Below are 129,411 nucleotides of genomic sequence, written 5' to 3' on the forward strand. Positions count from 1 at the left end.
TGTGAAAGTCGCTAGTAAAGTGAAATAAATTTCATCAAAATGTATTTGTTATGTATTCCCTTATCCTGTTCACAAGGTCTACTAGTAGTAAAACAGCGAAGGGCCATAACTCTGTAAGTACAACAAAAATAGGTATGGTCGAACTCATCGCAGATCTTCCTGACATAAGGCTGCATAGCAAGTTTCATCAAAACAGATTTATATTTACTCAAGTCATCCTGTTCACAAGGTCCACTTGTGGTAAAATATCAAAGGGCCACAACTCTGTAAATTACAATCCAATAGGTAATGCCATACTCATGTAAGATCTTGTCAATATAAAGCTGCACACCATGTTTCCTCAAAATCGGTTTACATTTACTCAAGTCATTGCATTTTCAAGGTCCATAACTCTGTAAATTACAATGGAATCAATCCCATTGTCAAACTATTACTTCTGAGCTAAAGGTAAGTGAGATATTGGCTATTTGGACATCAAATAAAGATCTATGATAATTAATTAATTGTTGAGAATATAAAGTATGCATATTCATATTCCCCAAACATCAAAACCTCTGTTGAAATTTATGATCTAAGTATTATACTACCGTTTCCTCTGAAGATCAATCAGTTCAATAAATACAAGAACACTTGACTTGTGTGTAAAAATTGTACTTGTAATTTCTGTAATATTTAATTCTTTAGAACTAAAAACACAATATTCAGCAAGAACATTGCAATTTTTTTCTTTTTATTAAAATGAAGACAATCTGGGGATGAAATTAACCTTAGTAAAGATTATTACTTTCAACATCCCTGTTTATTACTAACAGATAGAGCACACCAACTATCACTCTAGACACATCCACACACAACTACTCAATCACTCCGACATCTACCCCATTTACTATCATAGCAGTGTATACAGTCGACAATGAATTAGTCCAGTATAACGACAGATATAAAACAACAACAATACACTTTATACTTATATTCTATATAGTCAACATGCCACAGACAACAATTTAATGAAAACAATTACAACAAATTTAGGACATTTTTGAGGAAATGACGTCAAATCAAAGAAAAGTAATAATCAAATATCATACACAATCATTTTCTACTATTTCAATACTTTTACTTGCAAGCTTGAATTTGACTTCAAGACCTCAAATTGTCCCAATCAAAGTAAAGTCTATAAATTAGCTCATACATTCAAAAAAAGTACAGCTGCCCAGAAAATAATTCACATGGACAGTTTTCCAAACAACTAAGGATGAAATGTGAGAAAAAGTTACCCGAATATGTAATCAGGAATACTCCTGTATATCAAGAAAAAAAAAATATATAAAAAAAGATATCATTTGCCAGAAACAAAGAAGAGTAAGTAGGGGAATCTAAAAAAAAAAAAAAAAAAAAAGGGGGGGGGGGGGGGGGGAGTGTGTGTGTTACAACCTGATCACCATCACTTATGGTCAGCAAAAAATAAAGCTACTTCCTATCGTATTATCAGGATTGCTTTACATCTCAGATAAATCAGTAACAACAAGAGCTCCCAAATCCTTTATCATAGCCACTCCACACAATTACATGTATTGTCTCCAGACTTCACACTTTGGAATCCCCTTCAACCCATTCCAAGCCTATTTTAATTCCATCACTGAAACAGGCCAGGACATAAAATGAAATGTATAACATTATACACTAAACACATCCAATTAAAAAAAAAAGGGAAAAAAAAGACAAACTTACCAGTGTCTGTGTATTAGTCAAGAATACAATTACTGGGTTTGTATCCTGGTGACTGACATAAAACGAGGTCCCCAGTGACCACATACAGTAAGTGTTTATCATCAATACTGTCATGATGTAAAAAAGTAAACAAGACATCATCTTACAAATTAAAAATATTGTGCAGGCTTCAACTGAAAAAGGATGAGAAAGAAAACATTTAATAAAACAGAGAAAAGAATTCTTTTTTGAAATCTGAGTGATTGTAAAACCATTGAATCACACACAAAATAAACTTGTAAAGACATGGGCATGCCATATAAAATCAAAACCATATGGATAATGGTAAATCTGGCTCCACAAGGTAATAATACACACATAAAGCACAAATATCAAAGGATTCTGATTTATCATTATTATCAAAGACTGGTTTATTATCAATTTGGCATTGTCTGGACACAGCAATGGTGGGAACAAAATCATTCTTAACTACAGACACAACATCCAACAACTAGATAATCACAATGTCTCTCGTCAATATAAGCAATGCATTCCATGACTTTCACACTCATGTTTCATGAAAATATCACAATATTGCATGACTATATCACAAATCGTACCAGTTGAAGCCAAAGTGTGGGGTAGCACTTACAGTGCCTGTCTGACAGATTACTCCTCACCACAAGTTTTTGGGACAGCTTTCTAGCATTGTAAGCACTGATAACAAACCACACACACTTGAAGAAGTGAAAAATACATATATAACATAAATTAGAGGTTTGGCCATTTGCAGAAATGCTTCAGTCACAGTAACTGCCATGTGGTCAACTCCATCATATTAGTACAATACACAATGTAACCATAAATCTATCACATAGCAGATACCTGCTAGTGTGACACAGAATAAAGTACGGTATAAAATGTCCGCACTTATCAACTACATACAATTTCAGCACAAAAAATATTAAATAAAATATTGATCTTACGTTAGTATCATATACCTAACGTTATTGTTCTGTCAAAGTAAAATAAATAATTTGAAAAACTCATGACAGAACCTTTCATCTGTTGAAAAGTTTAATGACAATGAATAAATATTGCCCATGCTCCAGATATAGTTTCGTGATGGGATAATATCCTTATTTGAACATCATTAGTGCTATTAGCTGTACAAACATCCAGGATTTTGTAGCAGATTATATTATGGTTGATGTTGTTTTGGTCACAAACCAGTTTATTGTATATCCCTGCACTTCGCTGCATCATTAACATCTTTGGTGATGACTCCAGTTTTCTGCCTGGTAACATCAATTTCTGGTATTTATTAGGAACTGTCAGAATCATATCAATTTCCACTGCTTGCTTCCATTATCATTATGGGACCAAGTACTGGAGTGCTAGACATCAGGAGATACTTCCTGACTAATCACACAGCGAGTAGCTTGGTCAATTGTCCTGTACAATCCTATACAATCAACCCCTGTCACATGTTATTACACGGATCAGTCTGGGAGGTGGAGGGTCCCGCAACAGCTGCCTCCAGATCTCCTGTGGAGGCAGAGGTATTGAGGGTGGTGTCTGTCTGATACTGTTTCCCCTTGGGATCGATATCTGCTTCCTCTTCCTCTAGTCCTTCTGGAGGTTTCATCTTGGCAAACTCTTCTCGCAGTTGGTTGTAGTGTCGCTAAGTAGTGTTGGGGGAAAAAAAAAAGACATATATATCAAGTACGGAATTGAATTCATAAAAAGACACAATTCTCTTAGTCTTTTATCCCAAATGTATTAAGCACTATCAAATCTGCTAAAGTGTAACTTCAAATAATTCTTGAATTGATTTCTACAAAAATGTTGACCTGCTTAAGAATCATGGCCTGATACACATACTTTAAGAGCAAGGGTGCTGTGGGCTATAGTGCGTCCTGTTCTCTTGTCATTACAATACGACTCCATCTCAGCTATCCAAAGCTCACACTGGCGCAGTATATGATGCCGTTTGAGCCAGTTGTGGCGATGGATCACTTCCTTGAAGCAAGGTGTTGGGTTGCGTAATTGCTCTAGCATTGCCCATTTAACAGTAGCCTGTCGGATGTTAGCATCATACTCTCTTGAGCTAGCAGTCCCTGAGGTTGTCCCACGGGATCTTTCATAACCTGGTTCATTGAAGTATGGTTCTGATACCAATATCAATGACTGTATGGACACAAGCACCTGTACCACAAAAAAAATATTAAAAAGTGCATAATATATACCTACCACAAGCATTGATGCTTGCGTGACTAATGCAATATTTATGAAGAATACTCTTAAAAAGTTGAATGAAAGGAACATCTGAGTAAACAGTGGTAATACATTGACTCAATACAGCAACAGGAATCTGCTGTCCAGTTAATTCCCAGTTCAAGGAATCTTTTGCCTGGAAGATGCGGGCAATGTACTAATGCAAAGTATGAAATAGTAATAGCTGCCTTTTATAACTCAATTCTAAGGAATGATAGTGTTTCACTGGTCAAAATCTTGATAGTAGTTGCTTCATAAATAAAAAAAAAAGTAGCAGCAACCTTTATTTTCCATACATAACTTTCAAATTGAACTATTTCCTGAAATATTTTTGAAGAAAACTGTAAGTTTTCACAATGCATGTCAAGTATCTAATAAAAAAACTGAGAATGATTTTGAAAATTCAAGTCAGTAATTACATAAATAATGTTGATGAGTATTGATTTGCAATTGTCAACCTTGAAATTGAATCTGGCTTGAAAACTTGAAACAAGAATTCATCAAGTATACAAATATGCTGGAGACAAAGAGTTTCTCAAAATAGTGACATTGATGTCATATCCAGCAGATGCTCTTGAAGTTAATGCATAAGTCTGTCCAGTCATATCTGTTTTGATCCACTGATTTTTTGAGATTCTGAGATCAAATGTTCTTTGGAAGTGGAATTAGACGAGTAAATATCAGCTACTACATAAAGATTTTATAATTGACTCACAACACATTGTCTACAACTTATCAAAATGTGACTTTTCCATGTTGTCAGGAGTGCTGACATCAGAGTGTTGTGGTGATATTCTAGACTACAGGAAGACTGGGGACTGAAGCATTGGAGAAAATATTCTGTTTACCTGTAAAAAGCTAGACGTGTTGGAATTCCATTTTTCTTCTGGTCTACCATGCCATGTGTTCAATACACTCAAACAAACCTAAACAATGTGACAATGAACATCAATAACATTAAGCATATACTCCAAATTCAGTATGCATTACTGTGCTATTTGGAGAAGTACTTGCATAAAAAAAGCCTGGCAGTTGTAAGTATGAGATATATACCAGAAAAAGTGCCACAAAATAGAACGAGACATCAAGGCAATAGTTTCTCTGGGAGTACAAGTCCAGGATAAAAATAAGAGTTCTGCAAGCGTTACAAAAATATGCCCATCCTAAGTTGAGCAACCATAACTGGATGAATTTCAGGCGGATAATTCCATTTAATTGTTATTACATCAGTTATTGAGCAGAAACCTTTTTTGTAATAAACCTTCATATGAAGTTTCCAATTAATCTATAAAAACTTTCACGAGTTATCAATCGGAAACCTATTTTGCAAATGTACCAATGGCCATAACTCTGTAAATAATGGGAAAAAAATTTTGCTTATCAAACTTATCCAATAAGATAAAGAATACATAATTATGCATACATAAGCATACTATTAACATAATTATGAAAATTATTTCCACTCTTATAACAAAACCAGTAGAAGATATTTGTTGACGGTCACCATCATCAGACAAATGACCAATGTGGAGCATACAAGCACCAATGTACATAGTGAATGTTATAGACAAAAAACAGGAAATTTGAGAATGGTCCATTGTGTGCTTCTCCTGAAATAGCAATGACTGTAAGCTTTAAGTGACAAATCCAAGTTCCATCACAGTTTGACTCAAAATTGATCATGTGAAATCAAAAGAAAGATTCAATCAGTACTTCTGAAAAATAGCAATTAAGAACATCAACTTTCCTAAAACTGAACATTCACATCTCAGGCCAAGAGGGACGAAAAACATTAAATGTACAACTCGACCAAGAGGGACAAAAAACATAACATGTACAACTCAGGCCAAGAGGGACGAAAAACATAACATGTACAACTCAGGCCAAGGGGTACAAAAACAGAACATATACAACTCAGGCCAAGAGGTACAAAAAACATAACATATACAAATCAGGCCAAGAGGTACAAAAACAGAATATATACAACTCAGGCCAAGAGGTACAAAAAACAGAACATGTACAACTCAGGCCAAGAGGGACAAAAACAGAACATGTCAACTCAGGCCAAGAGGTACAAAAAAAATAACATGTACAACTATGGCCAAGAGGGACAAAAAAACAGAACATGTACAACTCAGGCCAAGAGGGACGAAACACATAACATGTACAACTCAGGCCAAGAGGTACAAAAAACATAACATGTACAACTCTGGCCAAGAGGGACGAAAAACAGAACATGTACAACTCAGGCCAAGAGGTACAAAAAACATAACATGTACAACTCAGACCAAGAGGGATGAAAAACATAACATGTACAACTCAGGCCAAGAGGGACAAAAACCATAACATGTACAACAAGGGGCCAAGAGGGACAAAAAACAGAACATGTACAACTCAGGCCAAGAGGGACAAAAACTGAACATGTACAACTCAGGCCAAGAGGTACAAAAAACATAACATGTACAACTCAGACCAAGAGGGATGAAAAACATAACATGTACAACTCAGACCAAGAGGTACAAAAAACAAAACATATACAACTCGGGCCAAGAAGGACAAAAAACATAACATATACAACTCAGGCCAAGAGGTACAAAAACAGAACATATACAACTCAGGCCAAGAGGTACAAAAAACATAACATGTACAACTCGTGCCAAGAAGGACAAAAAACATAACATGTACAAATCAGGCCAAGAGGGACGAAAAACATAACATGTACAACTAGGGGCCAAGAGGGACAAAAAAACAGAACATATACAACACAGGACAAGAGGGACAAAAACAGAACATGTACAACTCAGGCCAAGAGGGACAAAAACATAACATATACAACTAGGGGCCAAATGGGATAATCCACCAGTCAAAAATAACAATAAGAACAATTGTTTAAAAACAGAAAAACTTACAACTGACAAATAGCAATTCCAACAGCCCTACATCTCAAGATGATGATCTAAAATATCAATACTCTTATGAACCAAGACCTGTCTTACCTTGCCGTCATTGTATAAATTGGGATTAAATCTAATTGTGTGGTTTCCAGTAGTTTCTAGGTTGATGAATGGTGGAGAGTTTGGGTAATCCTGTGGGAAGTACACATCAAACTCAAAGCAGCCATTTTCATAGGGAGTATCAGCAGGACCAGTGATCATCACCTGAAAGCCAAATACTGAAATCTTATGCGCAGAAGGTATGTTAAACCACAGTGAAGCAAATTTATGCAGAGGTCCATGTCAGAGATACATTGTACACCTGCTTTTTATTTGAAAAAGTTGTCAATATGACCTTTGATCTGTAAAGAAACTAATGACTACCAAATTGTAATCAGAGGTAGGCTATATACCCCTGTCTCAGTAGAGAGGTAGGTGTATAGTCATGACCAAATTGTAATCAGAGGTAGGCTATATACCCCTGTCTCAGTAGAGAGGTGGGTGTATAGTCATGACCAAATTGTAATCAGAGGTAGGCTATATACCCCTGTCTCAGTAGAGAGGTGGGTGTATAGTCATGTAATGTAACTGGTTTATTATGATTAATTAGGACAAGTATTACTGATTTGTTTTATCTGAAAGAAATCATTTCTGCTTACTTTTTTTTTGATATTTCAAAATCTTATCTGAATGAAAACCTGAATAATCAACATAAGTTACAGTATAATAAGTATAGGAGGGTTACCTTCATAATGTCCAGACGTTCCTCATCACACCGGACAAACACACAGCTACCAGCTGAGAGGGGCAGTGAGGTAGACAAAGTGACCGCCTCCTGAGCGAGGCGACGTGTACGGGCTGGGTTATTGATTTCCCCTGCAGCTTTAACATTATTCTCGTAGTGGTGAGGTGATGTAAATCTGATCCCAGTACCATCATCTATTACCAATTCTGAGGTATCTGTAGAAAACAGACAACTTCCAGATAACCTAGTACATTTTACAGAACTGTCTATATATCCGACATTAATTCCATAAATGATTAATATTAGTGTATTTTAATTGCAAACTGATTAGCTGGTTATTAAAATGGATGCAAGTAAAGCTTGTTTAAATCCTCCTTAATAGCGACCAACATTATCACAAGAAAGTAAAGCTGTTCTTGTTTAAATCCTCCTTAATAGCGACCAACATTATCAAAAGAAAGTAAAGCTGTTCTTGTTTAAATCCTCCTTAATAGCGACCAACATTATCACAAGAAAGTAAAGCTGTTCTTGTTTAAATCCTCCTTAATAGCGACCAACATTATCACAAGAAAGTAAAGCTGTTCTTGTTTAAATCCTCCTTAATAGCGACCAACATTATCACAAGAAAGTAAAGCTGTTCTTGTTTAAATCCTCCTTAATAGCGACCAACATTATCACAAGAAAGTAAAGCTGTTCTTGTTTAAATCCTCCTTAATAGTGACCAACATTATCACAAGAAAGTAAAGCTGTTCTTGTTTAAATCCTCCTTAATAGCGACCAACATTATCACAAGAAAGTAACGCTGTTCTTGTTTAAATCCTCCTTAATAGCGACCAACATTCTCACGATAAAATTATTTTTTAGAATTTTTATTTTGATATTCCTATATTTATAAGTATTCATACATGGAGAATTGTCAGTAAAACATACCAAACTGGAGTGCTTTCATGGCCTCAATGTATTTTTTGTCCTGGGTTTCCTTGTCTGACAGAATGTCCAGGACTGCTTCTTCACTATCCATACTACTGTTGTCACACTCTACAAAAAAGCTTATAGTTTAAATCTTGGTATCATTGAGAAAATGTCTGATGCAAATTGATCTGCACTAAAGCCACAGCTTACATTTTAGATTCTCCCTGGTTTGGTGTAATGTCAAAATACATGTAAATGTACATTTGAAGTCACGCAACACTTACGAACTTCCTGCGGTTATGAAATTAAGTTTAGACTTACAATTTTTTGCAATGTTGAAAGCTTAAACAACTAGAGCTGACAACACAATTTGGTAAAGCACAACTAATGGTGTCTATGATGGCCCTCTGCATAGCATCTTAGTCAGTGAGGCTGTTTGTGTAACAATAAATATGTTGTCATGAGAAGTCTTCCAAACAGAAAGGTTATCATACTCTAAATCCTCTGAACATATCCAAAATTGAAGATACAAAATATATTTGTAGAACACTATTTCAAAGGTTAGGCTTGCATAACGTACAGTACAATATCAGTTTCTTAGCTAAGACTTACCTGTGGACTTCTGCAGTCTCTCTGTAGCCACTTTGACTATATGTGCAGTCTCCTGAATGTTAGGTATGAGTAAAGCCAGCCCTTCATTCTCCTCCTCATCCCCAGACTGGCCGTTCTTACCCTTGTTGGACCTGCACAGAAACAAGTATATTACATACAATTGCAACACTTGTATGCTTTCACATTTTCAAAGTTAGATTATAATGTTTATAATGCAAAATTTCATTTGTAAAGAATCAAGCTCTATTTCAAAATGAGAAAAGGTTGAACAATGCCTAAAAAAGACAGGAGTATCACTGAAACTGATGAATGTTCCCTGAAAAGGATCAATATATACACCCGAGAAGGACTTTATTGAACGCAGAATTTAAACAAAGGGCAATAATTCTGTTAATAAGGTGTTAAGGTGTACTGAATTCGGTACACTGTATATCCTCTTCATATAACCAATGTAAATACAGAGTTTCATGACCCTTCTTTTAATGCAAGCAAAGTTCAGTTTATGGCAACAAATTTTGATAAAAGTTGGTAACTCTGTATTAGAGGGGCCAAGGTTTAAATGCAAGCAATTTACAGCTGTTCTCTTTACACTAAATTGTAACATAGGGCACTATCTGTAATTTATTGGTTGCAGGCCCTGAAGTTTTATACATTGCCTTCGTATGACCAATGATCCTTGCTTAACTGTGGTCAAAGCTACAAACACAAATGGACAGACTATAGGCTTCCCCTAAAAAGGTTCTGGGAGGATAAAAATCAGAGCAAGTTTTACTCACTTGAGGCGGCTAGCATAGGTGTCAACACACACTCTCATTTTGTCAAGCAAAATTCCAACAGCTGCTGTCGAGTCAGTATTGTTTTCTTTGTCTAGTGGCAGCAAAAGTGGCACAAGAGACGGGCATACTGCAATGCCACGTAAAAGTTCCAGAAGTGAACGGTATAGAGGGATATGGCGGGCCATATCAAGAACAGAGTCATTCCTGAGGTATGATGAGATGGCTGGTACCAGGCATGACTGACCCAGCAACTCAGGAATATTGGGAGGCAGGAGCATCTTCTCAGAGGGAGCTGTGTAATCAGACTCCTCAAAGTTTTTGGGCACTTCACCACTTGGATTCACATAGCTTGCCAGGACCTACAAGTTGCCAAGATAATGACATAAAATTACAATAAGTTGATTGTGATACAAGTCTAAGTGAAGTACAAGTTCATTGATTAACTGTTAAAGTCATGTAGAAACAATATTACTTCACATACATTTATATTTCACTTGATAATATAGGACTAATATTTAGGCCTTAACATTGGGAATCGGTTTATACCTGTGCATGGGCCTACACCCATATGAAACTGGGAAAGATCCATCAAGTACTCCTTTAGAAATAGCAATAACAAGATTTCTTTGCAGACTGACAGACCAAGCAAGTGGTGTGATTTGAATAGCCTACTACAGTAAAACTTCGATGAGTCGAACTTCGATGAGTCGAATTTCTCGATGTGTCAAACTTTTTGCCAAGTCCCGATTTTTTCCCCTATATAATACTACTAATTTCACATTTATGACTCGAACTTTTATGAATCGAAGTTCTCGCTAATTCGAACTTTTTTCCCAGTCCCATGGTTAAGAAACCATAAGAAATCACAACACATGAATCAAAGTCAAAAATTTTACCTGTATGAGTGTCCCATGGCAGTTTTCACACCTCGGCGGAAGCGTGAACAATGGCCAGGCAAGTGCTAGACACAAAGTGACAATAATCACTGACCATGTCTGATTGTCTACACAAGCTGTATTCTCAAGTCATTAACCGTTAAGTGGTGTGATTATGGCCTGATTGTTTGTTTGTCCACAGGCGACGCGGTGGAGCAACATGACTGATTCCTGTATTGAGATTAGTGATTTTTTTTTCAGGACATCGTTTCATTTCACTACCGGACACTATTAGTGCGTAAGATATAATTTGTTGTTCATTCTTTGTTTAATTTGGATTTAAAGAAAATATTGCATTGCGATGTAGTGCTAAGATATGTAATGTATATTGTGCTTGCATTCTTACATGTGTGTTACGTATGGATGTTGTTACGTCCTTTTCGAAATCAGTAAGATAAACATACCGGAAGTGAACCGAACTCTCATCTCCGATACAACCATGCTGCACTGTGTATGAATGATTCTATGAAAGTGGTATGTTGCATTGTTATTCGTTGTTATTTGATGTCTTTTTTCTTTATAATGAACATGTTAAAATTCATATGAATTCTTTTCCTTTCTCGGATGTTTGATAAATTATGCGAGCGATCAACACAAGATATTGATTGATAAGGGACTCTGCATATAAGACAAACGGACACAATACACATCAGGTGTATTTTTTGTGGTTAGACGGTCACCATTCATGAGTTGAAGTCCCGATGTGTCGAAGCTTTCTCGACGGTCCCTTGAACTTCGACACATCGAAGTTTTACTGTATATGACAATGGAATGCTAATGACAGATCGGTATTCATCAACCATAACAAGTTTTATATAATGGAAAGCAGAATATGCGGTACAAGTAATCTTGTTTACCTGTAGCAAGCAGGCCACATGTTCCTCTTCACTCTTCTGGCGGACAAGAGCTTGTTCGGCATCCCAGCTTGAGGTGGTGGAGCCTGTGCCAAAGCCTGTACCCTTAGCCCAGTACTGCTGAGACTTCTCCTCTGATGAATGGCTCACAGAGTTCACAGTGGGTGTGCTAGCAGTCTGCATGGCAGACAATATCATCTGGGCCTGAAGAACATAATTACCTGATGTCACAATTCACTCTTACGTACAGAACACACTTTAATTATTTTGTTCCCTATAAAGAGCTGATATGATGTTGGTTCCTTGGTCTCACTACATAGTAAACTAGTACTTATATTGAATTCAGCAAATACCAGTTTCTAGCTGGTAGTGGAATCATTTAAAGAATTTTTTTTCAAGTCTGACTTGAACTCATTGTAAGCATCGAAAGATTGAAAATTAGTGAAAAAATTTACAGTCGCTTGTGAACTCAAAGGCATATCAAGTGGCAGTCAATATAATCCAATTCTCTTGGTTTGGTTTTTATTACATTTTTGCTTGGAATTTACAGAGAAATCAGTTTAAAGGAAGATGCAAGAGAAATGCATGAGTTTTTCAATGAATTAAACACAGAGCCTTTTAAGTACTGAAAATTTAAAACAACTTGGATAGTACCTCCTGTTGGAAACCTGGCACAGATGTCCGTGGGATGTGGTGACTGAGGACTGACAAACAGGCTAGAATCAGGTGGATCACCCAGATCTCAAGTGACATACGCCTCAACAGAACTCCATCATCAGTTGTAAGGGGTGTGCTGTCATAAAGTGTCTTCAGCACTAGGAAAGGTAAGGTTGGGAGGGAGCCAGCTATGGCTGATGTCAAGATATGACCTGTGAAATAATCATAATAATAATCATGTCAAAAGAAGCTGTATGATAAATGAGGTAATTAATATAATGTCCAAGACCAAAACCAAACACAGATGAAAAGACAATCAAGTTACCTCCATCCCCATCATCTGTGACTCCAAGTACCAGTCTGAGTAGACACTGGGCCTTCTTCCTCTCTTTCAGCAGCACCTCAGCATAGCCTGGTAGCCTCAGAAATAGACCAAAGGCAACCAGAGAATGTGGCGGAATAGATGGCATAGCTACTGATGGGTTGGTTGCCCTTGACACTGCTGGTGCAGGAGACACTGGCTCATACAGCTGTACACAAGAACATCCAACCAGTGAAATCTGATTTCACATGCATTTTTGTTACAATCCCACTTAATTTCGATAATGAACATTCCTTTTTCATCACCCATCTTAAAAATGATAATATACAATTGTATAGCACTCTTTTCATCTGTGCTCTAAATGTATTATCAAGTTTCGGTTGCAGATGGTTTATTTACTCCACAAGGTTAGTTCGTTTTAAAAACATCAATTGCCATTAGCAATAGTAAGATTTTAGCTAGGAATCTGTATCTTACCACAGTGATCATGAAAGCTGCTAAAATGTAACAAGTTCCTGCACATATAATGAAGATACTGTTTTATTTACATTGTAGTGTCTTACTTGTGTAAACCAAGATCTTATTCTGTAACTAGTATTATAAAAGTAACAAAAATGATGTTAGCATGAACTACCAGTTGTACAAACATCCTTATAATAATATTTTTTTCAATTTATATTAATTATTTACTTCATAAAAATCTTCTGGGAATGGTTCCACTGTAACCCAGTCGAGTAGCTCACTGGAGTTGGACATGGTTTTGCTGCCATAGTTGGTGTTAATCAGGTCTTGAGTTGGGTGGCGGGAGATCTCCGGGTAGAGCAGTGGCAAGTGTTCTGCCAGCAATGCTAAACCCCCTACACTAGCAAACACTTGTAATGCCGTTGGGAATGAAGACACAGACAACAGTGTCTCATCTGGAATTACATCTTCATCAGACTCTGTCCAATCAGCTGTGGGACTACAACCTGTGAAAAGTAGTGTTGTGATGTCATCAATTTAAGCTATGAATACTGTTTATATATCGAACATGAATATAAATTTGTAGATTACAAAAATATTTCATTTCTAAAGTTAACAGCTATCATAATTTTCTAACCCAACCTCAAACTTACGAGCATCTTGAACAGTGCTTTCTTTCTTCTTTGACTCAATTTTGACATTAAACTGGAGAACAGAGTGTCCCTCCTGATCTCCTCTCTGGTGTAAAATCTGTAGTAGCTGGGACAGTGTCAAATCACTAGGCAATGCTTTATCTATAAACAAAAAGAGACATCAGTAAATAAAGTAATACAGCCATAATCGTTCTGTAAATTATTTTCTCCAAAACACTAATTGCTTTTATCAAGACTGATAACAGGTTGTTTAATGCTGTTAGTTTAAATGATTCAAGGTTACTTACTAGGTAGTTTTGGGTGATAGAGAGACATAGTTGGGTAAAAGAGCTGTGATGTAACTGCATCTGCTGTGTGTCGTCCTCTACGTGTGGGTGGTCGTGGAGGTAAGACTGACTTACTGGATTCTGGTCGATCATCCTTAGCTCTCTTTTCCTTGGCAGCCTGTCCTTTAGCTACACAGAGCACACAAAGATCTTGAGTTTGATTATGGTGCATTTTACATACAACAAATATTGACATTTAACATAACTTGCAACTACTTTTGTTCAAAACATGAATAAATCAATGAGTCAATTTTCAACTTGATTAAAAGTATTTGTTAGTTTTAGACAGATGTCCTTACCAACAGTCGTAATATACTCTGCTATTTCAGTTGAACATGAGCCACTAAGTTCTCGCTTTGACTCGTCTGATTTCTCTGCTGCCTTTTCCAAGAACTGTCCAGCCAAACCTGGGGCATCTGTATGACCAGGAAAATATTCCATAAAAAAAAAACTAGATTTCTACTTTGATCTTATTTCTGAGTAATTGTAATCAATATCTAGAAATAATACCTATTCTCATATTACATCTGCCTTGGTAAGAATGGCATTCATTAATAATCCAAACTTACTGTAAGAGATCAGAACAGGTATATTAATCAATATCTAGAAATAATACCTATTCTCATATTACATCTGCCTTGGTAAGAATGGCATTCATTAATAATTCAAACTTACTGTAAGAGATCAGAACAGGTATATTAATCAATATCTAGAAAAATATCCATTCTCGCATTACATCTATCTTGGCTCAGATAAGCTAGACATTTATTGATGAAATCACATCAGAGGCATTGAAAATAACTTGAAGATCACTCACCAGACACTTTCTGCAGGAGATCTGAACAGGACGTGTGTAGACTAACCACCATAGTGTGGTAATTGCGCCCTCCAGAGTATTTGGGATGCTCAACAGGATTAATATTTTTGGTGCTGAATTGTATGCGCTGATCTTGTTGCTGTTGCTGATTAAACTGAAGTGCCACCAACACCTTCTCATCCTCCAATAAAGCTTGCAGGAACAGGCAGCGAGTAAATCCGGATAGTGGAAAATTACTGCACACTTGACCTGAAGTAAGATATTAGGTACAGAATATCAGTGAGTTCACAAGATTTCAGAATAAATTTGTCTTTTCAGAATTATTGATCTGCCTACATTGTTTTAAGGTACATTATGTATATCATATTTCCTGTTGATTAAAACCTTACCCAGTGCACCAAGGGATACACAATGAAATATATATAAGTATCTCATACATAAACACTATCAATTCAATGATGTTTTCTATTATAAATCTAAATTTCCCATTTTCAAGGTGATAGAAGTCTGAGGTCCATTTTTGTGGGCTTAACAGTAATTTAGAAATGTTTCTTACAAAGTTACACTTAGGATCTTGAGTGAGGTTTCATTTTGATATGAGATTTTATGAAATGAGTCTTTAAAGTTTTTACTTTTGCAAGCCTTGGGTAAACAATTAAAACCTTGAGACAAGTTTCAGAAGATCTCATCTGAAATGAGAACAAACTTCATAGACTTTTTATCACACAACTCGGGAATGTTACATTCGGACAGGTTTGAATTTAAAAATGTGGAACATAAAATCAAACAGTGGTAGCCACTTTGTTGCATTTAATTCATGATGTAAGGTCATTGCCCATATCATGTAATCACCCTCAATTTCTGACTGGTGCAGCCAATGAATGACACTAGAGTGTATCACACTTGTGACATGCATCCGAAAGTGTTATATTGGTGAATTCACTGGATCTGGATAACAGGTGAATGATGTATTAAACACGTACCAGTTTTAGAGCTGCTGTTTTGTTCCTTGATCACCTCACACAGAACCTTGGCAAACAACAGCTGGTTAACAATGTGACAAGATGTCACCTGAGTAAAGAATCGTACTGTTGCTGTCTCGATGGATGTCCTGTCCTCAAGTGACATTAACTGAAAAACAATTTAAATTACCAAATATTATCACGTGTAAGATTACGTTTTACCTGAAAGAGAAGGATGTTTTTGAAATCTGCTTCTGGTGTACTTATCAACAAAAACCATACATTTTTTGGTCTAATACTTCAAAACAAACCTCAATGTGGTGATTTGAGTTTTTCCTGATAGCAGTGGCCTGAACCGGGGTATTGCACAGCATAGTGAGGATGGCTGGCCAGAATATATTGCCTTCTGCTCCTCCCAACCAGTCTTTCATTAAAGGTTCCGAGGATACCTCAGAGAAAAACCGCAGAACTGCAGCTACTATGTCTGCAGTCATCCACAGATTATTATCTAGAATAAAACAAAAACAAAATTGTAGATCATCAAAAATCACTATCAATGAAAATTAAAATTGCATCCTTCTGACCCTTTCCCAGAACAGAAACCTTTTGATACAGACATATCGGTATAAATATTTTGCACTCTAATTAAGCTTATTTTTGTATTCATTGGCTTTCTAAAATCAGTCCTCCTTTTTAATAACGACACCATCTCAGTATTTACATTTATACCATCTAAGATGCTTTCTTATGTAGATCAATATTTTGTCAATGTTTACATAAACATGATAAATAACCATCACATGTTGGCCAACTTGTTCATCCTATAGCTTTTAAACACCAAAAATATATCTAGTTCAAATTCTCCCAACATGACCACTATATTCTGTCAGTCATATCACTACATGACAAAATATAGTTGGTAATGAAGGAACGACTGCTATATATTTTAAATGACCTATGAATGTTTATTGTAATAAATTTGGATATCACATGACTTTAAAAATTATTTATTAGTATAAACAGCATAAAGTTTTTGTGTTTTATTAATAGAATGCCCATTTAAATCAGCCTGCCCAATGAATGATATGACACAGGGAGGTTGATATCAAAGCTTGGGCAGCAGAATATTAGCTAATCACTGCCATATTCAATTGTCTGTTGTTATTACATAGGTATATTGACATAAAATCAATTGCTAATCCTAGCCGTGTCAGCTTATAATGTATGTAACGTAGATCTACAATACAGGTATCATACGTTAAGTTGTGTATAACTTTTCAACTAAGTACAATATTTCCTTGCTGAATGGTTAGTCAATGGCTTTCCAGTTTCTCATTTGTCTTTAAAACCCCTGTTGAAGTTTAATCTATATAGTCAGTGTGCATGCATTTTAAAAATAGGGAAGCAAATCGTGTGACTTCATGACATAGACAAATGGAGATGACTTTTTTGTACATATACACATTACACTAATCTGAATGTATTTGTTTCAATGTAGTATGGGTTACTTTCTGGGTCACTATAAGCTGATGATTGGTGGTCATAGAGGTCAGAGACGACCAATCAGAGGATTTGAAAGTGGATAAATACCTCGGCGTGCAAACAAATATATCACACTGCTACGAAGTTTAACACATGGCATGGGATAAGTTACTTTAAAAAGGAAATTTACGCTTAACCCATGTAACAACATGTGTTTGTCAATTACTTTATGAATGTTTTGTAGTTTTCGTTACCAAGTAACCATAATTCAAATAGTAAGACCACAGGTCTTATAGTTCTAACATAAAAGAAAAATTTGAGAGATCATAATTTTGCCTACAGGCACTTTGTGACTAGTGAGTTTAAGACACAATTGTATGTATGAAGCTTTCACACCAAATCAACTAGTTGCAATACACAAAAATGTAATCATACCTGTATCATTGCCATTGTCCCGATTGACCTTTGAACTAGATGCATCATCATTCAATGTTTTGCAAGTGTCTGTAAGTCCTTCTAAATTCACAAACCCATCTGAGAGGTGTGACATCACCTTACTACAGAATTCAAACAATCCTTGTGCCAACACTGCTGGAAATCCAGAATCAAGTAACTGTTTAATAGCCACTGGTGATTTACATGCTAAGGAGAGTGTTGAAAGATGCGTCTCCTCCAACACAATGTGACGAAAGCCTGGTACTGGTATGTCCACCAAAGGACATTCCGTACCCAGACTCTGCTGCCTTTGTATACTGTTGGCTTCCTTTGAGTCGTCTGTGAGACACTCTTGGTGAAGATGTGACCCTCCGTCCTTACGGTCATCACACACTGATGCTGACATGCTGATCTCACCATTGACAATCACACCCATCCAGGTCAGAAGCTGGGAGAAGTACTCCGGATTGATGTGACACACAGAACACAGTACATAGTTAACAGACTTCTTCAGTGCTGTGTCAGATTTCAGCACTGTTGACCACTCATATAAAGCACTGAAATAACAAAAGGGACAACTTCAACATATTGTGCATTGTGCCTAAAAACCAAATGGAACTGGAGTATCAAACACTGATTTGACAAGAAATGCTTTAAAAACACTTATTCCAATTGAAATGGTTTATACATATATATATATGTAACCAAAAATTAGAGATATTCTAACTTACCTGACTAGATTAACTGTAATCAGATCAGACAAGTTGTATTCCACTTGAACCTCATGACTGTACCATAATATAGATGCGACACACTGAATGTGTGAGGGTGCAGGGCTAGGTAGACACACTGACGACCCTCGACTGTAACCTTCAGCAGAGTACATAGACATCCTCTGTAGACTTGTTCTGGCACTGTCTCTCAGCCAGTCCAGTAATGCCTTCACTCTGTATATACAAATCATGAATAAAGAAACTTAATTGTATAACAATATATTGCTCTATATTTTCACTCTTTTCACTTGAGTACAATCTTATTCAGATTTAAATAAAAAGTTCCTAAAAACCTATAAAAGCTCACCTCAACCTCAGTCTCATCAAAATGCATATGATGTCACAACCACAGTATTGGAAAAACAAACACCTGATCAATCAAAAGTAAATATGGGTCAGACCTAGCCAGGTTAATGAACTATTTACTTGTGATTGCTTCAAAATACTGGTCTTATTCTTATTGTTTACCAGAGTGAAGCCCCCTTCAATTTTGTTGAGGCAAGCTAAAAATTCTTAATCAAATAAGTCATGAATGTCTGGTACAAACCTGTGTTTTGTGCCCGAGTCTTGCACAGTGCTAAGTTGGTATAGCAGTTCCACTGTTGAATCATTGGCTAAACCACTCACTTTCCCCAAGTATGGGGTGGTTATCCCTGTGAACATCAAAGATATCAAGTACCATATATGGAGCATGGATAGTTACCATCCTTCACATTTGACAGAAAGAGAAAGCAGTCTGTAGATATATTGGATCAATAATTTCGTATTGATGAGCAATACATAATTTACAGAATTATTTGTAGATCTTTAATAAGATAGTTCTAAAACAAATATGGATATCTCCTGAATGCAAAAATGGTAATTTGACTTTATTATAAAATAGTTAAATTTCAAGTTCCTCACATAAACACTTTAAACATTTAATAAACAACAGCATTTCAATACAAAAGATGCAAATACTTTGCCCATAGGTGAATTTTGTTTTATTTCCTACTTCAAATATGTTTCAGACCATCCCCACCCTCTTATTATAAGAAACCTGATGCAAGTTCTTTGGGTGGTTTTATAGGGACCACCGTGTCATTATGTCACTGGAGCTTAGTACCTGAATTAGCATCAGCTTGACTTTGAGGACTCCGAAGGATGTTATCAATGAGAGCCAGGCCCATGGAAATAGAGTGTAGTCCTAGGTTGAGCAGTACATTCTCTATGTTGGGAGCATATACATTAGACATGGGAGAGACTAGAAGGGCTGAGCATGTGTTGAGGAGGTTTGGAGTGCTGGCAGCTGCTGCAGCCACTTGGTTTTCAACTTCCTTATGGGCAGTCATGCAGTGGTGAAGCAGACGGATCCATCGCACACTGTAACATGGCATGATAGTCAAACAACACTCTGGCGTTGCATTTACAATGATCAAGATTGATGTGAATTCTGGATAATTTTAACCAAAATGAAATATCATCAAAATTTTAAACAATGGCAATTTGGTAGCAAATAATATTTATCTATTCATAACTTGTAAAATGTTGATCTGATAGTCATAAATGAATATGAATATCAAGCAATTTTTTAAAGATTGGAAGTACCTAGATCTGGACACAAAGTCCTCTGTAGGCATGAAAATGTTCTGTGGGGCACTGCCAGTGTCCCCAAAGGCACTGTAGCCAACTAGCTGGATCTGTGACAAACCAATGGTCATGGAATCTCGAGCTTTGTGTAGACGGATGGTCACACATGTGGCCACCTCTGGCCGTTGCAGTTGGAGCTTTATGAAGGCCAGACTACTGGTCATCAGAGGCTGACACAGTGGGGTAGTTGTCACTCCATCATGACTGATTTCCAATGACACAAAGGCTGGGCATGCTGGAAATATTGAATTAAATCAAGATTAGGAATATCAAGCCTTAATATACCTTTAATGCCTCAGATTTGTAGCTGCTTACATTTAAACTGAAAAATTGAATGATGATATCTAACTCAAATCTATGGTGTAGTTGCAGGGTTATGCGACAAAAAATCAGTCTACGACAGTTCTCCTGATCCTTAAGTAGAACATAAAGTGAGTGTTTGACTGTTTAAGCTTATACTGCAAGTACTCAGAGGGGACTCAACAACTGTAGGATACTTACTAGTAAGTGAGGCATTGTGGGGCTGTATCTGGACCTCCTTCAGTAAAATAGCAAATGGCAGTTGTACAGTAAGATCTACCCAGGCCTCGTCTGGATAAAAATGATAGGACCAAGCTGCAGATCGTGCCCTACGATGTGTTTGTGCAGCCTGTATAAGGACATCTGCAGGACTAGCTGTGGGACTACTGGAACTGATGGAACCTGCAACACAGTATCACAAACTGAGAATGATGTAGGATGCTGTCATCACCAAAGAGCTTCAGATGAAAGCACTGTAATTTAGTGTTGCAATTCTAGTTGTTTTTTTCTTCTCCTGAAAAAGCCTCAAAATTACGTATATAAAGTTTTCTCTGAGATCCTAGGTCTGATTGATACTTCTGTATAAATTTTTTTTTTTCTCTGCAATCCCAGGTCTGATTGACACTTTTGTATAAAAGCAAAAGACAGTTGAGACTGCTATCTGAAAAAGTTTGATGACCAAATCACAAGTATCATAGTAGAAGAATTGTCATGGATACTGCTTTGTAATTTTAGTTAGTTAGAGGGTCAGTGATGATGCACTATCCAGCAAAAATGTCTGACGAAATGCTATCTGGTTGACGTGATTATTAATCTGTGAAGCTTTCTATTTAATTTTATAATTCTAAGCTGTATGTTATTCATGTCTTTGCTTTCAATTTTGATCATTGTATTTTCTTGGTACAGTACCTAAGGGAGCAAAGTTCTGCAATCCATCTGGGGATTCTGTATCCCCTGTCGTCTTCTTTTCCATCATCTTTGTTCTACCATTCAGATTCTGCATGATCGTTGAGATGAGACTGGGTGATGTGTTGATGATTCTACAGTTACAGCTTACCAAGTTACGGCACACGACTTTCACACCACCTAGAGAGAGAGAAATTTAGCATCACTGATAGATAAGTAAATTTCAAAATCAGTTAACTAGAAAAGAAATATTTAAGTTTACATTAAATTAAAAATTTCCAAACACTATATGGCCGATGATGTAATGTTTATATAAAAATCTGATTTGAAAACTTTTTCTATGAAAAAGATTAATGAGTTTTGAACATACCCATGTCAAGGAATATATGAATTGCACGTGAGTTGTCCAGGACCTTCAGCATGAACCAGAGCAGCGGTTCTGACAGTCTACAGAGTGAGGGTGACGAGGTCATTCCCATATAGGAGCCAGACATGTAATAGAAGAGAGATTCTAGAACCAACTTCTGGTCAGAGCAATGTGAGGACAGGGTCCGCAGTATTTGGTAGATGCCATCCCCAACAGAGATAGGATTACTCCCAGTAAATGTGTCCTGCATGTGGCTAGACACACCCCTACTAGCAAGGATCATGGCCATTGTGTTGCTGTTGCAGTAGCTTAGGGCCTCCATTAAATTACACATAATCTGTCTGTGGCCCAAAATAATATCAGCAACATAGGTGTTGTTTGGCTCTGGAGGAGCATGCAAATTTTCAGTCTTTTGTTCATCAGTTTGCTGACACTTTTCCTCGTCAGATAACATGAAAGCAGATGTAGGAGTGGAGGTTGCCAGAGCAGAAAGATTTAGGGTGGGAGTGTGGGGCTCTGTACTATTATCCAGTACCACAGATGATATACGACTTGTCCGTTGTCCATATCGAATTTGTATGAGACTGTTAATGAGCCTGAGTAGACTACACATTAAGGAGTCTCTGGAGGCATCTCCAGCAGAGGACCTAGAGTCAACTCCTCGCAACAGACTAGCAAACAGTCCACCAAAACATGACCTGGCATTAACATTATTCTCTGAGGAACTGCGGCAGCTGATGCGCTCCTGACATAGTATATGCTGATGGACAAGACTACTGATTGACTCAATCACACTCAAGGCATTGCCAACCTCAATGTTCTCATATGACATGTCCAGAATGAAAGATAGGAATTTACACTGAGCGTCAAGGGGTCCTAGGCCAGAATGGAAGGCACCTCTGTAACAGAAGATAAAATCAGGAAAAGTCAGAGGAAATTCATGTGAACACAAATGTTTATGTAAATGTCTTAAAAATTTGAACGATCTTCTTTTAATGTAAACAAAGTAACAAAATAGACTTGTTCAATGAAATGGTCAACATTATAAAAATATGACAAGGTGTTATCATTAAATCTAAGATGATAATGAGTAGCCAACATACCTCTCAGCACAAAGATTATACACCAAAGTCAGCATCAACTCTTTCAGATTCTTTAGGTTATCAGCAGAACATTTAACCAAAAGCCTCAGTAAAAACTCATAAAAGCTTTTGGTAGCAGAGGGTCCAACCTGATGATAATAAAAATGAAATTTTAATCCTCAGTTGATAACAATTTAAGATACTGGGTAAACTCTACATCTTCTGAGAAGTTATTCTTTTACACATAATATAGACAGTGAATTTTACTTATTATCTAAAAAGAACATCCTCAAACTATTGATAGTATCTGTACTTTAGATTCTTTAACAAGAGGCCCAAACAACAGTCACCTGAGTCACAATGCTTCTTCTAACATGTCACTGAAATGCCTTTTTCAAAAAATGTGATATAACTTTAAATATTGTACACAAATGCAAATGTAAATTGTGTATACATTAACTGCTGTCCCATGGTAAGGCTTCTAACAAAGTTCGAATAAAAAGAAATTACACTCAAGATTTGGATTTTCCTATATAAAATCTTCCATCCAGGAACAGTAGAACATCTTTGAAACTTTAGTCAATATGACCCATTTTTGGCCCTGGCCCTGGAATCATGAAATTTGCAATTTTGGCTAAGCATCTGAAGGCCTTCCACTGTTGGTTGGGGACCACATAATTAACAATTTTCATGTGCCTTTAGCCATGGAAGATTTTCCTAAAATTTCATTGAAATCAGTTTTCCAGAAGAAGTTACAATATTAAAAGTTTTTGATGTACGACACCGGACCAAAGGGGATTGTAATTGGCCATCCTCAAAATTTTAGTTTCCATAACAGCTTACCTGTGAAAACTGTGCTGCTGATGCTATAGGTCCATATTCTGAGGTACCCGACAAGAATCTGGTGATAACTGCAATAAGGTTTCGTTCAGCCAACATTGGAATCACCATGGACTGCTCTGGCCCCAAGGGGTAAAGGCGAGTCTTCTGATTGGCCAACAGAGTAAGTGACTGGAACACAAGTACCCATGTACACACTGGCAAGCTGGGTGTGGCATTCACCAGGGCAAGCATGTTAGCCATGGAGGTAGCACTAAGGGGGATTAGAGGTGTCCGACTAGGGTCAAAAGTCAACTGAGTACTGCTGCCTTCAGAACTCCCTTCACCATTCAAAGTGAGCCACAATTGCAGAAGGGCATCAAGATTTGTGTGCTGAGGTATTAGATTATTAAACAGATGGGCGTAACACTGACTCAACATCTCTGATGATGAAGTCTGGAAAAAAATTCATTGAGGAATAAGTTGTCAACTTATGTTTCCATAACTTTTTGTCACAAAGCAAAACACAATTCATAAGATCTGGAAAAACTTTTCACAACAATAAAAAACGACAGTTAAATAAGTAATTTTGATTTTCAGACTGACTCAAAAATCAATGTGATTTGGTGTGAACCTATTTTCTTCAATATTATCTGAGTTTGAGTATGGAGTATGGATTTTATAATGGTGCCATTATCTTCGTAAGCCAAGAAGGACCAAGTAAGGATTGTTTGAAAGGTAAAATATTCATATATGACAGATGAAAGATTAATGAAGGCAGACCACTTTTGGTCAAAATCAGTTCAGTCATTCATGATTAGAAGCGATTTTTACTAGGAAGTTTAACATGCCAGATAATCAGGTGAGCTAAAATGACATCTAATGTTACCTCTGGTGCATTTGCTCTACTTTCTGAAAGTTCATCATCAGTAGTTGCGGGGGCAGCCTGTTCCATACTAACACCAGGAGAGGGTGCCGTAGGTAAGGATGAAGAGAAGGCCTGCTGAACATTCTCCGTGTGTAAAGACAACATGGTCTGTAACAGAGAAAGACTCAACTGTTTAAACTGCTAAAAATCATGTAGATTTTAGTAAAAAGATAAAGGCAAGTAAAATATCTATCCCATAAGAGGAATCTAGAAATAAACAAATTCATGCTAGTCGTGTTTTGAAGAAAATGTAGTATATATACATCATATGAACTCTTCTGTCAGAGTCCCATGTAAGACAAACTTGGACCAAAGCCCTCCTCTTTGGTAGATACTTTTAATGTAAATATCCCTTTATAACTTTCCATGTTTTTTTTCCAAGCACAATAAATAATAAATAATTGTTTAGAATATCTATTAAATGTACATCTTAAATGTCTTGAGTGAAAACAGACCTTGAGTCTGATCTCAGCGTGTGTTTCCAGACCAAACTCTAATCTGGCATCCATAGCTGTTGACATGCCCTGGACAATGGCCATTACACTTGACCGTAGATTGCCAGGATAGCCTGGCAAAGTAGACCCTAGTAGAGAGGGCATCTGTTGAAGGGTGGTACCAGTATTAGCCAGAGTCTTGTCTCCTTTGGTCATCTCAGCCATTTGTTTATTTTGACCAATTAGCTTCTGAACCATTAACTTTTCCACTTTCTCCATCTCTGCAGAAAACACTCTGAAACGGAGCAAACAAAAACTTGACAAATTTCAGTTTAATAGCTACTATCAAAATCTTCAGGACATTTCAATATCAGACATACATTTATGAGATAAAATATCTTCTGTTCCTATTTTCTGAATTTTTTTTATCACAATAATGAGCATATCAGCATTGCTGGTAAACAGTCTTGCAGGTTATATTTATGCCAAAAAGGAATTTGTTCAGCAAACTGTATTGGAATTAGTTAACAGTCACCTGTTTCAGTATATTTTGCCTTAACCTACCCAGAAGAATTCATTTCCAGAGCGCCATTGAGGCTGGTAGTTGGTATTGGTGTTTCGTACGGAGACATGGGGGGAGGTGCTGGTTTACTGGCATGGCCTGTCACATATGCATGTAATTTTGCAGCTGATTCCTCATATTCCTCTTCTCCGTTCAGCAGCAGGTCTACCATCATAGATGATTCCTTATCAAAATTCATCTTTGTTGAATCATCTTTACTCTCGGAGGAATCAGCATCTAGAACCAATAGGTAGATTTAATCAAACTAAAACATCACAAGAACCATGAATAGTACATACAAACTAAAGGAACTGTTTGCTGGATGTTTTGTATTAGACACATGCTCCTCATCTGATTATGTTTATTATTGCTTTGTATCCTATTGACAGTCAGGGTCCTTTAAGGACTTTCTTGGTTTGGTTGGTGGAGAAAAGCCTGAGTTCTCAGAGAAAACCACTGCCCTGTGGGCAATTCCTTGCAACTGCCCCACATAGGTCTCAAACCTGCGACCTAGATTTGGAGAGCTAGTGATAAAGACAGTCAGATGCCTTAAACACTCACCAAACTGTGGCCCCATCTGATTATATCCTACACATTTTATACACAGATGCCATAAAATCATACATATTTAATTAAATATTATGTTATAGTACATCCCAATCAAACACAAACCATTAAAAAGAAAAATAATTGATGACCCAAGAAAAAAAGACCTATACCATGGATTGACAAGTCTTTTAGTTGACTAGAATATACCTTGGTTGTCAGCCCCTGATTCACTGTCCTCCATGGTAGGTAAACCCACACTACTAGGTAGGCTGTCTTCAGACTCTGTGATGTTACTGATACACTCCTCTGTCAACTCAGGTGTGTCATTGTTAGGAGGATAAAATTTCTCACCTGTACAGAAAAACACAACACTTGATCACCTGTATCAGGGTAAAAAAATTGACCAGTCAGCAATATAATTAATTGACCATAAGACAGGTGAGCTAGATATGTGCATTCATTCAAATCCAATCATTCAGATAAACAATATGTTTGCCTTACTGAAGTCCTGATATTGTGAAGTCATAAATCTTTGTTGGATTTTTATAACATTTATTTCATTGATACTTTCAATCCATGAATTTATTATGTCCATGAACTTTTATTCCATCTTATCATAATGCAGTGTTATCTTTTCTTATGAATATTTAGTCGATACATTGTGTGTGAAAATTCAGTCTCACAAGAGCAGGTAACTCTGCACTATGAAAAGACAATGTATAGTGTAGGCAGATTTATTTATCAACAAAATCTCCTGTCCTCCACAAATCAGTAATTCATTGAAAAACCACAAAAATTGAGCTCCATGAACACCTATGCTTTTACAGTAGTGAAGGAAATCTGTACCATCAAGTATGTCTTGTAGTAGACATGTTATTGCATGTCCCGCCCAAGGCCCTCCCCAACTGATGTTGCTGTGACTGAACTCCATGTTAGATGCCAGTAGTATGAGTTTTTCCAGCTGTTCCTGCCCCATGGCCTCAGATAGAGTAATAGCCGGCCGTGTAGTCACACAAATAGTGGCAAGCACCTGTTACAACAGATCAACACCACTGCAATCAGGATTAAGTGGAAATATTAAATAAATAACAGGTAATTTCCACCATTCAAATCTAATTAGAACTCAAGAACAACTTGCCCCAGTGTATCACTAATTAGTACCCGAGAGAACCAAGAACATTATTACAATTTTGTTTCAGATAAATTAGACCTATTGTAATAATTACTCATAACAAGAGTGTTAGCTGTCGAGCATCAATTAAATCAAATGGCAAAGAGCTAGCTTTTATGTGTGTTGTATATGAACAACAAAAATATTGTACACTTCCACACTGACGTAATGAACACTTACACAATATTTGTCCATCTTTTCAGAAATATCAATTTCACATTCAACAGATGCAATTACCTTGCAGGTGACCAGAAACAGGTCAACATTACATGTGAAGTCCATGCTCAGAAGGAGGGCCATGAGACCCCGCACTACCCGTAATGTCTTGTCCTTGGGCAACACCAGAACACCGTCATGATCAAAATCTCCATTACTCTTACAGGAACCTGCCACCTCATCCATCTTTGGTTGTTTACGTAAGGCATCAACACTGGACCTCATCTGAAAAATTTCAATGACATACTGTTCAACAAAGAGCATATCAAATGCTTAATTTGGCTTTCAATCCGTATATGTTAACCATTGGTAGAAAATGATACATGATGCTCTGTTTGGTACAGGTAACATGTATGTATCATATGTAGTACAAACATCTCAATAAGAATCCTAAACTATCACAAAATCTATTATACTGTGACCACAGGAAACATGGCCCTACCTTAGAGGCATACTGAGACAGCTCTTTGCGGAACTGTTTCTCCTGCTGTTTGAGAAGCGAAGTACTGCTGCTTGAAGTTGTTTTGTCAGAGTTGAAGAATGTCTTTTGGGCCTGTTGAAGATCCATAAGCTTTTGTTTGTGATGCAGAAGTCGTTTGTGCATGGACCAACGGTATACTTTGGAACTCTTCACCTTACTTTTATTGTTAACCATATTATGGTCTCCTTGAATGAAATTCCATCTATTTGGTAGACTGTTACCTGCATGGAAAAGATAACAAAACAAGAATTATTTAATCAGTATCATATTTGAACAAGAAGGATTCTTACACTCATCTCAATATCTAAACAATTATGGCAAAAACTTTCATTATTTTCACAAATAATACTGTCAAGTGTTGGATGTATTGATTAAGACACCAATATTTATGTATGTTTACAGGGTACGCAACTAAATCAAAATCACATTTTCTAAGTTTCCATTAAATAATTAGTTTATGTCATAATTTTATCATTGAACAGAAAAGAATTTCATATGTTTTTTCTTCTATTTAACTCTTGAAGTTGAAAATTTCTACCCACTTGGCTTTACATTCCTTGTCGGCCTTGTAACATCATTCCAGGATAAATACTGTGGTATCATTTCATTATCAGTTGAAGACATCACTCTAGGTCATATACACAAGAGCAAAAATAGGATATTTTTATTCTTTTACTAACAGTAACCATGTAACTTTAAGAATTGAATCATTGTACTTTACCATTTTCTCGTTTTATTTGACGGTCTTCTCCATTTGATCCTACAACAAATGTGTGGTCCAGGTTCCGACACAGGAATAAAAGTATCCATCCCACTAGTGTTAAGTCTATCAACCCTGCTGAAACACACAGGGACATACCATATTACAATCTTATCAAGGCAATTAAAACTATGTATACTTTAGAAATTTTTTCTCTATCTTTCAAAAAAATGTGGTGTGAGAAGATCAAGAAATTGGGAAATAATTCTAAAAGTTTTTGTGCAGACGACACAAGGCACTGACATCATTGCATGCACAAGGCTTTAAGACATCTTTTTAAGTAATGCTTATTTCTATGAAAATTTTCTACAAACAGTTTAAGTATGTATGATGAAGGCAAACCAATATCTTATCATAAACTCTTATGCTTCGTTGTGCTAAAAACACCTCTAAGGAACTCTTTATTTTGATTTCTGAAAGACAAGGCATACCTGTTTGACCAAACTGCATTGATTGCTGGCTGTTAATGAGAGGATTAAGGACACGGGCCAGCATGTCCAATAAACTCTCCATGATGTGTACAGCACTTGGGCCTGACAATACTTTCTGTCCCATCGCCAATAGCAGTACAAACACCCTGCAGATTAGGACAGTACTTGTTTTTAACCAAATAAGAAATAGAAGAATCTAACATGTATAAAAACAATCCATTCCAAAAATATATGTTTCATACTGATCCTGACAGATCACATATACACATTCTGTCCATATGATGGATAAAGAAATCTAGTCTGACAGGATGTGTGAAAGAATTTCTCAGTCTTACAAATCCATGAGGCTTTGTGGAATTTTCTTTTCATACATCCTAGGACAAATTCTATCTACCTTTTTTTATAGTATTTTTTTTTTCAAATCTTCCCTTGTAACATTTGTGAAGCCTTTTTTACTGTCACCTGTCTTGACATTATTAATAGCACATTTAAAATAACATTGTTTTCAATTCTACCTTTACTGTAAAAATCATGCCCAACTTCAATACTGTTTTCAATTTTGCATAAAATAACTTGAACCCTTCTTGAACTGATGTACCTTTCCAATCATACCAATATTATATTTACTTAATGCTAAATCATTTTCATGTCTTATCTTTTCTCACTCATTTTTCTTTCTAAGTTTTTTGCTTTTGCTGTTCTCAACCTTACCTATCTTGGGAGAAGATCTGTGTATTTTCTGAGTGGAAGAATTCCTGTAGAGCATTGCCTAAGAAGTTGCCCCACCACTGCTGACTACCACAGACCCGCATCAGTAGCATTCCCATACTAATCTGGATTTTCTTTGTCCCATGTACACACAAATGCTTGAACAACATTTCTGAGTTCATAGGGTCCAACATTTTGAACAAAGAGGCTGGTGATTGTGGAATACTTGGTGACACAGTTGTTAAACTGATTAATGTGTCAAGTGTCTGCTCTAGCAAAAATCTGAGTTTGTCTGTGCAAGCCTGACGCAGTCGTGTGTTCAGTGTCCCTGAGGTCTCCACTCTATGTCCTTTGAATCCTAAAGCACTATTGAGTCTGTCTGTTGCTCTTTGAGCGAGGTTCTGTTGAAGCTGAAGTTGAAGGCAGTCATTATAGGCCTGTAAAATTTTATTATCACAGTCATTCTTTTTCTGCTTTTTCAAATAGTACTGTATATGGCCACTGGCATACTGCTGAGTATTTACAGCTGCCAACAAATTCTCCAGCCTGGTTCTAGCCAGACTGTAGCGACACTGAATGTCCTCCAGCAACGACATGTACACACTTAGTTGGGCTAATAAATGGGGTTGGGTTGGCAGTTCCGGTTGACTCCCTGACATGCCTTGAGAGCTCTGCTGTTCTAGGTAACTGTTCCACTCCCACGGCAAGATACAACTGTGCCCATAGAATGCACCGATTGGAATCTTTGTTCTTGTAGAACCACTACCATATCTGCCAATGGTGGTTATCTGAAAATCAAAATCAAACCAAACTGTTAAAATATTGTATGAAGGAAAACTAATGACTATTGGTTATATAGTTTTCTGAATCCATATGTCCAATAAAAGAAGCTGATTAAGAATCAAATTAAGATCACATTTCGTTTTCATATTTCCACACTGAATCGAAACAATCTTACAGCAAATTACCTAATGTTTGCTTATGTTCACCACAATAAGTAAGTATGATGGGTTAAAAAAAATTAGTCTTATTTACCTTGAGGTATCTACACACAGGTGCTGGCATAATATCATTCATGATGAGAGATCTGCTTCCTATGTCTCCAGCCACCACAAATCTTTGACCATCTATCTCCTCACCCTGAACCCATACATCTATAGATAACGAGGCAAGATCGGCACAAGCTGGGATCACCACATCAGTTAGCACCACTGGCTTACCAAAGTCCAGGATTACAAATCGACGAGCACCTTTGAGCAAACAGAATTACAATCATATTTTCAAATAATGATATATACCTTTTGCAGTAGTTCAAAAAAACGGAAAACTTCAAAGTCAATAAAGTCAACAAAAAAAAAAAAAAACAAAAACAAAACAAAAAAAAAACCTTTTCAAAATTACTAAAAAATTAGTATGAAATCTGCTAATGAACTTGTTTATTGGGTATGACTATAAAAAATTTGACTGAAATAAACCTGTCGATGGGGGGTTATTATACAGCTGTCTTTAACAAGATTCTACATGCATTCCCTTATAAAAAGAGATCTGACGAGTTGAAAAACAACAGCACAAGAGGATCAGTATTGTATCACAAAAGGAAATAAACCATTGCAGTACACACCTGAGTGCATCCTCTCTATGACTAGCACCTGTAGAGGTGGAGGCTGCAGCAGAGTCTGAGTGTTGGGAATCCCTAGTGATGATTTCTGGGCCTGAGCATACTGTTGTTTCAAGGTGTCAGACTTGTCATTGGTGCCTTGATTCTGTAAAAACATATATTATACTCAAAATACTTCAAACATGAGCTACAATGCTGATTTACTCATATGAAAACAAGAGCTCCCAGATGGATCTTGGCATCCACCACTGTATGGCTTTTATCAGTTCCATAGAAGCTGGATTTTTTCCATTCTTTTCTCTTATTTGCCGGTTTGTTCAGTCCCAAAATAGAACATGCGAGATGGACCAAGAGGAACTTCATTTACCCACATGAAATTTGAAATTAATTGGTTCCGTACTGCTCAAACAGCAATTATTGACTTCAATCATGAAAATTCATGAAAGCAAGCTTGTTAGCCATTTTGTTTCAGTCTAAAATTTTGCATGCATACAAGTCTACATCTAACCATCCTTTACTTCTCCGAAAATAGTAATAGCAATTGTACACTGCCAAAAATACTTTCATAGGTAAACTCCAAGATGATCACCGGGAAGCCATTTTGTTTTTCTAATTAATTTCCAAAGCAATGGGGCACAACTAGGAACCAAGGGGAACTTTCATATAAAATTTGAGAAAGACCCATCAAGTACTTCTCAAGAAATAGTGATAACAAAAACTGTTCCAGGATGGATGCCAAGTGATAAATGAGCCATAGATGTAGGGCCATTTGGATAACTCACCACGTATTATAATGGTCTAATTACGTTAAAATCAAACTATGTTATTCCTGTAAAATCTATTTTTCTGGGTTTTCTTTTTCATCAAATCACAACAAACTTTCATCAACAATGAGGCTATCTACCATCACCTCAATTATTAACAGGGTTACTGACCATCACCTCACAATTTATAACAGGATACCTAACCGCCACCTCACAACCTACAACAGGGTTCCTCCCCACCACCACCTCACAATCTACAACAGGACTCCTCCCCACCACCACTTCACAATCTACAACAGGGTTCCTACCCACCACCACCTCACAATCTACAACAGGACTCCTCCCCACCACCACTTCACAATCTACAACAGGATTCCTACCCACCACCACCTCACAATCTACAACAGGGTTCCTACCCACCACCACCTCACAATCTACAACAGGATTCCTCCCCACCACCACCTCACAATCTACAACAGGATTCCTCCCCACCACCACCTCACAACCTACAACAGGGTTCCTCCCCACCACCACCTCACAATCTACAACAGGGTTCCTCCCCACCACCACCTCACAATCTACAACAGGGTTCCTCCCCACCACAACCTCACAATCTACAACAGGATTCCTACCCACCACCACCTCACAATCTACAACAGGGTTCCTCCCCACCACCACCTCACAATCTACAACAGGGTTCCTCCCCACCACCACCTCACAATCTACAACAGGATTCCTACCCACCACCACCTCACAATCTACAACAGGATTCCTACCCACCACCACTACCTAACAATCTGCAACAGGATTCCTACCCACCACCACTACCTAACAATCTGCAACAGGGTTCCTACCCACCACCACCTCACAATCTACAACAGTGTTGCTACCCACCACCACCTCACAATCTACAACAGGACCCCTCCCCACCACCACCTCACAATCTACAACAGGGTTCTTCCCCACCACCACCTCACAATCTACAACAGGGTTCCTCCCCACCACCACCTCACAATCTACAAGACTCCTCCCCACCACCACCTTACAATCTACAACAGGACCCCTCCCCAACACCATCTCACAATCTACAACAAGGTTCCTACCCACCACTACCTCACAATCTACAACAGGGTTCCTCCCCACCACCACCTCACAATCTACAACAGGGTTGCTACCTACCACCACCCTACAATCTAGAACAGGACCCCTCCCCACCACCACCTCACAATCTACAACAGGGTTCTTCCCCACCACCACCTCACAATCTACAACAGGGTTCCTCCCCACCACCACCTCACAATCTACAAGACTCCTCCCCACCACCACCTTACAATCTACAACAGGACCCCTCCCCAACACCACCTCACAATCTACAACAGGGTTCCTCCCCACCACCACCTCACAATCTACAACAGGGTTGCTACCTACCACCACCCTACAATCTAGAACAGGACTCCAACCCACCACCACCTCACAATCTACAACAGGGTTCCTCCCCACCACCACCTCACAATCTACATCAGGGTTCCTTCCCACCACCACCTCACAATCTACAACAGGACTCCTACCCACCACCACCTCACAATCTACAACAGGACTCCTCCCAACCACCACCTCACAACCTACAACAGGGTTCCTCCCCACCACCACTTCACAATCTACAACAGGATTCCTACCCACCACCACCTCACAATCTACAACAGGTTCCTACCCACCACCACCTCACAATCTACAACAGGATTCCTACCCACCACCACCTCACAATCTACAACAGGGTTCCTCCCCACCACCACCTCACAATCTACAACAGGGTTCCTCCCCACCACCACTTCACAATCTACAACAGGACTCCTCCCCACCACCACCTCACAATCTACAACAGGATTCCTACCCACCACCACCTCACAATCTACAACAGGGTTCCTCCCCACCACCACCTCACAATCTACAACAGGACTCCTACCCACCACTACCTCACAATCTACAACAGGGTTCCTCCCCACCACCACCTCACAATCTACAACAGGACTCCTACCCACCACCACCTCACAATCTACAACAGGGTTCCTCCCCACCACCACCTCACAATCTACAACAGGGTTCCTACCCACCGCCACCTCACAACCTACAACAGGGTTTCTCCCCACCACCACCTTACAATCTACAACAGGGTTCCTACCCACCACCACCTCACAATCTACAACAGGATTCCTCCCCACCAGCACCTCACAATCTACAACAGGGTTCCTACCACCACCACCTCACAATCTACAACAAGACTCCTACCCACCACTTCCTCACAATCTACAAGACTCCTACCCACCACCACCTCACAATCTACAACAGGATTCCTCCCCACCACCACCTCACAATCTACAACAGGACTCCTCCCCACCACCACCTTACAATCTACAACAGGATTCCTACCCACCACCACCACCTCACAATCTACAACAGGGTTCCTACCCACCACCACCGCACAATCTACAACAGGGTTCCTCCCCACCACAACCTCACAATCTACAACAGGACTCCTCCCCACCACCACCTCACAATCTACAACAGGATTCCTACCCACCACTACCTCACAATCTACAACAAGGTTCCTTCCCACCACCACCCCACAATCTACAACAGGACTCCTCCCCACCACCACTTCACAATCTACAACAGGACTCCTCCCCACCACCACCTCACAATCTACAACAGGGTTCCTCCCCACCACAACCTCACAATCTACAACAGGACTCCTACCTACCACCACCTCACAATCTACAACAGGACTCCTCCCCACCACCACCTCACAATCTACAACAGGGTTCCTCCCCACCACCACCTCACAATCTACAACAGGGTTCCTCCCCACCACCACCTCACAATCTACAACAGGGTTCCTCCCCACCACCACCTCACAATCTACAAGACTCCTACCCACCACCACCTCACAATCTACAAGACTCCTACCCACCACCACCTCACCTCCCCACCACCACCTCACAATCTACAACAGGACTCCTCCCCACCACCACCTTACAATCTACAACAGGATTCCTACCCACCACCACCACCTCACAATCTACAACAGGGTTCCTTCCCACCACCACCCCACAATCTACAACAGGACTCCTCCCCACCACCACCTCACAATCTACAACAGGGTTCCTCCCCACCACCACTTCACAATCTACAACAGGACTCCTCCCCACCACCACCTCACAATCTTCAACAGGATTCCTACCCACCACCACCTCACAATCTACAAATTAGTACCTACTAACCACTACTACCTGTCATCCCAAAATAAGACTCCTACCCACGATACAATCTACAACAGGTACCTACCTGCTGCCATGTCTCATTAGGTGGTGTCAAGGGTGGGGTCATCACCTGTGGAGTGGTTTTAGGGGTGGGAGGCAACAGCTGATCAGAGGTGACAGTTTTCGTGGTGAGGTCATCAGAAATGGTTTTGTTCACCTCTGATAGAATCTTGATGGCATCTTTGATGTGATCAATCTTGTGTTTGAAGGTGGTCTTGTGTTTAAAGGTATGGCTTTTTTGGCTGTTTTCCTGCATAAGCTGTTTAGTCATATTGGATGACATTGATGCAAGAGTAGAAGCACTGGCTGTGGGAGGCTGTGAGGGAAGTGCTTCCCCAAAATTGATGGTACCAGAAAGTCCAGATGTGTTGAGAGAGGCAGAGTGACCTGTAGCACTTGTATCCAGTCTCTCCATTTTTGTACCATCACTTGTAGAATGGCAAAAGAAATGGAGAGGCTCTACTTCCAACAGTCCAAATATACTACTCCTGGCATATTCCAGTTGGGCCTTTGAAGACTTTTCTGAGGGAGGATTAAACAAGTCATAGAAGTCCATTTCATCAGCTATCAGTGTTGGAATCACCGAATTATTGTTGTTGTTCCCAGCAGTAGAACCAGCGGCTGTTGCTGCATAGTTTGGCGTGACTGGGATTGTCTGTTTCAGAGCCATGGGAAGATCAGTGTCAAACAGATCAGGATCAAAGGGTTGACCATATAAACCAAACCTGAAACAGAAACAACCAATCAGAGTGATAAGAACTAAAGCTGTGATAGAAATAACCAATCAGAGTGACAAGGAAGTAAACCTGTGACAGAATCTACCAATCACAGTGTTAAGTCACTAACACACATTAGAAAATATAAAGTTAGATGTTCTATCACAGTCACTCAAAAAACATGCCAGAAGAATGTTCAGATAAAATAACAATTTTAGAACATATTTTTTCTGGTTGATAATGTCAATGGAACAGAAGTTCTTATAACAAAACCTGTACTGATTGTGTTATAAGAACTTCTAATTGAAAGATAATTTCGACAGAAGAATGAACTTGTTTTATAAGTGATATTTCAATAAAACCCTTGCATACATCAGTATGCAAAAACAACTATTTTTTTCTAAAACTTGTGGTTCAAATAATCCGACCCCCAACCCACCTACAATTAGGGGAGTAGTAGGCCTTGGTTTAAACCTAACATGACACTCAAAGATCAACGTGTTGCTGATAAGATAATCATAATCAAACAATGTTATATTACATAGGATGTAGAGTTATTTTACTAAAACAGTTACGACACCAATCCTTCAATAAGTTAACAGGCAAACACATTTACCCTAACTTAAGATATGGAGTGAACTTAATGCAAGATAATTCCATCAGAGAGAAATAAATACAGTAATGAAAGTTGATTATAACTATCAAATCGACAATTTAAAAGTTCTTATTATTGTAATTGTTAATGTGTAATCTGAAATACCTTACCTAGACTTCAGTAGTGAATGTAGAGGCAACAGTCTGTCATAGTAATGTTTAGCAGTGAACATCATGAGTTCAGCACATTGCTGGGCAACTGTTGTTGTATCCACACACTTAACACGGTTGAGCATACTGAAAAACCACTTGACTGCACCAGCTGAGTGAGCAGATGGAAGCAGCTTAAGAGCCTCCAGTAAAGCATGCAGTAGACCCCAGCTGAAGGTTGGGGACACATCAGTATCAGATGAATGCTTGTTGTGACTGAAAAATATTAAGATGTTCAACATCAGGGCAGTGGCATCAGCAGTTAAATTGTCATACATAATCAAATAAAACTGCCATTTCTATATGTTGTAAAAGTACTTCTGACAATCAGAACTATTACACTGAATAGTTTTCATTGTTAAGCTCTTTTTGTTGAATAAACTGTGGACCAAGTTTGTAGTGATCTAAAATTCTTGTGTTATTTGTTGGGAGTCAATGATAATTATAGGATGTACAGACTCTGTACCAGATACTGATCCACCAAACACTTTAAAACATACACATGTATCATTAGTTAAAACTGCTATAAAAAATATTTTTCAGTTACTGTTTCATGTTATTTTAAATGTGAAGGATATGCATTTCAATCTAGAATTATTATTATTGACTATGTCATTATGAATAATATCTACATATCAAAGTGTTACAACTTACTCCATGCACATAGCTAGTAGCCTTGAACATTTGTGAGCTGTGGTACGTGACCCGTAGATGAAACAAGCTTTGATCAAAGATCCAAGTTTACTTTGAATTGTCTGTGGCAAAGACTTTCGGGAACTTCTGTAACATTAAATGTTCATCAGTTCAATACATACAAACTTTTTGATTTTAACACTTAAAGAACAATGTACTGGGTATAGTGTCTAGTATCCTAAAGACTTTAATTCAAATGTTGTCTGATCAATGATTCAGCAATCAATATTTGTGTATCAAACCAATGATTTAAGAATTCTAATACCACAATAACACTGAATCTATAATAAACAAATATCTTACACATTTATGAATATATGTATATAATTTTCAAGTTATCTTTTTCACACTGTAGAAAAAATAAGTCTGAAAAAGTGGCAGCTGTAACTACATGCTTAAAACCAGAGGTATGATAAAATCTTTTGAGAAATGATAATCTTATTTTGTTGTATCTGTGACTGGCAACCACCTTGTTCTGTGTCAAAATTTATCAGTTATAAATCATTTAAGATAATTACAATATTATATCTAGATTTAATTAAAATCAACATTTAATCTCCTAAGACCTGTTAACACACATATTTTAATGGTAACCTAATATTCATGCTTTTCACTGACAACATTTTGCCCAACATAATCATGCTAAATGCAGTTTCTTAATGTGGTTTACATAGCAATTATTGTGGAGGCCCAAATTCAAACTTGCACAATATGCCAAAAATGCAGCCAAATTTGTGCCATATAAAGTATGCTTACAACATGTATTATAACCTACTTTTTCTCTGGATCCTTGTTCTGTACAGCAGTGATCCACATCAGAATATCTAGTATCATATCCTGCCACTGTTGTTTACTAACCCCACCAAAAGTAAACTCATCCTCACAGCCTACTGCTGACAAAAGATTCTCATGGAAGTCAGTACTTTCTATCATCGAGATTCTCTGTAATCTGAAAGATTTTATTAATGATAAGATGTACAAATTGATTACTTAAATTACGATAGATTGGCAGGTGAAGGGAATAAATCAACCTCAAAATGTTCCAACTACTTTGTTAAATGAAGATATAAATGTATCTGAAGGACAGAAAAGATGTTAGTGGCCGACAGAATCATAACTTTTAAAGTAGGACACTTTGTCAATATTTTTCATGGTTATTTCATAAAGATTATTACAAATGGCAGTTGAGAGTTAAAGTGTATACCTTTCTTTTGGAAGTGCCAACTTTTTGGACTTCCTAATGGTGATAGACAGCTCCTGTATCCAATCACAGCCCTGTAAATTCTCAGGTAACTTGGGCCTGGGCAGAGCTGAGATTACAGTCTCCTTAAGTGGTACAAACAGATCATTGTCAAATGCAGTCTTCATTACCTTCATCTTTTGAGCTGTACTTGTAGCTGGTGCAGTTTTCTTTTTGGAATCCTACACACACATCAACAAAATTACTCACCATCAAAGTTTATTTATAATGATCAGAGTTTTAAACTCAAAACCTCTAAGGAATTCATGAAAACCAGGTACCTTTATAGTTACACTAGCACAGTTAGATACAAATGTTTAATCATTTTTACTTGGTACCTCGCTAAATATGAAGAAAAGATATAATTTACACTCATCAATTGGGGCTTCACATGTTGGGCACACATTTAGAAGAAAGTGAAATACAATGACATGGTAAATGGATTTCGAGTGGAGATGATAATAATCTGTAAAAAGGGGACATGCTTACCTTCGGTTTGTCATTTGTTTTGTCGTCTGAATTTTTGTTCTGAGCAAACCCTTTGAAGTGCAGGAGGAAAGCTTTTGGCTTTGAGCTCATCAGCTGTGGACTTGTAAGAGTGATAATACCACTATTACCAGATAGATCTAAACAAGAAGAAAGATTAATAGGGCCACAAAGTATCTCAGCATTATGACTTTCCTGGAACAGAGGATCCAGAACATTATTGCTAGAGCTCTCCGTTGGCTTACAGTAATTTTCCTGTGATTCAGAACTACTGCCAGCTCTGGACATACCAAAGTCTATTCCTTTGTCCACATCAGCACTACTTGGACTTGATGGTATGGTGGGTTGACGACCAAGACTAGTGATATTTTGTTTGAGCAGTGTCACCTGTATGTCTGGTGGATTACTACACTGGGGTTGTAATGTGAACTTGACATCCACATGTCCAACACAGCAAGGTCGAGGCAAGACTATCTCCAACATGTGTTCCTCCCAAGTATTGCTGAAAAGACAAATATATATTTCCTAGAATTTTTAAGTTGCTATGTCAAACAAGCAAATTATGGATTTGCTACTTTAAAGGAACACATATTTGTTTATGGTCATATTTGCGAAAAGATGATCAAAACTCGCACAAGAGAAACAATAATTATGACACCTCATGAAATTTAAAACTCCAACACCCATATTTTGTTCCTTTCAGTGTTTCCTTCAGTCCTCCCCCAAACATATATTTCAGGAAAAGCCTCAAATGTAAGTTTATTAAGTAGGAAATAAGAAAACTCACCAATCCTGTTGAAGTTTCCATGTCCTTGTGTGTTGAGTAGCTTCTCCTTGATGTTGTAGGTGCTGAGGGTGTCGTCGCTGTTGTTGTTCCTGTTGGATCTCTGTCCAGCAAGCTGGCACAGTTGCAGTAAATCGAGGCATCAGATTCTCAAACTGAATCAAGTTATGTAGGATTACCAGATTCTCTACATTGACAGGCTGCATGGCAAGCATGTCAGACCCTAATGGAGAAGAACAAATGGTTTTAATATATTGATATTATCACAATTCAAAGTGTTTCATATTGGGAGAACTTACAAGGGAATTATTTTGTATCTGACATTGGAGGTAAATACATTGAAATTTTCAATACTTAACAATCAGTGATTTTCTGCAATATAAACAAGATTGTGCCAAATAATCAAATTTCTAGTAATAATGTTACAACATAATATATAACTTTTTTTGACTGGAATCGGAGACTTGAAAAAAAAATATATTGGGAACTGTTGAACACTGTTCACAAATCAATTACCATCCTGCTTTTGCACATCATGTTGAGTAACCAAGTCAACAGAACCTGTCTGAGTTTATATTACTTGCTAATGACAAAGTGTTTTTTATGAGACACTGGTCTGAAATTGCACCTTCATTCATACTTATTCTAAATACCCCATGCATGTTCATCACCAGCTACAACTAACCAGGACTGCACTTATCTGTAGACTCTCTGCTCTCCTGTTCTGGCTTACTCTGCGCTGTGTCAAACTCAACAGGAAATTCTCCATTGCACAGTCCATCAGGTGAGTCGAGTGGATTTGTCTTTGTTTCAGGTGGACCGTGGTCACAAAGCTGGTAGAAATGAAGCTTTCCTTGTGCTGTACATATACATAGTCGCTCAATACCTGCAAAATTAGCAAACATTTTCCTAATGTTCCTCAAGGTGTGCATATATACCTGTACAATGAAATTGGATTATTGTGTCAAGTTATTATTAAAATTAATTTCCTATTTATGTATCTGTTCTATCAAACAGATTACATCATGGAGGTTAAAAAGCAGTTACACTTTATCTTACAACTTACCTATTTGCATGTATCTATTAACAATTATAAATACAAAAACTTTGGTCTACAAACTAATGATGATTACATATTGACTTCAATATTGGTTGAGTTCTGACAACTATTTTTCTTTAAATATTGAAAAATTACCTGTGCAGTATGTAGAAGAAACAAACATGTCTCCCCTTGGAGGACTGACCTCTGCAACCCGACTGAGATCACAAAGGTTGAGAAGCCACACTTTACCACTGACTAGAGTAACAGCTATCTGACCATGGATGCCAGCAGATGGCCTATTAGAGACTGAATTTGGCACTTGACCCCCTTGTCCATACACTGCAAAGTCATCGTCATCCTCTTGCAGGTCGCACACGTCGTGTGGAAGCACCAGAACAGTTTTCACACCCTGACTAAGTTTGTCAATACACCTGATTACAACAGGTGACTCGTCCAACACTGCATACTCACTACCATAGGTAAAACTGTACACTAATATACAGCCCCCTTGGCAGTCCCCATTTCTCTCACTATCCTTTTGCAAGTCTAAATCCATATCAGACACAGAGCTAGGTGAGCTAAGGTCCTCAGAAGCAGTTTGAATTTCATCACAGTTATTTGTTACCGAGTTGGATATCACAGTGTTGTTCTCCGCTGAAGCAGCCGCATTCCAATGTCTAATTCTCGGCTTCACAACCACCACCAAATGTTGTCCATCTAATGTAGGAATAATATGAGAAATTTCAAAATTGTCAGACCGCAGATTCTCTGGGAGTTCTACACATTGTAACACAGCCCCAGCTCGTAACTTTAATGTCACTGAAGTATTTCGTATAGTTACATCTTCGGCCTTCCTAGTTATGTCAGGTTTTGCAGGCTCAGAATCAGTTGGACCATTGTGTTCCTTAACAACCACAGGTGAACTGTCACTGGTCACAGTTGTGGACACATTAATGGTACCAGTGAAGTTGGTACTAGGTCCAGGGGTGATCCCGGTTATCTGAACATCTGGGTCTGGATCAGGATCAAACATAGGATCCATCTGTGCCCAATTACTACTACTGACAGTAACACTGTCTCCAGACCCTAGCACTGGTACATTAACATAACTCAACCCACTAGTCGATAAAGAGGAGGAAACCTTTTTACTTTCCTTTTCCTTGTGTTTACTACTTTTTCTACTATCATCTTTAACAGCTAACAAAAGTATATGTGGCACAAATTCAGTAGAATTCAACAATTCATCATGACATGCTTCATCTTCATCCTCCTCATCTTCGTCCTCAATAATCCTTGGATTAGAATCACCACTTACCACTTCATTAACTTCATTCATGAGCTGAACTTCTGTTGTGATATCAGTGTTTTGTACCTCCTTGTTAGTTAGTGTGAGATTAGTCCGCCTGAGGGAAGCCCCACACACTACTGTGGGTTGAGGATAAGATCTGGATTTCCTTTTGGATTTTGTACCACTATTTCCATTACTGCTTTGTTTTGATGAAGACCATTTTTCTGGATTGGGCTTTCTAAGGACACATAAGGATTTCACTAACACATCTTCACAAGGCCGGGACCGTGTACTGGCTTCTGTTAAAAGTAATAATAACATTCAAACATCTTGAAACCAGCATATACATTATAAAGACATTTATTTTTCAATGACATGTTTAAATTTCTTTTTTTTTTCAGTTATATTTACCATTGTATTAACACCTTAATTGAATACACATATTCCTCTTTTTGTGCGAGTTGAATTTATCTTACTAATGGAACTCACCTGATTTATCCGGTTTGCTATGAAGTGGTATCTCATACAAAGATTCTTGTTCTTTCACTTTATCATCATCTTGTTTTACATCTAAGCCATTTGTCGATAAAAATTCAGGTTTCTCATCACTTCCACCATCACCATTTGTTATGCTGAAATATAGTGTACTTACAATGTGGAAGTTTTTTTTTCTAATGCTATGTAGCAAAGTATACCTATATCAGGGTTTTCCATAAGAGCCGGTCGCTGGCCAATTTGACCGGCTACTTTGATCATTTGGCCGCCTACACCAATCCAGTTCCGTGATAATGTTCCGTACACGACTACACGTACATGGCAGGCCAGCCTCCTACTTTCACTACACAGCCTACTACTAACAAACTTATGGAAAACCCTGTATATATTATAAACAGAAAAGAAACAGGCAGAGAACGACTCATCTGTCATTAAATGTTTTGGCAAAAACCTCACACATCTGTGACCTTCAAAGTTTATCAAAGTCAAATTTACATCAATGTGAGAGTACTTTACAAGCTTTGATGGATGATGGATAGATACCATCAAATCACACTCAGAAATAGCTACTTTGTGACTAGTATGCTCTTATGAATTTTATGGGCATTACATATTTCTTTGAGAACACTGGATGGATGCTAGGTCAATATTGCTATAATATAAATGTATTTGAAAGTTCTAAGTTTAAAAAAAAAAAAAGAGTCTATCAATACAATCTTCTAAGCCAGATGAACAATATCTTAAACTCATTGTCTGCATAACTTTGGTAATTTGTTAAAATAAAGATTATACAGGATCATGTTTTTAAAAGCTTAGTGTTAGGAATACAAAAAGGAAGTATATACCTTTCACACTGCTCAGCACCTTCTGAAGACTCAACATCTGTGGTCTGAGTGTGGATCTCTCTCACACTCGGGCGGTCAATCTGCAGACCAGTCTTCATTGCAATGACAGTGGCAGTTGGATCCAGATTAAACTGACAGTGTTTCTGTAACAGAAACCAATTTTGATTTAGTTAATAAAATATCATTTTTCCTGACTTCAATCTTCAATTATCAAGATAAATGTCAAAAAAAGGAAAGAGTTAAGTCCCCTTTAATACAATTCAAAACAAAGGACTTTCTTTGTTTTCAAGCATCATCACAATACTTTTTTTCAAATAAACTTAATGGTATCAAAAAGATAAAACAAAAATTTAAATAATGTTTCTTTTACAAAAGTGATTTTTAAAAAATCATTTTTCTAAAAGAATAAATTATTTGCATTGATACATAGATGCATATATATGGTATAGCTTTGACTTCAATACCTGTTATATGGGCTATTAATTCTATACATCAAAAAAATTAATTAATGACTTCAGAAAGTGATAAATCTTAATCTTACTTGGTTTTTATTTGTGCAGGTAAATGGCAGTTAATTACCTTTGAAATCTTGGAGATGTTCCACACTACGATGTTTCCATTCAAGGTAGATGTTGCCACAAAATCATCTGTATTGGTTGTACTCAGACATTCAATCTTTTCAAAATGGAAAAGAAATCAATATATACCATCTTACAAAATCATAAAACAATTAACAGTTAAACATTTCCATATAAATATTTGTGTAGAGATATTTCGCCATTTTGAAAACTAAAAGCTTGTGTACTGTTTTCAGTGAAGCACATTAAAGAACATGCAAAATTATAGGACATATAAATTTCAATTGTTAACTCATTATATACAGATACATTTCGATTTCAAAACAATGAAAAGAAAACTATGAAGCTCACCCGATTAAAGTAAAACGTAACAAAAAGATGTTGATTTATGATACCTTAAGATTAATGTATTTTCAGAAATCTGATTAACTTATCATTGGCCAATCAAAAAGAGTGAAATCAACAGCATCCATAGTGTTTGTACAAACTTTTTCATTGCTGTCCCCATGTCTCCTTGCTGGCTGACTTGCATAGGTAACTGCAGAAAGAAGTTGTAATAGTTTCAGTTTAGAAATTTACAGACAAATAAAAAATTCATATTCAATCATTTTTAAATGTTTATTCAATTTTGTCAACCAGATACTAAACAGATAAACTTTAGCAAAGATATTAATCACTCAGAGGCACATTATGTGTGTACTTACCACTTAGTGGTTTAATAATGAGTGTACTTGCCATTTAGAGGTAAATTCTGAGTGCACTTGCACCAAGAAGTAAATTCTCCACAAACAAACTTGTAGGTAAATTCTGTATGTATTAATCACTCAGAGGCACATTCTGTATGTACTTACCACTTAGAGGTACATTCTGTGTGTATTCTCCTTTCACAAATGGACAAGCAGGTGAATGTCTTTCATGCTCAGACCTGAAACAGTGGTCAATACAATAAATCTGTTTAATTAAACCTCACAGAGGGAAAATTGTTATCCAAGTGTACAGATTTTTTTTTCTTAAAAAAATACTACACTTTTCTTACAGATAAATCTTATGTCTCAAGTTCAATCCTACATTTGCAGCCATTTATAATCTACATTATAAATTATTTACAAATTTCAGTCTCTAAAATCTAATTCATCCAGCATCAACAAAATTCAAGAGTGGTGAACTACGACACCTATACTGGCTTGGGAGAATACTATCATGTATGAAAAGCAAAAATGGATAATTGCTGAATTGCTAATTGTATGCATTTGTCATCAGTCATACCAGGGTTCATCTGTAGGCTCCCAACACACCAGGCACACATTGCAAGTAAAACACATGGCTCTGTCATCTCCGATAGAATTGGGCTGGTGATAAAAGCCTGCCTGGGACATAGGATCTGGTAAAGCCCATCTATAAAATGAAAGTTCATTCTAAACATAAGAATTGTGTAATAGAAACATAAACAAAACTGACATCAATTCATTAAATGTACATAATTATATGTTTAAACAAACATTAAATTTTCCTATTGTCTAGACAACAATTTATTCTTTCAAACATTATATTTCTGTGATTGTGAATTTTCAGATGTTTCAATCATATTTAGCTCTCTGGAAAAAGTAGAAGTGAACAAAAAAGTAATTGAAAGGCTAATATTGAGTTTCAAGATGAGAAATAAGTATGTAGGTATCCAAACTGATTTTAGTTTTAAGACTCAGTACACACTTGTAATTCATATGTGGCCACTTTTTGAAGGTCTCTTGTCGTGCTGCCTCACTATACATCATAGCTCTCTCACATGGGGCACTGGTGCCCTCCAATTGCTGTGGGTTGGGCAAGAGGTATGTTAGTCTGTCACTTATAGCTGAAGCCACTGATAAACCTGGGTTGTACACCATCAGTCTCCTCATCTCTGACACAAGACTTGAACATACACTTTTCAGGATGGCATGGGGAAGCTCTACACAAACTGTTGCCCACTGAAAATGGAGGAAATATTGCAATTTTAGATCACTATTATAAATAAACATCTTACAAAATACAAAATGTTAAAGATGCTGTGACTCTTCAGCCGAGCAGAATGTCCCATTAAAGAGAAAATATTGATATGGAGTATTCAGATATCACTTTTATTGGGGTGAGAAGAGCAAACTACTTTAATATACCTTGGATGTTTTAAGATTTCCTTTTGTGGATTCCTGCACAACTTCTATCCCTTTTTCCAGCTCCTTCACAACATCATCTACATGATCCACTCCCGGGAGCTCTGCACTGACTAATGACTTCAGCAGCTGAATAGCCTATGATACACAATAAAATACTGCATGTAACAAACAATTCATAGGTTCATCATTGTACTTCTTAATAAAAAAAAGCCCCCACCTTACTTATCTTTTCCACTAATACACTCGCAAAGTAATGTACAAAAAATTGACAAAAACGCATTCATGCATCAGCAGACCTTAGCCCTATCCTGGCATAACAACTGGCTGATTTTAATGGCTGAAATTTAGTTGTAGTTTAGAAAAAAGAAGTCAAACTTAAAATATGACTTTGCCTGCATATTTCACATCATTTTCGTTCATTAATAATTGACATTTCCTGACTTTGTCATATGTTACCACTTCTTTCACGCGATAGAAAAGTTCTAAATATAGCAACATATATCCCAGCTGCTGTAAACCTATTGAATGTGCTGAACTGTGGATGTATCTGTCCGTTAAGTATTCTTATCAATTCAGAAGTGTAAGAACCATGATGAATTAATTGTGTGTTTATGTTTGTAAAATTTCATCACCTGGTGAAATGTTTTAATCAGACAACTGACAGAAAATTCCTAACCAAATTGATGACGACCAGAATTAAGGATGAATGCAGCATGATCAAAAGAAAGCGGGTTGGAATCTCAATTGGAAACTCTTTTTTCATTTTTTTCACATCAGAGTGCTTAAATACCAAATTTAGTCAAGGTCAAGGTTTTAAAAAAATGAAAAGAAACTCTACTTTGGTGTATGTTTTAGGGTTTAAACACTACTGCAGTACGCTTTAAAAAAATAAATAAATAAAAAAAATAGTGGACCCTGCTGAGCATTGTAACACTCTGATTTAGGACACTTAAACAAGATTAACTGCTGGGCATTGTAGCTCTCTGACTTAGGACACTTAAACAAGATTATCTGCTGGGCATTGAAGCCCTCTGACTTGGGACACTTATACAAGATTATCTGCTGGGCATTGAAACCCTCTGACTTGGGACACTTATACAAGATTATCTGCTGGGCATTGAAGCCCTCTGGCTTGGGACACTTATACAAGATTATCTGCTGGGCATTGAAGCCCTCTGACTTGGGACACTTATACAAGATTATCTGCTGGGCATTGAAGCCCTCTGACTTGGGACACTTATACAAGATTATCTGCTGGGCATTGAAGCCCTCTGACTTGGGACACTTATACAAGATCATCTGCTGGGCATTGTAGCCCTCTGACTTAGGACACTTAAACAAGATTATCTGCTGGGCATTGAAACCCTCTGACTTAGGATACTTAAACAAGATTATCTGCTGGGCATTGTAGCCCTCTGACTTAGGACACTTATACAAAATTACCTGATACATATTTGTATGTTATTTTATGAAGTTGATTTAGTATACATCTAAAGTCAGTGTTGATAAGGTAGACACGCTTAGAGTAATAGCAGAGAAATGATGTTTATGTCTTCAATATATGGTATTATATATGATCTAAAACTCATTGGTGCAGAACTACATGATAATTTAGAATTATAAGAAATTGAAAAAAGGTTATCTATTAAAGAAAATACTGGAATCACTTTCCAAAATTATTCAAATCAAAATGTTTGTGAAAACTGATTCACTAAGGACAAATAACTATCAAATTTGAATATGATATTGGGTATCTATCAGGGAATAATACGTTTTAAATTCTGCCAGTAAAGTGATACAAATAAATATATCTAGGTGATGCATTTTTGAAAATACTGAGTGTTTGATTTCATCTAACCAGGGAAATGTTTGCTTGTATATGTAAATCCAAAGAAATAGTAAAAATATGAAAACATTTTTTTTTGACAAAACTAGTACTGTACCATATACAAAGTACCAGAGTTTAATACAACTGTCACCACGCTCCTAATTGTTTTGTTTATGTTGATATAAGGAATAGCTAATTATCTCCCTGCTTTAGGGATATATTTTTGATATATCTTGATATTACGTTAGTTTGATGCGCTGTATTTAGTAGTGTTGTGCTACCTACATTTGAGTTGTCCTTCTTGGGTTCCCGAAATGAGTTTGCACATGGGGGCATGCAGTTGAGATCGAGAATTTATTATAAAAATAAGCCATTATTGACTGCTCAGGCTGTCATTGTTTTCAGTGGCTGTAGCTCAATTGTTTGTGCAAAGTTTTTCATTCATGCAAAGTGGATTGTTTCTTACTGTTACTAGGAAAGTACTGCTCTGCACTAGCATAACAAGTATACAGGCAAGCTATCAACATATTAACAATATTTTCTTCATTATTTTGTTGATTAATTTGCATAGGAACATAAATTGTTACTTATTTTCACATACCTATGTATGTTTCTTCAGTTAACATGATTGTATCAAAAACGCATTCAACAAAATATTGTCAAACTGAGATGTAAACGTGTCCTGAATTAACTTATGGAAGGAAAACCCAAGTGCAGATAATCTCAGGGCTAAAATATCCATCATGCAGTTTAACTCAGTAACGAAAACGTTCACGAAAACTGTTGGTAGATTAAATTTCTGAATACTGAATAGACAGGGCCCCAGATAACTTTCTGGCTGTTGGAGTAAAAAAAACTTGTTTTGGGTAGATTCTTTTCTGTTTTTTCTTGGAAAACTGACTTGAAAAAATCTCTATGACTGATATAAAACCACACAGTTTTCTATTTTTCAATTGATTTTGAAATTCTACTCATGGTAGATATTGGTGTCAATATTTCAATCATTTCATGTACAGCTGCATGTTATTTGATGGCATTCTTTCAGGAGTTAATCGACATTTTCCAGGATCTCCTTGAATAAGTTGGTACATCATACAAGCTTGTCATACTGAAACTGTTACTACTCTTGGCAAGGGAGGTAATAATTATAAATAACGACCAGTGCATTTGATTGCAGCTTTCGACAAGTTAATTAATACCTGAGACAGTTATGTTTGATCTTACATTCATCATATTAAACAACATGCTCAGGCACATTATTTTGGGCACATTCATTTTCTTTTAAATCAGCCTTTTCTGTACCCACAGAAATATTCTTTATAGCATTTCAAAAGAAACTGAAGTGCAAAAACATTGAAAATGTTGGTTATCTGAAGCCTTGAATAGACCAAATAATTCTGAATGAAAGTAATAACTTTAACTATCAAACGTATTTTCATTTAATTGCATGTTTATACCTCCACTAAGGGTATCTCCACTTTGACCAAGTCTTCTGCCTTTGATACTGGAGGCTGTAGAGAAGTGTCCAAAAGGATCATACCCCTCAGGTCACTCCGCACTCCAACAGCATTTTGATCACAAAATACTATTCTGTCTCTTCCAGATATATACACACATTTAACTGCATCTTTGCCTTGTGCTGTGAACAAAAATGGGAAGTACCTGGTATAAGAAAATTGCCTTGACCATTTACAGATGTTGGTGACTTTGTATATAAATTGATAGTGAAAATCAAATAATTAATATAAAAGTAAGAAGGATGGAGGATCAACCTTTGTGAATTATATGGCTTATTAATAGTTTACATGCATCAAATTATTTGCTAACTATCGTCAATTAATTATAGTTTAACTTTCAAACAATGATCAATTTCGGCATACAGGTGAAACAGTGCTTTTATGGTCTTTTTATGAAATATTTTCTTTTTTTTTCAGATTACCATAGAAAATGCATAATCAATTAAGTCGTAGAACAAAGCTGGGCTAAAGTAGATAAATAAATTAGCTCTTTTGCATGTCAGTAATTTTTTAACCAAGGATTTCATGGTCATTTATAAAATCAGCTTTAAAATACAGCTAAACAAGACAGGAAAGATACAGGCCAGATGCCTAACTTCTAGCATCAGAAATTACACAATGTTATACAAAAAGAAGGGATGTAAGCCAACCTATAGCAGTTAATGACAATTAAAACTGAAGGCAAACTAAGCATTAACAGCAGTCTCCCTTGAAAATTCTTTAACAAATTTGGTAAGAAGCAGGAATGAAATAATTCTGCCATGGTTTCCTCAAATCAAATTTTGCTTTCAGATATTCATAAATGCATCATCCAGCAATTTGTACAATAAAATGAGTTGAAAATTATCATGAAGTATGTTTGCTGATATAGTTGATATTGTTTTTAAATTACAATAAACAGGACCTAATCCAGTAACACTTCATTGTGTATCACAAATAAAATCTTATTTTTTGTCTGGGGATAATTCATTATTTCTATTTTTCATTTCTTAATGGAAGAATACAACAGTACAACTTGTCACAGGAAGTTGTTGCCATATAGTTAGTATGTATTCATATACCCATGACTGGGTGCACATTTTTCTGACAGTTATCATTTTCATATATAAGTTGAATTCAATCTTGTCCGTATGTGTCTAATAAAAGATATGATCTCGAACTACTCCAGAACAAAACATTGCAATAATGGCCTTGACAGAACATAATTCTAACCAATAATCACTGAACCTGGGGGAAATGAATTTTCTAATGACATGTAGCAACTTTCGAAATGAGTTACACAATATCATAACACAAATTTACAAGAGGAGTCGAAGTAATACATGGGTATCTCTTGCGCCACTAAATTACGGACAATTTGACGGAATTCAGTTGTGCAATATATAAATTCATATAATTTTACTCCGAAGAGGCGTACCGGAAAGACTTGATTTTTGTAAGATGGCTCCAGAGGCCACATCATAAATTTTTACGGATGGTTCTTTAGTTGATACAATGATGGAATTCAATGCAGAATGGTATGTGACGTCGTTGGCTGGTTCACCAACGGATATACATCCGTCCTCTCCCACATACCACTGCCTTTCAGTGGCCGCCATCTTCTTCTGTAAATCTCGCAGTTCATGACATCATCGATCAATTTTTTATCGAATTTTCTTTTACTGTGGTGGTATATCGACACCCACTCGGTATTCAGCGACAAAATTGCTTAATAAGCATAAATTTAGTTCCATACAAGAGCATACATAAGTGATAAAACACATAATTCAAGATCAAGTTAAAGGTCACGTGATCTAAATAACGTGATTTCGAGATGCTAACAAAAATAATGACAGGAGAGCACATGTTCTAAACTGGGCAGAACTGGACACACATTAAGATTTATCCTCATTGATATAGAGGTGTCTAGCAGAGAAAACATTACCATGTCTGAACAATATTCTGTTGTTACTCAAAGTGTTGTAACTGTCAGAGTGACAAGTACAGGAAATACTTTTGGGTCTGAAAGGAGATTCCAGAAAGATCTGACAGTTGCTGAAGTAAAGGTAACCAAGGCAATGACACTGGAAATGTAATATTTGTTCTGATCGTTTACGTTTTCACAATTATCTATCTTGCTAATACGTGAGATTTAAATTGAAGAATACTGTGGCCATGCTTAACAATTTTAATAAGACTCGTTTATCAGCTTACGAGCTTATCTCCCTTTAATTTTGCAGTACTACATTTCTTTACAAATACAAGGAATGAATGGGTAGGAAAATAAAAAAACACGTATAGGAGCAGGATGAAAACTGCCATGCCAAATAGAAAATCAATCAAAACAGTAAACAATCATTTTCAGTTGCATCATATCCAGATTGCCTCCTTAACCAACCACCTGAAAGGGTTGATTTCCCCGGCGACTATTTTGAAATTTTCCCAATGAGAATGCTTTCTTGCTGATCAAGTGAATTTTTTGCCTTCTTGGGATTCTGCCTCTTTCTGACGTTCATTTAATCTGACCCAGAAACTCCTGTTTGTTTCTCTGATATATGGTGCATCACAGGTCTTGGATCCAATTTTGATTACGCATGACATTCTCTTTGGACATTTTATCCTTAAGATGGACTAGGACATTATGGAAAGTCTTGTCAGGTTTCATTGTTGTAATGCCACGACCAGGCTTAATCTTCTGAATGTTGAGAAAGAAGGAGGGGAAAAAACTGTCTGGGCCTTGGTCTTGAAAAAGTTGATAAAATAATTAATTTTGTTGAAATGAAATGCCATATTTTTAGACATGTTAGTAAAAATATCAATATGTCTTCAGAAATTAATTGAAGTCAAGTCTTCAGTGGAATTAAATACAGTTTTCAGAAATCTATTTTGCTTTAAACACATTGTACAAGATACGCTATTTAAATTGCTAAAATGAATATTATTTTGTTGAAATGAAAATATATTTAGCATGGTAGTAAAAATGCCAATGTTATCAATGGTAACCCACGGATGAATTAAATTTAAATGTGTGTGCTTTATTATTATTATTTTTCTTTTACGAATACCTAGTCTAGTCTTTTTGTGATGAATTACCTCCCTTAGACGTTTTTTACGATTTCCGGATCTTTTGATAGCCTTCCGTTTTCATAAACTATTGTAACCGGAAGTTAAGCATGTTAAACCTTTACATGGTTTCGTCAGTAACAAGAAGTAGGGAGTATCTTCCTTACTCCCGTGGGACAAAAGATAGTCGAATATACAGTAATATGTCTAAGGGAGGTAAAATCAAACTGAAATTTCCATTACATGTCAGAGGCATAGTTAAATAATGTAGTATGTTAAAATTAACACATGTCAATAATCATGTGAGCTCCAGCAGAACTTTTTTTTTTTTTTTTACATCAATAGACACAGTAAATGTTTAGTAGGTTTATATATATATATATATATATTTAGTTGCTAAAATTTTGATTGTTGTGAAATGAAAATGTATTTCGTAATAATAACATGTCTAAACATGGTACAGTATAAAAATAAAGTGTTCTGGGTTAAATTAATATACATCAAAACTTTGATGGAGCTTTATATGTTTATAAATGTAGTTGTAAACATAAAATTCTTGTGTACATGGTACGCCAGTTTCATAAATTCATATTAATGTCTTCTAAATATTCATATGGGGTCACCAGTAGGTAGGATGAAAGCACAATGAGTTTCTTTTATTTTTTAATATTTGAAATGATTTGTAGCTGGGAGAGTGAGATGAGCCATTTATGCTCATTGAAGATTAGAAAGGGAAGGATGGGGGGAGGGGATCTTTTGTTTTTGTTTTTGGAAAACATAGTCTCATATTATGATGTTACATCACATGGATACATACACTTAATATCTACCAAAAATGGATATATAGGCACATGCTCAATTTTAGTGTTACTTTTAACTGCATCAAATGTAGAATCTTTCGAATACACCATACATGTATTAAACTATGACTGAAGGTCTTAGAATTGGAAGTATAAATTGTAGGGGATTGTCCTCAGATCCATCAAAGCGCAGAGACCTGTTTGAAAGATGTAGAAAAAATTATATTATTTTTCTTATAGATATTCATTCTATTCAAAAGGTTGAAAACTTATGGAAAATGGAATGGGGCTATGAAGCCTGGTTTAGTTTATATGAGTCAAATAGTAGAGGGGTTGCAATCTTGTTTAAAAATTCTTTTGGTTTTTCACTGTTATCTAAGAAAGAAGACAAAAATGGTAATTTCTTAATTGTAAATATTAACCTTACTTCATGTGATAAAAACTTAACTTTGATTGCAGTTTATGGACCAAATAATACAGATATCAACTTCTATCATCAACTATCTCACCATCTTGAGCTTTGTGAAAATACATCTTTTATTATAGGTGGTGACTGGAATGCACCACAGGATTATGTTAATGATACTTAAAATTATATAAATAGAAATAATATGATAAACCAGGGTAAAATTATAGATATTATGGAATCTTTTGATCTTGTAGATATCTGGAGAGAACAACATCAGGATGTTAACTTTCATACTTGGCATGGTCCAAATCAAAAACAGGCAAGATTAGATTATTTCTTGATCTCCTCTGATTTAATGTCTTATGTAATAAATAGTGACATAGGATTTAGTCCAATATCAGTAGTTTTAGAATTTATTAAACAAAAAAGGGGAAAGGTAACATGGAAATTTAATAACAGTGTGCTAAGAGATCCTAATTATGTAAATTTAGTTGAAGAGTGTATAAATAATATAACAGATCAATATGCAGAAAACCCTGAAGTAGAGAATAAAGATCTGTTAACTTTTGCTATTAGTGACTCTTTAGTGTGGGAAACCTTAAAATTTACTATTAGGGGAAAGACTATTGCTTATACAGCACAGAAAAAGAGAGAAAAAGACAGGGAAGAAAAACAGTTAGAAGTTAGGTTAGAAAAATTACAAAAAGCAGAACATAGGAACCCAGAGCTCATTCAGATGGTTGAAAATGAATTAAAACTACTTAGGGAAAGAAAAATTAATGGTATTCTCTTAAGAGCAAAATCAAGATGGAAGGTGGAAGGTGAAAAAAGTACAAAATACTTCTGTAATTTAGAGAAGAGACACTTCCAAGAGAAACTTATACCAAAACTTGTCAAAGAGAATGGACAAGAGATCACAAATATACATGAAATAATTTCAGAGCAAAAACTTTACTATGAAAAACTGTATAGCAGGAAAATTTTAGAAAATAATGAACATAACTTTTTTGATGATACAAACCCATTTAATAAAAAACTGTCTGCTGCACAAAGTGATCAATTAGAAGGTAAATTGAAATATCAAGAATGTCTCTTTTCTGTTAAAAATATGAAAAATGACAAATCACCAGGTATCGATGGATACACTGTAGAATTCTATAAATTTTTCTGGTCTGATATAAATAAATTTTTGATACGTTCTCTAAACCAAGCACACACAAATGGTCAATTTTCTGTCTCACAGCGTTGTGGCATGATTACATGTATACCCAAAGAAGGAAAATCAAAATTATATATGAAAAATTGGAGGCCTATGACTCTTTTGAATGTTGATTATAAAATAGCATCATCTATTATTTCTAATAGGTTGAAAAAAATTTTAGATAGTCTTATTAGTGATACTCAGAAAGGTTTTAGAAAAGGCAGATATATTGGAGAATGTACAAGATTAATTGCGGACATATTAGAAAACACTGAAAAAAATCATATTCCTGGACTTCTTCTATTAATTGACTTTGAAAAGGCCTTTGACTCTTTAAGTTTTGATTTTATTTTTGATTCTCTACATTTTTATGGTTTCGGGCTGTCATTTATTCAATGGATCAGAACTTTTTACAAAAATACTAATTGTTGTATTATAAACAATGGTCATTGTTCAGAATTCTTTGAAGTTCAGCGCAGTGTGAGACAGGGTGACCCTTTGAGTCCATATACATTTATACTATGTGTAGAAATATTAAGTTCAGCCTTAAAAATTAATCCAAATATAAATGGAATTACTATAAATAACTCAGAATATTTAATCAATCAGTTTGCAAATGATACATCCTTTACTTTAAGTGATAACCCATTGTCCTTAGAAACCACACTTAATATTTTGGAAGATTTTGGAAAAGTATCAGGACTTAAAATAAATTTTGACAAAACCCAGGCAATATGGATTGGGGCTAGACGGGGTTGTGGGTTGGAACTTCTACCTGAAAAAAATTTGTTATGGAACCATCAAGGGATTTTTAAACTTTTGGGAATTACTTACAATTTCCAAAAAGAGAACATTTTTGAAGATAATTACTATGAAAAATTGAGAGCAGTGCAAAAATTACTAAAAGATTGGTCATTTAGAAATTTATCCTACATAGGAAAAATTATTATTATAAAAACATTAGCCTTACCTATTTTTATTCAGACATTAACTGTCCTTGCTGACCCTCCTTTACATATAATTAAGGAATTATAAAAATGTTTCTTTACCTTTCTATGGGAGGGAAAACCAGATAAAATAAAGAGAAATATTATGTACAGTGATTATAAAAATGGGGGGTTGCGTTTTCCACATATTTTGACTTTTTGTCACTCACTTAAGATGTCTTGGATCAAAAAAATTGTTGATACCTCAAACCACTCAGTTTGGAAAACATTACTTATAGATAAATTAGAATTGGTTGGAGGTGTAAATATTTTTAAAATGACAAGGTTAGGATTAACTGAGATATCAAAAATGTTAAATACTTTTTGGAGTGACGTATTTACAGCTTGGGCCTCAGTACAGGAAGATGTATCCCCCACAACCCCTGAAGAAGTTATATCACAGCCTATCTTTTTCAATAATTTTATCAAAAGAGGTAACAAATGGTTCTTTTATAAACAGTGGTGTAAAAATGATATATTTTTTGTTTCAGACTTATTAGAAAATTATCGTTTTATGCCATATGATATATTTAAAAACAAATATAACATTAATGTTAACCTGATAGATTACTATGGTGTGATTAATGCCATTCCAAGGAACTGGAAAGTAATTCTGCAGAATGTAAATGTTCAAGTACCTATGGTAAATGTTCAATATAGGTTAATTGATTACCTTAATACACATGACAAAGTCACAAAGTACTTCTATCAAATTTTTATTAAATCTGTTTCTGAGAAACCTACAAATAGTCAAAGAAAATGGCAAGAAAATTTTAATACTGACATTAGTGAAGACACTTGGGAGTTAATTTATTTAATATCAAGGGAGATGACTGATGATACAAAACTTCTAACTTTTTAGTATAAAATATTACATAGGATATTGTATACAAATACAAAGTTAATGAAATGTAAACTTGCAGAAACAGAAAGATGCACATTCTGTACAAATGAAATAGAAACGATTATACACCTATTTTGGGAATGTAATGTTGTTAAAACACTTTGGTTTTGGTTAATAGAATTATTAGAAAACAAACACCAATTGTCTTTACCTAGAAATCCAGAAGTCTTTGTTCTTGGTGTAGTAGAAATAGAACACAGATATGAAATCAATTTTTTAATGCTTCTTATGAAATACTTTATATTTTTGTGTAAATTAAAAAATAAAACTGTAACTATTTCTGAATGCAAGAAATATATTTCTCAATATAAAAAAATAGAGGACATTGGGTTATATAGATACAGCCTTAGAAAACAAGAAATTATTCAAAACAAATGGATCTTTATTAATCAGTTAATAAATTAGTGAATTATCGTATTCCAACGTATTGTTAACACAGTGTCAACAAGTATGTACTTTTTTGTTTTCATATGCACTGTAATATTTTATATTATATGCATTAATTTTAGATACAAGTACAACGTATGACGTGTAGTTATGCATGTGATGTGATTGATGTATGTGACTATTGATAAAAACCTGAATAATAAAAAAAGAAAAAATAATCTTCTGAATGGTTTCTGACAGGCCTTTAATGTAAGGGATGACTATATAAATAACTACATGTCTTTCATTTTGTTCTTTTCCATTGTGTTTCATTTCTTAGTTTTTTTTTCTTTCATGTAATTTACTTGTTAATTTCTGGGTTCCACAATCAAGATATTGACATGTTTTCATGACGCTATGGATGTGATTTTGTTCTTGCTGCTTGTCATGTTCTTCGGCATTGGTCTTTTTCTTGTAGACCAATACTTTGATATTACCATCATTAGCTAACCTGGCCCAAAGGGCCAAGTGAGCTTATGCCATAGCGCGGTATCCGTTCATCCGTCTGTCGGTCCGTCCTGCGTCCGTCAATTTTTCATATAGACAACTTCTTCTGAAATACCGAAAGGCATAGAGTTATCATATTTGGCTGGAAGGTTCCTCTGATGAAGCCCAACAAAGTTTGCAAAAAGAAATGACCTTGACCCATATTCAAGGTCACTGAGGTCAAATGTGTTAAAACCTTTAAACGACTTCTACCCAAATACTGGAAGGCCTAGAATCATTATATTAGGTTACTATGTTCCTCTTATGGTGTCCTACAAAGTTTGCTAAAAGAAATTACCTTGACCAATCTTCAAGGTCACACAGGTCAAATGTGTTTAAAACAATTTCTGATGAAATATAGAAAACCCTAGAATCATTATATTTGGCCAGTATGTTCCTTTTATGAAGTCCAAGAAAGTTTGCAAAGAGAATGACCTTGCCCCATAGTCAAGGTCACAGGGGTCAAATGTGTTAAACCTTTAAATTATATTTTCTGATGATCCAAAACATCTGGGATAGTGATTTTATTCCGAAATAGGTTGTCAATGATGCCCGGTAATGTTTTAGAACAGAAATGACCTTGACCCATATTCAAGATCACAACAATCAAATGTTTTAAACCTTTGAACAACTTCTGATTAAGCTAAAGTCTTAGGATCATAATATTTGTCCAAAAGGTTTCCTTAATGGTGCCCACATAGTGTGTGAAAAAATTATATTTAAGGTCATTGGGGTTAGATTTGGTAAATATTTAATCAACTTCTTCTGATGAACCAAAAACCCATCATATTTGGCCATTGAAGGCTTATATACAAATGACTATTTTGGACTACTAAGGGACAGAACCCATATGGAGTAATTTGTCATATTGCTTTAAGCATCTACTGTGGAACATATGCACAGATATTGTACAGTTGGTCATGAAGATCCAGGTGAGCGATACAGGCCCTCTGGGCCTCTTGTCTTCTTTTATTAGGAGGGTGCCAAGGGATAGCATAATGCCACCAATTTTTTCCTCACAGGTGAGTGTTTATCTTGTTAGTGATACTACATTTTACAAAATAAATTCCTGATCATTTTGGATAAGTACTGTGTACTTACTTTCTGCAAGGTCTTTGCTAGGGTTTCTAGCATGTCTACTTGTAAACCAATGGAACCAGTATAGTCCACAAAAGGTTATAACTGATTCCCTTCCTTGTAGATCTTAGGTGTATAGTACATTCTAGGTGTTTTCTCTGCAATGGGATACAGGTGTCTATATTGTGATACAGTTATATTATTTTTCTTGTTTTTATAAGATAGACACATTTTGAACTTTTGGGTTGTACTTGAGTTTCATATGTTTAAATTTTCTGCTGGTTGTGTTGTAAGATCTTCTTTCTATTGACATTACCAACCTTAAGAAAATGTTCCAATGTGTGGTTCAGTCCCTGCTTTTCTACATGATGTTACCTTAATGTTGGATGCTCTAGCTGTGTGTAGTGTTCATCGAGACAGCCACCAGCTTATACCTGGAGAGCTGTCTCAAAATGGCACTGAATATTTACCCAGTAAACAAACATGATGATGTTTCTCTCATATCAGCAGAGATAAAAGCATACTTATCCTGGCAAATAAAGTCAAAAGAATTCTTTCTAACAGGTTTGTTAGCATGTCAATAAGATAATATCCTAGGTGTGTTACGCCAGAAATGAACAATGATCTTACACTTACTACTCGAGACAAATCGAGCCATCTTTATTTTACAAGCACAGAAAAAATTCATCTGCATTTCATCATTTTACAAAAAAATACAGTCATTTATTGCAACATCATTTTATCATAGTCTATGGAGGGGCATAGTGCTGCTGATGTTTTGCCCACCCCATTTCAATATGACAAACATTGTTGCATGGTAGCAGAGTTGTGAAAGTAAATCTTACAAATATTTTCCAGTTTGCTTTTTCAATTTGGTACTTAACACTGTAAAATGCTGCAATAATTTTCTTTCATTATTTTTTCATGCCTTGTAAATCGTACAAAAGTGTTGTTTTTGTATGTTTTAGGGGAAGTTGGAGTTAGTGACGGGCTCAGTTGCTGCAAACATGAAACTAGAGGTTTACGATAAAGATGACAAGCTAATATGTAAGCTGGACAGTGACGATGCATTGCTTGGCTCCTTTCCTGTGGATGATGGAATGCGGTTACATGTAAGTAGCAGCTGTAGTCTAATCCTTGTGAGGGTGGAATAGAAATCAGACGTAAGTGTACTGATCAAATAATCATGTTCCTATTCAGTGTTACTTTTGTAGTTTGTACAATTTCTGTTAGAAACAAGTCAGTTAGACTTTTGTAATCAGAAAGTTTTCTTCTGGATTTAGATGTCTGAAAAAATGTGTCAACTGTTGATGTCACATTCCACTTATTGTCACATTCCCCCCAAACAAATGGAAGAGGATATTAAGCAGTTTCCATGGACTATCTTGAGAATGACTAAAATCTCAAGTGTGGGGCCAAAAATGCTTTTTGATTATATTCCATGATCTGTACATCCATTCATTCATTCATATTTTAAAATCTGCTCTTTTCATGGTAAAATTGAAGATGTTTTAATGTTTAAGTGATTAACATATATCAGGAAAATTAAAGAAATTGTAAGTTTCAAAAGAATTCCTTTACAATTATGTAAAGGTAACATCTAAATTATGATTATATATATATTTTTTATACCTTTTCAGGTAGTAGATGCAACAGTTAGATTAGGAGAATTTGAAGATACATCTAAAGTAGAAAAATATGAAATGTCAGAAGATGCTTACTCTAAACGATCAGGTAATTTATTATGGTGAAACATGTTGTGGCCATGCTCATGTCAGCAGTATGTGTTTCAATAAATGGTTAATTTTACTTAAGACACATTTTACATGATGATATTTAGTTAAACTTAACATTTCAAAATGAAAATATATGATGCATTATTTTTCCAGATAGTTGTCTTTCTTTCTTCCCTTCTAACAAAATTCGGACAATTATTCTACAAGCATGATTACTGTATTTTACCACAAATAAGCCCCCCCACACAGTTAAAAAGACTTGTCAAAAGAGGGGAGGGGGCTTATTTGCGGGCAATCCCCCTGTTCACGAGATGTACGTGTGTCTGCCATCTTGGATTTTTTTGTCATAAGGAATGATAACTTGGCCTATCTGTCATCAAAAATAACCCAGAGACGAAAACAGGTTCAATAATTTTATTAACAATATAACAAAATATATTTTACTGAGATCATCGTATTCCAACGCTGAAACACTGTTTCCACCAGTGTAACCATCCATTGGAGGCTATGAAGTTGTCAATGCGGAGTTGGCTGGCGAGTTCTCTCCCCTTAGACTGCAGCTGATAATTGGAGACGGCTCAACCCTCGGCGCATTCCTCGACGAACCAGTCAAATACGGGGTCGTCAAGCTTAATGGACCTGGGCGCTGGGTTGGTGCCACGCTTCTTCTTCTTGGAGTCTGTTCCTTTTCCATGGCCAAGGAATTTCTCAAAGTCTCTGTCCCACTGTCTGACGAGTTTCCTGTCGACGGAGAAATCTCTTGCTGTCTGATGGAGATTACGGCCATTGTCCCGGCACCATTGACGATGTCCAACTTCTCCTCAACTGTGTAGCATCTTCTTGTAGCAGACATGATGATTTGTGTCATGGTTGGATTTTTCCTCTCTATTAACGACACTGATATGGCTTGGGACTCATCGTGTCAAAGTCTTCTCAATACGTCAAAGTGACACTGTTGTTTTAGCGTGTTTTGAGCGAGGCCCTCTCGCTCAGTCGCTGTGATTGTTAACTAATTATCACCAGTTGAAATAAAAAACAAGTGGACACCTTGTGAACACTAAAAAAACAAGCCCCAACAAATAATATTGTAGTAGAACTTTAAATTTTTCTCCTGGGTTTAAAGTTAAAGTTTTTGGTTAAAATTCATCATGTTTTGGAATTTCATTGTGTTTAGATTCTGTGAGAGCATTTAAAGAAAGAAATAAAATGGGCAGATTCAAAGAGATCTCTCCAGAGGAACAAAATAGGCTTGCTGAAGAAAAAGCCAAAAAGGATGAAGCTGAAAAACAAAAGGCTGAATCAATAAATATAGGAGACAGGTAAGCAGATAGACTTTATATATAATACCTCCTGTGTCATGTAGTCTGTTACTTTCAATAGTCTTTTTCTGTGTTTAAAAGATTTTTGAGGCTGACCACATGATAGCTCATATCTCTGTGAAAGGGACATTCACATTACATTGTCATGTAATGTCAGTGTTTCATGTTTATTCTACCATTGACCAGAGGATAACATATGAACCTCTGGTTTGACCTACTAACTCTAATTTAACCTTCTGATTTAGCCTATTAAGCTATGATTCATAAAAGAGAACTTATTACAGGTTAGAGACAAAACATTTGCTGGCATGCTTCCTGAAACTGAAACGTGGCTGTGTTTATTACCAGACATGGGTTTAATGCTACACAAAGTCACTTACTGTCATATTTATTGTACATTTTTCTTACTGACGAATTGAACTATCACCTAAGTTACATAGGAATGTATATTTTCAGAAAACATAAAAATCTTATCAGCACATTAGGTCATGTAAGGACAGGTAATTTTTTTTCTCAGGCTATTTGTTTTGGAAAAAATTATGTTAGAGGAAAATCATTTGTATATTTACTTATTGAGTTGCCTGCAGAGCTGGCGGACACTTAGGGATCATTTTGTCAGTAGTCACGTGTTGGCGTTGGCGTCGTCCATACAGAAGTTTTCTGGACTTTTTGCAGTTATGCTTTATGTTTCCGGCTGTCTGTGACCCTTCTTGGCAGAGTAATCCCCTTGGAACTTAGAAAATTCTCTGGGAATATTGTTTTTCAGACTTTTTGTGGGTTATCCTTTGAGATATTAAAATGAAATTTGGTAAATGGCTTCTTGTTGGAAGGGTACAGATTAGTTTTGATTCTTGGCTGTCTGTGACCCTTCTTTACAGAGTTATGCCTCTTCGATAATTCTTTGAGAATATAGTTTTTTGTACTTTTCTTGATTATGCTTAGAGTTTTTGAAATGAAATATGAGAAATGGCTTCATGGTCGACCATTACAGATAAGGTTCCATTCACAGCTTTCTTGGCTGCGATATGTCCCTTTGAAATTTCTCAGGAATATTGCTTTGCGCCGTTATCCTTATATGCTTCGAGTGATAGAAATGAAATTTGGTATTACAACTTTACGGTTGAACGTTGCACATTCAGTTCGATTACTGGGTGACCGTGACACTTTATGCAGGTGACACATACAGTTCCGAGGAACTCTTGTTTTTTGTTTAAAGATATACATAACTTTTTCATTAAAAATTTTGCATTTATGGTACCTTATTGCAGTTAAATCAAAGTAGGCTCTCTCCATTTATCAAAATACAAAGTGATCAATTATTTTCCATTTCCCTTAGGTTGGTAATACAATGTACATGTGTATATTGAATTAACATTCTTATCTGGTGCATGTGTATCACAACCAGTCAGAAAATTTATGCAGATGTTTCAATGACTACACTGTCAGCTTAATCAAACAAATGATCAGAGTGAAAGGTATATCTGGTTAGGTAGTAAGTAGTTTAGACCTTCTTTAACAAACAGTATGTTTGAGGTAAGGTAGGGTTTGTTGCAGACCATCATGTGAGTGTGACAGTCATACTCATCCACTGTCCTAAACACTTTTTCGACCCCTTTAAATCCCTGGGTGAACTGCTTGTAAATTGATTGATTCTTCAGTTTTATATGCCCATCAAGGACAAGACATAGTATGATATTTTTAGCCCACCATCATCAGATGGTCATGGTCAATAATCGGTCAGTCTGGGGTATGTATTTTAGGGTGGGTTGGTTGGGGGGGGGGGGGGGTGGCCTAACCTGTCTGTGTCCTACTCTTTCATATTTATGGGACCCAAAAGGTGTAAATTTCTGTTTGTGAATTTTGGGAATCAGTCATATGTTAAAGTCTTTGGGCATGTGTTTTTCAAACAGCACGGGATCACAAAATGTCAAGGGGCAATTAGTGTTAATACAAATTATTATTAATACGTCAAATGATATATATTTTCATTTTAAAGGGACCCACAAGGGGTAAATTTCTGTGTGAATTTTTTGGAGGAAGTCAGATGTGAAAATGTGACATATTGATGCACATCTTCGATTATCAATTGGTATTTACATGAAACATGTCATTGATAGACGAGGTATGCTTTTCTCAAACAGCTCTTGTTTATCTGGTGTATTGGAGACCATTCCTGTGATCATGCTTTTTCAATTTTGAAGCAATGGACATGTTTCTCCTTATGAACCCTCTTAAAGAAAATGAAAGAGTCACCATGTAACTGCTGTAAATCAATAGCTTCTTGATACACTTGGTGGTGGTGTGATGTCATCACTAGATGAGTTCTCTAAAGGTAATTGTAAAACTGTTTGGTTAAAATAATACAAGATGGTAATTGACCATAATGTTTGATTACATCTATAGCTTTTCAACTGTATCATTAGGACCCTATTGAATGAACCTGGAGAATTTTGTGTCACAGTTTTCTCTTTACCAACCATGTCATTTTCTTTGGCTACTTTAGGAAGACATGGCAAGGTCTACTATGGTGTTACTTTAATACTGTAGGTTTCAGGAAAAATATGTATTGAAAAAAATCAATATTATCATGACAACTCTCAAAATTACGAAGGCAATTATTTGTTTTGTGGTTTAGTCATATGATCTGATAGATATCTTTAGGATACCAGAGTTTTTGTCATTACAAACTTATAGGATGTGTGCAAAAATATATCAATTTTCAAAGACAGCAGATGAAATTATAGGATTGTATTTTGAAATAAAAAAAATGAAATGAAATCAATCATAATTGTGGAGATGTTTAATGATCTCAGTCACATTGATTTGATACACAAGCAAGAATATTAAGCCAGGTCCTAATCTGTACAAAAAAAAAATCGAAAGCAAGCCTCTGGACAAACATTAGTGGTCCTGTATGCAAAACATTGTTATGGGCCAATGCAATTATTGATGTAGTTTTCACTTTACTAATGGCATGCTTATATAGTGTATGCTGTTACATATATCCCTTGGTACCAGTTTGTTTAGAACTTTGGCTGTCAAATAGAAATGAGATTGAAGCTTGTCTACAGGAAATAATCTGTCAGAGGAATTTTGTAGACTGTACTAGGGTAGATATGACATTTTAATCACTATCTTCCATACAACAACTTAGGAAGGGTTTTTTGTTAGAAATGACCTTCGGTGTCCATGGACTGAAGGAATTATTGAGACACCTAAATTTACACCACCTCTCTCAATTTAACTTTATAACTTTGTATTTGTTTTATGTTCTGTGTATGTTGTGTAATTTACCGTAAAAACCCATGTAATGTCCGCACTTTTTTTCACCGAAAATCAATCCAAAAAAGGGGGTGCGGACATTACAGAGATATAGAGGAAATGACACTTTTTTCCTTCCGACAATTCATATCATATCTCGTTGAATTGTGTTCTTAAAAGCCAAGCATACCTGATATTATCGTTCTATGGTTTTTTCTATGATGTTTCCTCAACCAAACATGATTATTTATGATTATTTATTATAGTTTCCATGGTTAATTCCTTCCAATTTTTCGTTACAGGTTACAAAGAGGCAAGTAATGATCAATGAAGTAATAATGATAGTTTGGACAAGAGCATGGTCTTATTTTTTAGACAAACTGCCCCTTTATCAAGACAGATCTCTCTGACCACACCCTGAGTGCCCAAGAAACTTTGATACTCTCTAAGTGCCTCAAATTTCTGCCCCATCCCACATAATCCAAACAAAGTGGAATCGGTACAGAATATGGAGGCTTTTACAGACGACTCCATCTTCACACTTTGCCAATGATGAAGAAACAGATGACTCTGCCACAGAGTCTCTATAAACCCATTTAAGATAAAAGTACATGGGAGCCAACAGCCAGTTTACAATAAAAAATTTTATTTTCAATATAAAAAATTCCTTATGTAGAAGGTGGCCAAAAAGTGGCTGTAGACTACTGTCCTTGGAGTGTGTTTTCATTGCAATCAGTTGTCTAGAGTGGAAAACCTACCAAGATTGATGTAAAACATTTTTGATATTTTATTCACCATCTTCCATACAACAACTTAGGAAGGGTTTTTTATCCCTCATGAAGGGCCTTCAACGTCCGTCGGCCGAAGGGATTATCAAGACATCTAAATTACAACACAGCTTTCGATTTAGAATTATAACTTTGTGCTTGTTTTATGTTCTATGTATGTAATGAAATTTATGTAATATTTGTGTCTTGATAAAGGGGCAGGTTGCCATGAATATTTGACAATTCGCTTGTCGGTAATGTTGCTATTACTTCATTGATCATATAGCTATCCCAGTAATACACATCCAACGAACATTTGTTTGTTAGGATCCAGTAGCAATATTGGACTATACCATTGATATTACTTACTTGATTCTATATATATATACACATATGTTTTACTTGAAATACATTGTGCATCATTAAGATAACTTTAGCGAACTTTTGTGCAGATCTTATCTTCAAAATTATAATACAGAAAGACAATTAAATTGGAAATGTTAATGGAATATACAGTATAACACTTTGATATCAAATAAAAAAATTATTTGACACAAAAGCGCTATGCTTTACTAATCAAAAATGTTTCCAATTTTAATATTTTTCTACATATATACTGGACACTGGACATATATATATGTGTGTATCTCCCTTGGGAAATGACATCAGCAACGATGAAATGATTTGTTGAAATAATAATCTAGTTGCATATGTCACTTGTCTAATTAATTTGGGCTTGAAATATCCTGAATTAGGTTTGACCAATCTGCATGTTCTCTGATTGCATGGTGACTTGTAATAAATGCTTTTCTCCTTCACAGGTGTGAGGTAAGAGTTCCAGAACAACCAGCAAAACGAGGACAGGTAAAATATGTTGGTAAGAAAATCTACTCTTTTTCCATTATCCTTGTAAGGCATGTTGTAAGAGTTACCTCCCTTGATTCGATCTCGAGCCGTGAAATAGATATTTCTCCACATTAGGAATGAAACTTGTGTGAACATTTGTGTCAGCATTACATGTTAAAGGAGAGGGGAAGTGTGTCAGTGCTAGTCAGTCATTTGAACCTTCAGATTCTATACCTATTCTCTGAAAATTGAGCTGACGTTTGACCTCAGGTTGTCACTTAGTCCACGTCTTCAGTGCATTTCTCTATTTTTCTAAATATTCAACCTCAAAATCAACACTTTTTTACTACCCATGTTTAAATATCCCTTTGTTAATACAATTTTAAGCACTGATTATGTGAGACACAGTTGGTCTGATCTACTGTTGTTAGTTTGTAACAAGAGAGGCATAAACTCAAAACTCTTAACTCCAGATGAATGTTCTTATCTATAAAGCTATTTGGCTACAGTTGTTACCTAGTAAGCCTCTCTAAAAGTAACAATATATAGGTATTCCTGTTTACCTGATAAATAGAATAAAAAAGAAATGTCCAAAACTGGTCTGTAGCATCATTTGGTGAAGAGTACTTAATTTTGTAATAAACAGTGGCTCTTCAGGAATGGCAAGAAGTTTTCCCCAATTTGATCTGAAGCATTCTTGGGTGAAGGGGACTCAATTTTTTATAAATCAATGACTTTACTGTCTCCAGAAAATATCTTTAATCCTTCTCTTTCTGTTTTGATTAAGTAATGATGACCAAACCAGGTGAGCAATGCATGTTCCTTGGGCCTCTTGTTGCAGATTTATGTAGATACATTTCTATAACTTCAAAAGAAAAATGTGAAATGTCTCATCTTTTGAAAAATGTTAAAGGACTAATTGACATACTTCAAACGTGATAAATTCATATGTTTCCAATTGTGAAGATTTGTATTGATTTCTTTGTAGGTTTAACTGACTTCAAAGAAGGATTGTGGGTGGGTGTGCAATATGACGAACCTATGGGAAAGAATGATGGCAGGTAAGTGCATCTAGTAAAAATAGTACAATGATTTTTCTTACACTAGAAATCCTAAATGTCTACTGGAGTAAAGGATAAGTAGTTAATTGTAGAGTGGTGAAGAAGAATTTTCAGCATTCTACATTCTACCACTGAGGTATATTACTACCAGAAAAATATTGGATGTAAAATGACAACGCCCTAAACATCATAATTAGAACAAAGTGTTAAGGAGTAATTATTCTACCACAATAGATTGGTGTTATTAAATTCTTTAGACATCATTCAATCATTACAGCTGTTGTTTAAACAAGTATTTATACCACGCATGGTAAAAACTGTTAACACATTTTAAATGGCCGACATGATCAACTTTGACCAGGAAAACACACACTTGCCGAAATTAAAATGCTCAATAGGTCTACGGTTGTTTTGTAATAATTTAATTTTAATTTTATTTCTGTCAATTTATTGTTGAAAAGATAATAAAGTCATGAATTACTTGTTGTTAGTTGTAAAATATTATACAGTAATATTTCCACCTACATTTATTAATGGTTAGCATTTCACTACAGGTCTACCTTAAAGCCCAAACTGATGTCTTAAACGAAAACACACCTGGGTACAGAACAGATCCATTCATCCTTGAAAAAACTCTTTCATTATAGAAGAAACAGATCACACAAATGCATTGTTGTTGTGTATAGCATTTCTTCACTTTCATAAGTTATTTTTCAAAAGTAACAAAAAACTCTCTCATAGTTTGTATCCTATATAACTTTTAAAAAATAACTGACTGGAAAGAAATACAATGCAACAACAAATGATTGTGGTACAGCTATATAAAAAGAAAAATACAATTGATTTATTTGTATGGTTTATACTAGGTGATGTCACAAAATATTATTTATTGCAGGTATGTGATATAGAAAAGTACTTCAGACAGTTTTATTACACAGAATAAGAGAGGTTATTGTAGACAGAAATTTTAATACCACACAATTTTTATTGCCTCCATTGTATGTAGGTATGTTAACAGTTTTACTTGTTTAACAGTGTGAAAGGGAAGCAGTACTTTGAATGTCCTGATAAATATGGTGGATTTGTGCGTGTAAGCCATGTAGAAGTTGGAGACTTTCCGGAAGAAGATCTTGGTTTTAGTGATGATGATGAAATATGATAAACTGATAAACTGATCATATCATACATATTCAAAGGACATCCTGTGTTCAATACACCAAAGAAATGGGACGCCTGAAATAGGATAAAGGAAATTGGTGTAAAAATGAAAAAATGGTTGTGAAAAGTACTGAAATGCGAAGAGCTCATTTAGCATACTAAATAACAAATGGGCAACAGGTCTTGATTATAAGGCAAAACTATTTGTTATGGAAATCATGATCACAACAGTTCTCCCCTTTGATACTTTCTTTACATCTGAATAGTTTGGAATTTGCATGTTATATTATGTTCATAGAAATATTACAGTTAAATTGTCCCTTAATCAAGGTACTGCAATATTTTCACATTCCTGTGCTTCTCATATTAAAATGAAACCATCTTTAATTTGCTCTTCTTGGGTTTTTTTATTGGCAAATGACATTACTTTTGTATTACCTTTCAGTACAGGGCTACAAGGAATCTACACCAAGCATTAATTAAAACTGAAATATTTCAATTCAACTCACAGTAAATAAAACAAAATAAGAACACAATAGTTTGATGCTTGTTAGTATACCTGGTGGTTCTGTAGTGTGATATGAAGCTGGACGTGTTTGATGCTTGTTAGTATACCTGGTGGTTCTGTAGTGTGATATGAAGCTGGACGTGTTTGATGCTTGTTAGTATACCTGGTGGTTCTGTAGTGTGATATGAAGCCGGACGTGTTTGATGCTGGTTAGTATACCTGGTGGTTCTATATTGTGATGTGAAGCTGGACATGTTTGATGCTTGTTAGTATATCTGGTGGTTCTGTTGTGTGATATGAAGCTGGACGTGTTTGAAGCTCGTTTGTATACCTGTTGGTTTTGTAGTGTGATATGAAGCTGGACGTGTTTGATGCTCGTTAGTATACCTGGTGGTTCTGTAGTGTGATATGAAGCTGGAAGTGTTTGATGCTTGTTAGTTTGTCTGTTAGTTCCGTTTTGTGATATGAAGCTGGACGTGTTTGATGCTTGTTAGTATACCTTGCGGTTCTGTACCGTGAAATATGAAGCTGGACGTGGTTGATGCTCGTTAGTATACCTGGTGGTTCTGTAGTGTGATATGAAGCTGGACGTGTTTGATGCTCGTTAGTATACCTGGTGGTTCTGTAGTGTGATATGAAGCTGGACGTGTTTGATGCTTGTTAGTATACCTGGTGGTTCTGTAATGTGATTTGAAACTGGACGTGTTTAATGCTTTTTATTACACCTGGTGGTTGTGTAGTGTGAAATGAAGCTGGACGTGTTTGATGCTCGTTAGTATACCTGGTGGTTCTGTAGTGTGATATGAAGCTGAACGTGTTTGATGCTTGTTAGTATATCTTGATGTTCTGTAGTGTGATATGAAGCTGGACGTGTTTGATGCTCGTTAGTATACCTGGTGGTTCTGTAGTGTGATATGAAGCTGGACGTGTTTGATGCTTGTTAGTATACCTGGTGGTTCTATAGTGTGATATGAAGCTGGACGTGTTTGATGCTTGTTAGTATATCTTGATGTTCTGTAGTGTGATATGAAGCTGGACGTGTTTGATGCTCGTTAGTATACCTTTTGGTTCTGTTGTGTGATATGAAGCTGGACGTGTTTGATGCTTGTTAGTATACCTGGTGGTTCTGTAGTGTGATATGAAGCCGGACGTGTTTGATGCTTGTTAGTATACCTGGTGGTTCTGTAGTGTGATATGAAGCCGGACGTGTTTGATGCTTGTTAGTATACCTGGTGGTTCTGTAGTGTGATATGAAGCTGGACGTGTTTGATGCTTGTTAGTATACCTGTTGGTTCTGTAGTGTGATATGAAGCTGGACGTGTTTGATGCTTGTTAGTATACCTGGTGGTTCTGTAGTGTGATATGAAGCTGAACGTGTTTGATGCTCGTTAGTATACCTGGTGGTTCTGTAGTGTGATATGAAGCTGGACGTGTTTGATGCTCGTTAGTATACCTGGTGGTTCTGTAGTGTGATATGAAGCTGGACGTGTTTGATGCTCGTTAGTATACCTGGTGGTTCTGTAGTGTGATATGAAGCTGGACGTGTTTGATGCTCGTTAGTATACCTGGTGGTTCTGTAGTGTGATATGAAGCTGGACGTGTTTGATGCGGTGGTTCTGTAGTGTGATATGAAGCTGGACGTGTTTAGTGTTTGATGGTTCTGTAGTGTGATATGAAGCTGGACGTGTTTGATGCTCGTTAATATACCTGGTGGTTCTGTAGTGTGATATGAAGCTGAACGTGTTTGATGCTCGTTAGTATACCTGGTGGTTCTGTAGTGTGATATGAAGCTTGACGTGTTTGATGCTTGTTAGTATACCTGTTGGTTCTGTATTGTGATATGAAACTGGACGTGTTTGATGCTTGTTAGTATACCTGGTGGTTCTGTAGTGTGATATGAAGCTGGACGTGTTTGATGCTCGTTAGTATACCTGGTGGTTCTGTAGTGTGATATGAAGCTGGACGTGTTTGATGCTCGTTAGTATACCTTTTGTTTTTGTAGTGTGATATGAAGCTGGACGTGTTTGATGCTCGTTAGTATACCTGGTGGTTCTGTAGTGTGATATGAAGCTGGACGTGTTTGATGCTCGTTAGTATACCTGGTGGTTCTGTAGTGTGATATGAAGCTGGACGTGTTTGATGCTCGTTAGTATACCTGTTGGTTCTGTAGTGTGATATGAAGCTGGACGTGTTTGATGCTTGTTAGTATACCTGGTGGTTCTGTAGTGTGATATGAAGCTGGACGTGTTTGATGCTCGTTAGTATACCTGGTGGTTCTGTAGTGTGATATGAAGCTGAACGTGTTTGATGCTTGTTAGTATACCTTGCGGTTCTATATCGTGATATGAGGCTGGACGTGTTTGCTGCTTGTTAGTATACCTGTTGGTTCTGTAGTGTGATATGAAGCTGGACGTGTTTGATGCTTGTTAGTATACCTGGTGGTTCTGTAGTGTGATATAACGGTGGACGTGTTTGATGCTCGTTAGTATACCTGGCGGTTCTGTAGTGTGATATGAAGCTGGACGTGTTTGATGCTTGTTAGTATACCTTTTGGTTCTGTAGTGTGATATGAAGCTGGACGTGTTTGATGCTTGTTAGTATACCTGGTGGTTCTGTAGTGTGATATGAAGCTGGACGTGTTTGATGCTCGTTAGTATACCTGGTGGTTCTGTAGTGTGATATGAAGCTGGACGTGTTTGATGCTCGTTAGTATACCTGGTGGTTCTGTAGTGTGATATGAAGCTGGACGTGTTTGATGCTCTTTAGTATACCTTTTGGTTCTGTAGTGTGATATGAAGCTGGACGTGTTTGATGCTCGTAAGTATACCTGGTGGTTCTGTTGTGTGATATGAAGCTGGACGTGTTTGATGCTTGTTAGTATACCTGGTGGTTCTGTATTGTGATATGAAGCTGGACGTGTTTGATGCTCGTTAGTATACATGGTGGTTCTGTAGTGTGATATGAAGCTGGACGTGTTTGATGCTCGTTAGTATACCTGGTGGTTCTGTAGTGTGATATGAAGCTGGACGTCTTTGATGCTTGTTAGTATACCTGGTGGTTCTATATTGTGATATGAAGCTGGACATGTTTGATGCTTGTTAGTATATCTGGTGGTTCTGTAGTGTGATATGAAGCTGGACGTGTTCGATGCTCGTTAGTATACCTGGTGGTTCTGTAGTGTGATATGAAGCTGGACGTGTTTGATGCTCGTTAGTATACCTGGTGGTTCTGTAGTGTGATATGAAGCTGAATGTGTTTGATGCTTGTTAGTATACCTGATGGTCCTGTAGTGTGGTATGGAGCTGGACGTGTTTGATGCTTGTTAGTATACCTGGTGGTTCTGTAGTGTGATATGAAGCTGGGCGTGTTTGATGCTCGTTAGTATACCTGGTGGTTCTGTAGTGTGATATGAAGCTGGACGTGTTTGATGCTCGTTAGTATACCTGGTGCTTCTATAATGTGATATGAAGCTGGACGTGTTTGATGCTCGTTAGTATACCTGGTGGTTCTGTAGTGTGATATGAAGCTGGACGTGTTTGATGCTCGTTAGTATACATGGTGGTTCTGTAGTGTGATATGAAGCTGGACGTGTTTGATGCTCGTTAGTATACCTGGTGGTTCTGTAGTGTGATATGAAGCTGGACATGTTTGATGCTCGTTACTATACCAGGTGGTTCTGTAGTGTGAAATGAAACTGGACGTGTTTGATGCTCGTTAGTATACCTGGTGGTTCTGTAGTATGATATGAAGCTGGACGTGTTTGATGCTTGTTAGTATATCTGGTGGTTCTGTAGTGTGATATGAAGCTGGACGTGTTTGATGCTTGTTAGTATACCTGTGGTTCTGTAGTGTGATATGAAGCTGGACGTGTTTGATGCTTGTTAGTATACCTGGTGGTTCTGTAGTGTGATATGAAGCTGGACGTGTTTGATGCTCGTTAGTATACCTGGTGGTTCTGTAGTGTGATATGAAGCTGGACGTGTTTGATGCTTGTTAGTATACCTTGTGGTTCTGTAGTGTGATATGAAGCTGGACGTGTTTGATGCTTGTTAGTATACCTGTTGGTTCTGTAGTGTGATATGAAGCTGGACGTGTTTGATGCTCGTTAATATACCTGGTGGTTCTGTAGTGTGATATGAAGCTGAACGTGTTTGATGCTCGTTAGTATACCTGGTGGTTCTGTAGTGTGATATGAAGCTTGACGTGTTTGATGCTAGTTAGTATACCTGTTGGTTCTGTTGTGTGATATGAAGCTGGACGTGTTTGATGCTCGTTAGTATACCTGGTGGTTCTGTAGTGTGATATGAAGCTGGACGTGTTTGATGCTTGTTAGTATACCTGGTGGTTCTGTAGTGTGATATGAAGCCGGACGTGTTTGATGCTTGTTAGTATACCTGGTGGTTCTGTAGTGTGATATGAAGCTGGACGTGTTTGATGCTCGTTAGTATACCTGGTGGTTCTGTAGTGTGATATGAAGCTGGACGTGTTTGATGCTCGTTAGTATACCTGGTGGTTCTGTAGTGTGATATGAAGCTGGACGTGGTTTATGCTCGTTAGTATACCTGGTGGTTCTGTAGTGTGATATGAAGCTTGACGTGTTTGATGCTCATTAGTATACCTGGTGGTTCTGTAGTGTGATATGAAGCTGGAAGTGTTTGATGCTTGTTAGTATACCTGGTGGTTCTGTAGTGTGATATGAAGCTGGACGTGTTTGATGCTCGTTAGTATACCTGGTGCTTCTATAATGTGATATGAAGCTGGACGTGTTTGATGCTCGTTAGATCGTCTGTTGGTTCCGTTGTGTGATATGAAGCTGGACGTGTTTGATGCTTGTTAGTATACCTGGTGGTTCTGTAGTGTGATATGAAGCTGGACGTGTTTGATGCTTGTTAGTATACCTGGTGGTTCTGTAGTGTGATATGAAGCTGGACGTGTTTGATGCTCGTTAGTATACCTGGTGGTTCTGTAGTGTGATATGAAGCTGGACGTGTTTGATGCTCGTTAGTATACCTGGTGGTTCTATAGTGTGATATGAAGCTGGACGTGTTTGATGCTTGTTAGTATATCTAGTGGTTCTGTAGTGTGATATGAAGCTGGACGTGTTTGATGCTCGTTAGTATACCTGGTGGTTCTGTAGTGTGATATGAAGCTGGACGTGTTTGATGCTCGTTAGTATACCTGGTGGTTCTGTAGTGTGATATGAAGCTGGACGTGTTTGATGCTTGTTAGTTTACCTGTTGGTTCTGTTGTGTGATATGAAGCTGGACGTGTTTGATGCTCGTTAGGTTGTCTGTTGGTTCCGTTTTGTGATATGAAGCTGGACGTGTTTGATGATAGTTAGTATACCTGGTGGTTCTGTAGTGTGATATGAAGCTGGACGTGTTTGATGCTCGTTAGTATACCTGGTGGTTCTGTAGTGTGATATGAAGCTGGACGTGTTTGATGCTCGTTAGTATACCTGGTGGTTCTGTAGTGTGATATGAAGCTGGACGTGTTTGATGCTTGTTAGTATACCTGGTGGTTCTGTAGTGTGATATGAAGCTGGACGTGTTTGATGCTTGTTAGTATATCTGGTGGTTCTGTAGTGTGATATGAAGCTGGACGTGTTTGATGCTCGTTAGTATACCTGGTGGTTCTGTAGTGTGATATGAAGCTGGACGTGTTTGATGCTTGTTAGTATACCTGGTGGTTCTGTAGTGTGATATGAAGCTGGACGTGTTTGATGCTCGTTAGTATACCTGGTGGTTCTGTAGTGTGATATGAAGCTGGACGTGTTTGAAGCTCGTTAGTATACCTGTTGGTTTTGTAGTGTGATATGAAGCTGGACGTGTTTGATGCTCGTTAGTATACCTGTTGGTTCTGTAGTGTGATATGAAGCTGGACGTGTTTGATGCTCGTTAGTATACCTGGTGGTTCTGTAGTGTGATATGAAGCTGGACGTGTTTGATGCTCGTTAGTATACCTGGTGGTTCTGTAGTGTGATATGAAGCTGGACGTGTTTGATGCTCGTTAGTATACCTGGTGGTTCTGTAGTGTGATATGAAGCTGGACGTGTTTGATGCTCGTTAGTATACCTGGTGGTTCTGTAGTGTGATATGAAGCTGAACGTGTTTGATGCTTGTTAGTATATCTTGATGTTCTGTAGTGTGATATGAAGCTGGACGTGTTTGATGCTCGTTAGTATACCTGTTGGTTCTGTAGTGTGATATGAAGCTGGACGTGTTTGATGCTCGTTAGTATACCTGGTGGTTCTGTAGTGTGATATGAAGCTGGACGTGTTTGATGCTCGTTAGTATACCTGGTGGTTCTGTAGTGTGATATGAAGCTGGACGTGTTTGATGCTTGTTAGTATGTCTGGTGGTTCTGTTGTGTATACCTGTTGGTTCTGTAGTGTGATATGAAGCTGGACGTGTTTGATGCTCGTTAGTATACCTGGTGGTTCTGTAGTGTGATATGAAGCTGGACGTGTTTGATGCTCGTTAGTATACCTGGTGGTTCTGTAGTGTGATATGAAGCTGGACGTGTTTGATGCTCGTTAGTATACCTGGTGGTTCTGTAGTGTGATATGAAGCTGGACGTGTTTGATGCTCGTTAGTATACCTGGTGGTTCTGTAGTGTGATATGAAGCTGGACGTGTTTGATGCGTTGTTAGTATACCTGTGTGGTTCTGTAGTGTGATATGAAGCTGGACGTGATATGAAGCTGGACGTGTTTGATGCTTGTTAGTATACCTGGTGGTTCTGTAGTGTGATATGAAGCCGGACGTGTTTGATGCTTGTTAGTATACCTGGTGGTTCTGTAGTGTGATATGAAGCTTTACGTGTTTGATGCTTGTTAGTATACCTGTTGGTTCTGTAGTGTGATATGAAGCTGGACGTGTTTGATGCTCGTTAGTATACCTGGTGGTTCTGTAGTGTGATATGAAGCTGGACGTGTTTGATGCTTGTTAGTATACCTGTTGGTTCTGTAGTGTGATGTGAATCAGGACGCGTGGTATGCTCGTTAGTATATCTGGTGGTTCTGTAGTGTGATATGAAGCTGGACGTGTTTGATGCTCGTTAGTATACCTGGTGGTTCTGTAGTGTGATATGAAGCTGGACGTGTTTGATGCTCGTTAGTATACCTGGTGGTTCTGTAGTGTGATATGAAGCTGGACGTGTTTGATGCTCGTTAGTATACCTGTTGGTTCTGTAGTGTGATATGAAGCTGGACGTGTTTGATGCTTGTTAGTATACCTGGTGGTTCTGTAGTGTGATATGAAGCTGGACGTGTTTGATGCTTGTTAGTATACCTGGTGGTTCTGTAGTGTGTGTGATATGAAGCTGGACGTGTTTGATGCTTCGTTAGTGGTTCTGTAGTGTGATATGAAGCTGGACGTGTTTGATGCTCGTTAGTATGTGATATGAAGCTGGACGTGTTTGATGTGGTTCTGTAGTGTGATATGAAGCTGGACGTGTTTGATGTGTTAGTATATGTTTGATGGTTAGTATTCTGTGGTTCTGTAGTGTGATATGAAGCTGGACGTGTTTGATGCTCGTTAGTATACCTGGTGGTTCTGTAGTGTGATATGAAGCTGGACGTGTTTGATGCTCGTTAGTATACCTGGTGGTTCTGTAGTGTGATATGAAGCTGGACGTGTTTGATGCTCGTTAGTATACCTGGTGGTTCTGTAGTGTGATATGAAGCTGGACGTGTTTGATGCTCGTTAGTATACCTGGTGGTTCCGTTGTGTGATATGAAGCTGGGCGTGTTTGATGCTCGTTAGTATACCTGGTGGTTCTGTAGTGTGATATGAAGCTGGACGTGTTTGATGCTTGTTAGTATACCTGTTGGTTCTGTAGTGTGATATGAAGCTGGACGTGTTTGATGCTCGTTAGTATACCTGTTGGTTCTGTAGTTTGATTTAACGCTGGACGTGTTTGATGCTCGTTAGTATACCTTGTGTTTCTGTAGTGTGATATGAAGCTGGACGTGTTTGATGCTCGTTAGTATACCTTTTGGTTCTGTAGTGTGATATGAAGCTGGACGTGTTTGATGCTCGTTTTGATGCTTGTTAGTATACCTGGTGGTTCTGTAGTGTGATATGAAGCTGGACGTGTTTGATGCTCGTTAGTATACCTGTTGGTTCTGTAGTGTGATATGAAGCTGGACGTGTTTGATGCTCGTTAGTATACCTGTTGGTTCTGTAGTGTGATATGAAGCTGGACGTGTTTGATGCTCGTTAGTATACCTGGTGGTTCTGTAGTGTGATATGAAGCTGGACGTGTTTGATGCTTGTTAGTATATCTTGATGTTCTGTAGTGTGATATGAAGCTGGACGTGTTTGATGCTCGTAAGTATACCTGTTGGTTCTGTAGTTTGATTTAACGCTGGACGTGTTTGATGCTCGTTAGTATACCTGGTGGTTCTATATTGTGATATGAAGCTGGACATGTTTGATGCTTGTTAGTATATCTGGTGGTTCTGTAGTGTGATATGAAGCTGGACGTGTTTGATGCTTGTTAGTATACCTGGTGGTTCTGTAGTGTGATATAACGCTGGACGTGTTTGATGCTCGTTAATATACCTGGTGGTTCTGTAGTGTGATATGAAGCTGAACGTGTTTGATGCTCGTTAGTATACCTGGTGGTTCTGTAGTGTGATATGAAGCCGGACGTGGTTTGCTCGTTAGTATACCTGGTGGTTCTGTAGTGTGATATGAAGCTGGACGTGTTTGATGCTTGTTAGTATACCTGGTGGTTCTGTAGTGTGATATGAAGCTGGACGTGTTTGATGCTCGTTAGTATACCTGGTGGTTCTGTAGTGTGATATGAAGCTGGACGTGTTTGATGCTCGTTAGTATACCTGGTGGTTCTGTAGTGTGATATGAAGCTGGACGTGTTTGATGCTTGTTAGTATACCTGTTGGTTCTGTAGTGTGATATGAAGCTGGACGTGTTTGATGCTTGTTAGTATACCTGGTGGTTCTGTAGTGTGATATGAAACAAATGCAGAATATGTTAGGTCGTCCAGAGTGATACTGCTGTCTCCATGAGGAAGTGTGGTGTGTACATGACTAAAGACATTAAGGGTAAAGTTTGGCTGATTTTGGGAGTCTATTAATGCTTCAAGTTGGGTCGTCCAGGTCAAATCAAGGTAATGTAGTGTTCAGTAAAGGTCAAACAAAATTTATGTAGTGTTTAAGTGAAGGTCAAACCAAGGTAATGTAGTGTTCTAGTAAAGGTCAAACCGAAGTCACGTATTATTCTAGTGAAGGTCAAATCAAGGTTATGTAGTGTTACAGTAAGGACAAACCGAGATAATGTTTTGTTAAAGTGAAGGTCAAACAAGGTAATGTAATGTTCTAGTGAAGGTCAAACCGAAGCCTCGTATTGTTCTAGTCAAGGTCAAATCAAAGTAATTTAGTGTTCTAGTGAAGGTCAAACAAGGTAATGTAGTATTCAAGTGAAGGTCAAGGATATTGTAGTGTAATAATGAAGGTCAAACAAGGTATTGCAGTGTTATAGTGAAGGTAAAACCAAGGTAATGTAGTGTGTCACGTTCGCATGTAATTATTTGTATAGATTTTGTCTATGATTCGTCTGTTCTTATACATAAGTCCGTATGGCACGATTGTAAGTACGGCTAAAACGGAAGTGCACGTGCGGAATTTGGCGAGCGTCACTACAGGTAAGGTATACCGATATTAATGGCTGTGTAGTGTTTACCTGTAGTCAATTTTTCCGATTCTCATGGATACAGGCACGGAATACAGACTGTGGTGAGTAACTTATATTGTTACATCTCTTTCACTTTACTGATTGTCTATTAGAGTGTCTTATTTTCCGGGAAAAATGTATTTCTAATATATATATCTTAGCGTGCGGTCCAATCAAGCGTAGCAATTAATTAGAGTTGTAAGCGTGTATGTTTTGTTGATATATTAATATTTCCATGTTTTGATCGCTGAAGTCTTAATATTATGTTTATCATATGTCATTTGTAGTATATTGTAGGGCTTAAATGATAACTTTTGTATTAATGTCCCTGTACAGGTGAACGATAGCCCACTGAGTATCGCCGGTTTAAAAAAGTATGGAAGCCTTTAGTCGCCATATGCGTTACTTTGTCAAAATTATAGCGTAAGTGTGGACCACCGCACGACTTTGCTTGAGAATCAAAGCAAATATTGTGTATTTATTCCCATATGGAATGAATAATTAGGTATTTAACATATGTAGTGTACTTTGTATGGACGATATGTTGTCATTTTTGTGATGGTTATCGGAGTGAATGTTTGTGTGTATTGTTTGTTGTTTAAGCTTTCCATGCCGGAGTGAGAGTCTACAAATACGCCTATCTGGACCTGAGGAACCACAGCTTCGGCAACGGGGCCGGTCATAGACCCAGGTCAGCCACAGTAAGATTGTTGGTCGGTACAGTCGGGTCAAGGCACCGATGGCATTTTCATCGCCGTAGAGAATCTCCGTCGTAGGGAGACATGTCCTCAACTGTCGGGGATAGTTTGGAGCACACTATCTAGGTGGTAGAGCATACACTACGTCTCTGGTGTTGTATGTGGTGGGGAAGGCTTGGAAGTCCCTCTTGTTCACGGGAGCCTCAGCTGGGATGCGGTTCAGCTGCTACCTTGTTTCTTGTTGTGTAAAGGACTTAGACGTATTCTGTGACCGTGTTGTGCCGTGCTGTGTTGGACGCCCTTTTGGAACTTTGTGTACTTGTTAGAGGAAGTGAGAGTGAGTGTGGATGTGATTTAGTGTGATTATATACTTGTATGTAATAAATTGTGATTGTTTTCTATACAATATTTTGAGTTCTTGCTTTCTTGCCGAAACATCTTAATCTGACGCTTGTCCTACGTTACATAGTGTTCTAGTGAAGGTCAAACCGAGGAAACGTTTCATTCAGGTCAAGGTCAAACCGAGATGATATATTCTTCAAGTGAAGGTCAAACCAAGGTATTATAGTGTTCAAATGTCAGGTCACCTGCACCTGTAACGAGTAAACAATAGGGATATAGCTGTAACAAGTGGGTTTGTGTAGTGTCTAATGGATTTGAGGCAAAAAGGGTCAAGATTCAATAACTTTTGTAGTCTCTTTTACATTTGGTCGACTAGACAATCACCGCACCATTGTCGCTGTAGGGATTGCGTGGTGTCAAATGGACAAGGCAGAAGTTTTGGCTGTTTTTTATTCAATAATACCTCTGTATGGTAATTACAAGGGACGCTCAGCTATAGTATAGTTACGTCTAAGGCATAGTTTGTCGATAAGGGTTATCTGTGGGTTTAAAGACACAGAATATGAAGGGCATTATGTGCTGGATCGACTGAATTGATTTTGTAACAAGACACATTATTCGGGAAATTTTTGTGTATGTTGTCCGTCTAGATTTTAAATGATATGACTTCAAATCCTATTCTTGACAATGTTCTTTATCGCAGAACATTGCAAACTTTTGTCGCGATTAGCCCTCGTTCATAGTACCCATCGGTAATGGAAATGTTGTCCTTAGAGATAAAGAAAAAAATGCACAGCGAAGTAGTCTTGAACTGGATCGATCGCCAGCAGTCCATTTAGTGTCCATAGAGAGGTAGCATTCTAGTAAACTCGGGTCTAGTCTTCAGCTAGTTAATCTTAATTGGATGAAATGCCTGGCAAGGAATGGTTTGTGAAAGGTCAATATTTATTTGATTTCATTTGGATGAAAGTGGAAAATAAAAAAATAAGTGAATTCCAGGTAGGCCGAGTTGATTGAATTTGTTCAACGTATTATTGACAAGTCTGCAGCATTCAATCGTGTGGAGTTGACTAATGATGACTTCTGGCTGAATATGTCAAATGTTCCGCGCAGTTCGAATATGGTGAAGAAACGTTTACTGTATTGAAGAATATGTCATTTGTTAAATCTTCCTATAAAATATGTAAACGTGACTGTATAACACTAGACATCGTTGAAATTGATGTTCTTGTCACCAAATCACGGGAGGATGACTGTCGTAGTATTTCCGTCCACGGTTCATGTTTACGTGGACATCAACATCAGATTCTCTTGGGAATAAGCTGATTTATTTTCAGCCTATGATTATTGGATGAAGGAATAATACCATTGGATTTCAATGGAGATTTTTGTGTAGTTGCTGCCGACCGTCTGCTTTTGGCAGCATGAGAGATCGCAATATTCACAATATAATATTACCAATAGGTGGCGCTTACTCTGGTCCATGCATGTCAGGTACTTGATAATCCGGAAATAGCCGACTCGGCAGTCGTGTTCGTGTCCCGGTACCCTACATCACGCATATGTAAGTTTTGAGTGCTTTCAAAGCATGTGCTCGGATCATAGTTTCATATGCTGGTTGCCTCTTAAATTTATTCTAAACTGACATGTACAATATAAAAAAAATGCATGAATCCATAAAATGTGGAATCAGAGGGAGATGAAGCTCTTCTGTTGATAATTGTCTCTGATGAAGAACTGGATTTGAGCAAAATCACAAATCTGTATACATATTAGGATAAAATTATACATTTGGCAAATATTTCATTTGTAAAACATGTAAAGTTGTCATAAAGATTATTTCGAAGTTGCCGCTTTATGCCGTATTCCAAAGGACCATACTGTTATTATAGGGAGAGGAAATCAACAGAGGCTGTATAAAACGTCAAGAGGATTTCGTTAAATCGAAAACACAGGTTACGTTGTGAATGGTCTCAAGTCAATGTAAAATTGACAGAGAGTCTAACCAAGTCCCGGTAAAATAAAGAACCACCAAATATACACCAGCAGACGACAAATATATCGTTTTCCAGCTATACTGAAAAACAAGCAGACACGAAATACATCACTTACCAGCTATACTGAAAAGCAAGCAGACACGAAATACATCACTTACCAGCTATACTGAAAAACAAGCAGACACGAAATACATCACTTACCAGCTATACTGAAAAACAAGCAGACACGAAATACATCACTTACCAGCTATACTGAAAAACAAGCAGACACGAAATACATCACTTACCAGCTATACTGAAAAACAAGCAGACACGAAATACATCACTTACCAGCTATACTGAAAAACAAGCAGACACGAAATACATCACTTACCAGCTATACTGAAAAACAAGCAGACACGAAATACATCACTTACCAGCTATACTGAAAAACAAGCAGACACGAAATACATCACTTACCAGCTATACTGAAAAACAAGCAGACACGAAATACATCACTTACCAGCTATACTGAAAAACAAGCAGACACGAAATACATCACTTACCAGCTATACTGAAAAACAAGCAGACACGAAATACATCACTTACCAGCTATACTGAAAAACAAGCAGACACGAAATACATCACTTACCAGCTATATTGAAAAACAGGCAGACACCAAATACCACATTCACCAGCTATTAAAAAATAAACGGAACACAAAACGGAACACAATACATGAACACATACTATCGGAGAAATATGATGAAAGCCATATTGGACCCCTGTAGTATCACCATTATGGTGAAATGAACCCCTCCCCACAATCCCAATGGGAAAGTGTAGCCGATTTATATTTTATTTTCAATTGATGTTTCTCCTCTTAACTTTAGATCATTTTGTTTAAATATGTTCCTCCATACAAAATGAAACAATACACAAATAAATAAGAAGGTTTGGGAAATTTAAGACGGGTCTTCATTTCACTATTTGCTTACTAATTAGCTTTATAAAACTATATTTCTTCTAATAATTCCAATCAATTCATTTTAATATACCCTGCAGATATATGTCTGGGTTTGGGGAAATTTAGGGTAGGGCAGGGGCTTCACTTTACCTCGGCCATGATAAAGTGAAGATTTTCACTATTTTCTTACTTATTAAGTTTTTTCTGAATAATTCTTTTTCCCTAATAACCTTATTCAGAAGATTTATTTATATTGAAACACATAAATAACAACCTAGGTTTTTAGGGTGGAGCACGTGGAACCGTGGTTCACTTCACCATTATGGTATTTTGACTCCGGTTCTTTTCACCATGTTTCACAATACCATGCTACACCGGCAATGGCTGACAAGAAGAAGAAGCAGACAAGACATAGAGCCAGTGAGGCACGCCAGAGTGATATAAACAGAAAACGGTTGAGAAAGAACCTTCCCATAACAATTATCCAATGCCTGTAATGATCAAGTAGGTGTCCACTTTTGACCCCTAAAACAACTTAAGAACCATTAATCATCCATGTAAGAAGGACGTTTGAGAGCTGTAGCTAAGAATTATATAAATAAACTTTATTTATTTTACGACATTTGCTAAGCATGTTTTTTCCAACTTATTAATCACTCTCGAATACCCCAGGTCTCTACCAAAAATAAACTAAAGGTATCGTCATGGTAACTACTCCACTGTCTCTACCAAAGATAAACTAAAGGTGTCGTCATGGTAACTACTCCACTGTCTCTACCAAAGATAAACTAAAGGTGTCGTCAAGGTAACTACTCCACTGTCTATACCAAAAATAAACTAAAGGTGACGTCATGGTAACTACTCCTCTGTCTCTACCAAAGATAAACTAAAGGTGACGTCATGGTAACTACTCCACTGTCTCCACCATAGATAAACTAAAGGTGACGTCATGGTAACTACTCCACTGTCTATACCAAAGATAAACTAAAGGCGACGTCATGGTAACTACTCCACTGTCTATACCAAAGATAATCTAAAGGTATCGTCATGGTAACTACTCCACTGTCTCTACCAAAGATAAACTAAAGGTGTCGTCATGGTAACTGACAACTTTAGTTACCACCATCCACAACTACGGGTGTTATCCGCCCGTTAGATTTTATCCAAGATATGATTCATTACTTTAACAAATTGCATTCGTGAATCCCTTTCCTCTAGAGAAATATGGATTTGGGGTTTTATACGCAAATCCTTATATATTTTTTTAATTCATTCATTGTTTTTAATTGGTTTGAATTCGATTGACAAGTATTGTGAACCGTTAACACTTATAATTCCCGCGAGAATTTCACGTCTGTTAAAAATTACTTGTTTTTCTATGACTGCCCCACTGTATTATATAGTTTCCTAAAACCTGAAATAGTGACATGTTACTATTACATAATCTCCATCGTTTTAATGTCTGGTATATATTGTAATCCTGTTCGAGGTTCGATATCCTGAATGGACATGAGTAGCCTGTCCTACCATAAAGATAAACTAAAGGTGACGTCATGTTAACTACTCCACTGTCTCTACCAAAGATAAACTAAAGGTGACGTCATGGTAACTACTCCAATGTCTATATCAAAGATAAACTGAAGGTGTCGTCATGGTAACTACTCCACTGTCTATATCAAAGTTAAACTAAAGGTGACGTCATGGTTGCTACTCTACTGTCCCTACCAAAGATAAACAAAAGGTATCGTCATGGTAACTACTCCACTGTCTCTACCAAAGATAAACTAAAGGTGACGTCATGGTAACTACTCCACTGTCTATACCAAAGATAAACTAAAGGCGACGTCATGGTAACTACTCCACTGTCTATACCAAAAATAAACTAAAGGTGTCGTCATAGTAACTACTCCACTGTCTATATCAAAGTTAAACTAAAGGTGTCGTCAAGGTTGCTACTCTACTGTCCCTACCAAAGATAAACAAAAGGTATCGTCATGGTAACTACTCCACTGTCTCTACCAAAGATAAACTAAAGGTGACGTCATGGTGACTACTCCACTGTCTATATCAAAGTTAAACTAAAGGTGTCGTCAAGGTTGCTACTCTACTGTCCCTACCAAAGATAAACTAAATGTGTCGTCATGGTAACTGACAACTTTAGTTACCACCATCCACAACTACGGGTGTTATCCGCCCGTTAGATTTTATCCAAGATATGATTCATTACTTTAACAAATTGCATTCGTGAATCCCTTTCCTCTAGAGAAATATGGATTTGGGATTTTATACGCAAATCCTTATATTTTTTTTTATTCATTCATTGTTTTTAATTGTTTTGAATTCGATTGTCAAGTATTGTGAACCGTTAACACTTTTAATTCTCGCGAGAATTTCACGTCTGTTAAAAATTACTTGTTTTTCTATGACTGCCCCACTGTATTATATAGTTTCCTAAAACCTGAAATAGTGACATGTTACTAGTACATAATCTCCATCGTTTTAATGTCTGGTATATATTGTAATCCTGTTCGAGGTTCGATATCCTGAATGAACGTGAGTAGCTTGTCCTACCATAAAGATAAACTAAAGGTGACGTCATGGTAACTACTCCTCTGTCTCTACCAAAGATAAACTAAAGGTGACGTCATGGTAACTACTCCACTGTCTCTACCAAAGATAAACTAAAGGTGACGTCATGGTAACTACTCCACTGTCTATATCAAAGATAAACTGAAGGTGTCGTCATGGTAACTACTCCACTGTCTATATCAAAGTTAAACTAAAGGTGACGTCATGGTTGCTACTCTACTGTCCCTACCAAAGATAAACAAAAGGTATCGTCATGGTAACTACTCCACTGTCTCTACCAAAGATAAACTAAAGGTGACGTCATGGTAACTTCTCCACTGTCTATATCAAAGTTAAACTAAAGGTGACGTCATGGCTGCTACTCTACTGTCCCTACCAAAGATAAACAAAAGGTATCGTCGTGGTAACTACTCCACTGTCTCTACCAAAGATAAACTAAAGGCGACGTCATGTTAACTACTCCACTGTCTCTACCAAAGATAAACTAAAGGTGACGTCATGGTGACTACTCCACTGTCTATATCAAAGTTAAACTAAAGGTGTCGTCAAGGTTGCTACTCTACTGTCCCTACCAAAGATAAACAAAAGGTATCGTCATGGTAACTACTCCTCTGTCTCTACCAAAGATAAACTAAAGGTGACGTCATGGTGACTACTCCACGGTCTATACCAAAAATAAACTAAAGGTATCGTCATGGTAACTACTCCACTGTCTCTACCAAAAATAAACTAAAGGTGACGTCATGGTAACTACTCCACTGTCTCTACCAAAGATAAACTAAAGGCGACGTCATGGTAACTACTCCACTGTCTATACCAAAAATAAACTAAAGGTGTCGTCATAGTAACTACTCCACTGTCCCTACCAAAGATAAACTAAAGGTGTCGTCATGGTAACTACTCCACTGTCTATACCAAAGATAAACTAAAGGCGACGTCATGGTAACTACTCTACTGTTTATTCCAAAAATAAACTAAAGGTGTCGTCATAGTAACTACTCCACTGTCCCTACCAAAGATAAACTAAAGGCGACGTCATGGTGACTACTCCACTGTCTATACCAAAAATAAACTAAAGGTGTCGTCATAGTAACTACTCCACTGTCCCTACCAAAGATAAACTAAAGGTGTCGTCATGGTAACTACTCCACTGTCTATACCAAAGATAAACTAAAGGCGACGTCATGGTAACTACTCTACTGTTTATTCCAAAAATAAACTAAAGGTGTCGTCATAGTAACTACTCCACTGTCCCTACCAAAGATAAACTAAAGGCGACGTCATGGTGACTACTCCACTGTCTATACCAAAGATAAACTAAAGGTGACGTCATGGTAACTACTCCACTGTCTCTACCAAAGATAAACTAAAGGTGTCGTCATGGTAACTGACAACTTTAGTTACCACCATCCACAACTACGGGTGTTATCCGCCCGTTAGATTTTATCCAAGATATGATTCATTACTTTAACAACTTGCATTCGTGAATCCCTTTCCTCTAGAGAAATATGGATTTGGGGTTTTATACGCAAATCCTTATATTTTTTTTATTCATTCATTGTTTTTAATTGGTTTGAATTCGATTGACAAGTATTGTGAACCGTTAACACTTTTAATTCCCGCGAGAATTTCACGTCTGTTAAAAATTACTTGTTTTTCTATGACTGCCCCACTGTATTATATAGTTTCCCAAAACCTGAAATATTGACATGTTACTATTACATAATCTCCATCGTTTTAATGTCTGGTATATGTTGTAATCCTGTTCGAGGTTCGATATCCTGAATGGACGTGAGTAGCCTGTCCTACCATAAAGATAAACTAAAGGTGACGTCATGGTAACTACTCCACTGTCCCTACCAAAGATAAACTAAAGGTGTCGTCATGGTAACTACTCCACTGTCTCTACCAAAGATAAACTAAAGGTGACGTCATGGTAACTACTCCTCTGTCTCTACCAAAGATAAACTAAAGGTGACGTCATGGTAACTACTCCACTGTCCCTACCAAAGATAAACTAAAGGTGTCGTCATGGTAACTACTCCACTGTCTATATCAAAGTTAAACTAAAGGTGACGTCATGGTGACTACTCCACTGTCCCTACCAAAGATAAACTAAAGGCGACGTCATGTTAACTACTCCACTGTCTCTACCAAAGATAAACTAAAGGTGACGTCATGGTAACTACTCCTCTGTCTCTACCAAAGATAAACTAAAGGCGACGTCATGGTAACTACTCCACTGTCTCTACCAAAGATAAACTAAAGATGTCGTCATGGTAACTACTCCACTGTCTCTACCAAAGATAAACTAAAGATGTCGTCATGGTAACTACTCCACTGTCTCTACCAAAGATTAACTAAAGATGTCGTCATGGTAACTACTCCACTGTTAAGAACCTACTTAAACGGTAGGTGTGGCTTGTTGATACATTCTCCAAACACCTGTTTCTACATGATGCTCACTCTGTAATGAGATAATAAGTATTAAAGTACTATCATACACCATTTACCATGAAACTGTTGATTAGCTCATTAAGACTCATATGTGCAATTGGAGTTGACATGAAGATGGTAATAAAGTTTAATAAAAACGTCAATTGACAATTTCGAGCTAACACGAATGAAAAAATAATCATACAAAATACACGGAAATCCAAATTATTCAGAATCATAAGTTATGTAAACTCTAAATAGTCGTAGTATTTCCTGATTTACGTCAACACACGATACTTAGAAAGGTGCGACCACAATGACTGTCTGCAATGCCATTTCATGTTTTGTTGCAGGATATTCCAAAACGTTGTTTTTGTCGCTATTATTCTGTCTCATATGAGACGAATTCGAGTGAAATACTAAACTCAGACAGACGGTTTAGCGCCAGACAGGAGTTTGCCTTTTCAACAGGACATCACGAGTTTGTAAAGACTTGTCGATGGGACGTACAGGAAATCCGATAACGAAGATGGATCGACTCATCTGCAGGTGTTCTGTGTATGAGAAACAGATTGTTCCAGTCGAGTCCTTGCGCCGGAACAATCACTGAATCAGTATCTGCATTCATGAAAGTATCTGATGGCTTTTCGATAACTTCCAGGGTTCAATCACATATTGTTATTCCACGTGTGCGAATATCGAAAGCTTTGGAGTACAACATTTGTATATATATATATATAATTATATAAAATAAAATGTCATGAAAAAATAAGAATTTTGGTTGCAATGTTACTATCTATATGCACGGCACGCGTTGCTCTTATCGAATTATACATACATATGTGTATAAGAGTAATAAACCTTTTATATGCAGTCTTATCAGTATCTTTATCAGTGTTCCATATTAGGGTTATCTTTTTTTCAATATAAAATTACAATGTAAATGTTTGATAAAATGAACGAATAAAACTAACAATTAAGCGTTTGTTTTGAATCGAAGAAATGAATATATTTAGCATGTGCTAAATATGCTAAGCGACTGCTTACTGTGTAGACGACATTCAGTGAAAAAAATTTATACTCCGCAAATTTCCTACTACAATGTGTGAAAACTTCGTTTATTGGTTTTCATAACTATTAAACTTTTAATGCACACTTGGCGATATTTTATAGCAATGCAAATAATGCCTTACACGATGAACGCGTTGCAACAAATGTTTTGTATACAATGTATCGGTCTTCCTTCCGGATTTACCAGGTGTTGTCAGAAACGATAAAAGGCGATGAGTTATTTTCTTAAATTTAGACTGAAGAAAGCCATCGACCAAGGACATTTTTGTTTTCATTTGTGAGACAACTTGGGCCGAGAGACTGTTTATAAGATTATTAGGTGACACATCGAACGTGTAAATCAAACCCTCACACATAAAGACAGAGTAACTTAGTTAGGTTGCAGCGTTGTATCGCTTTAGCAATGACAGATAAAATACTGTGTAACAACTACTCTAACATCAGGCCTGGTATGTGACATGACATGGGTAGTTCCGAACGTTTGTGGAGATCTGATCAATTTATTGCCTATATCTCAAATTTTCTGTGAACCAGCTAAATATTATCGAATAATATCCACTTTGTCATATTTGAGTGAATGGTGGACATTAAACAATTTTCTGTGTACCAGTTAAATATGTTACCATTTTCACTTTTAGCGAATGGTGGACAAAAACCTATTTTCTGTGTACCAGTTAAATATGTTACCATTTCCACTTTTAGCGAATGGTGGACAAAAACCTATTTTCTGTGTACCAGTTAAATATGTTACCATTTTCACTTTTAGCGAATGGTGGACAAAAACCTATTTTCTGTGTACCAGTTAAATATGTTACCATTTCCACTTTTAGCGAATGGTGGACAAAAACCTATTTTCTGTGTACCAGTTAAATATGTTACCATTTTCACTTTTAGCGAATGGTGGACAAAAACCTATTTTCTGTGTAACAGTTAAATATGTTACCATTATCACTTTTAGCGAATGGTGGACAAAAATCTATTTTCTGTGTACCAGTTTATTGAACAATTTTCACTCTTTCTTATCTCTTTTTCATCTCTCGAAGATTTATCGTCATTTCATATTGCTTGGCCCAGTATGCTTCATTAAAGATGCTGAAGGTTTTGTTATGTATCTTTAATCCCACGACAACGAACTTTTCCTCTGGGGAGTTACATCTTTCCCAGTTTCCCATTCATCTCAGTTAATCTTTTTTAGACGGAAGTCTTTCATAATTAGCATATCCGTTGTCTTGATCCCCACACTATAGATTATACATTATGTAACTTTTATGTTGTTTTCCTCCAGGCAATATAGAAAAGTTAAATCGAAACTAATGATCACAAAAATGCTCGTTAAAACCTGAATCTACACTGTATTTCCATAGCCTTTAGATCTTCTATATTCATATAACAATGTCCTTGCAAGAGAAAATGTATTCATGGATATTTCATAGACTGCTCCTATCAAATCATCGGTTTATCTTCTTCGTCCGACAGATTATCATAGCATAGAAATTGCGTCTAGAGAATTTTACAAACAATATACAGTATATATAGATGGGTGTCTTGGTAACCTTGATAACGATTCAGTTCTAATATAGTAGTTATTTATCTTGCCTATTGATTGCGTTTTCGTGTTAGGTATGCAGTAGTTAAACCAACCATTCAATATATCGCTATGGTATGGCCATTTCAGTTTAACAAGTTAAATGTACGATAACACAATGGGCCTAGCCTGTAGCCGTTGTTTTGTAAAGTTTTAATTGGTGGTAAAATATGGTGAATACTACAAATATGAACAATTAATTCACATGTACATAGAAATTCTGAATTCAAGATTTAACAGAAAAACAGCTAGGAAAATACCTTTGTCCAGGATAATTCCTCTGTGTTAGACGAAACAGAGATGGACAACATATCGCAACAATAACCTTGACATATATTGCGACCATAGATCTTTCTCTAATCCTTCTGGTTTCAACGCTACTGTATGTATATCAATAGACCTTTTCTGTAATAAAATAGGGAACTTGAAATTAGTGATTACTAATTATATACTGAGCGTCCCGCGGGACCAGTGTTGGAAGGTCAACGGCATTCTCCGGCTGTATAGCAGTGCTATTTGAGTAGGTATCAGATTATAAGACTCGTTTATATCTGATGTAGGTGAATAGAAATGGTCACGAGAGGATTAATTATTGATGAAAATCCAAGGTCTCAAGCTGCCGTGCTGAGGAACGTGTATAAAAATTCTAAAGCTCATGAACCCTGTCAAATAGACAACATATCGGAGTAAAATCCAAGTCTCTGGGTACCTTGCCGACGGGATACATTATCGGGGTAAAACCCGAGACCGTGTCTACCTTGTCGATGAGATACATTACTGGAGAACACCCGAGACTCCATCTAACTTGCCGAGGGGATATGTTATCGGAGTAAAATCCGAGACACTGTCTACCTTGACGAGAACATACATTACCGGAGTAAAACCCCTGGTCTCTGTCTACCTTGCCGAAGGGATATATTATCGTAGTAAAACTCGAAATTCTGTCTACCTTGTCGATGAGATACATTACCGGAGTAAAACCCGAGACTGTATCTACCTTGCCAAGGGGATATATTACAGGATTGAAACCCTGGTCTCTGTCTACCTTGGCGAGGGGATACATTCAGGATTGAAACCATGGTCTCTGTCTACCTTGGTGAGGTGGATATATTCAGGATTGAAACCCTGGTCTTTGTCTACCTTGGCGAGGGGATACATTACAGGATTGAAACCCTGGTCTCTGTCTACCTTGGCGAGGGGATACATTACATGATTGAAACCCTGGTTTCTGTCTACCTTGGCGAGGGGATACATGACAGGATTGAAACCCTGGTCTCTGTCTACCTTGGCGAGGGGATACATTACAGGATTGAAACCCTGGTCTCTGTCTACCTTGGCGAGGGGATATATTCAGGATTGAAACCCTGGTCTTTGTCTACTTTGGCGAGGGGATACATTACAGGATTGAAACCCTGGTCTCTGTCTACCTTGGCGAGGGGATACATTCAGTATTGAAACCCTGGTCTCTGTCTACCTTGGCGAGGGGATACATTACAGGATTGAAACCCTGGTCTCTGTCTAAATTGGCGAGGGGATACATGACAGGATTGAAACCCTGGTCTCTGTCTACCTTGGCGAGAGGATATATTCAGTATTGAAACCCTGGTCTCTGTCTACCTTGGCGAGAGGATACATTCAGTATTGAAACCCTGGTCTCTGTCTACCTTGGCGAGGGGATACATGACAGGATTGAAACCCTGGTCTCTGTCTACCTTGGCGAGGGGATACATTACAGGATTGAAACCCTGGTCTCTGTCTACCTTGGCGAGAGGATACATTCAGTATTGAAACCCTGGTCTCTGTCTACCTTGGCGAGGGGATACATGACAGGATTGAAACCCTGGTCTCTGTCTACCTTGGCGAGAGGATACATTCAGTATTGAAACCCTGGTCTCTGTCTACCTTGGCGAGGGGATACATGACAGGATTGAAACCCTGGTCTCTGTCTACCTTGGCGAGGGGATACATTACAGGATTGAAACCCTGGTCTCTGTCTACCTTGGCGAGAGGATACATTCAGTATTGAAACCCTGGTCTCTGTCTACCTTGGCGAGGGGATACATGACAGGATTGAAACCCTGGTCTCTGTCTACCTTGGCGAGAGGATACATTCAGTATTGAAACCCTGGTCTCTGTCTACCTTGGCGAGGGGATACATGACAGGATTGAAACCCTGGTCTCTGTCTACCTTGGCGAGAGGATACATTCAGTATTGAAACCCTGGTCTCTGTCTACCTTGGCGAGGGGATACATTCAGGATTGAAACCATGGTCTCTGTCTACCTTGGTGAGGTGGATATATTCAGGATTGAAACCCTGGTCTTTGTCTACCTTGGCGAGGGGATACATTACAGGATTGAAACCCTGGTCTCTGTCTACCTTGGCGAGGGGATACATTACATGATTGAAACCCTGGTTTCTGTCTACCTTGGCGAGGGGATACATGACAGGATTGAAACCCTGGTCTCTGTCTACCTTGGCGAGGGGATACATTACAGGATTGAAACCCTGGTCTCTGTCTACCTTGGCGAGGGGATACATTCAGTATTGAAACCCTGGTCTCTGTCTACCTTGGCGAGGGGATACATTACAGGATTGAAACCCTGGTCTCTGTCTAAATTGGCGAGGGGATACATGACAGGATTGAAACCCTGGTCTCTGTCTACCTTGGCGAGAGGATATATTCAGTATTGAAACCCTGGTCTCTGTCTACCTTGGCGAGAGGATACATTCAGTATTGAAACCCTGGTCTCTGTCTACCTTGGCGAGGGGATACATGACAGGATTGAAACCCTGGTCTCTGTCTACCTTGGCGAGGGGATACATTACAGGATTGAAACCCTGGTCTCTGTCTACCTTGGCGAGAGGATACATTCAGTATTGAAACCCTGGTCTCTGTCTACCTTGGCGAGGGGATACATGACAGGATTGAAACCCTGGTCTCTGTCTACCTTGGCGAGAGGATACATTCAGTATTGAAACCCTGGTCTCTGTCTACCTTGGCGAGGGGATACATTACAGGATTGAAACCCTGGTCTCTGTCTACCTTGGCGAGAGGATACATTCAGTATTGAAACCCTGGTCTCTGTCTACCTTGGCGAGGGGATACATGACAGGATTGAAACCCTGGTCTCTGTCTACCTTGGCGAGAGGATACATTCAGTATTGAAACCCTGGTCTCTGTCTACCTTGGCGAGGGGATACATGACAGGATTGAAACCCTGGTCTCTGTCTACCTTGGCGAGGGGATACATTACAGGATTGAAACCCTGGTCTCTGTCTACCTTGGCGAGAGGATACATTCAGTATTGAAACCCTGGTCTCTGTCTACCTTGGCGAGGGGATACATGACAGGATTGAAACCCTGGTCTCTGTCTACCTTGGCGAGAGGATACATTCAGTATTGAAACCCTGGTCTCTGTCTACCTTGGCGAGGGGATACATGACAGGATTGAAACCCTGGTCTCTGTCTACCTTGGCGAGAGGATACATTCAGTATTGAAACCCTGGTCTCTGTCTACCTTGGCGAGGGGATACATGACAGGATTGAAACCCTGGTCTCTGTCTACCTTGGCGAGGGGATACATTACATGATTGAAACCCCGGTCTCTGTCTACCTTGGCGAGGGGATACATTACATGATTGAAACCCTGGTTTCTGTCTACCTTGGCGAGGGGATACATGACAGGATTGAAACCCTGGTCTCTGTCTACCTTGGCGAGGGGATACATTACAGGATTGAAACCCTGGTCTCTGTCTACCTTGGCGAGGGGATATATTCAAGATTGAAACCCTGGTCTTTGTCTACTTTGGCGAGGGGATACATGACATGATTGAAACCCTGGTCTCTGTCTACCTTGACGAGGGGATACATGACAGGATTGAAACCCTGGTCTCTGTCTACCTTGGCGAGGGGATACATGACAGGATTGAAACCCTGGTCTCTGTCTACCTTGGGGAGGGGATACATTACAGGATTGAAACCCTGGTCTCTGTCTAAATTGGCGAGGGGATACATTACAGGATTGAAACCCTGGTCTCTGTCTACCTTGGCGAGGGGATACATTCAGTATTGAAACCCTGGTCTCTGTCTACCTTGGCGAGGGGATACATGGCAGGATTGAAACCCTGGTCTTTGTCTACCTTGGCGTGGGTATACATTAACTGTCCATACTGCCGGGGGATATGATATGACTGTAAAACCCAAGATGTCGTCTGTCCTGATGATAAGATCTTCGTACTAACACAGGTAACTGTCCATACTGCCGGGGGATATGATATTACTCTAAAACATAAGGTGTCGTCTGCCCTGATGATAAGATCTTTGGAATAACACACAAATCACTTCCGGGGAGGGGAATAGGGGGGATCTAATATGACTGTAGAACCCAAGATATCATCTACCCTGATGATAAGATCTTTGGAGTAACAAACAAGTCACTGTCCATACTGCCGGGGGATATGATATGACTGTAAAACCCAAGATGTCGTCTGCCCTGATGATAAGATCTTTGGAGTAACACAGGTAACTGTTCATACTGCCGGGGGATATGATATGACTGTAAAACATAAGATGTCGTCTGCCCTGATGATAAGATCTTTGGAGTAACACAGGTAACTGTTCATACTGCCGGGGGATATGATATGACTGTAAAACATAAGATGTCGTCTGCCCTGATGATAAGATCTTTGGAGTAACACAGGTAACTGTTCATACTGCCGGGGGATATGATATGACTGTAAAACATAAGATGTCGTCTGCCCTGATGATAAGATCTTTGGAGTAACACAGGTAACTGTCTATACTGCCGGGGGATATGATATGACTGTAAAAAACCAAGATGTCGTCTGCCCTGATGATAAGATCTTTGGAGTAATACAGGTAACTGTTCATACTGCAGGGGATATGATATGACTGTAAAACATAAGATGTCGTCTGCCCTGATGATAAGATCTTTGGAGTAACACAGGTAACTGTTCATACTGCAGGGGGATATGATATAACTGTAAAAACCAAGATGTCGTCTGCCCTGATGATAAGATCTTTGGAGTAATACAGGTAACTGTTCACACTGCAGGGGATATGATATGACTGTAAAACATAAGATGTCGTCTGCCCTGATGATAAGATCTTTGGAGTAACACAGGTTACTGTCTATACTGCCGGGGGATATGATATGACTGTAAAAAACCAAGATGTCGTCTGCCCTGATGATAAGATCTTTGGAGTAATACAGGTAACTGTTCATACTGCAGGGGATATGATATAACTGTAAAAAACCAAGATGTCGTCTGCCCTGATGATAAGATCTTTGGAGTAACACAGGTAACTGTCTATACTGCAGGGGGATATGATATAACTGTAAAAACCAAGATGTCGTCTGTCCCGATGATAAGATCTTTGGAGTAACACAGGTAACTGTCTATACTGCAGGGGGATATGATATAACTGTAAAAACCAAGATGTCGTCTGTCCCGATGATAAGATCTTTGGAGTAACACAGGTAACTGTCTATACTGCAGGGGGATATGATATGACTGTAAAACATAAGATGTCGTCTGTCCCGATGATAAGATCTTTGGAGTAACACAGGTAACTGTCTATACTGCAGGGGGATATGATATAACTGTAAAAACCAAGATGTCGTCTGTCCCGATGATAAGATCTTTGGAGTAATACAGGTAACTGTTCATACTGCAGGGGGATATGATATAACTGTAAAAACCAAGATGTCGTCTGTCCCGATGATAAGATCTTTGGAGTAATACAGGTAACTGTTCACACTGCAGGGGATATGATATAACTGTAAAAACCAAGATGTCGTCTGTCCCGATGATAAGATCTTTGGAGTAACACAGGTAACTGTCTATACTGCAGGGGGATATGATATAACTGTAAAAACCAAGATGTCGTCTGTCCCGATGATAAGATCTTTGGAGTAACACAGGTAACTGTCTATACTGCAGGGGGATATGATATAACTGTAAAAACCAAGATGTCGTCTGTCCCGATGATAAGATCTTTGGAGTAACACAGGTAACTGTCTATACTGCAGGGGGATATGATATAACTGTAAAAAACCAAGATGTCGTCTGCCCTGATGATAAGATCTTTGGAGTAACACAGGTAACTGTTCATACTGCAGGGGGATATGATATAACTGTAAAAACCAAGATGTCGTCTGTCCCGATGATAAGATCATTGGAGTAATACAGGTAACTGTCTATACTGCAGGGGGATATGATATGACTGTAAAAACCAAGATGTCGTCTGTCCCGATGATAAGATCATTGGAGCAATACTCCTGGCAATTGAAGAAAATAAAGACGTCTTATACCCTAGGGGTCTGCATCTGGATTGTTGGATCCGGTTGGTGTTTGTATAATTCAATCTGACAATGAATTATATTCTGATTAATAATTCTCTAATAGTGGTAATATTATTGATTGAGCTACAGCTTATTGGCAGTAACGTCATCATAACAAATCGAACATATTTGATCTGAAAGTGAAAATCCTACCGTATTCGGCAAAACTGATCTGATTGGGCGACCTTACACGATTACGGAAGAGAAGGCAGTCATATCGGATATGAAAATAACAATGGAATATTAACGTGTAAGATAGTAACAACGCGTGATCTGAAAGCATAAGAGTCTTCTTCACACCCCGAGGTCATTTAAAAAGATACATGTTCGAGAGAGCCAATGTGTTAATAATGGAACTATTATCCATAATAATGAGAAACGACCCCACCAACCTATATATCCTACTAAGATATATAATGTTTCCACCGGAGATCATAACAAATGTCACTCAGCAATCAACAACTATAAGTATGTCAATCCCCGTGTCGTTTTCTCGCCATCTGTTGTACATGTGGAGATATTGGGCATCTATTGCAGTAATAAAGAATCAGCTGTGAGTGGGGAAGTAGAAGAGTTACCATCTAGGAAAGAAAAATCTCAAAACGTAAAATAACCTGCCTTACCATTAAATTCAGTGGTAAAGTATCACCTATGGTTACATTTTAAGATCGAGGCGGAGGGCTGAACAAGAACAGTACATACTACACTGGATTTATATTTTATCAGATTATATTCAATAAACTGGGTAAATAAATTTTTCACATACTCAACGTTTTCTACAAGTTTTCTCGGAGAACTTTATCATCTATTCAATTTCTTCAGCTCGGAATAAAAACAAAAACTAACAAAAGACAGTCATATGTTTTCCATAGATATTCAAATACCAGATTCAACAAATAAGCTGTCAACTTGGCATTCAGCTCATCTAGTAATTCCTTTCTCAATATATTCAATATTGGTCTTGTGTTTGTGTTCTCATGAAAAATTAAAATTTGATAAAGGGTGTGGCCAAATAATGAATTAACATAGAGCATCCGGGTATGTGGTCCTTCTAGGACTCATCAGTGATGCAAGGGGCCTGACGTCCAGAAGGTGAATGAGGAAAATTAACATCTGCAGAAAATGTGCTAGAATATAGATAGGAAGGTATCCTTACCTAACAATTCTATAAATTCCGTGAAAAAATAATACATGTGCATGTTCCTCAATGAGTCGTTTGTGATCGGGGAATTCGGTAGGGTAACAAATGACGATAAACAAACCTGTCCAGAGTGCTGAGTCCCTCTTTCCAATTTCTTTTAATTCTTTTCGCAATTTTTCATACAAAAGAGTTCCAATATAAGTAAAACTAAATGCTGAATCGTACCTAATCCAGTGGCGATGGAGCGATAAGACCAAGCAATTATCTCCCATCACTTCACCCTTTATATATAAATGATTTTTGACAAAAGAAGAAAGACGTTACATTTTGCACTAGCGCTTTCACTGTATTAGATCTTCAGGTGCATAGTAACTGTACATAATGGTGTGGCGTCACAACATGTTATCTGTTGATGACGTCATAATATAAAAGGGGCATAATTGTATTTTGCAAACTTTACAATGCGGTTAAACATTAATATTCAAGTCTGGTTTTAAAATGTTTATAATTTCTGACTCCTTGGCTTCTCTTTGTATTCGATTGGTTTCAGATGAAAAAGTATACAGGGGAAAGATTTGGAAAAAGCCGTCGTTGCATCCTGCTATGTGTCGGCTGATTGGTAGATGTCTATATCTTTCGTGGGATATTTGTTCGCGATGTAATGTTACGCGTTTGCGGAAGTTTTCTGTTTGTCCTATATAGAAACTTCCACATTTTGGACAAAGGATTAAGTAAATCACGTTTTTTGATTTACAGTTCATACTGCTTTTAACTTCCCACTTCTTTCCACTTTTTAATTGTAAGGAATTCCCTGTTATGATATGTTGACACGCTCCACATCTCTTTTCTCGACAAGTATTGACTTCCGGTAACTTTGTTTCTGATGAAAATGATGCACGTGTTAGATATTTTTTCAAATTTTTTGGCTGACAGTAGCTTGCGATAAATTTGGTATTTTTCATAATGTTTTTCATTCGCTCAGAGCCATCTAAAATGTTCATATGTTGTTTGACCGTTCCTTTGATTTGAGGGTTACTGGGGTTGTATGTCATGACAAGCGGCAGTACTTTCTCATCGTTTTTTTCTTTCGGTGTTCTGAGTTCCGCTATTGGAATTTCGGAGGCTCTCCTGATGCCGTTATTGATCAGGGACTGTGGATAATTTTGTTCCACCAGAAACTGTCTTAGTTCCTCAAGTCTCTGTCTTCTTAAAGCATCTTTTTCTATAATTGTGCATATTCGTCGGGCTAGACAGAATGGGATATTTTCTCTTGTGTGCCTCGGATGCGAAGAAAGGAAATTCAAATACTAGTGTGTGTCCGTGGATTTGTAATAGATATCTGTGCAAAGTTCCCCGTTGTCTTTGAAGAGCAGTATGTCCAAAAATGGTAATCTTATCTTGCTTTTTTCCATTGTGAATTGTATTTTTGGATGGAGTTAATTTAGCATTGTGAAGAAATTTCGCAAATCATCATCAGACTTTTTCCAGAGTATGAAGCAATCATGGAGGAATCGTTTAAAATTTTCCTTGAGATCTTTTTTCTCTTCCTGGCCGAATTGTTCTCCATACTTAATATAAAGTTGTACTTCTAAGAACCCCATTACTAAGGTTGCGTAAGTTGGAGCCATCTTTGTCCCCATTGCTGTACCCTGTTTTGTTGATAATTTTTATCATTAAATTGGAATGTGTTTTCCTGTAGTACTATTTCAACTGCTTCTCTGACGAATTCTTTTGAAATATTGCGAACAATCCGAGTTTTTTGTAGCCAATAAAATATTGCTGCAATGCCAAGTTCGTGAGGTATATTTGTATACAGACTTACGACGTCGAATGAGACGAACGTTGTATCCTCATTGATGTGTTTTGGCAAGTATTTCATATTGCTGCAATGCCAAGTTCGTGAGGTATATTTGTATACAGACTTACGACGTCGAATGAGACTATTTATCAACAGATAGCATGTTGGGACGCCACACCATTATGTACAGTTACTATGCACCTGAAGATCTAATACAGTGAAAGCGCTAGTGCAAAATGTAACGTCTTTCTTCTTTTGTCAAAAATCATTTTTATTTATAATTTACGAACGTTGTATCCTCATTGATGTGTTTTGGCAAGTATTTCATATTGCTGCAATGCCAAATTCGTGAGGTATATTTGTATACAGACTTACGACGTCGAATGAGACTATTTATCAACAGATAACATGTTGTGACGCCACACCATTATGTACAGTTACTATGCACCTGAAGATCTAATACAGTGAAAGCGCTAGTGCAAAATGTAACGTCTTTCTTCTTTTGTCAAAAATCATTTTTATTTATAATTTACTCGCGTCTCGTCAAATCAAGTTTATATATATATATATACATACACACAACATCCCCCCTCAAAACAAAATTGCAAAATGCAGTTTTCTATGGGTGAGAGATGAAAGGAATGATTTGGTTGACAGAAGAAATCTAGATGCAATAAACAAAGAATATCCAATTCCATATTAATTATTTGACAAAAATTTTAGGCAATACTATTATGGCAATTTTTACAAAGGGAGATAACTATAAGTACCAATGAGGAAAGAATGTGCTGCACTAGAAGTGGACAATAATGTAAACAATTAACTCGCAGAATAAAATATTCATAAACTCAAAATATTATTGTTATGTAAAATGTAAGAACTATAGGTAGATTTGAATCAAATCTCCGAAGAAATATACTCAAACATATAGAAAAAAATTATTTCACTACAAGCAAAACTTAGTTTCATCAAAATACGAAAGATGAAGTTAATTCAATAATGGAAACTTTGACTTTCCAACTCCATGAAGCAAACTTAAAAGTACATTGTACTCGGTTTGTTCTGGATAATCTTTTAACAGGTAATTATGCACATTTTATAAAATTCAAAATACATATTGACATCAATTATTAAAATTGTTGAAGGCAATATGTAGGAAGCTATCAGACTCAATCATACAACCTAATTACCTTCGTTCTAGCAGTCATTAACTCTTCATTTTCTGAATTCTTTGTAAAGCATGAAAAATCATAATGATCAGAATGTCATACATACAATCATTTATACTTATTTAGATTTGCTCAAGCTTCAAACTCTCACAATCACGCACTCTCCTGCCATCACAACAATTTGTCAAAACACTTCACCAACAAACAGGGATAAAGCAAGGCTGGCATATTAATTGAAAGAAAATTGAAAGTAGAATGTCTTAGTAACATTGGAATTTTACAATGACCTTGTCTAAGAAAATACAGAATACCTGTCCTGATGAACAAACGCTCAGTTCACATTTTCCCCTCAGTGTTTATATTCTGTCATATGATTTGAAAAGTGGACACAATTATACATAACAACTTTCAAACCAAATTAATCAGTTCAAATGAGCTACACAAATTTGAAATTTATGTAATATACACAACTCCATCATAATCATCAATTATCAATACCACAAAAATTATGCACTAATTCAATTATATAGAAGTGACATTCTCCAAGTAATAAGGTAATTCTCTAAGGAAGTAAACATAATAAATAAGTGCATTTCTGACCACAAATGAAATGCAAAAAAAAAAAAAACAAAAAAACAAAAAAAAAACAAAAAACAAAACAAAAAACAAACAAAAACAATCAACCATAGAAGTGTAAGTAAACACGATACAAGTCCAACAAATGGAAAAGGGTGACATCTAGACAACGCGTCTGGTACAACAACCATGTTAGCTGCTGGCTTATAAACAACCTGGAAGTCAAACTGTTGTAGCATGGCGAGCCATCTTTAATATATTGCACCATGTAATTGTTTTTGAAATAAAGGTTGTATTGCCTGATGGTCACACTCTACTGTAAAGCGATGACCTCTCAGATATGTAGCACAATCAAGAACGGCATAAACCATTCCTTGTAGTCCAAGCTTAGTAGGTCCATATTTTTGCTGTCTTTTGATCAACCCTTTCGAACCAAAGCGAGAAACACATGTCTCCTTATTGTCATACAGTTGGTAAAGCATATACCCTATCCCGTGGCTACATGTATCAACAGCAAGTCGGAATTCTTTGTCAAAGTTTGGAAAGGCCAACGCTTTAGAATTGAGCAGCTGAAACTTGAGGGTATCGAACACTGTTTGATGAATGTCCTGCCAATAAAAGCGGACTCCCTTTTTAAGTAAATTGTTCAAAGGGTAGACTGTGTCACCAAACCTTGGAATATATTTTCTGAATCAGTTGAACAAACCCATAGCTCGTCTCAATTCCTTTTGAGATCGCGGTGTGGGGTATTCACGAACCACATCAAGGCGGTCTTTAGGGGGAAGAATCCCGTCACGAGAAATTTCATGTCCTAAGAACACACACTTATTACGCGAAAACAAACATTTCTTTGGGTTAAGCTTTAAACCTGCTCATTGAAATCGAGAAAACACTTCCTCTAAATCTCGTAAATGGTCATCAAAAGTAGAAGAACATATCAATACATCATCTAAGTAACATAACACAGATTTAAATGTTAAGCCTTTCAATACAGTATCCATAAGTGACTGGAAACTATTTGGCGCTGTGCTAAGACCCATGGGAAGTCGCGTAAATTTATAGGTTCCAAAACAGGTATTAAACGCTGTATACTTGGAACACGCAGGATCTATTTCCATTTGGAAAAATCCAGAACTCATTTCAATAGCAGTAATAAAGCTTGGAGTATTGTTGGTGAAAGATTCTGTGATCTTCTGTTTGTTTGGAATAGTGTACCTAAATGGCTGGGTTTGCGAATTAAAATATCGAAAATCACAACAGAATCTATAAGCTGACAAGTGTGAGGTATGCACTTTCTTTGTGTCAGAATTCTGATTCTTTTTCTGTTTTGAAACTAAAACAATAGGACTAGAAATGGGAATATCTTCCTTCTCACTGACAGGGACAATGACACCTTGGTTAAGTAGTTCACTCAATTGAGAACGCAAAACCTCACGCTTCTCAGGTGTTAACCGATACGGTTGGTGGTGTTTTGACTCTGCATTTGGTTTCAAGTGAATGACATGTTTAACAATATTAGTCAAACTAAGTGACGGGTTTTCATCAGTTACAAAAATAGTCTTATTTCTGTACAAACACATGTTCAATTCACTCTTCTGGTCACTAGACAGTGTGTCAACATTTAAATAAAAATATGATACAGATTTTTCATAATCACAGTTCTCCTGAAATTCAGTAAGTCATCAGTTCCTGACTGACTAGAACATGCATGACTAGAATCATCATCAATTTTGTCAGTTGAAATGTTAAATTGTTTCTTTTTGACAACTTCAACATTGTTAAATTCAAAATTGTGTATATTTTCCATACCACTCTCTGTAGGCAAAACATGATATGATCCATCAATTTCAAAATTTGCAACTATTGTGTCTCTATGTACAACTATAGTACTAGAACTTGGATTCAAAATTTTAACTGGTAATAACCTTGGTTTATGCACAGTGACTATAAATCTGGCAACCAACAAACCTTTCTTCTGGGCCTGCTTACTAGCAGAGCAAATACCTTGTAATCCAATAAGAGTACCTTTTGGTAACTTACACATAATAATACATTCTGAATTAGCATTGATACTAAATTTTGAAGCACACATCACTTTTAATCTGTTAGTACCAAAAGATTGTCTACCAAAATCTAACACAACATGATATTTTGACATAAATCTGGTACCAACAATCAAGGGATGAGATGTTTGAGGTAAATATATACATTCAAATTGCAATCACCATAAGGTGTACACACATTGACATTTGCTGTACCATGAACATCAACATAGCTCGAGTCAGCAACCTTGACCTGTAACTTTGATTTCTGAACATATGATTTACATGTTCTGGGCAATGAGTTTAAAAAATGACTCAGAAATTACATTTATACCACATCCTGAGTCGAGCAATGCTTGAACTTTCACATGAGAAATTTTCACTGGCATATACATAAATTTACATTCAGAATTGTCATTGGAAACTTCACTATCACTGGGCGACTCACAATCCGTACTCGAGCTAGTACATTCAATGTTATTCATAACCGACGCTCCGGAGGTGGACTGCTGTGTCTATACACAGGCTTTACTTCTTGCCTCCCAAGAGACCGTGATCGCCTCTCGGGGCATACACGTTGCCCAACTGCGGCAAGGGACTGCTGGCTGGCGGTGGAATGGATAAACTACTGACGAGGGAAACCAGGTAGCGTACACATCGTAGAGCAATATGACCATTCTGTCCACAAATTTGACACATCACTGTAGGTGCACATTCATCCTGCCCGTCCCAATTACACAGAGACTTTATGTGTCCTTCCCCATGACACTTATGACAAGTTTTGGATCTGGTGCCCCCATGGGATGGCAAATGTCTTGGCTGGTCTGGAGGGAAGCTTGAAACTCTAGACATGCACTGTCCAACCATATTTGTCAACTGTTCAACCTGGAACTTCTGTCCACTTAAAGTCCAATAATCCTTCTTCTGGACTGCTGCTACAACTTGTTTAGGTCCGCTTTCTCTCCAGCCTGTTGCCTCACCGAGCTAAGCTTCGCTTAATGCTGTCATGATGTCTTTAGGTGCACAAGCACCTACAAATAAACGCAGTATTTCTGGTAGTCCGCTGATAAATTTCCCGAATATTTCATAGTCAAGTTTACCAAGCATAGTCCTTTTTTCCATCACATTTAAATGGAAATCCTCAATTGGCTGACCTTCATCTAGTTTTAAATTGGAAAAAAAAATTCCATTTCGAGAAAAAGGGTGAGATTCTGGTCGTTGTTTAGCAAGTACCTGGACTTACACTCCACCAACACACATTCCCATGATTTATCATTCAAAGTATTAAACCATGACGCGGCAGGGCCACGCAAATGTAAATGGAAGGCCGCGACCTTACGGGCATCTTGATCAAAGTCATTTAAGTTCAAAAACTTGGCATACGATTCAAACTGAGATGAAAACTTTGCAGCATTTTCGTGGGGGTACCCAGAGAATTTCTCACAGACTACTTTACTAGCCATGACGTCAACATTAACACCTACATGCAAATCAGGATAATTTGGCAGATTTGGTATATCAATTAGTTCATCAATTTTCGTGTGAAATGTGACAAACGGATGTTCCTCACATAAAGAATTTCCCCTCTCTAATGTTAACCTTTTGAAGGAGTTCCTGATCTGGACTGCCACTGGAGTGCGTGGGTCAGTATTTATATTGGGCTTAGGGGATGACGTAAGATGAAATGGATCAAGAAATTCTTTTGTTAGTATGTCTGAGTGTATTTCTTCTGTATCTGAGGTGAGCTGTTCATGTATTTCTGGTGGGGTACCACATCTGTTCATGATAGAAATTAGTCATTTCAAGTGCTGCACCAGCCGAACCTGGCAACCAACATGGCTGACCACGTGGTCGTGGGGAGAAGTTCACACACCCGTTGATTGTATCGGTTCGATAATGTCAATCAGTCATTTTCATGTGTTAATACATCGATAACCGAGTATATAAAGTCTACCTGTATCGCAGAACGACTTGAACCTTAGGATTCTCCACCATGTGATCGGGGAATTCGGTAGGGTAACAAATGACGATAAACAAACCTGTCCAGAGTGCTGAGTCCCTCTTTTCAATTTCTTTTTATTCCTTTTCGCAACTTTTTATACAAAAGAGTTCCAATATAAGTAAAACTAAATCTGAATCGTACCTAATCCAGTGAGCGATGGAGCGATAAGACCAAGCAATTATCTCCCATCACTTCACCTATTATGTATATACACAACACGTTATTCATATGAATTAAAACGTGGCATGCCGAGGAACGGTAAACAATGCGTTCCAGTATCGTTCACAATGACAGAAGTCATAGAAATGATGAAAGAACAGCGTGTGAAAGGTTTCCTAATAGAATAGTTGTTTGCTCGTTGTAGGACATCAATCTATTAATGATGATATGAGGTCATTAAAAAGACTCTAGACAAGCGCCTGTATGGGGTAGAATGTATAGAATGTTCATGAAGGTCTTTGTATCAGAATGCGTGAAAAGTTACCAAAATGGAGCTGATTACCTCACAATATATCTGACGCTTCATGAGTGTACCAATTAAAAGATTGGATTACCTTTTATAGTTACAGTTTTCCCGCTAAACTGCGTTCATTGAGAATATTGTTGTATTTTCGAAGCGACGTCTAACGGAGCGTAGAGAAACTACGACAGGCAATTCGGTCCAAGTCTAGCGGAGAGAAGAACAAACTTATACAGGCCCTTCCAGTCCATAAAATGACCAATGAAAACTCGATTTTGGTATTACCAATTCGGAAAAACAAAATCATAATATGGAATTTATCATTAAATACCGGAAGTCCGGGTCATTGCATAAATTCTTGAGTCGGAGAGTTGCATACAGCAACAAGTCTTGCTAGAATTCCTTAATCGTAAATTACCATCACCGATGTTATTAACTTTAAAAAACCCAGCTCAATAGCTATTACATCTCTGCACTGTTTCTATCAATAATTTCATTTACATTCCAGTTTTTTCTACCTCGTGACTTTTTATAGCACTCTTTTGATAACATCACACTTGCAATATAAAGGCCGTTTTTCGGGTTATGTTATAAGTTGTGTCGTATCCGTGACAAATGTTGAACGTAATTGTAATTGAAATTGTTATTGATAAAAAATACTGTATATATCGTTCTTTTATGTAAATAAACAACCGTTCTTTTAAATAATACAATCGTACTATACAATGTTTAGTGAAATAGAGCGTGCTGTCACTATTCAAACTGCTGATATATAATGGTGTTAGAGTGAAAATGAAGTTTTGTGTTCGATGCCATCATAAAGCCTGCTATGTAAATGACACCGGTAGGTGTAAACTGTGTAAACAGTGTTCATATATTATTCATTGGAAGTTGTCTGCTAACAGTCTGATTACATCTCTCTGTATTCCGTAAGGATCTATTGGAGCCACACAATCACTCCATCGTACATGCCGTGGAAAAATCCTGTTTTTTAAGAGAAAAAATCGTTCATTGAATTAAAATGATATATCTAGGTGTAACCCTAGTATGTCACATCGGACCGAGCACTGCGGTTTAACGCAAAAATATCAATTTTCATTAGTAGTAACTTTATTTACCTGTTATAACTAAGTAGTATCTATTATAAGGAATGGTACAATTCGCTTAGTAACTGCTGTTTCGCTAGCACGACCGCACGACCGGAATAGGGAGGCTGGTACTTGACTTAAATATAAACACTATTTTAACCTTATTTGTTTGATCCGTATATGCGTTTCTGTGCATATTCGTAGACGGAAAAGAAATACCATTTTCTGTACAAATCCCTTTCTCACTTATAAGTTAACAAGGGTTGGTGTGTCACGGTTATAAATGTTCTCTTACTTGTATGATAACAAGGAGTGGTGTTCCACGGGTACAAATCCTTCTATTACTTGTAAGATAACAAGGGTTGGTGTGCCAGGGGTACAAATGTTCTCTTACTTGTAAGATAACAAGGGTTGGTGTGTCAGGGAAAGAAATGTTCTCTTGTATGATAACAAGGAGTGGAGTGCCACGTTTATAAATCCTTCTCTTACTTTTAAGATAACAAGGAGTGGTGTTCCACGCGTACAAATATTCTCTTTATTGTAAGATAAGAAGGAGTGGAAAGCCACGGGTACAAATCCTCTTACTTGTAAGATAACAAGGAGTGGTGTGTCACGAGTACAAATGTTCTCTAACTTGTATGATAACAAGGAGTGGTGTTCCACGGGTACAAATCCTTCTCTTACTTGTAAGATAACACGGAGTGGTGTGTCACGGTTATCAATGTTTTCGTACTTGTAAGATAACAAGGAGTGGTGTGTCACGGTTATCAATGTTCTCCTACTTGTAAGATAACAAGGAGTGGTGTGACACGGTTTCAAATCCTTCTCTAATTTGTATAATAACAAGGAGTGGTGTGTCACGGGTACAACTGTTCCCTTACTTGTATGAGAACAAGGAGTGGCGTTTCACGGGTACAAATGTTCTCTTTCTTGTATGATAAGAAGGAGTGGTGTATCACGGGTACAAATCCTTCTCTTACTTTTAAGATAACAAGGAGTGTTGTGTCACGGGTATAAATGTTCTCTTACGTGTATGATAACAAGGAGTGGTGTGTCAAGGGTATAAATGTTCTCTTACTTGTCTGATAACAAGGGTTGTTGTGTCACGGGTACAAATGTTCTCTTACTTGTAAGATTAATGGTAGTGGTGTACCACGGTTATAGGTCCTTCTCTTACTTGTAAGATAACAAGGAGTGGTGTGTCACGGTTATAACTCCTTCTCTTATTTGTAAGATAACAAGGAGTGGTGTTCCACGGGTACAAATGTTTTCTTACTTGTAAGATAACAAGGAGTGGTGTGTCACGGTTATCAATGTTCTCTTACTTGTAAGATAACAAGGAGTTTTGTGTCACGGGTACAAATGTTGTCTTACTTGCATGATAACAAGGAGTGGTGTTCCACGGGTACAAATCCTTCTCTTACTTGTAAGATAACAAGGAGTGGTGTGTCACGGTTATAAATGTTCTCTTACTTGTAAGATAACAAGGAGTGGTGTGTCACGGTTATAACTCCTTCTCTTACTTGTAAGATAACAAGGAGTGGTGTATCACGGTTATAAATGTTCTCTTACTTGTAAGATAACAAGGGTTGGTGTGTCATGGGTACAAATGTTTTCTTATTTGTAAGATAACAAGGAGTGGTGTTTCACGGTTTTCAATGTTCTCCTACTTGTAAGATAACAAGGAGTGGTGTGTCACGGGTACAAATTCTTCTATTACTTGTAAGATAACCAGGAGTGGTGTGTCACGGTTATAAATGATTTCTAAATTGTAAGATAACAAGGGTTGGTGTGTCAAGGTTAAAAATGTACTCTTAATTGTATTATAACAAGGAGTGGTGTGCCACGGGTAAAAATATTCTCTTACTTGTAAGATAATAATTAGCGGAGTGTTACGGGTACAAATGTTTTCTTAGTTGTAAGATAACAAGGAGTGGTGTGTAACGGTTACAAATCCTTCTCTAAATTGTTTGATAACAAGGAGTGGTGTGTCACGGTTATAAATGTTCTCTTACTTGTATGACAACAAGGAGTGGTGTGTCACGGGTATAAATGTTCTCTTAATTGTAAAATAACAAGGAGTGGTGTGTCACGGTTATAAATCCTTATCTTACTTGTAAGATAACAAGGAGTGGTGTTTCACGGGTACAAATGTTCTCTTACTTCTAAGATAACAAGTAGTGGTGTGCCACGGTTTTAGATCCTTCTCTTACTTGTAAGATAACAAGGAGTGGTGTTTCAAGGTTATAAATGTTATCTTACTTGTAAGATAACAAGGGTTGGTGTGTCACGGGTACAAATGTTCGCTTAATTGTAAGATAACAAGGAGTGGTGTGTCACGGTTATAAATCCTTATCTTACTTGTAAGATAACAAGGAGTGGTGTGTCACGGTTATAAATGTTCTCTTAGTTGTATGATAACAAGGAGTGGTATTCCACGGGTACAAATGTTCCCTTACTTTTAAGATTACAAGGGTTGGTGTTCCACGGGTACAAATCCTTCTCTTACTTGTAAGACAACAAGGAGTGGTGTTCCACAGGTACAAATATTCTCTTACTTGTAATATAAGAAGGAGTGGTGTGTCACGGGTACAAATGTTCTCTTACTTGTAAGATAACAAGGAGTGGTGTGTCACGGGTACAAATGTTCTCTTACTTGTAAGATAACAAGGAGTGGTGTTCCACGGGTAGAAATCCTTCTCTTACTTGTAAGATAACAAAGAGAGGTGTGTCACGGTTATAAATGTTCTCTTACTTGTAAGATAACAAGGGTTGGTCTGAAAGGGGTACAGATGTTCTCTTACTTGTAAGATAACAAGGAGTGGTGTGACACGGTTTCAAATCCTTCTCTAATTTGTATAATAACAAGGAGTGGTGTGTCACGGGTACAAATGTTCTCTTACTTGTAAGATAACAAGGAGTGGTGTTTCACGGGTACAAATGTTCTCTTTCTTGTATGATAAGAAGGAGTGGTGTGTCACGGCTACAAATCCTTCTCTTACTTGTAAGACAACAAGGGTTGGTGTGTCAGGGGTACAAATGTTCTCTTAATTGTAAGATAACAAGGAGTGGTGTTCCACGGGTAGAAATCCTTCTCTTACTTGTAAGATAACAAGGAGTGGTGTGTCAGGGGTATAAATGTTCTCTTACTTGTAAGATAACAAGGAGTGGTGTGTCACGGGTACAAATGTTCTCTTACTTGTAAGATAACAAGGAGTGGTGTGTCACGGGTACAAATGTTCACTTACTTGTAAGATAACAAGGAGTGGTGTGTCACGGTTATAAATCCTTATCTTACTTGTAAGATAACAAGGGGTGGTGTGTCACGGTTATAAATGTTCCCTTAGTTGTATGATAACAAGGAGTGGTGTTCCACGGGTACAAATGTTCTCTTACTTGTACGATAACAAGGAGTGGTGTTCCACGGGTACAAATGTTCTCTTACTTGTAAGATAACAAGTAGTGGTGTTCCACGGGTAGAAATCCTTCTCTTACTTGTAAGACAGCAAGGAGTGGTGTTCCACAGGTACAAATATTCTCTTACTTGTAATATAAGAAGGAGCGGAGTGTCACGGGTACAAATGTTCTCTTAGTTGTAAGATAACACGGGTTGGTGTGTCACGGGTCCAAATGTTCTCTTACTTGTAAGATAACAAGGAGTGGTGTGTCACGGTTATAAATTCTTTTCTTTTTGTAAGATAACAAGGAGTGGTGTTCCACGGGTACAAATGTTCTCTTACTTGTAAGATAACAAGGAGTGGTGTGTCCCGGTTATAAATGTTCTCTTACTTGTAAGATAACAAGGGTTGTGTGTGTGTACGGTTCTCTTATCAATGTTTTCTTACTTGTAAGATAACAAGGAGTGATGAGCTACGGGTACAAATCCTTCTCTTACTTGTAAGATAGCAGGGAGTGGTGTGTCACGGGTACAAATGTTCTCTTACTTGTATGATAACAAGGAGTGGTGTTCCACGGGTACAAATCCTTCTCTTACTTGTAAGATAACAAGGAGAGGTGTGTCACGGATATAAATGTTCTCTTACTTGTAAGATAACAAGGGTTGGTGTGTCACGGGTACAAATGTTCTCTTACTTGTAAGATAACAAGGAGTGGTGTGTCACGGTTATAAATGTACTCTTACTTGTAAGATAACAAGGAGTGGTGTGTCACGGGTATAAATGTTCTCTTAATTGTAAGATAACAAGGAGTGGTGTGTCACGGGTACAAATGTTCTCTTACTTGTAAGATAACAAGGAGTGGTGTGTCAGGGGTACAAATGTTCTCTTACTTGTAAGATAACAAGGGTTGGTGTGTCACGGGTACAAATCCTTCTCTTACTTGTAAGATAACAAGGAGTGGTGTTTCACGGTTATAAATGTTCTCTTACTTGTACGATAACAAGGAGTGGTGTGTCACGGGTACAAATGTTCTCTTACTTGTAAGATAACCAGGAGTGGTGTTCCACGGGTAGAAATCCTTCTCTTACTTTTAAGATAACACAGAGAGATGTTTCACGGTTATAAATGTTCTCTTACTTGTAAGATAACAAGGGTTGGTGTGTCACGGGTACAAATGTTCTCTTACTTGTAAGATAACAAGGAGTGGTGTGTCACGGGTACAAATGTTCTCTTACTTGTAACAAATGTTCTCTTACTTGTAAGATAATAAGTAGTGGTGTGTCACGGTTATAAATGTTCTCTTAATTGTAAAATAACAAGGAGTGGTGTGTCACGGTTATAAATGTACTCTTACTTGTAAGATAACAAGGAGTGGTGTGTCACGGGTATAAATGTTCTCTTAATTGTAAGATAACAAGGAGTGGTGTGTCACGGGTATAAATGTTCTCTTACTTGTAAGATAACAAGGAGTGGTGTGTCACGGGTATAAATGTTCTCTTACTTGTAAGATAACAATAACAAGGATAACAAGTGGTGTGTCACGGGATAACAAGGAGTGGTGTGTTCTCTTACTTGTAAGATAACAAGATAACAAGGAGTGGTGTGTCACGGGTATAAATGTTCTCTTACTTGTAAGATAACAAGGGTTGGTGTGTCACGGGTACAAATGTTCTCTTACTTGTAAGATAACAAGGAGTGGTGTGTCACGGGTACAAATGTTCTCTTACTTGTAAGATAACAAGGAGTGGTGTGCCACGGGTACAAATGTTCTCTTACTTGTAAGATAACAAGGAGTGGTGTTCCACAGGTACAAATATTCTCTTACTTGTAAGATAACAAGGAGTGGTGTGCCACGGTTATAAATCATTTTCTTTTTTGTATGATAACAAGGAGTGGTGTTCCACGGGTACAAATCCTTCTCTTACATGTAAGACAACAAGGAGTGGTGTATCACGGTTATCAATGTTTTCCTTCTTGTAAGATAACAAGGAGTGGTGTGTCACGGTTATCAATGTTCTCTTACTTGTAAGATAGAAAGGAGTGGTGTGCCACGGTTATAAATGTTTTCTTACTTGTAAGATAACAAGGAGTGGTGAGCTACGGGTACAAATCCTTCTCTTACTAGTAAGATAGCAAGGAGTGGTGTGTCACGGGTACAAATGTTCTATTACTTGTACGATAACAAGGGTTGGTGTGTCACGGGAACAAATGTTCTCTAACTTGTATGGTAACAATGAGTGGTGTGCCACGGTTACAAATTTTCTCTTATTTGTAAGATAACAAGGAGTGGAGTGTCACGGGTACAAATGTTCTCTTAATTGTACGATAACAAGGAGTGGTGTGTCACGGTTATAAATGTTTTCTTACTTGTAAGATAACAAGGAGTGGTGTTCCACGGGTACAAATCCTTCTCTTACTTGTATGATAACAAGGGTTGGTGTGTCAGGGGTAAAAATGTTCTCTAACTTGTACGATAACAAGGAGTGGTGTACCACGGTTATAAATCCTTTTCATTTTTGTAAGAAAACAAGGAGTGGTGTTCCACGGGTACAAATGTTCTCTTATTTGTAAGATAACAAGGGTTGGTGTGTAATGGGTAAAAATGTTCTCTTACTGGAAGACAACAAGGAGTGGTGTGTCACGGTTATAAATATTCTCTTACTTTTATGATAGCAAGGAGTGGTGTGTCACGGGTACAAATGTTCTCTTATTTGTATGATAACAAGGAGTGGTGTTCCACGGGTACAAATCCTTCTCTTACTTGTAAGATAACAAGGAGTGGTGTGCCACAGTTATAAATCCTTCTCTTACTTGTAAGATAACAAGGAGTGGTGTGTCACGTTTATAAATGTTCTCTTACTTGTAAGATAACAAGGAGTGGTGTGTCACCGTTGTAAATGTTCTCTTACTTGTATGATATTAAGGAGTGGTGTGCCACGGTTATAAATCCTTTTCTTTTTTGTAAGATAACAAAGAGTGGAGTGTCACGGGTACAAATGTTCTCTTAATTGTAAGATAACAAGGAGTGGTGTGTCACGGTTATAAATGTTCCCTTAGTTGTATGATAACAAGGAGTGGTGTTCCACGGGTACAAATGTTCCCTTACTTGTAAGATAACAAGGAGTGGTGTGTACGGTTATAAATGTTTTCTTACTTGTAAGATAACAAGGAGTGGTGAGCTACGGGTACAAATCCTTCTCTTACTAGTAAGATAACAAGGAGTGGTGTGTCACGGTTGTAAATGTTCTCTTACTTGTATGATATTAAGGAGTGGTGTGCCACGGTTATAAATCCTTTTCTTTTTTGTAAGATAACAAAGAGTGGAGTGTCACGGGTACAAATGTTATCTTAATTGTAAGATAACAAGGAGTGGTGTGTCACGGTTATAAATGTTCTCTTAGTTGTAAGATAACAAGGAGTGGTGAGCTACGGGTACAAATCCTTCTCTTACTAGTAAGATAGCAAGGAGTGGTGTGTCACGGGTACAAATGTTCTCTTAGTTGTATGATAACAAGGAGTGGTGCTCCACGGGTACAAATCCTTCTCTTACTTGTAAGATAACAAGGAGTGGTGTGTCACGGTTATAAATGTTTTCTTACTTGTAAGATAACAAGGTTTGGTGTGTCAAGGGTAAAAATGTTCTCTAACTTGTATGATAACAAGGAGTGGTGTTCCACGGGTACAAATGTTCTCTTACTTGTAAGATAGAAAGGAGTGGTGCGCCACGGTTATAAATGTTTTCTTACTTGTAAGATAACAAGGAGTGGTGAGCTACGGGTACAAATCCTTCTCTTACTAGTAAGATAGCAAGGAGTGGTGTGTCACGGGTACAAATGTTCTCTTAGTTGTATGATAACAAGGAGTGGTGCTCCACGGGTACAAATCCTTCTCTTACTTGTAAGATAACAAGGAGTGGTGTGTCACGGTTATAAATGTTCTCTTAATTGTAAGATAACAAGGGTTGGTGTGTCAGGGGTACAAATGTTCTCTAACTTGTATGATAACAAGGAGTGGTGTGCCACGGTTATAAATTCTTTTCTTTTTTGTAAGATAACAAGGAGTGGTGTTCCACGGGTACAAATGTTCTCTTACTTGTAAGATAACAAAGAGTGGTGTTCCACGGGTACAAATGTTCTCTAACTTGTATGATAACAAGGGTTGGTGTGTAAGGGGTACAGATGTTCTCTTACTTGTAAGGTAACAAGGAGTGGTGTGCCACGGTTATAAATTCTTTTCTTTTTTGTAAGATAACAAGGAGTGGTGTTCCACGGGTACAAATGTTCTCTTACTTGTAAGATAACAAAGAGTGGTGTTCCACGGGTACAAATGTTCTCTAACTTGTATGATAACAAGGAATGGTGTTCCACGGGTATAAATCCTTCTCTTACTCGTAAGATAACAAGGAGAGGTGTGTCATGGTTATTAATGTTCTCTTACTTGTAAGATAACAAGGGTTGGTGTGTCACGGGTACAAAAGTTCTCTTACTTGAAAGATAACAAGTAGTGGAGTGCCACGGTTTTAGATCCCTCTCTTACTTGTAAGATAACAAGGAGTGGTGTTCCATGGGTACAAATGTTCTCTTACTTGTAAGATAACAAGGGTTGGTGTGTCACGAGTACAAATGTTCTCTAACTTGTATGATAACAAGGAGTGGTGTGTCACGGGTACAAATCCTTCTCTTACTTGTAAGACAACAAGGAGTGGTGTGTCACGGTTATAAATGTTCTTTTACTTCAATGATAACAAGGAGTAGTGTGTCACGGTTATCAATGTTCTCTTACTTGTAAGATAACAAGGGTTGGTGTGTCACGGGTACAAATGTTATCTTACTTGTAAGATAACAAGGAGTGGTGTTCCACAGGTACAAATATTCTCTTACTTGTCAGATAACAAGGAGTGGTTTGTCACGGTTATCAATGTTTTCTTACTTGTAAGATAACAAGGAGTGGTGTGCCACGGTTATAAATTCTTTTCTTTTTTGTAAGATAACAAGGAGTGGTGTGCCACGGGTACAAATGTTCTCTTACTTGTAAGATAACAAAGAGAGGTGTGTCACGGTTATAAATGTTCTCTTACTTGTAAGATAACAAGGGTTGGTCTGAAAGGGGTACAGATGTTCTCTAACTTGTATGATAACAAGGAGTGGTGTGTCACGGTTATAAATTCTTTTCTTTTTTGTAAGATAACAAGGAGTGGTGTGTCCCGGTTACAAATGTTCTCTTACTTGTAAGATAACAAGGGTTGGTGTGTCACGGGTACAAATGTTCTCTTACTTGTAAGGTAACAAGGAGTGGTGTTCCACGGGTACAAATCCTTCTCTTACTTGTAAGACAACAAGGAGTGGTGTGTCACGGTTATTAATGTTCTCTTACTTGTAAGATAACACGGGTTGGTCTGTCACGGGTACAAATGTTCTCTTATTTGTAAGATAACAAGGAGTGGTGTGTCACGGTTATAAATGTTCTCTTAGTTGTATGATAACAAGGAGTGGTGTTCCACAGGTACAAATATTCTCTTACTTGAAATATAAGAAGGAGCGGAGTGTCACGGGTACAAATGTTCTCTTAGTTGTAAGATAACACGGGTTGGTGTGTCACGGGTCCAAATGTTCTCTTACTTGTAAGATAACAAGGAGTGGTGTGTCACGGTTATAAATCCCTATCTTACTTGTAAGATAACAAGGAGTGGTGTGTCACGGTTATAAATCCCTATCTTACTTGTAAGATAACAAGGAGTGGTGTGTCACGGTTATAAATGTTCTCTTACTTGTAGGATAACAAGGAGTGGTGTTCCACGGGTAGAAATGTTCTCTTACTTGTATGATAACAAGGAGTGGTGTGTCACGGTTATCAATGTTCTCCTACTTGTAAGATAGAAAGGAGTGGTGCGCCACGGTTATAAATGTTTTCTTACTTGTAAGATAACAAGGAGTGGTGAGCTACGGGTACAAATCCTTCTCTTACTAGTAAGATAGCAAGGAGTGGTGTGTCACGAATACAAATTTCTCTTACTTGTATGATAACAAGGGTTGGTGTGTCACGGGAACAAATGTTCTCTTACTTGAAGATAACAAGGAGTGGTGTGTCAGGGGTACAAATGTTCTTTTATTTGTAAGATAACAAGGGTTGGTGTGTCACGGGTACAAATGTTCTCTTACTTGTAAGGTAACAAGGAGTGGTGTTCCACGGGTACAAATCCTTCTCTTACTTGTAAGACAACAAGGAGTGGTGTGTCACGGTTATAAATGTTTTCTTACTTGTAAGATAACAAGGAGTGGTGAGCTACGGGTAGAAATCCTTCTCTTACTTGTGAGATAGCAAGGAGTGGTGTGTCACGGGTACAAATGTTCTCTTACTTGTATGATAACAAGGAGTGGTGTTCCACGGGTACAAATCCTTCTCTTACTTGTAAGATAACAAGGAGTGGTGTGTCACGGGTAGAAATCCTTCTCTTACTTGTGAGATAGCAAGGAGTGGTGTGTCACGGGTACAAATGTTCTCTTACTTGTATGATAACAAGGAGTGGTGTGTCAGGGGTACAAATGTTCTCTACCTTGTATGATAACAAGGAATGGTGTTCCACGGGTAAAAATCCTTCTCTTACTTGTAAGATAACAAGGAGTGGTGTGTCACGGGTAGAAATCCTTCTCTTACTTGTGAGATAGCAAGGAGTGGTGTGTCACGGTTATAAATGTTCTCTTACTTGTAAGATAACAAGGGTTGGTGTGTCAGGGGTACAAATGTTCTCTACCTTGTATGATAACAAGGAATTGTGTTCCACGGGTAAAAATCCTTCTCTTACTTGTAAGATAACAAGGAGTGGTGTGTCACGGTTATAAATGTTCTCTTACTTGTAAGATAACAAGGGTTGGTGTGTCAGGGGTACAAGTGTTCTCTAACTTGTATGATAACAAGGAATGGTGTGCCACGGTTATAAATTCTTTTCTTTTTTGTAAGATAACAAGGAGTGGTGTGTCACGGGTACAAATGTTCTCTTACTTGTAAGATAACAAGGAGTGGTGTGTCACGGGTACAAATGTTCTCTTACTTGGAAGGTAACAAGGAGTGGTGTTCCACGGGTAGAAATCCTTCTCTTAGTTGTAAGATAACAAGGAGTGGGGTGTCACGGGTAGAAACGTTCTGTTACTTGTAAGATAACAAGGAGTGGTGTGTCAAGGTTATAAATGTTCTCTTACTTGTAAGATAACAAGGAGTGGTGTGTCATCGTTATAAATGTTCTCTTAGTTGTATGATAACAAGGAGTGGTGTGTCACGTGTACAAATGTTCTCTTACTTGTATGATAACAAGGAGTGGTGTGTCACGTGTACAAATGTAGTCTTACTTTTAAGATAACAAGGAGTGGTGTACCACGGGTACAAATGTTTTTCTCACCTGTATGATAAGAACAAGTGACTTATCATGGTACTATTCCTTCTCCTGCATGAGATATAACTACAATTGCAAACTGATACGTCAACCACTACGGATTCAACAAGTAGTTATGTGGTAATTATTGAATTTTCAGAGCATTTGTCTAACCGGATTTAGAACAGCAATTCAATGCAAACTGTAGGAAAATAAGCATGATAGCATGTAGGACTTTAATTAGGAACGTAAAACGCTAATTAGGTATGCAACTAATTTCTACACATTCAGCAAACTAACAGACATAGTGTTGATCATAAACATGGAACAAAAAAGTTCATCTTATTAACGAATTCTGCTGAACAATCAGTTTAAATTCGACAGAAAGCATCGTTTCAATCCAATCAGGGGTAGATCTTTCAGTGAGAGAACTATGGTTTGGCGTGCGATATTGACGGTGTTACTGTGAAACTTCCAGGTGGTGTCGGAAACATACCCGTGAATATCCTATCATCTACACCTTAGCTTTGAATAGACGAGGTGATATTATTTTAAATCAATTTATAGAAGAGCAATTTGGTAAACACCGTTAGTAACAGTGGTGGTGATGATCGAGGTAAGCGGTTCATGTTGAACTTACAATAAATTTCTGGTTGCCTAATAGTGATACTTGATGACTCAATGAGCCTTTCGACAATGTATGACTCTTATGAAAACAAAACAATCCGACCGGTTCAAATTATATTTAAATGATATATTCCCTTTAGATAACAGTTCCTGCGTTACTCCAGGTGATGTTGAGTAAGCCTAAGTAACTCTGGGTGATCCTGAGTGATTCTGAGTGTTGCTGAGAGTGTACATGAGTTATGTTTAGTGGTCCTGAGTGATGCTGAGTGATCCTGTGTAATTCTTAGTGTTGCTGAGAGTGTACATGAGTTATGTTAAGTGGTCCTGAGTGATGCTGAGTGATCCTGTGTAATTCTGAGTGTTGCTGAGAGTGTACATGAGTTATGTTAAGTGATCCTGGGTGATCATGAATGATTCTGGATGATGCTGAGTGATCCTGTGTAATTCTGAGTGTTGCTGAGTGATCCTGTGTAATTCTGAGTGTTGCTGAGAGTGTACATGAGTTATGTTTAGTGATCCTGTGTGATCATTAATGATTCTGGATGATGCTGAGTGATTCCGTGTGATTCCATATCACAATAACGCTGATGTTATTGAGATACATCTGAAAATGGAACAAGAACACACTTGGTCTTCACTTATCAACCGTTTGACTTTAGGACAAGTAGCAATACTAGCTAGAGAGTACGTACTTCGGTACGTTTCTTTACTGTGTTTGGAAAGATGCTAAGAAACCTATCGAACAGTTTGTTGCCCGTTCGGGAGCAAGGACAGTACTAAGTTCTACATCGGTCATAGTGGTAATAGACCTAGAAGACTACTAGGTATACCATAGGTCAATGTATGTGATCATTTCACCGTCTAAAAAGTTTCCTACTGTGTAGTCTACCACATCAATATTGAGGTCTCGTTGGCCATGTGGAGATCGATAGTCTCCGCGAATTCAATTGGGAAAGGCAGGTCACGAACACGAGCAGTCTAAACCAAATTTCGTTATATCGATACAATGTTGAGATTTTCTGAGGGTCTGAGGTCAAGAAAATCTTACCATGAATACATATATAGATATATAATGTTTTTCTTTTGGTTAATGCAATTTGTTTCTTAGCGCCTGTTTCGTTTAAAAATATTCAAATTATTATCTTGGTATCCATCGCATATATTGGCAGTGCGCAGCTTGTGACGGCTTAGGGCAGCTTGTGATAGAAGTGGTCAGCTTGTGATGGCAGTGGTCAGGTTGTGATGGCAGTGGTTAGCTTGTGATGGCAGTGGTTAGCTTGTGATGACAGTGGTCAGCTTAGGTTGGCGTGGTCAGCATATATTGGCAGTGCGCAGCTTTTGAGGGCTGTGGGCAGCTTGTGATAGCAGTTGGCAGCTTTTGATGGCAGTGACCTGCTTTTGATATGCAGTGGTCAGCTAATGTTGGCAGTGGTCAGCTTGTGATGGCAGTGGTCAACTCATGTTGGCAGTGGTCAGCTTGTGATGGCAGTGGTCAGCTTGTGCTGGAAGTGGTCAGCTCGTGTTGGCAATGGTCAACTCATGTTGGCAGTGGTCAGCTTGTCATGGCAGTGGTCAGCTTGTAATGGCAGTTGTCAGCTTGTGATGACAATGGTCAACTCATGTTGGCAGTGGTCAGCTTGTGATGGCAGTGGTCAGCTTGTGCTGGAAGTGGTCAGCTCGTGTTGGCAGTGGTCAACTCATGTTGGCAGTGGTCAGCTTGTCATGGCAGTGGTCAGCTTGTAATGGCAGTTGTCAGCTTGTGATGGCAGTGGTCATCTTATATTGGCAGTGATCAGCTTGTCATGACAGTGATCAGCTTTCGATGGCAGTCGTCAGATTGTCATGACTGTGGTCAGCTTATGTTGGCAGTGGTCAGATTGTGTTGGCAATGCGCATCTTGTGATAGCAGTAGTCAGCTTGTAATGTATGATGGGTGTGGTCAGCTGGTGATGGCGGTGGTCAGCTAATGTTGGTAGTGGTCAGCTTGTGATGGCAGTGGTTAGCTTATGTTGGAAGTGGTCAGTTTGTGATGGCAGTGGTCAGCTAATGTTGACAGTGTTCAGCTTGTGATGGCAGTGGTTAGCTTATGTTGGCAGTGGTCAGGTTGAGATGACAGTGCGCAGCTTGTGATGGCAATGGTCAACTCATGTTGGCAGTGGTCAGCTTGTGATGGCAGTGGTCAGCTTGTGCTGGAAGTGGTCAGCTCGTGTTGGCAATGGTCAACTCATGTTGGCAGTGGTCAGCTTGTCATGGCAGTGGTCAGCTTGTAATGGCAGTTGTCAGCTTGTCATGGCAGTGGTCAGCTCGTGTTGGCAGTGGTCAACTCATGTTGGCAGTGGTTAGCTTGTCATGGCAGTGGTCAGCTTGTTATGACAGTTGTCAGCTTGTGATGGCAATGGTCAACTCATGTTGGCAGTGGTCAGCTTGTGATGGCAGTGGTCAGCTTGTGCTGGAAGTGGTCAGCTCGTGTTGGCAGTGGTCAACTCATGTTGGCAGTGGTCAGCTTGTGATGGCAGTGGTCAGCTTGTAATGGCAGTGGTCAGCTTGTCATGGCAGTTGTCAGCTCGTGTTGGCAGTGGTCAACTCATGTTGGCAGTGGTCAGCTTGTCATGGCAGTGGTCAGCTTGTAATGGCAGTGGTCAGCTTGTCATGGCAGTTGTCAGCTCGTGTTGGCAGTGGTCAACTCATGTTGGCAGTGGTCAGCTTGTCATGGCAGTGGTCAGCTTGTGATGACAGTGGTCATCTTATGTTGGCAGTGATCAGCTTGTCATGACAGTGATCAGCTTTCGATGGCAGTCGTCAGATTGTCATGACTGTGGTCAGCTTATGTTGGCAGTGGTCAGCTTGTGTTGGCAATGCGCATCTTGTGATGGCAGTAGTCAGCTTGTGATGTGTGATGGGTGTGGTCAGCTGGTGATGGCAGTGGTCAGCTAATGTTGGTAGTGGTCAGTTTGTGATGGCAGTGGTTAGCTTATGTTGGAAGTGGTCAGTTTGTGATGGCAGTGGTCAGCTTATGTTGGCAGTGGTCAGTTTGTGATGGTAGTGGTCAGCTTGTGATGGCAGTGGTCAGCTTATGTTGGCAGTGGTCAGTTTGTGATGGCAGTGGTCAGTTTGTGATGGCAGTGGTTAGCTTGTGATGACAGTGGTCAGTTAGGTTGGCAGTGGTCAGCATATATTGGCAGTGCGCAGCTTGTGACGGCTGTGGGCAGCTTGTGATAGCAGTGGTCAGCTTGTGATGTGTGATGGCAGTGGTCAGGTTGTGATGGCAGTTGTCAGGTCGTGATGGCAATGGTCAGGTTGTGATGACAGTGGTCAGCTTAGGTTGGCAGTGGTCAGCATATATTGACAGTGCGCAGCTTGTGACGGCCGTGGGCAGCTTGTCATAGCAGTTGGCAGCTTGAGATGGCAGTGATCAGCTTTTGATGGCAGTGGTCAGCTTGTGATGGCAGTGATTATCTTATATTGGCATAGGTCAGCTTGTGATGGCAGTGGTAAGCTTATGTTGGAAGTGGTCAGTTTGTGATGGCAGTGGTCGGCTAATGTTGGCAGTGGTCAGCTTGTGATGGCAGTGGTTAGCTTATGTTGGAAGTGGTCAGTTTGTGATGGCAGTGGTCAGCTTGTGATGACAGTGGTTAGCTTGTGATGATAGTAGTCAGTTTGTGATGGCAGTGGTCAGCTTTTGTTGACAGTGGTCAACTTGTGTTGGCAGTGGTCAGCTTATGTTGGCTGTGGTCAGATTGTGATAGCTGGTGTCAGCTAATGTTGGCAGTGTTCATGTTGTCAGCTTATGATATGTGGTCGCAGTTGGCAGCTTGTGATAGCAGTGGTGAGTTTGTGATAGCAGTGGTGAGCTTGTGATAGCGGTGGTGAGCTTGTGATAGCAGTGGTGAGCTTGTGATAGCAGTGGACATCTTGTGATAGCAGTGGGAAGCTTGTGATAGCAGTGGTGAGCTTGTGATAGCAGTGGTGAGCTTGTGATAGCAGTGGACATCTTGTGATAGCAGTGGGAAGCTTGTGATAGCAGTGGTGAGCTTGTGGTAGCAGTGGTGAGATTGTGATAGCAGTGGTGAGCTTGTGATAGCAGTGGTGAGCTTGTGATAGCAGTGGTGAGCTTGTGGTAGCAGTGGTGAGATTGTGATAGCAGTTTGCAGCATGTCATGGCAGTAGACAGCTTGTGATGGCAGTAGACAGCTTGTGATAGCAGTGGACATCTTGTGATAGCAGTGGGAAGCTTGTGATAGCAGTGGTGAGCTTGTGGTAGCAGTGGTGAGATTGTGATAGCAGTGGTGAGCTTGTGGTAGCAGTGGTGAGATTGTGATAGCAGTGGTGAGCTTGTGATAGCAGTGGACAATTTGTGATAGCAGTGGGAAGCTTGTGATAGCAGTTTGCAGCATGTGATGGCAGTAGACAGCTTGTGATGGCAGTAGACAGCTTGTGATAGCAGTTTGCAGCATGTGGTGGCAGTAGACAGCTTGTGGTAGCAGTTTGCAGCATGTGATGGCAGTAGACAGCTTGTGGTAGCAGTTTGCAGCATGTGATGGCAGTAGACAGCTTGTGGTAGCAGCAGACAGCTTTTGATGGCAGTAGACAGCATGTGATGGCAGTAGACAGCTTGTGATATTTTATTATGAGAAAACCCTTGGCTATTTTACTTATTATGTATGTACTTACTTTAGCTATCTAAGCAGTTATTCGACAAATAATACTGAAATATACTAAAAGAGATGGTTTGATATGACCCTAACAATGTGAACAAAAATCTTCAACCAACAGATTATGATAAGACATTATAATATACTGCAGTAATTTCTACATTGGGAAGTTTTTAGATAGTAGAACACATCTAGAATCCAAAGGGATGTGAAGAGGATTTCGACCTGTCACTACGGCACTGTTTAATTTACTTCTGCGGGGGTTTGGAAAGATTTATTTTACAACAATTCAATTAAAACTAACCCTGTTTATCTACTCGGAGGTACCGCGGCTGACTTTGTCTCTGTTAGATATTGTTATATTTTCAGTCTTTAATTCGGCACTGATGACGTATACAAACGTGAGGACGCAGTTTCTGTACTTGACCTTCTCGAAGAACGTGACTTACTCTGGATTCACATCAAGTGAAATCACACAAATCCTAAGCCATAAGTGTAGCTATTTAATGAAACATACAATTACACGGTGATTATCACCGTATGTTTCAGGATTTACCAACAATAATTTCTTTAAGTTTGTAATGGTGTATTTGGCTTATCCGACACAGCACAGTCAGAGGACATCCGCATCCACCTCTGTGACATTCACTTGTGTACAGATGTACTCGTAGGTGATGACGTCACTGATCAATGATCAATAGATCAGATATGTAAATACGTTCTTCTGAAATCTACGTCTGAAATGTTTTAAATCTGAATATGGAGATCGCGGGAAGGTAAAGCGTGAGAGACAGGGAGATAGAGACTAGAGATGGTGGCGGGATGGGGCTGTTTTAGGTACAGGGTCGTGATTCAGAGTGATGAAGCAGTAATTGAAAAGTGGTATGGAGTGGCTTTTAACGATAGTCGGTCCAGTATAGGTAAAGCACCATAGTTCAGAACTAAGTGCTTTCCTCGGATGCAGTGTAGAACTCTAGTTAATTACTATCAGCATTGTTACTGTTTTTGACACAATCGATATCGTGGTAATCTTCCATAAACCATTCCATTGATGTCAATGTTCCTCTGTAACGGAACAGTTTATTAACTCCTGTGTTGATAGTGTTAAACTAATTCTGGTTCTCAAAGCTATTTCTTAAATTCAGGGAACCGTGTAACTAAAATATCCCAGTTTGAAAGAATATCTGGAATTTAGGAGAAACTTTAAGAAAAGCAGTCCCAACATCTGTTTATTTCCTATAATAAGTACACGTGGTTAACGACGGCTCTGCTAATCAACTTTACACAACATCAAACGATGGTTTAATCCAAGTTAGACAAAATGGAGACGTGGTGTGTATTTCTTAGGGAACATTTTTGTTATTAGGTTTAACAAAATATTTGCTATGAAATGATAAAGTTTGCTGGTATTTCGTGTGAAATTATAAAGCATTTTCCTATTCCTTTTCCAGCATCGTCAACAGTAATCCACAGCTTCGTCTCCTTCCGTAATCATTATGTAATCAATTGCCGGAAGTCGTTCAATAAGAGTCTTTATAATCAGCAAGCAACCGGAAGTCGTTCTATAATAGTCCGGATGACGTCCCAGTGCAGCAACGTTGTATAGTTCGATGAGGTCGAAGCCAGTATAAATGGGATTTAGCACAAAAACATCTTTAGCAACGTCCCTTAGATATTTCTCATTAGTAAAGTTTCCCTGTGTCACTGCCGGAAACGGACAGTTTTTTTCCCATAACATCATCGTTTTGGTGTCAAGACGGACATAAAATACGATAAAATGTTCCAACGTCGATGATGTTGATACACTTTAATACACTCTTACATGATTATCAATGGAAATCAAGACAAGGAAATCTCTTCCTCCAAAAAGAAGACACGGTCGTTTTCGTATTTGCTAAATCTCATTTATTAAGATAAAAAAACAGGATAGTAAGTTGTAAAGTTATTACGTTGTAGCAGATTTAATTCAAACATAAATTATTCAATCTTAAAAATATAATAAGTCACAAAGAGTTTTCTTCAGAAAAATGTAAGTATGAACCTGTGTTTATATGTTGCCTCGTGCTCTCACGCACAGAAAAGTTGTCAGTTCAGCACGATAACTTACATGAAGGCATTATGTCTTCATTTCTTGTCAACGTATTAAACAGGAGAAATGTTGGAAGGACAGCTCCAATAGGTTGTTACTATATTTGTATATGTCTTTAACATAGGACATATTTATTATGTACTTATGCACTGTTAATATAATTAGTATCCTAAGCCATCACACGAAGAACCAATTAGAGTTGGCAATACTAGGGCCAGTTTACTTGATCCTGTTCTATTAAGTGCCTCAGTCACTTGTATCGAAGCACATGTTTTAACCGTTGACAGATCTTTAAGTAATCACGACGGTAGTTTGGCATCTGTTGAAATACCATTTAATACGAAACCTGTGTATAAACGGAAGATTTGGTTATATAAACAAGTGGATTTTGTTCGTTCTAATAATTTGATTTCAGATTATGACTGGGAAAGTTTCTTTTCGAGTACTGGTTCTATTGATGGTTCTTGTGATGGTTTTACTCAAACTTAACTTAATTTTGCTAATTCCTGTATCCCTAGCAAAGAAGAAACTGTTAGGTCAGGTGATAAGCCCTGGATGACTTCCGAGTTAAAGAAAAATATTAGAATTAGGGACAGATTACATAAAAAGGCACGGCTTTCCAGTAAATCTGTCGATACTATGAAATTTAAAGCGCAAGTCAATAATATGAAGAAGCATGCTCGTTTAAACTTCTATGAAAATGTTGATGGTTTAATAGATCGATATTCAACTAATGATCAGAAATCTTATTGGACATTAATCAAACGTCTTATGAAAACTCTCGTCTCAGGAAATCCCCGCCCTCATCCATTCCACTGAAGGAAATATTGTTATTGAAAATGCCGAAAAATCTAATATTTTCAATTCTTACTTTTGTTCTATTACTGATGTAGCTGATGGTAGTGTAGAAATTCCTACTGTTCAGGACAAGACAGAATGTCGTTTACATACTATTAGAGTTGAATACTCAGAGATTAAGGATATCTTAAGTATATTTTTAATTTATCCCTTACTAGTGGAGTTTACCCTAAAGCCTGCAAACTAGCAAAAATTATGCCTCTTTTTAAAAATAAAGGTGACATACATGCCTGGTATTTTGTGATATATCTAAGGCCTTTTGACAGGGTTTGGCATGAAGGTTTTCTTATTCAATTAAAGTCTTATGGTATTTCTGGAAATTTATTGAAATGGTTAGTAAATTATCTTTCAAATAGAAATCAGCAAGTTTTTGTAGGAAATTCTGTTTCGGATATAGGTTTTATTAAAGCTGGAATTCCTCAAGGATCAATTCTTGGACCTTTACCTTTTCTAATATATGGGCAAGAATTCGCTTATGAAATTTTAGTGTCAAAGTAGTTTATCCAATAAAACACAAAAAAAACCATGTAAGTATGGAGAATAAACATTGTTTAGATATCAAAGTTGGTTTATTTTTTATCGTCATATGAAAAAACAAATTGATCTAATTGATTAAATAACAAGAAAGCAACACAAGTTGTACGCCGCCATTGGATAAATCATAGGCAAAAAGTGACACTTCTACAGTAGTGAAACTCCGAGTCGTATTTATTAAATGCCTGAAGAATTGTGGTGCTGTAAAAGTTGTTAATCAACTGCAAAATGATCGGTCTATCGATAAAAACGCTTGTTTTGTACAGGATTTGATTGATGCTGCAAAAAAAAAAAAAACAAAAAAAAAATATAATTAATTTTCGTGTCCAAACTACCCTTAAACATCCTCTCTCTTTGGAACAGTTGTATTTCTGTAACAGATCGCGTAACGATAATGTTTTTTGCGATATTTCGACCCGCTCCCAGTAACGTTAACACGTGACTATGCAGTTTTCCAAAATAGCGTCTATCGGTGTAGAGGAACTCGAGGAGACCACGGAATCTGGTAATTTTGATCACATAACGAAGTCTCTGATAATGTTGTGTGATTTTTTCTTTGTATTTAAAAAAAAAAAACAACAAAAAAACCAGCAGATCTGGTATTTGAATCAGGTTTGACCTCACGATAGCGATTTTTTGGTGGGAACGATTTCCGTACGTATCCTTGACCCAAAAATAAATAGTTGCACGTTTTTGGTGTCAGTGTTATATGCAACTACTTAAACGATATTATATTTGAGATCTATGGTAGTATAATTATAATTTACATACAGATAGTGTATTGTTTTTTTTATATGTTTTAATAGCATTTCTGGCATGATTTATGATACACATTTTTTGTGTCCATGTTACATGCAACATATGTGTAACTACTTTATTACTGAAATGAGAAGGTTGCAAAGATATTGATAGAATTTTCTTTATACGACAGTAACACAATGAAAGAAATGACTTTTCTTGTTTACCAAGAACATAATTCTGATTATATTTATCTCTTAATAATTGCATGTAACATTGACAGAACAATAAGAAGAAACCTGTTTTCATAGAATTTCTGAAATACATGATAAATTTGAAAAATGCAATTTTTCAAGTCGAGATGATGGACAATGTTTGAGATAAACAAACCTAATACTAAACTTTAAACAGGTCAAAGAACCATCAATCTCAGTTTGGGAATAGTGTCAATGTGACATGCTCTAAATTCATTAATTCTCTTTGTTCTTAACTGAAGTAAGATTCAAAATGATTTATTTTGTTACACATAGAAAGACACCATTTACAGTAATACTTCAAACAAAATGTGAAGGCTTATGAATATATTTTTTTCCTTGCAATGTCACACTTAGGGTCACATTACCGAATTCTTGCCCATATATCAATGATATAGCTGAACTTTTTCGATCAGCATCTCAGCTTTTTGCTACCTTTTTAATGCATGATTCTTCCTCTTGTGAAGAAATCTCAACAGTTTTGAATAAAGATTTAGCAGCGTTAAATGTCTGGTCTAAAAGATGGTTGGCAAATTTTAATCCTAATAAGGCCGATGTAATTTTTGTTTCAAACGCTATGAATTTGAATGTTTTTGAACTGCAGTTTGATAAATATTTTTAGATTTTAACGAAACTGATAAACATTTACGGATGACACTGAATGCTAAAGAAAATGAAAAAAAAAATCAATGTATTGAGGAAACTTAAACATATTTTAAAAAGGGAGACCTTATCAAAGATTTATCTTACATT

The 129,411-nt window shown here is 37.6% G+C and overlaps 2 protein-coding genes across 3 annotated transcripts; one reads left to right on the forward strand and one right to left on the reverse strand.

Moving 5' to 3' along the window:
* Nucleotides 1-709: 709 nt before the first annotated feature.
* LOC132548911 (baculoviral IAP repeat-containing protein 6-like) lies at nucleotides 710-51,749 on the reverse strand. Its single transcript, XM_060212812.1, has 60 exons — nucleotides 51,569-51,749; nucleotides 50,092-50,273; nucleotides 46,807-46,941; nucleotides 46,367-46,620; nucleotides 45,923-46,051; nucleotides 45,508-45,581; nucleotides 45,145-45,194; nucleotides 44,658-44,753; nucleotides 44,079-44,221; nucleotides 43,228-43,370; nucleotides 42,361-43,037; nucleotides 41,604-42,300; nucleotides 41,094-41,294; nucleotides 40,412-40,631; nucleotides 39,628-40,126; nucleotides 39,103-39,320; nucleotides 38,700-38,847; nucleotides 37,860-37,972; nucleotides 37,167-37,421; nucleotides 35,711-36,410; nucleotides 31,608-31,749; nucleotides 31,022-31,236; nucleotides 29,990-30,774; nucleotides 29,279-29,424; nucleotides 28,809-28,922; nucleotides 28,049-28,308; nucleotides 27,628-27,852; nucleotides 27,066-27,249; nucleotides 26,427-26,570; nucleotides 25,673-25,907; nucleotides 25,130-25,403; nucleotides 24,636-24,782; nucleotides 23,771-24,202; nucleotides 22,949-23,076; nucleotides 21,849-22,744; nucleotides 21,482-21,658; nucleotides 20,774-20,974; nucleotides 20,231-20,507; nucleotides 19,749-20,005; nucleotides 19,191-19,296; nucleotides 18,602-18,817; nucleotides 17,871-18,427; nucleotides 16,265-16,461; nucleotides 15,975-16,122; nucleotides 14,992-15,240; nucleotides 14,474-14,590; nucleotides 14,136-14,303; nucleotides 13,838-13,989; nucleotides 13,424-13,672; nucleotides 12,737-12,941; nucleotides 12,409-12,623; nucleotides 11,758-11,958; nucleotides 9,966-10,324; nucleotides 9,190-9,320; nucleotides 8,596-8,703; nucleotides 7,666-7,880; nucleotides 6,984-7,145; nucleotides 4,836-4,913; nucleotides 3,595-3,918; nucleotides 710-3,394 (listed from the first exon to the last, which is right to left on the reverse strand). The coding sequence occupies exons 1-60, from the start codon at nucleotides 51,747-51,749 to the stop codon at nucleotides 3,194-3,196; spliced, it is 14,712 nt and encodes a 4,903-aa protein (XP_060068795.1). The 3' UTR covers nucleotides 710-3,193.
* A 225-nt stretch (nucleotides 51,750-51,974) lies between these two features.
* On the forward strand, nucleotides 51,975-70,017 carry LOC132548909 (tubulin-folding cofactor B-like). 2 transcript variants are annotated; one of them, XM_060212810.1, is made up of 8 exons: nucleotides 52,109-52,196; nucleotides 59,382-59,427; nucleotides 60,451-60,594; nucleotides 61,123-61,216; nucleotides 62,393-62,537; nucleotides 67,387-67,442; nucleotides 68,400-68,472; nucleotides 69,508-70,017. In XM_060212810.1, the coding sequence occupies exons 2-8, from the start codon at nucleotides 59,404-59,406 to the stop codon at nucleotides 69,629-69,631; spliced, it is 660 nt and encodes a 219-aa protein (XP_060068793.1). In that variant the 5' UTR covers nucleotides 52,109-52,196; nucleotides 59,382-59,403; the 3' UTR covers nucleotides 69,632-70,017. The 2 variants fall into 2 exon arrangements, with proteins under 2 accessions (XP_060068792.1, XP_060068793.1); XM_060212809.1 differs by lacking the exon at nucleotides 59,382-59,427 and having other exon boundaries at nucleotides 51,975-52,196.
* Nucleotides 70,018-129,411: the final 59,394 nt, after the last annotated feature.

The sequence above is a fragment of the Ylistrum balloti genome, unplaced genomic scaffold (genome assembly GCF_031769215.1).
Source record: "Ylistrum balloti isolate Yb309-2 unplaced genomic scaffold, AGI_CSIRO_Ybal_v1 Utg370034, whole genome shotgun sequence".
In the NCBI taxonomy this organism is placed as follows: Eukaryota; Metazoa; Mollusca; class Bivalvia; order Pectinida; family Pectinidae; genus Ylistrum; species Ylistrum balloti.

Bases quoted from the DNA above. Each gene is read 5' to 3' on its own strand.
- LOC132548911 (XM_060212812.1), bottom strand. From the start codon at position 51,749: ATGGCGGCCACTGAAAGGCAGTGGTATGTGGGAGAGGACGGATGTATA. The intron at 44,222-44,657 runs GTAATTAACTGC...TTTCTGTTACAG, and splicing joins ACATCTCCAAGATTTCAAAG to AAACACTGTCAGTTTAATCT. The intron at 12,942-13,423 runs GTAAATAATTAA...TCTTGTGTACAG, and splicing joins TCCCAGAAGATTTTTATGAA to CTGTATGAGCCAGTGTCTCC.
- LOC132548909 (XM_060212809.1), top strand. From the start codon at position 52,077: ATGTCTGAACAATATTCTGTTGTTACTCAAAGTGTTGTAACTGTCAGA. The intron at 61,217-62,392 runs GTAATTTATTAT...CATTGTGTTTAG, and splicing joins TGCTTACTCTAAACGATCAG to ATTCTGTGAGAGCATTTAAA. The intron at 67,443-68,399 runs GTAAGAAAATCT...ATTTCTTTGTAG, and splicing joins AGGACAGGTAAAATATGTTG to GTTTAACTGACTTCAAAGAA.